Source organism: Crocodylus siamensis, chromosome 3 (assembly GCF_052110815.1).
Source record: "Crocodylus siamensis isolate JL-2025a chromosome 3, ASM5211081v1, whole genome shotgun sequence".
Classification (NCBI taxonomy): domain Eukaryota; kingdom Metazoa; phylum Chordata; order Crocodylia; family Crocodylidae; genus Crocodylus; species Crocodylus siamensis.
Window position 1 is genome coordinate 17,274,983 of NC_143397.1, and position 144,179 is coordinate 17,419,161.

The window sequence follows — 144,179 nt, forward strand, 5'->3', positions numbered from 1 at the left end:
AATAAGAATACAGAATTATATCAAATTCTTTGGTTAGGCTTCATAATAAAACTAACAGCCACCCTCTTACGCTCCTTAGAATTCATGTCAGGTGTGAATTTTAAGAACTTATTAGATGTTTTAAATTCCAACATGTATAGCTTAAAGACCAAAAGACCACTGTGATTATGCAAAAGTCTACATAGCACAGGCCATAAAACACTGCTATATTAATTTTTTTTTAAGCAGAAAGTCCAATATTGGACTTCCTGGCCATGAGATCCTGTTATGCCTATACCTGCTAGAGCAGCAGTTCCCAAAGTGTAGGTTGCAACACCAAATGGCGTGAGCAATATTAGTGGATGGGGTCATGATAAACGTGCCCCCTGAGATTTCCGCGCCCACAGCGGGGTGCAGAGGTGCAGCCAGGCCAGACTAGCTCTTGGCAGGAGCTGAGGCACGGCAGGGAGCCCCAAGCCTGCAGTTTGCACCCAGACTCGGCTCCAGTAGTGCAGCCTGCAGGGAAGGAGATGGGGGACTGGAAGTTGGGCTCTACACTCCACTTTAGCTGCAGCAGCCACCACCTCTCGCAGGTGGCAGCTGGGACTCAGGCGTCGATGGGGGAGGAGAAGGGGCTGGATACCTGGGATTGTAGGAGGCCTGAGGGTCGGGAGCGAGAGGCCATGCTGAGGAAATGGGGTCATAGGTGGGGTCACACTGAGGAAAAGTTTGTTGGGAAGCACTGTGCTACAGAGGAGAGACTTCTATCAAAATGTCTGTGCCTCCACTCTTCTCGTCTTCCCTCAAAGCCATACGTGCTCAAGTCCTCTCTTGAAGGTGTTAAACAAACATAAGCAAACTGAGCTCCTTGAGTTACTCAATATAGAAATATATGTTTACTAGCCCTTTAATCATTTTTGTGGCTCTTCTCCAAACTGTCACCAATATTTTTGCAGCTTTCTTAAATAGTCGACACCAAACCAGGGCACCAAAGTCTAGCAGCAGTCTCACCAGTGCCCAAAAGAGACCTAACTTCCCTAATCCTACTTGATACTATACTGCTTACACATCCAGATTGCATTCGACCTTTCAGCCACAACACCGTGCTGGAAGCTCACACTTATGCAATTTATCTAGCGTGACCTACCAACCCCCTTTCAGAATCTCATGTCCTATTTGGAGACTGGCATGTTGTCGTTGATCTGATCATGTTTCATAATAAAATAGCGTAAATTTGGTGATTTTCGCATGATTAAATGTTAATGTGTTTTATTAAAGTTTTAACAAAGAAATATTGATTATTGTATTAACGGATAAGGATACAGGATGAGGTGTTAGGAAGGATATTAGTTAGTCAACCTAGAAGCCCAATGAAGTCTTACACCACGTTTTGTTTCGTTTTTTTACAGTTCAAAAATGTATCTACCTTTTTATGCTCCCCCCTTTTTTATTTATTTATTTTTACTTAAAGAGCCCTGACTGGAAAACTGTCTCACCATATGTCAAGATTAAGAAACGTTACCCCATTATTTTTCTATCCAAATTATTGATATAATACATTGCAGCGCCTGTTTTAAGAACAAAAAATAGTTAATACCACAGACTAAATATTGATGTCGATGATGTTTCCAAAGTTTAAGTGCTCCTAAGGGTGTGAACAAATGACAAGTCTACAGAAGCAGATCTCAAGTTTTTTCTTCATAGTCACAGCATGGTATCAACAGTAATCGAAGAGATCTCAGGTTTCTTTGGCTATGCACTGCACAGGTAAGTTTTAAAAGCGACCCCTATTAATTGATATGAACTAATAAAACGAGACCTGGAGGTAATATCCAGTGGGGAACTGACATGGATATCTTTGTTATTAACTCAGGGATTCTTGAGTCACTGCTCAAATCTAACATATTAGCAACAATTTTGCTTTGTAAAGCAGCTTTGGGTAGTAAGGACTACTGCAGTATAATAATATTCTTGCATAATTCATTAAACTAGAGCTATTTAAAAATAATATTTGGTCAGAAAATGCCAGCTCTTTAAGCCCAAAAATGTTTTGCTCAAAACATTTCAGGTAGGACAGACATTCACTGAAACCAAGGCACTGGGACCCTGCCCGGAGCAGTGCCCTACACCACTCTGACCCTGAGGCAGCCTGCCTAGCACAGCCCCAGGAACTGCAGTTCTGCAGTGAGCTGCACCACAAATTCCAAGTACTCGGTCATGGAGCTGGAAACCTGAAAACCTTGGCTGCAACTGGGGGCGTTTCTCAGCTCACCTGCAGGACGCCCAGAAGCCCCAGATCCAGACCTCTCTGACCTTCCAGGATCACTGCCACAGAACCACGGTCTTCCAAGTGAACATCCTGAAATGGACTCCCCAGTTCAGTGTCCCCAGGGTAGTCCACACAGCAGGGCTGCCAATGGAAGGGGCAAAGCCTAACAAGACAGTTAGCAGTTACAGGTCTTGGGGAGCATCTTTTGTTTGAGCAATGCCATTTTTCAGTGTTTCCAAACTAGTGTTCAGATTTTTGATTCAAGGGGAATTTTGAAAAAAACAAAAGTTTCTCACAAAGGGGAAAACCTGCTTTTCAACCAGTCCCACCTCCAATTACAAGGAAGAAACGATAGGTATTTTGAGACTGCACAGAATCCATTCTAAGCCACATCTGCCCAGTTAATAAATATACACGTATCCAGCAAGAAATTCTTTTTTTTTTTAAATACCACAGTGAATTCAATTTTAATATAAAGCATACAAACCATATGAAATCTAAAGTTTCAACTGAAGCTGGATAAGGAATCAGTCTGGCCCTATTATTTTTAACTATTATGCTGAGAGTGCTTGGAAAAAACATGGACACTGAGCATTGGTCTCTGTAGTTATTTTGAGAGAACATCGAGTACTCTGGCAGGCTCTGCAGACAAACCCAGGCTTTGGAATTTCAGAACTTTTGCATTATAAACAGACCCTTAACGTCAGGCACTCGGATGTATACGCAAGGCAATCTGTGCTTCTAACTCAAGGTCCTATTATTTAACACTTCCCCTTACACTTAGTGATACACAATAAGAAAAGAAAAGTGTGGGGGGGGGAAATCGAATGTATTCCTCATTTTGAATTTTATTCTAATAACAGAAAGCCTGTTTTCCCTGCTTACACCATAGAGAGATGAACAAACTACATGGTAATCAGTGTACTTCTAGGAGACGCTATTACAGCCCACACAGATACAAATATACAGAATTGAAAAAACAAGACAAAAAACAACCCCCAAACACCCTCAATAATTAAAATCAGAAAATGAGTAATTTTCCCATGGAAAGAAAAGAGCATAATCAACTTCTACAGTATTTAACATCTTATTTAGAAGAAATAAGTTTTTAGTTCTTAGAGTTACAAAGAAAGTAACAAAGTTTCTAGTCCTTGGAGTCCAGAGCAAGAAAACAGGATTTCTGTCTAACAGTGGTCTGAAAAACACAACCAAAACCTGAAGCTACCCAAGGTCTGTGTGGGCTTCATACTTTTGCATATTCTTGGTTCTCAGATATTAGGGAGACTTTTTCCATAGTCCACTTTCTCCTACGATTCTTTCAGCTAGTAGGTATCCTAGGCCAGGGACGAGAAACCTTTTACAAGCTGCGGGCCAGAACAACCCAGCTCTGATTAATTCAGTGCATGCTGGGTGGTTTTGGTGGTATGTCAGCAATGGGGGGTTTTCCTCATGTCCGTACTGGGGCCAGGGACACTGCAGGGATCAGCATGGGTAAAGCTGGAGGAAGGACCGAGCCAGGGAGCCAGGAGCAGCCATATCTTTCTGTGCCTTCTTGGGCAGGAAGCGCTACAGGGGCCACTTTGAGCCCAGTGAGTGGGGGGCGCTGCCTGTAGGGCCCCATTTCCCAGAGGGGCTCAGGGCCCACAGGGTGCCCCCCCCTATGTGGGCCCCTGCCCCCTAAAGAGATCCTGCTGCCCCCCTAGGGTGGCCCAGCTTCCCCTGCAGGGGCTCCTACTGCCTAGAGGGTGTCCATGCTCCCTTATAGGGGGCCCCTGTGCCCCCCATAGGACCCTAACCCTAATCAACTAACCCTAACCTGGGGTCCCCTGACCCCCCAGTTATCTTTCCTGCTGGTGCAGTGGGGGCTGAACCCGATGATCGTGCAAGGTCCCTTCCAGCCCTTACAATCTATGAACCCTATTGACAATATCCAGTGTCCGTGCTCCCTTATGGGGGCCCCTGTGCCCCCATGAGAGCTGCACTGCCTATAGGGTATCCCTGCCCTTGTGGGGACCCTAACCCTGAGAATAATGGTGAGGATCCATTACATGACAATTCTAGTCTATTAGACTTAGCGCAGTCTGGATCCAGGCTTAGTGAAAGGGGGAGGTGGGACCGAAGCGGCGCGCTCACGGATCACTACACCTTAGAGGGAACGCTGGCCAGGGAGCTAGGAACTCCCAGCCCCTTGCTCCTTGGCTACAGCATGGGTGCAGCTTCCAGCCAGTGGGGAGCTGTGTCAGGACCAGGCATCTAAGAACCATGTCTACACTTCTGTAGGTTCTCCCCACTGGCTACGGCACAAGCACAGATGAAAGCTGCTGAGCCTCAACACAGCTCCCCACTGGCTGGAAGTTGCACCCATGCCACAGCTCAGGCAGATGAGGGCTAAGAGAAGCAACAGTGTTGGGGACACAGCTCTGAGCTGCCTGGCCACAGCATATGTGAAAGTACAACTGCCAGCTATGGATGTGCCACTGGAACCACCTGGCCCATGGTGGGACCAGGGAGGGTATGGAGGAGTGTCAACAGAGCAGGCACAGCTGAAAGCTCCCCAGCTCCAGCACAACTCCTCACCATCTGGCTCTGGCACAAGCACAGCTCTCCAGCTCCATGGGCTGGAGCCAGTGGCTCGGCAGACTAAGACAGTGGTGCTCAACCTGTGGCCAGCAGAACCGTATCATCTACCTTGCAAGTCTCCCCACAGGTCTGGAAGTTTGGCAGCAGAGAAGCAGTGGCAACTTTAATTGCCACTCCTGCGCTGCACTGTGCAGAGCCCTGCAGGTTCAATGGTGTGGTCCATGGGTTCGGCCCAGTAAAGAGAGATCCATCAGACAGGATTCACCACTCATCCAGCCTGTGGGCCCAGGCAGGTTGAGTACCACTACTTTAAGCTATAGGTGCATTCCCCTCAGTTCTCCCTAACCCCACTGCCTAATTTCTTATTTTCATTTCTCTTGTCACACCTGAATTTTAAGGCCTTACCCACAGGCACTGACTTCTCCCAGGTATGCCACCAAATTTTGTGCCTGCTCCTTCAACTGTTCAGGAAAAGGGGGAGAGTTCCTTAATATGAATTAAAATTTTGTAGTTATGCGAGTAGCCTTCAAAATGGAGATTTATGAAATGCTTATTTGGGATTAATTTTCTGGTACAGGGTTATGCTCTCATAGTCTCCCCCTCCCCATGCTGTAGATAAAGCAGAATCCATGCATTCTGAAAAAAACCTTCAAAAGTATAGATCACTTTGGAACCCTTTAGGATAAGGGACACCATCTACAGTGTAACGAAATTTCTGCAAATGGACCGACAGATTGTTTTACTCAGATAATGAAAACATTACAGTACTCAGTTATTAATATGCTTGTTACAAAGCCTCTGTGAGTGGGCATAAAGGCCAAGACTTATCAGCCAGGTTCTTCTGTGTGACTGCAATCCCTATCCCCAAACAGAATTCCTTCCCTCTTCTGGGAAATAAGGTATTACATCAGCTCCTGGGCATGTAAGTGCTCCACTGTGCCCCACCCAGCTCTGCTCCTCTTTACATAATGCTGAGCACACAGAGAATTTCATGAAACTCTACACTAGAAGATCTGCTTTCCATTTTCCTCATTTCAGAAAATGTTGACATCTTCCTGGGTATAAAGGGAAGTGGAAGGGTGGGGAGGAGTAGCTTTCTGACAGCAGGACTTGAAAGCCTTTCAAATTCTTTTCTCTTAAAAATCCCTTATCTTCTTTAAATACAAATTATGAGATTTAGGACACTAATTAGTATTACCTGTCTAAGAAACTAAGTATTCAATAGACTACATTCCATTCTCATTTGCATCACAGCCAGCCAAAATAGTAAAAATTGGGAGTAATGTTCTTGAAGTCATTTAAACTAAGGCAAACATCAGGAACTGGTCCAAATTTTAGACGCAAGATTTTGAACTCTTTACTCAGACAGAAAAAAAATCTCACTGAAGTAGTTTCTTGCTTCTACACCCCCACTACTTGCAGTTTTAGAAGTCATGCCTGTGGTAAAAATAATAATAAAAAAGATGAAAGCATGTATTAAAATGTAAAACATCAGCACGAAAGGTATGGTTTGTGTCTTCTGTAATGTGTCACTGAGTCCTGTGTGCCACATACACCAAGTACTATATGTAGTTTACACTGGCTTTTTTACCCACTCACAGCCTAAATTAAATGGTTTCAATAAAAAGGACACCTGATTTGTGGGGGAAAAAAAACATTGCAACGGATTTCAAAGATCCAGTAATAAACCATTAGAAAGAATCACTATATTATACGCATCCTTAACAATCATCTTCACTGTATTTACATGCTGACTATAGGAAATAATCCATGAAGCTACTAACATGCTGTATCAGTTACCTTTGCCTCTGTTCACCTTAGCCTCTTTTGGCCACCACACAAAGAAGTGCATTCCAATTACACATATTAAGAATGACTGTGTTTGGGTGCATGGCTTTTAGAAGCTTTGTGCATATATTACAGAATTACCTCAAGAGACAAGCTTCCTGGCATATATGGAAATATAAAATATTTTAGCTCAGAACAGGAAGATGAAGTAAAGATGGACAAAACGGGGTTACTCTGTTGCATTAGCAATCACAAGGTCCTATTTAGATATTTGTCATCAGCTTATCAGATGCTGAAATATTTCTCTCCTCGGATGGTATATGGGCTCCAACTAATGTGCTGTTACTGAAGTTTAATATTCTATGTCTATCCTCACTTAGCTTTTCTCCTATAGCAACAATATATTGCTGCTACTTAAAGAATTCATACCTTCACCACAACTAAAAAGTTTAAATGCATACACGTATACATCTCAAAACTAGGCTGCTTTAAGCAGAATATTGTTAAATGCTCCATATGAAAGAAAAAAAAGTTTAGGATATACCTAAACAGTGTATTTACTGACAAACCTTATTTTGATTGAGAGAATCATTCCTTAGTCTCTGTTTGTTCTTCTGTAATTTACTGGGCATCATCTTTCCCGTTCTGAAGTCAAAACTGCTGAGATCAACAGTGTTTCCCAGGTATCTTGCCAACTGAGGCTTGCTTCTGAACTTCTTACCACTTGGACTAAAAAGAAGAAAACACTTTAGTATGTTTTGTTGTAAAGAAGGATACAACCTTGATTTCTTACAACGGGTGTCATACTTCATTCTGGAAAAGTTTCCGTATCTTTATTCCATGTAGCTTATTCACTGTCATGTCTTCATGCATTTGTTAGGGGATGTTACCTGTGCCCCGTCTCTCATCTGTACCCAATCCCATCCTTTGTTTAGACTCTACACTGTCTCAGTCTGATTGCCATTTGTACCCTGGAAGACTACTTTAAAATGGAAATGCAAATCAAACTCAAGTATAAAACCCTACAGTGAAAGATTACACTGTGCTCAACTGTAGGAAGTCTATTTCTTAGCACAAGCCAATAGTGTGTCAAGTCAGGGGTTCAAAAAGACCACCCATTAAGGCCAATCACTGACATGCCAGGCACCTTACAGTTCTGAAGTCATACAATTGCTGCAGGTTGTGTAGGAGTAGAGCATGATATAGCATGAAACCACCTACAGACTTAATTCACTAAGGCCAGAAGCTAGAAATAACTGAGCAATAAGCAAGCAAGCAGAAAGATAAATGATGCAGAATTTGAACCACGGGCAAAGATGCAACTGTTTCTCTGCACATATTAAGTCAGGCCCCACAGCATCAACTGATAGAAGGCTGCTTGCAACAGCATTTGGTTTAGATGCTTTATTTACAAAGTCTTGTTCTACTTGCCCCACTTGTGCCATGAAAGAAAGAAAATAGTGAATAACTTGATGATTTTGGAATGGTAATTTTCAATAATTTTCAGAAAGGAGGTGGGGAAGCAGACTGACTTAAAAAGGCTCCTGGTGAGCACAATGGTCTGCTTGAATGCACCTCTGAAAGATCAGAATCCAAGACATTATCTGTCAAAGGAATGGGAGTCTCCAGACTTAGGGAAGACTTAGATATCAGTCAGTATCTAGATATCTGACAAAAACCCACATAAGAGAATCACAGAAAGTATAGCTGAAAGGGACCTTCAGAGATCATTGTAGTCCAATCTCCTGCAGGAGGCAGGATCATCCCTATCCAAATCATCCTAAGCAAATCCTGGTCTAACTGATTACTAAAATTATATTGACACTCCTGTCACAACCATAAAGCATAGCACCCTACCCTGCCACGGGAAAAGCAAGGAACAACAGTGGTTAATGTATTACTGCAGCAAGGGTTGCTAAAGTACACTCAACAAACAGAAGAAAGAGGGTCACACCTCCACTACAAGGGAAGCCAACCTGCCCCCCCAGTCTGTACCAATCTGACCACAGAGGAAAATTCCTTTGTTACTTCAAATATGGAGACAGGTCTATCCACAAGCAGAGAGGCGAGACCCTCTAACCAGTAACCTTTGTGTTTTCTCACCAAGAGAAGCATTGGCACATCCCAGTCAAAATCCCCAGCCTTGGTAGTGGCCAACACCCAAAGCTTCTGAGAAAGGCAACCCCCTCCCCGCCCCCAGATGTATAGCAACAGGGGGGCATGAATCTTTCCCAGACCCATGTAGCAACAGCAAAGTCAAGAAACATGGAAACTACCTACAACACAAAGCAGAGTTACTCCTAGGTCACCCCTGTCCAATGCTTATCCAACTGCTTCCTGAACATCTCCAACAATGGGGATTACATTAAACAATAAACTCCTGGTCTGTGACATGAGCCTATGACCCACCCACAAAAACTAGTGCGAAACCTGGATAGGAACACTGTTTTCCAATCAAGGTAATAAAGATATTTCATATGAAGTACCATTTTTACAAGAAAATAATGCAATTTAAAGGTAAGCAACCAGATGCTGAAATTCATGTCTTCAATTGATGTTTTCAAACAATCTCTTTATATAAGCAGCAAAACATTTCAGTAGCTGCCCCCAGCGTTTTTAAGAGTACAGTGCAAATGGTGAACCAAGATCTTCTGAGCTGTAAAATATGCCCCAAATTTTAGAAATGAATAGGAATATAATGACCTAGAATAAAGCGTTTTATGTGAATGTATCCAACATTATGGAGAGCCATCATTAATTAACCAGAAAGCCAAAGCAAATCTCTAAACTCTAAAGCATATGGAGGGAAGGAGCGGTTTTAATTAAAGGGACTGCAATCTAAGGCTAATCACCTCCAAGGATGGGTGTGGGAAAAATGGGTGCTAGGCTTGGTAAGCTACAGCAGCAGTGAAAGAATACAAGACATCCCTGTGAGTCTAGAGACCAGATTTAGTTAAGTTTTCAGTCCTACAGCTGGATACTATTACTCTAATTTGGAAACAGTAGGAAACATTCGATAGAGGTCAGACCCAAATGTAAATTGTTTATATAGCAACTGAATTCCACAATGAAAACAAAATATTTGTAGTACAGCAACTGTATCCCCATTTCATTTTCTCCTTGCAAAAGTTCTTAATAAAATTCAGGGTACAAGCATTTCCTAATAAATGCTTATAACACTGGTTATAGATACAAAAAATCCTATTTTTCAATTAAAATGTAAAAAGGGGTTGAATTTGCTGGATATATCCCTTTATCATGATTTATCCTCAGCTTTATTTATGAAACAGAACAATTATGAATGAGAGCAGGCTAGCAATCAATAGCTGAATTCTCTATGCCAAATCCATGCTTTAATAATTAAAACCTTTATAGATTCTTTGTTTTTAGGGGATGAATCAATTATTATAGCTGTTTACTAAGCAATTCTCTTACAGAAGAGCGCTGGCAGCTCACAGTCACTTTATATACAAAAACACTGTAACAGTTGCATCAAAGAGTAAGTGTTTTGGATCACTGATGTGTCTTCTTTTTTTCTGCATCACCTTCTCCTTCTGTTCCCATTTGCTGAAAATTAACCTTTACATTCATTCAAAAATCATCCCTGTGCCCTGAGCATCATCAGTGCTAGTTTTTATCTTCAGCTGATTTGGAAAGCAGAATTTTATTTTCACTTAGGGGTTACCCTGTGGCTCAGCCAGGTAAGTAGGGCCTCAGCACCACTGGGTCGTGGGAACATTGGAACCCCAGGGGGGCTCCTCCAGGGGCATGGTGTGGTTCCTTCCCCAACTCTGCAGGGGCAGAGGCAGCAGAGGTGGCTGCTTGTGCATCTTAAACCCTGCTGCAGCTGGCCACATGCAGATCAGCTCAGCAGCAGGGACTCGCATGGCATTGGGCCCTATCCCCAGGACAAAGCAGCTGTTGCTGTGGGCTGCCTGCCACGCGTGGAGCACAGGTCCCAGATAGGACCAGGTTGGGGCCCCGATGCTGCATTCCTTTGGCTGCCAGGCAGGTGCAGCTCATCCCAGCAGTGGCAAAGAAGTGGAGTTGGGCCCCAGCCCAGCCTGGGACTCTCCTCCACACCTGTCGCTGGGCCCCAGGCCAGCACAGGACTCGGAGGCCCGTTTCCCCCCCCACACCTGTGCTCCAGAGGCTCATGCCCCCTTCCGCCCTGTGTTCTGGGCACAACAGGCAGCCCATAGCAGCTGCTTTGTCCCAGAGCACAGGTGGGGGAGGAGGGGGGCCACAGGCCCCATGCCAAGCTGTGCCCACCGGCAGGAGCTCTCTGCACATGCCCCTGGGTGCCAGAGTCCCAGACCAGACCAGGCCAGGGTCCAACCCCACTTCTGTCGCTGCAGGTCAGCCCACCTACCTGGCAGCCAAAGGAACACGGCATCAGGCTCTGGCCCAGGTGGGTCTGGGACTCTGTGCCACACAGGGGCACTGCATCAGGGCATTGGTATTTCCCTCTCTCTACTGAAAGTACATCACCCAATTCATTCTAGAATTGCTCTGGCCTTTCACATCCATAAAATATGGGTAGCTCAGTCATCCCATGCTGTTTTTTCTCCTCCTGTTATTTGCAACTGATGAGCCCTCAGCATACAGTGAAAATTCTTAGTATTGTTCCTCAAGTGCATGACTTTTCACTTTGTTTAAATTCCATCCCATTGTTATTACTCCTCTCCTTAAGGTCATTCAAGTCCTCCTGTATAATATTCTGATCCTCCTCTGTACTGATGATGCCTTGCTGCACCTGGTAATCATCAGTAAACCGTATTAGCATACTGGTTTTTCACCCAAGACATTAATGAAAATGTTAAATAAAATCAGTTCCAAGACTTCTCCTTCAGGAGCTTCACAAATTTCCAGTTTTCAGCTCCACAGTATCCCTGCCTAGCACAACCAACTGCTGCCCCCTCTTTGGCCAATTCCTAAGCCATTTTACAATTCCTGCACTCACCCCCATCCTTCTCCAGCTGCAGCAACTTGCCCTGTGGCACCGTGTCAAATGTCCTACTGAATTCCCAATAGATTAGATCTGCTACTTTTCCCTCATCACACTATTCTGTCATCTCGATTAGGTCTTGCTTGGCAGGATCTACTGATCACAAGTCCACGTTTCATTTTATCCCATTTTTTATTTACCCCCAACTCTTTCCTTCAACACTAGCTCCATCTAGTTTTTCAAAACTAGTTTCAACCCCTTGCATACTATTGATGTTACACTAAGGACCTTATAACACATACTAAGTGTCCTATGTAACATTTGCATCATAGTGAGCATTAACATAACTCAAAGTTTTCTAAGCAGGCGCATGTTAATGCAGTTGCACTACAATCTAAGTATTGATTGTAGTACAGCACCAGTCTTGAATTGGCTCTGACATCATCCCAGGGCTGAGTTTTCAGTCTCAGGCCTGGGAGCAGCTGTTTTTGGTCTCGGTCCTAGAACGGCACTGAACTGGCCCGTTTTAGACTCCAAAGAGATCCTAGGACCTAACGTGACAAAAATCAAGTGATTTATCATCTCAGCCCAGAGAACACGCAGGCATAATCCTGCACCACTTAAGAGTGCAGAAGCAGGGAGTTCAGCACATGGCAGCCTGAGGCATGGGACTAGCATGGTGCACTCACTCCCCACAGTGCACAGGCTGGACCTGGCACTGTAGGCAGCACAGGGCATTGATCCAAAATCCCATGTGCTCCCTGTGTTGCATGCAATGCTGGGTTCAGCCCACATGCCATGGGCAGTGATTCCCACGCTGGCCCTGTGTGACAAACAAGACACAGGGCAGGTGTATGCTGTGTGTGAAGCAGGACTGTGTGGACATGCTACACCCAGCACAGCATGCAGGCTACATGAGGCTCCCTCCCTGAAGGGCCCTTTGTGCTATTTCGGGCACATTTCGATCTGGACCAGCCCTGTAGTCATCACACAGGACCAGCCTGGCAGGACACCACATACCGCATGTGCCAATCCTGCACTGCAGCTTAAATTCTAATACACACATGCAGTGCACGGGGGAAGGGCAGGCATCAGTGGCTGGGGTTAGTCCAGTGACTCACAAGATGGACCACATGGCTCCAGGGACTGGATCTGGCCCATGGGAAGGAGAGGAGGGTTTTTAAGCTTCCCTCTCTTTGTTGAGGTACTTTGAAGATTTCAAAGAGCAAATACCCAATAACTCATACTGAAGTGGGTTACCAGAAAAAAAAAATCACTAACAAAACCTGAGAAGTTAGGGTAGAAACAGGTGAATGCCATGATCTCCCTTTCACTCCAGGCATTCAAACTCAGTAGTCAGACCATGAACACAGAATTATGAGTTCAATTCTCTCCTCTGCCTGACAAATCCAAGAAGAGGGAGGTTTCATAGTAGCTACGGTCAGGAAGGACCTGGACCCCCTGCCACAGGCAGGAATGAATGCTGAGTTCACAAGACCCCAGACAGGTGTTCATCTAACCTCCTCTTGAATTTGTCCACAGTAGGGGCGAGGACCACTTCCCTGGGAAGTTGGTTCCAGATATTGGCCACCCTAACTGTAAAATATTGCCCTCTGATCTCTAACCTTAAACTATTCTCCATCAGCTTATTACCATTGTTACCCATCACCCCGGGTGGTGCTGGGGAGAAAAAGGCTCTACTTATTTGCTGTTCATCTCCCCTGATGAGTTTGTAGGCAGCCACCAGGTCCCCCCTCCGCCTCCTCTTGTCGAGGGCTGAACAGGTTCAGGTCCCTCAGTCTCTCCTCATAGGGCCTGTCCCACTGCCCTCTCACCAAGGAGGTGGCCCTCCCCTGAACCCTCTCCAGGCTGGCCACATCCCTTTTCAAGTGCAGCGCACAGTACTGGATGCAGTACTCCAACTGCGGCCTGACCAGTGTTGCACAGAGGGGGGGTATCACCTCTCTGGACCAGCTTGAGATGAATCTTTGGATGCATGACAAGATATGGCTGGCCTTGCTGGCTGCGGTCTGGCATTGGCAGCTCATGTTCATCTTGGAGTCAATAATGACTCCAAGATCCCATTCTGCCTCTGTGCTTTCAAGAGAGGAACTCCCCAGTCTGTATGTATGCTGTGGATTCCTTCTCCCAAGGTGCAGCACCCTGCATTTGTCTACATTGAACCCCATCCTATTCTCATATGCCCACTTTTGGGGTCTGTCTAAATCACCCCCAAGTGACTGCCCAAAGTCATACCTGAAGCCAGGACCTGATCCTGGTCTTCTGAATCACAGATTAGCTTTCTAATCATCGAATCTTTCCTTTCACTGGCCCACCTTGGCACTTTTCCCCATAGCAGTACAAATACATTAATTTCAGTGGTGGTAGTACCAACTATACCAGTATAGGTAAAAATCTACACCTTGATCAGACTGTTTTGGGGATCCCATGATTCTGTGGCTAAAATCCCTTTGATTCTTTCCTGTAATTAAGGGAGCTTTTCAAACCTTCCCACTGTCAAATACCTTTATTAATTCATACTGTGAAAAGCATATGATTGCGGCTATAAGCCACAGCAACTTTCCTATGGTAGTTTGGGATGTAATTTATATTTTCATTTGCATGCTTCTACTCTGTAAGGGAGATGATTAAAGTGGATATCATGTCCCATTTTTCAAAGTAGTGTGCATGACTGCTTACGTGTGCCTGATACCATGTACATGAACAGAATATTAAATTATCTATCCTGCTCTCTGTGCTTGTATAGCTCAAGCATGGGGACTACTGGAATCTGAAGCAAGGCACCCTTTCAATGCTAGGAAGGACAGCATTTGTGCTGAATCCAAGACACTCATTCCTGGCTCTGCTACAGATTTCCTCTGTGGCCTTCTGGCAAGTCGCTTCAGGTCCCTGCGCCTTGGTTCTTCATCAATAAATGCCAACAAGATACCCTGCTACCTCTCTCACACATTTTTAGGAACAGTTCTTTTGAGCATTTGTACAAGTTCAGGACATAACGGCATTCAAACCAGGAATTCAAACATCCACATATGCAGGAAATTATGACTTCATAGAGGACAGGGAGACAGCTTACTACGGCTGTGCAAACTTTTGCCTGCTGTTTCATTTCAATGATGTTTTGATTTGTTTTGAGCTCAAAACAGTGAAATCAAAACAAAATGAGGCCAGCCAAAACTTTTCAAAAGTTTCTAAATACTCTGAGTTTCAAAGCAGCAGCCAGGTGGTGGGAGACACGTGGATCAGTCTGGCGGAGAGCACAGCCCTGGCTCTCCCCACCTCCCACCACCGGGCACCGGTGATCAGCACTGCCAGCCCCATGGAGCTCAGCCTGGCAGCAGGCAGAGCTGGTGCTCTGCTCCACCTCCTGCCACCAGGCTGAGTTGCACAGGGCTGCAAGTCGTTGGGTGCTGAGCCCAGTGGATGGAGGCAGGGCACAGCCCCGTCATTGTGTGCCACCTACCTCCACCGGGCTGCAAGCCGCTGGGTGCTAAGCCTGGTGGAAGGTGGCAGGAAGAGTCTGGCAGAGCCTCCGCAGCCCCCCCAGGGCTGCGGGTGGGCTCCTGATCCGCCTGCCAGATCACAGAAGTCTGCTCCTGCTGCCTGGGACCAGTGCTGGGCACAGCCTGCACCTAGCACCAGGAATATTGGTGCTGCCACTGGCCCCAGGTGGCAGGAGCAGCCTCCGTCTGCACCCTCAGGAGGGCTGCGGGGCTCTGCCAGACTCCTCCAAGGGTGCAGGTCCCTGATCTGCCTGAGATCACAGGAGGCTGCTACTCCTCCAGTTTCATGCTTCCCCATTATAGCTTATGGACGAAATGTCGAAACAGCAAAACTGTTTCGACAAAACAAAATGGAACAGTGTTTTCAAAACAAAACTAAACTTGAAATGAAACACCAATCCGTCGGAACAGAAGTCGAAGTGGAACCGTGCTGTTTTGCACAGCCCTACAGCTTACATAGCTAGGGGAGAACCAGTACAATTTGCCTTTGTACCCACACTATACACACTGCATGCTTTTACATTGACTTCATTCATACAAATCCAAAAGAATGAGGTTTTTTAGGATGCTATGACATGGACATAAGTCTGACAAAGTGCATTTTAACATGCAAATACTAATTGTGTCCAATATGAAAAATAGAAAGGCATGGACATATCAAATTGAAGTTTACATGAACGGTAGAAACAAATCTTGCAACCAGTGTATGCAAAAAGAATTTTCCCAACATTCAGAAACTTAATCTTACTAAGAGAGATATTGGCATCTAAAAAGTCTTGATAGAAGTTAGCTGTTTATAAGGCTGTGTTTACTTTGCTTACTGACAAACGCTGAATTTGGTGTAGCCCTACTTAAATAAAAACTTCACTTTATATTGGGCATGTGCTGACATCTGAAGTATTCACCTCCAGTTGGAGTTTATCAACATGGTCAATTAAAAAGTAAACACCCCCCCAAAACGGTCACCTGCAACATCTAAAATACAATTTTGAGTAATTTCACAATTTACTTGATCAATACTAAATAGTAAAGCTATTTTCCCTCACAAGCTGCACGAGCACGTATGCATGCATGCATGTATAATATAAAATGGAGGGGGGGGTTATTATACGTATACATACTTCTCAGAAGCCAAAGGACCTGTGCAGAAGTGATGCAAAATAAATTTCACAGTTCAATGAAAATCCACGATACAAAGTTATAGGTAGGGCTGATAATTTTGCCTATTGTGTTTGCCACACACTTCCCACTTCAAGACCCTGTTTTTAAGTTGCTTATATCACTTTGCCAGACTATAACTAGCTGTACTGATTTTTAAAAAAGCATCCTTTTCAGGCTGATTTTTTGGAAAAAAATTCAGTGACAACAGTTTGGCAAGGAGAAATTATTTTGTTTTGTTCATGTTTAAAACTTCTAGTGTCTCCTAAAGCTCCTTCTGCTTTGGAGCAAGGATTTGAAGTTTGTCAGGAGGTGGGTTGTGTGTCAGGGATGTGTATTTTGCCACCTCCGTAAATATATATGAAGATTTGGGAGACTTGGAAATCTTTTGGAGAAGGAGAGGATTGCAATCTTCATATGCTCAAAATTTACAGTTTAATAGCCAACACCTTTAAAGAGATTAAATGTGCACAGAGTATGCTCCGTTCCTTCACAGATCCAGGTATTGGCCATCCATGCATTTGTTATCCTCAAAGAGCAACTCAGCTCTTACACTCCAGGCTTATGACTCTGAATATTCCCTGCAATGACTATTTAGTCTAGTGGATCTGGACCAGTCCCTGGAAATGAAAGTGCAAAACTTCTCTTTCCTATGCTCTACCACTGCTGACACTCCCACAGTATAGAAGACAAAGTCATTTGAGTCAAATGAAGAGGGTACAAATGCTGGTCTCGAGGAGTATCAGGAGCAGATCAGGACAAGGAATCTGAAGACAAGGTGTGCAAGAGCCTGGGATTTAATAGGGGTACAGATGGAGGTGGCACAGACCTGTTACCTGTGGGACTGGGCAATGAGCATAGACAACAAGCTGATAGACTGGGACAAGGAAAGCAAAACTGAAATTAAAAAAACCTAAGGAGGAAGATTAGGAGAAGCTATAGGGAAAGGAGATACAGACCAAGCAAGAATAGGACTAAGGCCAAGGAAGACAGAACTGCAGCAGTAGCAGAGAGAAGGTAAGTGAGGAGTCAAGCTTGGCAGGAACCAACAGAAGAACCTGTGCCCTCTACTGCACGCTCCGCTCCATAGTCTGGATTGATACGCAAGATAGGCGAAGTCCACCATTCTTCTAGTGCCCGTAAGTATCTGTGAAATAACTGTGTCTAAGTCTCTCTCATCCTCCTTTAGTGTTGGTTCACACAGTAGTGGGGTGTAATTTTCTATTAGTTGCTCTTAACTGAAACAACAGAGATTCTGGGGTCAATCCAAGCCCACAGGTGCCAAGAGGAGGCCAAACTTTTTGAGACTGTTGCAGGGAGAAGGGGAGCAGAGGGAAAGCAATGAGAAGTTGGGGGGAAGAGGGTGATCACAAAGAAAACATTATTAAGGTTGCACAGTCAAGCTCTCAGGATGCTTAGGACTATGCAACACAGGAGGTGGTTGTCACCAGGAATCCCATTGTCTCTGTTACAGAAGTTGGAAGGTGCACATTAAAATAAGGCAGGGGGCAGCAGGAAGAGAGATGGAATGTCTTGAAGTGAAGCCACCAGAATGCTGCCCTGCAGGATTCGTTTTTATCCCTGTCTTTGTCACAACATATAATCACTCTTGGCAGCTCAGCCATATTTAAATTTCCCCATAGGTGACAACTAATCAAATGTTCCTCAGTTTCTCAGTGCCCCAGTCAATACCCTAGGGCTGAAAAGCACAAGTGCCGAGGTGCAAATGAAGCCAACAAGAACTATGCATCTGTCACCCTTGATCTCCATCCCCATTTCCCCTGCCCCTCCCCACACCTTTAGAAAGTTTTGTGAAGATAAAATGGCATTTGAGAAGTAAAGAATTACTACAGTACTATAATGTTGACTACCACAGAAGAGCCCATGAGGAAAGGAATAATGTTATCTTCACCACTGGGCTTGAATTATGTGCAGAATTCAGTGCAGAGAGCCAAGCATTAAAATAGAAATAAAATTAATGACTGAAAGTGCCCATTAAAATGAACAGCATGCTAAAATCAAGCAGAGGTCCTGTGCAAGTCTCGAGTGGAACGCATAGTAACCAAGAATTAAGGTTGCAAATGCAACCTTCTTTCTGACGCCCTAAACTTTTGAGTTTTCAACGTTACAAGCAAAATGTTGTTTAACTTCAATATTGTGCGTCTGATGTGACATTTAGGTTTTACTGTGGCCTAGAAGGAAACTGGTTCCCTCAGATAATCAGACTTCTATTCAATTGTTGGAAATGGGGATGGATGGCATTACAAACATTTGCTCTGCATTTAGCTAAAACTGCCCTTCTGTACACAAACCCTAATTTATTGAGTCTCCATTTCTATAAATCACCTCATGAATGGTAGAACATATGGACATACCTTTAAGTAAGTTCAGAAATGTTCAACATACTTTTATACAACTCTATTCTATAATTGTGTATCATTCTCTGCTTTAAACTGCTGCATTAAGTCATAGGGGGTCAGTAGGTTATTCTCTTGATGTTTATTGAATTTTTAACTATTTGTAAAATTGCTTCTCAGTCTACAAGGTTCTGTTTTGGATCAAGAGCAATCTGAAGTCAATCTGATCAAGCTTGTGAAAGACTGAGAAAAAACATCATCAAGAAGAACAGAGTTCAGGCAACAGAAGGCATCTAATATTCTAAAACTAAAGATAGGAGACAGCTACAGGAAGCCTAAAGACTGCTTAGAAATCCCAGTATTATAGAGTCTCTGCACGACCTGAAAACTTCATAGATAATAAGGACAACTACATTCAACTACCTCAGCTGTCAAGTTTTAAAACATGGATTAATTCACCAGATTCCAGACAGGGTTCCTTAACTATAGTTTTGAAGAACAGCCTAGTGCAAACTTTATCATTTACACACTCTAAAGACATTCACTGCCATAAAAAACTTTAAGTCACACACACAGAAGACTGAACACACTATAAACTTACCAGTTTAATATTGTTTCTCTATTACACACACAGAAGTGAGTTTTTTTAAGCAACAAAAGGACAGAGGCAGAAGGGATTTGAAGCATGAGATGGTGATGGCATGACACGCAAAGCAAGAGGCCATACCTCAAACTGAAAACAGCATAAAAATGAATGCCCCCATCTATTAACAAGTGGTTGAGGCTGGCATTTCTAGACAACTGAACAAGGTAGAATAGAGGAAAACATCCAAAGATTTAGGCCCCACTTCTTCCATGTACGTAGAGTGCCTGTATCTATAAGAACAAAGGGGTTTACAAGATTGAGCCATTACTTAACGGCAAACGAGCCAGCGGTAATTACATGTTTATGTCTATTGAAAAGATGCATGCAGCACTTTGAAGTGCATTTTTATGGAAGTGGAGAAGCAAAGAATTAAATTGATCCTAGTGTTGTTGGAAACTTTTAATAGTTTGCTTTACTATCAAGCCACAAAACAAACATTTGGAAGCAGCTTCAAAATTACATCTGACCAGCATATGTGCCTACACTGAAGCAGCTTCCATAGTTGCACTTAAAAAACTATTAGAAACTACTAAAAAGGGTGTTTATCCTGTTCTGGAAGTGGCACTTTCGTTTCAAATAGCATGAGTAAGCTACTACTTGGTTTTGAAATAGCTGTTTCTTCAGAAAAGAAAAGCAGAAGCAAGCCATAATTATTCTTTTACTGTGCAATGCTTTTGAGACAGAGTTTAAGAAACAGTTCTAAAACGTTTAAGGCGTCCTCTACCCTATGAGGATTTTGCTAATAGAGAAAAAAGAAACTAGCTTACAAATTCAGAAACCTGAGTTCAAGTCCCTTCCTCACCACAGACTTCCTGTGTGGCCCTGGGCAGGCCGCTTGCAGCAGATCGATCTCGCCTTTGCAGCGTTCTCAAAAGCACCACTGACAAACACGCTCCAGCTACCTGCTCCCAATGCACACACCAAACCCAAAAAGGATACACTGAGGCTGCTCTATGGTTGACCGCTTTGGCCCGTCTCAGGAGTTGTGCTTCAGCCATCAAGAGTGATAGCAGCAATGCTGCTGGAGCAGCTTCACTGCCTTGTTTCTGAGGTCAGAGCAAGAAGAGCAAGACACTCTAGAGGCAGAACAGATATATTCTTCATCTCCTTCCTATGCCTCAGTTCCACGACACAAAATGGGCACAGTAGTTTATTTCACCTTCAGAGGGGCATTTTGAAAAAGAACAAAGCATTCAAATACTACAATCATACTGGCCAGATGTGCTTGGCATAGTTTTATTTTTCCTGGTTGAGTTAAAGGGCAATCCCCTCTTCCCCAATCTGAATGCAGCTCCTCAAACCACCATAACCTATACTAGGACTCATTATATAGATATAATACGTTAGTTTAAAGCACACACACATGCTATTAGGAGTCATGATATGATCCTAGTTCTTCAGCTTCAGTAAGCTTTCATTTTTCAAAGTATAAGAGAACTAAAAAATGTCTTCAAAGTGCTATACCACACTAAACCACAAGTTTTCAGAATTCATAAGACCTGATGACTAAGTTGCTATGCTTCTTAGCAGGAGGCCTTTTCTTCTTAGTTGTCTAAATAACTAGTTCCCTCCTCATCCTCATACGATACAAACTGATCATCTGTTTTATGGTATAATCAGCATAGCCACAAACAGAGTTCACATGATCTTGCAAATGTAAAATGTCACTCAGACCTCTCTAGCACTCTACAGTGAGCGTAAACATCTAAATAATTCAAGCAACTGATTGTCTCACTGTCCTAAAACAAATAATCTGTTGCCTTATTTCAAGCAATCCTAATGATTTCTTATTTTAGGCAAACCCCCCCCCTCAATATACAAGAACAATTTCCATAAGACTATGTATATGGACATACTGAGACATGCATCTCACATATCTAGCCATTCAGAAAGTTACCTGAAGCACAGGTTTAAGAGTTTAAAGTGTATGTTTACTTTGGGAATATCATCTTAGCTTTCCATATTTCCTGTCTTTGTTGCCATATATTTAGACTTGCAGATTCTTGTACCAAATATATTCAGTTTACAAATCGGTGGTAGAGTAGCTTGCATTTTATTAGCCTCCAAACTCAGCCTGGGTTACAAAAGAACTAGTTTTTTCTTCCTACATATCATCACTAAAAGTCCTGTAGGTCTCATTAGACTCTCAGTGACATCTGTTTAAACCCCATTATCCTCAAACTGTGACACCTGTGTAAACCCATTTCTTTGAAGGAGTAGAAATGAAAGTAAATTCTCCTCCAGAAGTATATTTGCATTAAGGAAGATTGGACTCTAAAAATACAAAGGTTGTGGATTGGTTGAGCCATTAATAAGCAATCACTTTAAAGAGCATAATTAAACACCAACTTTACTTGGCTACAGCCAGCTTGGAAATTTTCTCTGTTATAAAATATGGCTAAGCATACAAGATTAGATGCATGCTATCTATCACAAGAGGCATAAGAAAAATCACTTTGTAGCTAATTACCAAGATTACCAATATAGTTTATGCTACTGTTTAACTATTCTTTTTAAAAGAGCCACAGCATCTTTCACCCTCAAAATATTTAGCCCACAGTAGTTTAACTTGCTGGATCAAAACAGATTTTCCTTTCATTTTAAATTACTGTGATTACCTGGTGGAACTGAACAAAGATGCAACGCTGTGTTGATGCAAAGATGCCATGCCCCAAGTTTTAAAACATATTTTTGGTTTTGCATGAGTAGTCCCTATCAACTTCAAAAATATTCAGGCTGAATATTCAAGTAATATATGCACAAATGCTATATGTTTCATAGTAGCTAGGTGCAAGATCAGGACCTAAGACAGAGAATCAACTGTGTACCAACTGCATTCTCTGTACTACTTCCCTTTCCTTTTTTTAATAAAAATCAACATCATCTATCCTCATTGATCATAAACAAAAACATATGCCTAACCTAAAAAATCGAAGTCAACTCATTTCTTCTTTTCCCTATTTTTAACACATTTATGGTTAACATTCATTGATGTCTTCCAACTGATTCGTTTAAAGTACTTGACAAATATTATTTAATTACCAGAACATTTCCCTGAAATCAACATTATTGGATATGGAAAAACTGAGGTGTAAAAAGGTTATATGACTCACTAAAGAACATAAAGCAAATGACTGAAAGGAAGCTACTTTTCCTGACACAAGTTATTACTCAGTCTTTGTAACCCTCTGAAATAACAAAACTTGGAGTCATGCGTTGTTTGGTAAATTTTTACATTTAAATTTGTGGTGATTTGGCAAAACATATGCATTACTCCTGACAGTCCTAGAATAAGTGCAAATGTTGAAGCAGTTGTTTCAGCTACTTTCCCATGAAAAAAGACAGAATGTTGGAGGCAAAAATGGTAAGATCAGATCCCTCCACATCTTCAATACAAGGTAGCAATAAAACATTTTAACATTGTTTCCAACATGGACAAAAAAGTAACATCCCCCACAATGTTTAGTCTTCAGAAAAACGATCTTAAAACTTGCTATACAGTATAGCATTTGCAAAGCACTCCCTCTACCTCACCCAAGTTTTGAATAAATGCGCTAAAACCAGACGCTGCCAATTTTTTTCTTACTGCATACCACCCCACTTCTAGATTTACCAGCTGCCTGCATGCCCCTACCATAGGGGTGGGCAAGATGTGGCCCCCCAGGCCACTCTTTCCAGCCCAGAGGGCCCCTAAAAAATTTAGGGAATTAATATGTATCTGCCTTGGCTGTCTGTCATGCAGCCCTTGATGACTTGCCAAAACTTAGTAAGCAGCCCTCCACCCAAAATAATTGCCTGCCCCTGCCCTATCAGCATGTTTTATATTTTAACCCCTTATATGCCAAATATTATTATAATGAAAATTAAACCTGCCATTACACAATTTCTCCTATGTACCTCCCACAGATGTCTTGTGTACCTGCAAGAGGTACACATACCGTTAGTGAAACCCTTCCCAAGACTGTAGCATTTTTATATACTATGTACATCAGTAGGGCTAATTGGTATCATATCTAAAGAAAGGGCAAACAATGTCCTACACAATATAAGTAGTTGTGCTACACGATCATCAAATTCCTAAACTACAATTGTATCAGGATTGCCTTACAACATTTAAATATCAAATTCACACAAAGTGGACTCCCAAATGTAAACCATGTGGACTGCAACATATTTAAATCTTGCAAGGGCTTCATTTTACCTACCTATATGTATTTAGTCTTCATTGCTAATTGATGTCTTTTAAAAATTGTTCTTGCTTTTTCTTGCCAGTAAAAAAAAGCCTACAATTCTGCAGCTGAGCACGCAGGCTTAATAGATCACACATCTCACTACAAAATCGGGACTAAAAACTCATAGACTAATGTGCATGTAAATTAACATTTTTCAATTCACATCTTAAATAAAGAAAAAGTATTAAGACCCCAGACTTCTAAGAAGGTAAGTACAAGACTAAACAATTCACTAGTGAAATTAAGTATATCTACAATTAATTAGTCACATCATAGGCATCTGCAATCATGTAGTCTGAGGGAGAGAATTATCAATATTAACGATGATGGTGGTGATAATAATTAAATCCACCTATTAAAATTATATCAAATCAGGAACGAGTGTCTTGCTCCAAAATCTCTAGATAGTGGTCTTATGTAGAAAATGTATGTGCAGACCCTACAACCAAACATGACCTATTCAGAAAACCAGAATCAGATCACAGGCCCTTAGGTTTGAGCTTTTTGACTGGCTTCATAAAAAGAAGGCACTGCAGCAAGAAGAAGCTGATGCAAAGGGCTAACAGCAATGACAGATGCTACCCAATCATGTGCCACCATATTAGCATATGGTTAGTAGCGCAAGTCAAACAAAGGCAGTAATACAAAAACAATAGCAAATGAAACTCCCTCATAAAGGTTCTGAATGTGACTTATTTTTAAAACCTAATGGAAATCAGTGCTCCTTTTCCACATGCATGCATACACACATTGCTGGCTCTCTTTTGCTTAGTGTTAATGCAGAAGTCAACTGATCCTGTATAAAATGCTGACAAAGTGATTTCTAAATAAACAGAAAGATGATAGGAGATATGTAGTCTCTCTTACTACTCCTTCCCCTTCTCCCCTCTCCCCCAACACACACACTGTTAAAAAGAGAAAAGCTTTAAATGCTGTCAGTCAGTTAAAAGAAAGCTGGACCCCACCTCTGTCCCTACCCTCAGTTAAAAAGCTACTTAAAACTCTGAGAGGCTTCAGGTGTGACTCATTACACACATCTATAAATGTCTGTGTGTAGGATGTAGGTCATAGCAGAAGAGTTTCCTCTGACACTGGCAGGCTGGACTTGTAACAGTGTGCGCTGAAGCCAAGGTATCAAGCTTTGAAGAGTATTTCCTTTCCCTGCTGAAAAGCAAACTAACTCATGCTTCTTATTTCTAAGGCAGCAAAGGAAAAAATGGAAGGCAATACGAAATATTAGTCATTTTTTATCTTGGAATGATTTGATGGTAATAACTAACACACTAACACAATGGCAAGACTTTCTGTTTTCACATGTTCCTAACTTGCAAAAGTTTTAATTGTTCTGCATAAAAGTCAGCTTGATACTTCAGCTCCTTTTTTTTGAGCTGCTGCAGTAACAATAACTAACGCTTCACACTGCAAGAATACCTCCATTCATTCTGTGAGTCAAAGCTTTCTTTTTTAAAAGAAAAAAAGACTTGATTTCCCCCCCCAATCCTATTCAAGAGACAGGAGTTTGCCACTAGCCTCTCCTAGGAAGTAGTTAGCTGCATTCATCTGAAGTGAGTCAGATCTGCACCTTTATAGACTAACCAAATCAGATTTTTCTTAATGACTCCTATTCAAATAAGATGCAAGACAACCTATATACAAATGATATAGATCATATTTGGTTAACCATTTACTGGATGAGTTGTCAAAGTTTCCCCCCCCTCCCACCCACTCATTGCCAGAAGGAAGTTTTTTGTTTGGTTGGATTTTTTTATTCCCTATGGCCTCTCCCCAGAAGAAAATAAAATAAAAATAATAATAATACTAATAATAAAAAAAAGCTATTTTGGTGATTATCTGCAAGAAACCTGCACTTGCTCCTCCAGCCTGGTACAAAGATCTGGAGGAAGCACATGGGTTTGGGGGACCTTATCCTGCGGCAGATTTCCACGCAGGCACGCGGACTCCAATTGACTGCAGTGGGGCCTGCACACAACCCGCCCTCGAGAGGCCTGGGGGTGCCACCCCAGGGCCGCAGGAGCGGGATGCACCAGAGGGCTTGGCCAGCTCCTGGGCCACCAAACACCGGCTCTGTTATTTTTCTGTCTTGGAGGCTGGGGAGGGGAGGGGTAGCTGCCCAGGCCGAGGCTCAGGGCGGGGGCGGCCCGGGGGGGCAGCAGGTGCGGTACCTGAAGTAGTAGACATCGCTCTTGCCGGCGCTGAGGCCCGACTTGCGGATGACCTCCTCCTTCTTCCAGCCCGGGGGCAGCGCAGGGCAGTCCATCCTGCCGCGCTTCTCCATGCACCGGGCGCGCGGCCCGAGGCGGCGCGGGGAGGGGAAGGGGCTCCGCCGGCTCCTCCTCCGCCTCCTCCTGCCCCTCGGCGTCGTGGCGGCGCCGGGCCGGGCCGCGCCGGGCCGGGACCCCCCTGGCGATGGCGACCGCGGCGCTGGTCGGCGCCAGGAGCCCGGGCTGCGCGCGCAGCTTGCTTGCCCGGCCGCCGCTTCCGTAACTGAGCCGCGGAACCCGAGTCATCGGCGTTCCGCGCTCGGCCATAGAGCACGGCCCGCCGGGCTAGAGCGCCCCGCCCCGACCATAGAGCGGCGGCCCGGCGGGGCAGAGCGGCGGCCGGTGGGGGGAGAGCGCGCCTCGCGCCAGGGGCAGCACGTGCGTACAGGGTCCGCTCCGGGCTAGTGCGACTGCGCGGGGTGGGAAGTCGGGGTCCTGCGGGAGGGAGACCTGGCTCGTGCGCGCGCGCGCACACACACACACACACGCGCGCACACACACACACACACACACACACACACACACACACACACACACACACACACACACACACACACACACACACACTGCACGGGCTCGTGACGCTCCAGGGACACGGCACAATGCACGACGAGACGGCACACGCTGCGTGCGATGGTGCGCGCGCAATGCGGAGCACCACACCACACAGCAGCGCGCGTGAGCTGCTCAACGTGCACACGGCGCACAAGGCAGGACCCCACGCACGATTCACACACACACACACATACACACACACAGAGTGTATGTATGACCCCCTCAGCGTGCATAATGCAGGCCCCATATGCAGTTCAGACACACGCTCACACAATGTATATGACCCCCTCAACATACACAACGCACAATGCAGGCCCCCACACAGTTCGCACCTGCACACACACACTGCATATGATCCCCTCAGCATAATGCAAGACACCCCCCCATGATTTAGGCACACACTCACACACACAAATACACGACGCCACACACGAGGCACAACACGACACAGACCACTATACACATGATGCGAGCTATGACCTACAATACATATGACACACTCCACCTACACAACACGCAGGGCAGGACCCCACACGATTCACACGGCACAGCAAGACACACAATGTACACGATGCAACATAGGACACACGGTACATATGACACACGACACACCATTTGACCCTCTCAACATACACGACGCCACACAAGGCACAACCCGACACAGACCATACACATGACGCGACCTATGATACATTATGACGCACTACACAACACGCAGGGCAGGACCCCACACACGACTGACACACGACACGTAGTACGTAGGACACTCCAGACACGACACGCAACGCGCACAACATGACATAGGACGCAGGGTCCACAATGCACACGGCATGACGTGGGACACATGATTGAATAGGTACAACCAAGCATACGTTTGTGACACAACACAATGAACACGGCGCGACAAACGACGCATTATGACACACGACACAATCCGCATGATGTACAACACGGGGTACATATGACACAATGCACACAGCACGGCATACGACCCCACGCACGAGTCACACACACGACACGCACACGGACACGGCCCCTGCCAGGAGCGAGGCGAGGGCGGGGGCTGGCGAACTCCGGGGACGGGGCCGGTCGGCCCTCCCGCTGACGGCGCACACTCCGGGGACGACGCTGGTCGGCCTCCCCGGCGGGGGCGGGCAGCTGGCGGCCGCATGGAGCTCCCGGCGGAGGCGGCGGTCCCACGTAAACACGTGGATGGGTGGAGCCCGACCCGGCAGTGGTAGCGTCCCTGGGGGTGGGGTCCGTAGCGGGCGGGTCGCCCCTTGTCCCGGGAGGCCCTTTTGGTCCGGAGGCGGGGCCGGCCTGGCTGGGCCGCTTGAGCGCAGAACGCCGCGAGGTAACAGACGTCCCCGCAGTAACGGGGCCCAGGTTGGGCCTGGTTTTGAGGCGCGTGGTGCTCGCCCAGCTTCAAGGCGGGGGCGGGACAGAGCTGTGCGGCCACCCACCTTCATGGGGAGAGTAGTGCGGCTCAAGGGCCTAACATTGAGCCGGGACAAGTGCTTTAAACCACAGAAAGTTCTTCCTGGGTGGACGGTCCAGGGATGACACCTCTGGGAGCTGCCCCAAATCACCCCCATGACTGTCTTTTGTGCGGGTGATGCTCCTGTTCCCGACGATGCTCCGCATCTTGTGACTACGAAATGCCTTTTGTTGTCCTACTCCATGATGTCTTTTTCTCAGCCTTTCACAAGATTGATCAGATTGGGCTTCAGGTTGCTCTTGATCCAAAGCAGAACCTTGTCAACAAAGTATTTTTAAGGCGACCCAGATGAGAAATTGGACAAGATCTGTCTCCACCCTGAGATGGCAGAGTAGGGGTTGTGTTAAAGAACAGAAAGCTGCTGTTCTCGTGAATCAGCAGTTCCGTTCTTTCTTTCTTTTCTTTTTTTTTTTAAAAGTCAATTTTTGGCTTAAGAACAAAGACTCGTAGACATGTTTTTCCTTTCAAGTTGCAGATCCTGCTGCCCTAGAGCGGTGCTGAGCTCTACTCCCATAGGTAGCTCAGCTGACTTCAGACTGGCCATGTCTACATGAGACACTGACTGCACAGTAGCGGCACATGGCAGAAAGCGTGACGTGATGCTACCGCACAGTAGTCGCAGGCTACTGCACAGTCGCGTCATGAAAGAGCTGTTTGGCATTGCTAATAGGCACTAAGTCCAGTTACTGCACAGTCATTTAGTACTTTTGTATGCAAGTACCAAATGACTGTACAGCCATCGTTTCATAGTTACAGCTACTGATGAGTAAAATGAAGCATGATTCAGTAGGAGGGCTCGAGTAAAATGAAGCATTGGTTCATATAAGTGGACAGTGGCAACTTGCAAATCAGTTTTCAGTTTGAGTAGTTTGCATTTGCCCAACTAAAAATAATTCCTGGAGTCAGTAGACCATAAAAGTGGTTTTAAAACTGTTTTTTTTCCACTTGCTTTTTGCCCTTGACAGCATTCTGTTCATAGGTTTGATACTTGGTTGATGGTCAGTTTGTGGGCTTTAATGGTGAAAGCCACAAGCTGATTCTCCTACAGTACAAACAGAAATGTCTCTTGTAAAGCAGGAGAATCAAAACTGAAATTGTAGATGCGGTAAAAAGTGCTGTACTCAGAGGTTGGTCCAACTGCATTTGATGCTGTCATTCTTGTGCTTGCCTGATCTACAGAACAGAAGAAAACATGTACACATTTTCTACAGATAATTTTCTAAACTATCATCAAGCTGAAAACTATTATATAAAATGTCAAAAACATTATTATATAAAATATTTATGTATGAACAATAAGTCAAGTTTGATGATAACTGCTTTAAATGGGAGCGCCGAATGTGGCCGGTGGTATGCTAAATTCCTGTTCATAACGGACTGTCATGCCAAGGGCTTATGACAAAACTGGTGTACAATTTAGAAATGGTACTTTTCCATGTGCTTTTTGGTTACCAATGTAGTTTTAATGGGCAAAGATTTTAGCAGCATCAATAACGTTCTAAGAAGTTGTTTAATGTATGTTATAAACTTCGGTGCATATTTTCATTGCAGCAAACCATGGCAAGGGCTTTGGCAGCAGGCAGTACAGCACACAGAGTGATTGTGCATATTGACCTGGATTGCTTTTATGCACAAGTAGAAATGATCCATAATCCTGAATTGAGAGAGAAGCCTTTAGGTAAATTTATGCTTTGTTGTTAATTGCTCTTTAGTTTACACGCATATAGTACATGTAAAGACAAATATTTTTTGTGTGAAAGACAAATATTTTTTAAACTCACAGATACTAATATTTCACAATTTTTTCTGCTTGGTTTTGAAAGACATTTCATTTTAAAAATATTGGCCTTATTGCATGTGAAATAATTGATCCATGGTGGGGGAGAAGTGTGACATGAATTCTGTAGTAGGGATGTGATTGTATGGATCAGATTGCATGAAAAGGGTAAAAGTAAGAAGATTGCCCTGTAAGTGAAAGTTCACTAGTATTTAAGAAGAAATGAAATGTCATTATCATAAAATAACATTCAAACTGGTTATGCGCTCTTCAGTCTCATACAAGAAAATAAGATTGTGATTCTTTTTTCAGTATTACATTAAATTTCTGCCTTATGATTTTTAATAGTGGCATGAAAGTAAAGGAACATGTTTTGGCATGGCTATGAAATAAATGAATCTCTCATATTTTAACTTTGTCTTTAGGTGTACAACAGAAATACTTGGTTGTAACCTGCAATTATGAGGCTAGAAAACTTGGAGTTAAGAAACTTATGTCTGTCAGAGATGCTAAGGAAAAATGTCCACAGCTGATACTAGTTAATGGAGAAGACTTAACTCCTTACAGGGAAATGTCTTACAAGGTTACAGGTACCAATCAACAACTCCTTAATAAGGTGGAATAAGTGCTGCACATATCTTATTATAATGGGGAGCATTTTCTTGAATTAACATTTCTGATCTGACACAGGCCTTCGTGTGTTGTCATTAGGCTTGTAGCCATGTCATCTCAGCCTGAGATTCCATTAGATTTCACAAACTAAACAGTAGGACTCCATCATTATCTAGATTAGGTTTGTAAAACAAATGCCTGCTGTGGGATGCTGATGTATTTATATGGCCCAGCATGATGTTTGTATCTTGAAGTCAAATACTGTTCCTGTATTTGACTTCAAAATTATGTCAGCATTGCTCATGGTTTCTAATGGATAGAAGGGGGCTAGGAGTTGGGGACAAAGACTGCAGGATCAGGAATTGGTATTTGTTACAGAAGAAGTATTGCAGAGGTCAAAAACTGAAAACATAGAAAAAGAAACAAAAGAAAACGAGGGAGGAAGAAGAACAAAAGACAGATATAGCAGCCTAAATAGCAGCAGTCATTTTCACCATGTGCTGTATAACACAATATGGTACAGAATAAATGCATGTTTATTAGTTAAGGGCTGTGTTTTGCTCCTTGATTTCTATGAAAGCTTCCCTTCCATTGAGGTCAATGGGAAATTCACTATGGATTGTGAGTATAAATATGAGTTCTTGGTTTGCATTATTATACTACATAGTTATATGCTTTGCTTTGTTTCCATAGAACTATTAGAAGAATTTAGTCCACTGGTGGAAAGGCTTGGGTTTGATGAAAATTTTGTGGATATTACAGAGATGGTAGAGAAGAAACTAGGACAGCTACAAAGGGATGGATCATCCAAAGTGTCTGTGTGTGGTCACGTGTATAATGATCAATGTGAGTGGATATTCCTTATTTTGTGAAAAAGTTATTATTAAATACTAGTAGATTTGGGAATAGAATTGTAGGTTTAATAAATTTTCTTTCAAAACTTCATGGCAGCACATTTCTTATTCCACATGTAATACTATCCTGTCTACAGTTAAACTGTCCAAAACTTGAGCTGCATATTCTCATACAGTGAGAATCTTGTTATTCTAACTGGCATATGAGTTGGTCACGCACAGTGATTTGGAAAAATAAATGTTTTTGTTCCTGTGGCCTGTAAAAATACATAAATAAATACAGAATTAAACATCCAGTTTGATCAAGGTCAAAGTAACAACTTTCATGTTACTTCATGTAACAGTTAGTTTTAAGGATATTATTTGTTATAATTACTCTTTGTCAGTTGCTTGGCACTTAGTCAAATTATCCTTAATGTAGAGAAGAAACGGAACAAAGTTTTCCTATGGAGTGTAGTGGAAGAAGATTAAAGGGCAGTTACCAGATATGAAGGTAGAAGTTGGACTGGCAAATACGTTCTTCCTCTGCACAGCTGTATGCAGTTGAAGTAATAAGATTTATATTCTTAAATGAACCACAGAAGAATGTATCCTTACTGGTTCAGGTGATATCATCACCTGATGCTATTGCTACAGTTTTTTAATATGGTGTGAAGGAGCTGTCTTAAATATGAACTTTAATGAAAAACAATCCTACGTGAATAATTGAAGGGAAAAAAATCTTCCTCTGTTGTAATTAAACAAATATTTCCAAATCTCTAATTCCAGATTGTTGTGAACTGATGAAGAATGCTTTACATTCAACAGCTTGTCTAAGGCTGTCCTGAGCACGCAGTCGGTCCAATAAAAGATACCACCCACAAAAATCCTTGCCCGAGCGATCCTTAGCATATTCATCAGCGCTCATCTTTGTCTTTACAGCTGTCTGTTTACAAGATATGATGCATGTAAGACTTATCATTGGATCTCAGATTGCAGCAGAAATGAGGGAAACCATGCACAACAGACTGGGTCTTACAGGGTGTGCAGGAGTGGCTTCTAATAAATTGCTATCAAAACTAGTATCTGGTACCTTTAAACCAAATCAACAGACAGTACTTCTGCCTGAGAGTTGTCACCACCTAATAGAAAGCCTTGATCACATCAGAAAAGTGCCGGGTAAGAGACTGGTGCCACCAGCTTTCACACATACTTTATAGATAATATTTGGTTAATGCGTTAATTAAACAAGTATTAATTAAACAGATTAATACATGTACACTGTGTTAATTAAAGCTGCATATTTCAAAATCTGGGTTTTCACTCTTTTTATTTTTTTATTATAGTCAACCTAGATCTTAGACAATGAAAATAAATTACTTGTATTTTTTGTTTTCTTATTCTTTTCATTTTGCATTTGTGCCATAAGTGCTGTAACCCTGAGGGTGCAGATACATTAGAAATACTTGGAATTCAGATGTTTTTAGAAATGTAAGTAAACATGTAAATGTTTGTATCGCCCTCTAATTTCCTTGGTAAATCCTAAAGTTTTGTTTAACGCTATCTGAGAATGTTGCTTCTAAGAGTGTAACTAAAATTGATGTATAGCTGGGCATTTTACATTTTGGAAAATGAGTATTTTAATGTATTGATGCAATATATATTCAGTTCAATTCAAAATAAAACACTTTACTAATATTCTACATAATATATATATTGTAACCTTATCTTTAACAAATAAACTTCCATATTTCGTCTATTATAGTGTTTTGCAGAGAATTTTTACCTAAGTTATGTACCTTTTTTTACCTAGGCATCGGCTTTAAGACTACCAAGCGTCTTGAGTTGCTGGGTCTCAGTAGTATACGTGATCTCCAAACCTGTTCTCCTGAAATATTAGAAAAGGAACTGGGAGTTACAGTTGCTGAGCGGATCCAAAAACTCAGCTGTGGAGAGGATGATTCTCTTGTGACCCCCTCTGGACCTCCACAGGTACACAAAGATTCATAGATGTTAGGGTCAGAAAGGACCTCAGTAGGTCATCGAGTCCGACCCCCTGCCCTGGGCAGGAAAGAGTGCTGGGGTCAGGCGACCCCAGCTGGGTGTTTGTCCAGTCTCCTCTTGAAGGGCTCTCAGCGCAGGGGAGAGTACCACCTCCCTTGGAAGCCCGTTCCAGATTCTGACAACCCTTATTGTGAAGAAATGCTTTCTAGTGTCCAACCTAAATCTGCTCTCCGTCAATTTGTGGCCATTGTTACTGGTTACTCCAGGGGGTGCCCTAGTAAATAGGGCATCTCCTATTCCCTGCTGCTCTCCCCGATACATGAGGGGAAAGATTTCCCTGTTTGAATACAGTTTTCCTGAACTAGTTTAAATACAGATACATAGAGTTCAGGAATTGATATGCTTGATTTGGCCAGTGGCCCATATTTTATGCATTCACTGTTATAACTCAGAACATTCTTATTATTTGGACAGAGGGTACATTCCTCTTAGAATTCTGCTAAATTCTAGGCCTTATGGACATACATTTCCCAAATTAATTGCGTCTTGTCTGGAGAAAAAAAAAATATTTCTTTTTATCGATTTTGAAGTTTTTTGGTCACCTGGTAATACACAAAATTGAAATGCCTCTTGTATTTGTCTTAGTCTTTTAGTGATGAAGATTCCTTTAAAAAATGTTCATCAGAAGTAGAAGTTAAAAAGAAAATTGAAGAATTACTCACTAATCTTTTAGACAGGTGACTGTCTTCATTTGTTATTGCTGACTGAATTTGTGACCTGAAAGGACACACTGGGCATATGTAAGGTTTGTCTCTCAACTTAAAATGCTGCCCCTTCAAACTCAGTCTGCTTTCCTAGAGGTTCCACTGATCCTTCTACCCTTTTTCTCTCAGCTCATGAAATGTGTCCTCCACAACAGTCATGTATTTGTCTCCTGCAACTCTTACATGTCCTAACCATTTCATCATAAGCGTATGCTTCCTATGGCTAAAACTGTATTCCTTATCTTCCATTCTATTGCTTTTTTTATGGTAGACAGTGTCATCCTTCCTGTTACTTATTCCTATAACCTGAGGTCATTTTCATCTTCTCACTTTTGTTTACCTTTCACATCAAGGAAATATTCATCTCCTGCTGCTTCACTCATGACAACATTGTTTCCCCTCATTTCCTTTCTGACTTGCTATAAACCACCATTTCTCAACCCTTGAGTCACAACCCAAAAGTAGGTCATAAGAATATATGAAAGGGTTGTGAACAAACTTAAACTGATCAACAAACTTTCAAAATTGATTCTTTGTTAAAGGAGAAAAACGTGGGAAACCGTGGCTTTTCCCTTGCAGACTGTTAGAGACACAGCCTGCAAGGAGCTGCTTGGGGGCCCCCCATGTCCCATACATTGGAGGCCTATGGGTGGCAGGCCGTGGGTCAGGAGTGAGGGGCACTGGGTCAGGACTGGCCAATGTTTACACGTGGGTCCTGGTACAAAAAAGTTTGAGTACCACTGCGAACCACATCACGAATGTAGCTGAGATCATAGTCATTCCTGATTGATTAATTCCACTGACTTCCCATTTTTGCTGCATTCGATGTAAGCCGATTTGTTTCAACATCCATGAATGTTTGAGTTTGTCTCTTTATCTTGTCTCTCTTCCAAACATTGTTGGTCTGTTCCAGTATGCAGCTTGTCCAATAAAAGATATCACCCACAAAAATCTTTGTCTGTCTGTCCATCTTAAAAATCCCATTTGTTCCCTTCTTCTGTAAATGTCTTGCATTTCTTTTCATGCTGCCTCTTATCTGTAAGTCCCACCCACTTCAATAAAGTACATCTCACTTCTACCACAACTTGCATATAAGATTAGGCAACTAATACATTGATTTACTTACATTTAAAAAGAGAAGGGAAATATCCTCTTTACATTCCAAACCCTGATTTGATCCTGCTCCACCCTCACCATCCTTTATATTTTGTAATAGTGTTTTTCACGTCATTTCATCTAGTCTAAATTGTAAAATCCTCAATGAAATGTCTGCATCTTTATGTTCTGGAAGATACTTCAAAGCCTTTTAGATAATGAAAGAAAGAAACGCAAGCTACGAAACTAAAGGAAGGAGGAAGAGGAAGAGAAGCTAAACTCACCTCTGGAGTCATGATATTTTCATGGAGTGAAAAAAGTATTAGCAATAAAAGGCAAATTGGGTCCTAAGGGGTATAATCTCAATGCCAGAATGCGTTCTGAATACATTAAAATAGAAGCAGCACATTTGTATGTTAGTGTTTTTGCAAACTGAGCTTTACAGTCTTCCTATTCAATTTAAAGACTCGTAGGCCAGGAACACAGGAATTAGTTAAGCGTTGCCAAGTCAAGCTGTCCCGATTTTGGAAAGCTGCAAACAAACAAGACATCCCTTAAAAGCAGGTTAGCCCCATTCCTACGGTAGCAGACATACAGTGGGGTTGAATCAAGGTTTTGTCATGCATCCAAATACCAACTTTTCAGTGAAGAGCATGTTTGTTTCTCACACTTTCCAGTACTGTACACAGCCTAGTATGCATTGTTCTAGGCTTTGCCCTGCGTTTATGTATCTATAACCTTGTATGTTCAGAAAACTTAACACATTTTTGTTTCCAACAGTTCCAAAGTACAGCACCTTATGATTGTCTTTTCCAAAAAAAATTATCAAAAATATAGCAAAAAGATAAGTTCATCTTCACTTTGCCTGTGCAGAATTCTCCCCTCAAGCAAAATTTTCTAGTATAGTTATTATTCCCAAACTTCTACATAGCAAAGCAAGACTGCTTTCTAATATGGGAATATCTTTACAATTGCAAAGTGATCACGTTCTCCAGGTTGAGAACCATGTTTTAGTATTCTGCAGTGCACTTCTGCAAAGGAGTTCACTTTAAGAATGAGATACTTGGATTTTTTTCTTATAAGAGATTGAAACAAATTCAACTTTGTAAATCTCTAGCTGTATTTATTGGAATTGTTTATTGGAAACTGTCTTTAAAATGGTGAAGAAATAAATGGAGATTATAAGATTGATAATAAGTAGAATTGATTTAGGAAGAATCAAAATGCTTCATTTCAATAAAGGGAAAGTGAGGCAGAAAAACTAAAATTAAGGCCATACTCATTATACTCTATATTAAATACCATTATTTTGTCCAACTTCCTTGGTGGATACCAGAAGAAATACATTTCCTTTTACAGTAATTGGCTGAATAAAATACAAATTAATTAGTGTTCATTTTAATTACACTTTATATTTTTTCTTTTAGAATACACAGTGATGGAAGAAAACCACATACAATAAGATTAGCTATTCGTCAGTTTTCACTAGCTAATAAATGGTTTAATCGGGAGAGTCGTCAATGCCCTATTCCACCGCACATCATCCAGAAATTTGGGACAGGTAAAGGCTGTTTAAAAGTTTCTTAACAGTGTTTCCACATTTCAGTTCAAAATATTTCAGTGATTTTTGTATGACAGCTATATCATGATGAGACAGACTAAGAACACAGAACTTGATGACCAGAATAACTTTTATTTCTTAAGAAAGTAAATTGTTACCCAGGCCTTGAAGGGACTGTCTTGACAGTGTGTGAACCTAGACGCAAAACGTACTTGTCTACATTTTACCCTCATGATGACAAACCTGAGTTATATTTAACTCCTCCCTGTTAAAAAACAGGCAGTAAACCATAAAAGAAAGTACTTGCTTAAGTAAATTAAATTTTAGTTGGGTGGGTGATCTGTAAGATTTCAGTTTCTTCCTGATGCACTTTTTTATCCAGTGGTATATTGCAAAGATGCCATCTTCCCTCTGAAGTAAGTGGCTTCCAACCCATATACAGATTACAGACTTTTGGTTGCCATTTGATTTAGTTCCCCGCTCCCTTCCCTTATACTTGGCCAGCCTCTTCATTAACATGCAGAATCATTAAACTTTCTGGCTTAGTTAATATTAGAAGCTAATACAATATCATAATCATCAACATAAATTGATAAAGGGTTAGAGTGTTTCACCTCTAGATTACCGGTTTGAACCTGTTCTGGACTAGAGATGACCAAAATTCTTAAAAAACTTCTAAGGATAAAGATTCCATAACCTCTCTAGGTATTCAATATTTCATCACCCTCATAGGGGAGAAAATTCTTTGTAATGTGCAACCTAAATTGTCCTTGCTGCAATCTACTGTAAAGTAAGTTTTGTGGTCTCAGTGTAAAATTAGTGGGCATCGTAGACATGTTGCAGTTTTTATCATAGTTGCATATATTGGGGCCCTTTGTGGCTTCTTTGGGATTTTTTAGTTGCAGGACTGTGGCTTAATTTTATGCATTTATATTGACCATCTTTCCAATTTTCACATCGCCTCTTCGAGAAAGGCAGGGCAGGAAAAGGAGCACTTCTGTTGGTAATGGCTATATTGTAATGATTCTGTGCATAAGTCTTGAGAGCTGTTAGTCCAGCACTTTTCACAAACACTTTTTAAAAACATCAACATGTAAATACAGTTTATAGATCACCTTGTCTTTGTTTTTTTGAAAGAGTCAAATAAAAATCTCCTTACTGGGTATAAATGTTGTGACAAATCCTTAGAAAATTTTAAGAATATATTTAGTCCATCAAATATTTACATTAATACTTACCCTTATTTTGTATTTGTACAAAGTACTGAAAGTTCAGGTTTTCTCCTAAGAGTGAGCCTGTAATGTCTTGATTAAATACATACCTATTTAAATCTTAATTCCATTCAGTCTTGTACAGGAAGTTTTGATTAAACTGTGCTTTGTGTCAAATTTCCTATTTAGGAACCTATGATGTTGTGTCCCCACTGGTTGCTATACTTATGAAGCTTTTTCGAAAGATGATAAACGTGGAGATGCCGTTTCATATTACCCTTCTGAGTGTCTGTTTTTCCAATCTCAAAGCCCTGCCTAGTTGCACTAGAGGATCCATTGGATTTTATCTAACTCGGACATCACCCCATGCAAGTGCTTGCACATGTATTCAAGTAAGTTGACAGTTATTGAAAAAATGCAGTAAATTCAGAATAGGACAATATATTTGCTGTAGTCTGTATAATCATTTTTAAGTAGTACTTGCTTCCAAGTTTTATAGTCCCAAATATCTGGTCCCAAATTAGTGGTAAAAATGAAGACCTCTGTAAACTCTCCTGAATAAATACAATTCCTAAGATGTGTTTTCATGATTCTCTTCCTTGGATAGTTTTAATTAGCATATCTTGAATGGGACAAACTAGGTTATGAAACCTTATTTCTCTGGGGTAGAGAGAGGAGTTTATGGAGAAAGGCACTCAAGCCAATGTTTCCAAAAATAAGTGAATAAATTTGGGTTTCCCATGAGCTTTGTTGAGAGCTATTGTGTGCTCTAAAAACAGGCTGCTTATTTAGGTGCTCTAATTATAAAGTTAAGAAGCAACTTAAGCACCAAGTGCTTGTATAATTGAGCTGTACAACAAGATATAGAACTGGCCTTGAACTAAAGCAGATTTTCTCTCAGAAAACATCTTAAACATTTGGTTTGAATTAAAACTTGTTAGTGTCCTTAATTTGCCTTTTAATAGTTAACAATAAGGCTACCTTCAAACAGAGAGAGAGTGAGTGTGTGTTGTTTCCATATGCTCTCAATATCTTCAGTTGGGCCAAGACTTTAGCCCAGACCTTTATTTAATTCATAGTATTTGTGAGCCACTCTATTGCTTATCATTTGAGATTTACTTGGAATTTAGAAACTTGAGATTAAGTAAACAAAATGTAGGTCTTTAGACATGCACGAAATATGGATACATACAAGTAGGTACGACCACAAGTTGCAGTTTCCATGGGCAAATATGCGTTTCTATAATTACTAAGTTCTTGCAATTACTCACTTGATGAGTAAATGCAAAGTAGGAAGCTTTATTCTTGGTCCTTTCTGTTTCTTCATTGCACATGCCCACAGACAGCCTTCTTTAGCGTCCCTAATTTGTCACACATCGTGCATCAGTTCTTAAATCAAGTTTTGTTATCTCTCCACCCAGTCTCTCTGTGACTACTCAAGCTCAGATAGTACCCTTGAGTGCCAAAGCTCCATTCCCACTTTCTGCAATTTGAATGTTTAGCCCTTTTAATTGTCTTTGGTGGTAGTTTTAAGTATTTACAGAGTGCATCAATAGTAGAACTGGTTGGGAATTTTAATGAAACCTTTTCTTTGTTAGAAAAGACTAAAACCAGCAAAGACAGGGTTCTTTGGGTAAGTCTGATATCTTTTATTAGACCAATTCAAATAATTGGAAAAATTCTTCTTAGCAAGCTTTTGGGTATAAATACCCTTCATCAGGCTGAGGAAGCATCTGCAGTTGGTATGTGCTCTTCCTGGATGGAACTGCACCAACTGCAGATGCTCTCTCAACCTGACAAAGGGTCTTTATACCTGCAAGCTCGCTAAGAAAAAAAAAAAAAAACTTTCCAATTATTTGAGTTGGTCTAATAAAATATATCAGATTTACCCAAATAACTTTGTCTGCCCATGTCCTTAAACCAACATGGCTACAACCTACACCCCTAAAACCTGTGAACACATTTGTTTTGATGACACTAATCAGGAAGTTTTCCCCATCCAGGATGGACTCTCTCATGAAAGAGAAACTCACCCCCATATGGAGAATAGTTAGAGCACTCACTTGGACTATGTGGGATACCCAAATTCAAGTCCTAATTTTGTTGAGCAAAGTCTAAGTCTTCTATACCCCAGGGGTGTGATCTGGCCACTGGACTAGTGGCTGTCATGTTTTTCTGTGAACATGTTTCAGAAAGTTTCCTTCCATTTTGCTCTAATATAGAATGAAAAACTCTGTGAACTCAAACATTAGTGAAATATTAGGACTAGCCAGAATACAAGAACTATTTCAATAGGTTTAGTAATTTTGTTATAGCTCGTCTGCCAAGCAGTATGAAGAGACATATAGTTTAATGTTTCAGAAACTTCAGAAATTCAGAAACTTCAATGAAAATATTTTTAAGTATCTGTTCCTTAGAAAATGGATTCCAATTTAAGCTTGTCAAAAGCTCTGTTGAATATAAAATGGGATTAAAACAATATGGAGTACCTGGTGGAATATGGAGCATATTTTTTTTTACTCTTTGGGAAAAAAAATATTGGACAGGTTCACCATTTGTGAAATGCTACTTGTTGAATGACACCCATTTAATTATTTTATAGTAATTTAAATAATATATTTCATGCCACAGGAAATGGAAAGTGTTCCACAAGACCAGGCACACTGTTGCACTTCTGCACCAGCTGAAAGAACTGGAAATACAACAGACGGAAAACCTTCACTAGAAACCAAAAGCTTCACAGAGGAAACAAGAATTCCCGAGTACCCACTTCACTTGCTTCCTGCTGGTATTGACCAGGAAGTCTTCAGTCAGCTTCCAGTAGATATTAAAGAAGAAATTATTTCTGGTAGTAGCAGGCGAAGGATTCATACAGAAAATGTTTTGGGCCCACCATTACTTGCATCTACACAAGCACCACCATATTTTGCACAAGAAAAAATGCAAAACACTTTCCGAAATCTCCATGAAGTAGATCATAGTATCAGCTTCTCAGCGCACACCGAATTCTTTACATCTACCATTGAGCCAGTGACAGCCATGGTACAGAGATCTACTCCAGGTTGTACTCCTGCAAATTCCCTAATGGATGACTGCGTAGAACAAGAGCCCACAAAATCACTCCATTTCAAACAGAAAGACTCAGTTGTTTCAAGCCTGCAAAGCCAACAACCTTTTCTGCAGCCTCATTTTTCAGGCGCACAGGAACAGGCTCTTGAAAAGTTCTCTCAGGCTGAGAGTTCTAGAGGACAAGAATCACACGAAGCAAAAATTGTATTCCCTGTTAATGTTGACCCAAAGACTTTTTTTGAACTACCTACAGAAGTACAGAAGGAACTACTAGCTGAGTGGAAGAATCAAGAGCCCATTTCCAAAACGCGCTTGAATAAACCATGTGAAAAGCTAAAAACAAGCAAAGGAAAAAAGAATGCACCACTGTGTTCATCACAGTCTAACAGTTTACTACGGTATTTTAAACCAAACTGATGACTGTGTTTATAATAGAGATGATTGGCATAAAAAATTTCAGATAAAACAAAATTGCCACAAGAACGGGCACTTAGAAGTCAATCACTTTTACAATAAAGAAACTTTTACATTGTAACATTATGACTGTACATAAAAACTCACTAAGACCATCTCAGCAATGAAAAGCTTCATTAACACTACATGTTCTTTTGTTAAAGTAGCAGACTTATGTATTTTATTTGGTCCAAAGTAAAGGATAGGCCTGGTTTCCACCTCCCCACCTCATTCTTTCCCTTTTTCTTTGATGAGTCTTCCAGTTGTATTATCCTCACTGAAAAGCTACAGTCACTGAAAAGTTGCAGATACTTAATGAGACTTGTTCTTGTATCAGCCAAATTGTATTAAGTAGGCATTGGTTTCTACTGCTAAATCCTTTTTTATTAAACCCTTAACATACAGGAAATGCTTACTTTGTGGAGAAAAAGATCCTGTGAACCTGTTGGCACACTGAAAATGTATGGCTATTTATGTTAATTCTTACTTCCATAACTGCTAGAGAACAATCCCTTTTCCATTTCTGAATGTCCTGGATTCGCTGGTTGCAGGATGCAGACAGTAGCACATATGCTTTAAGAGATGTTCTTTATAACATACAAGAACTCAATTTCTTGCCCATGAATCCAATGTTTTATAAATACTCCAGGATTTTTTCTTTTCTTATGAACAATCATAAGCTAACCAGTCTTAATGTTCAGCCCTCTTGATCAGGTCACTTATATGGACCTCATTTTGACAAGTTACTTAAGGACAGCATTAAGTTGCTGAAGTAATTATAGCACCTCTCTTTTTTAAAAAAATTCTTACCAATGAACAATTTGACATTTAAAATGTAGCTAATTACTGTTTGAATGTAATTTGTAATAAATGTATTTACAATTACTAATACTTCTTTGAGTCAAAATTAAATAATTTGAGTTACAAAACTAGGCCATGTTGCTTAAAATATACATATGTAAAACTATGGCAAAATATTGATTAGTCTGTCAGTGCAACATACTTATCAACACTTCTGATATTTTACATAATCAAGTTATTTCACGGTAGCTTTATACAATAAAGTGCTAGTGTGTTACAAAGTACATCACAGTGTGTCGTTACTTTTGACTTGCTCTGAAATCTGACTCGTGTATGTATTTTGATGGCAACTCAATGCAAGTCCTAATTAAATCTTGTTCAAAAAACCTTTTCCTGTAAAGCAATGAAACAATTATTATGACACTGATTCATAATTTAGCATTTAACAGAAGTACACTAAACTAAGTTTTACATGCATGCTTTCTGTGTTTAGACCACGTTTAAAACTAAGCTATGGATATTTTATTTATAAAATGAACTTGGGTAACAGCTGCTTGTTGTTCAAATGTGCAGGATCTTTCTCTTTATGTTTGACTAAGGTGTCTACTTATTTAATGCCTTTAGTCCAGCCCTTGTATCAGTGATTAAGTTTATGAGGATAGTTGGCAATGCTGTTTCCACCACTGAATGAGGCAAGATTCCTCCCAATTCTGGCTGGATAAAAACAACTAGTTTGGAATGTTCTGGGTTCCTGTCAGAAATGGAACAGAAGCCTTCAATTAATGTTTGCATTTATCCAGCATCAGTTATAATCTATAAGATGCAAATACTGACGTCTTGCTTCTATTAAAGGAATGCAGGATACATAAATAGCCCGATTCAACTTGTCACTGTAGTCCCCCTGGCTTACATATTGCACTACCTAAGTTTTGAGCATCTACCCCATGAAAACATGCAATAACAAAGTGAAATGGATCATATATACATTTTGTGCACAGAAGGTAACAAGATGTTAAAAAGATCTTACTTTATGCATGAAATAAATACTCACTCTGGCAGTGGGGAACAAACATAGCCACAAGGGTTGTTATGACCACGGATGCAAGAGGGAGACGGAGGGCATTCTGGATACTCCACACTGACAGCTAAATGACCGAAAACAAAACTGACAATGAAGAACCTATCAACTAAGTATATCAATCATGTTGACATCAGAGTGGGCCCATCATGAGATGCTTAATGCGCAGTAGCGTGCCAGGCAAAAACTGCTAATAAGCTAGTGCGCGGTAGTATTAGGCTACTATGCAACAAGCATCACTAAAAAACTGTATCAGCACTACTGTGCAATAACTAGTTACTGCACATTTAGTTAGTAGTTCATTAAGTACTAAACTAAATACACAGTAACCACGGTTCATTAATGAATGTGTAAACACACCCACTATTTCTCAAAAACAAAATGCTGCTTTTCTAAAATGGCATTATAAACTTGTAAATACAATTACTACTGGCTGGGCACATCTACACAAGATGTTTACTGCACAGTAGACTAATTAGTTGTGCAGTAAACACTTCAGTGTCCACATGTGCCCCTATTCAGTTAACTAATTTACACCACAGCAGGACAGTACTTGTAAATAGTAATACTACTCTGCTGCAGAGTAAAAAACTGCAGCAGTGCATGCATGGATGCTGCCCTGGCTGGCTGGTCCACACAGCTGCTTCAGTGCAGGGGCTGCCTGCTGGCTGGCCTCACACTGAACTACCCTCATGCCCCAGCCAGACCCTCTACAGCACATTTTGATGGGGAGAGCAGCCCCAGGCTGTAAGGCTGACCCGCCCCACAAAGCATCCTGCCAGCCAGGGCTGCTTTGACCCAGATCAGCATGCTGCAGTCCCAGGCACGCATTCAACTGGTACTAAACTCCAGAGTATACTGCTTCACATTAATTGCAGGTGTAGATGCACCCTGTCAGTAGCCATTACATTCTGCTAGCTAGGTTTTAAGAGAATACTTGCTATTTGTGCGCACACTTGCTCTAAATGCAAATGCAAACTTCCATTACTACAAAAAGATTCCGAGAGTCACACCTATAGAAATCAACTTCAAAACTTTTGACAAACCCCCATAATTAGTAAGGGAACTAGGGAAGAACAGGAAAAAAAATGTCTGCATGTGCAGCCAGAATTGCCTTTTGGAGGGGGAAAGGTTTGCAGGGGATGTCACAGCAGCACTGTTATGCATGTGTTAATGTATTAAAATAATTCAATAATCAAACTATTTGGAGAACATTTTATGCTGCCATTTGCCAAAGGCCATACCTGCACACAGGAAAGGCTAAAACAAAACGGTATTTTTGTGGCTGTATTGGTACACAGTTTAGCGGTAACGTGAATTAATTTCACATGTATAATTTTTTCAGTAACAGTATCGGTACAGGTCTGATAACAGAAAAAAGAGTGAGCAAATAATCAAAGACTTTCCCCATTAAAATAATATCTTAACTAGGGTATAGAGCTGGTTGAACACCACAGAAATGTCTTAAGCCATTCAGTAAATCCTGGTGAAATATGGTTGGAATATATTTGGAAACACTCCTTATTCCTGCTCTGATTGCTACGTCTTTCTTCCTTTTGGGAAATCTCTTTTCTTTTCATGGATCCACTTAATTTTTTACTTTTGAAACATTACACTGAGTCTTCCTCAAGAGTTATCTTTTCCATGTTTCCCCCCCACCATTCTTTCCTTTTTTGTCTCAAATTATCAGCTTTCTTCATAATGTATCCCCTTGATTTGTTACCACCCACCTATGACTCCATTTATGCACCCACTCGTAGACCAACTAGGAGAATATTCCATATAAATAAGAAAAAGGAAGGACAAAACCCAAAGAAACCATTTTTATGTATAATAAAGTAAGAGCAAAGAGCAGAAACATTATTACTTTTTTTGGAATTCACCTTTCATCTTATTATAAATAATTATTGTCATTACTTTTTTACATTTACCTTTTTATTGTCATTACAAGCAAGCTCTTTATTTTAGGAGATACGAGAGGGGAGAATTGTTTAGACAAATCCCAATCACAGTTCTTAGGACTTGAAAATTATTAGAAATTAAAATGCTTTATAGGTGCCAAACATGCAGTTAAGGAACATTAATATTGAACACAGATATGTAAAAGTGATAAAGTAATAATAAAAAATGATTTTTTTTCTATACAAATTGTATGTGAAACCTTCAATTTTATTGATAGAAGAGAGTAAATATTACAATAAAAGAAGCAACTTGTTATGCTGAAAGACATTTATAATACAGAATTCCCTAAAATAGGTTAGTAAATGGTGCACAAAACAAGGGATTACAAGACCTTTTTCCTCAAAGTTAGTGTGCACTAAGATAAGAGAGAAAGCTATCTGAGATCTTGTAAAAGTGAAGTCTGACTCCTCTACCTTTACCTAATCCTGGATGGGGAAAACTCTGATGGGTATTTGTTTTTACTTTAGCTGAACTTTGAGTAGAACAAGGCATCACTCAGTGGGTGCATCTACATGTGCTATTAGAGTAATATGATAAACTCCAGTGCAGTTTGTACCAGAGTCAGCTGCTCCCAGATGCAGCATCTGCACATGTGCTCAGGACCACAGCACTTAGAGCCAAGATGGAGCAGCCCCAGGCTGGCAGGTGGCCTGGGGGGGTCAGCCCCAAGGTCTAGGTGGCAGTGTCAAGCAGCGAACGGGCTGGCTGGGGCACGAAGGAGCTACAACACAGGGTTAGGCAGCATGGATTTTAGCACCCTTGTGCCCCTGCCAGACCCTGTCATAGCCTACACAATTTTGAGCACACGGTACTATCTTATGGCAGAGTAATTACATTACGGAATACAATAGTACTATCTTACAGCCAAGTTAATTAACTTACTGTGCCCTAATACTGGCTCACGTATAGACTGTGACACTTTACTACAGAGCTAATTGGTCAACTCTGCAATAAGGTTCATGTGTAGATGCACTACTGTGCAAAACTGGGTCAATAGTAATCAATATCATAGCTTCCAAAAGAGCCAAAATACACATATACAAAATAATATTTATAACTTACAGTTAGTAGTAAGGATACCTCCAGCATATGGTTTAATGTGTACCATATCTACAAAATCTCTTGACGAAATCAATCCCATACCATAACTCTGTGTAACACTGTGATAAATGCCCGTGTCCTACAACAAGTAAGTGTAGATTAATTAAACAAATTCAGTTTCAAGAAATGTAGTTTTCTTTCATTGGCAAAATTCAGTTCTCCTAAAGAGTGAGAATGTGGCGAAAATAGATTTCTATTTGTTTGTATGGAAAAAAGGTGTTAGAGAGATCTGGAAAGAAATATTAAGTATAAAAGTTATTCACAATTGTTCATAAATGAATACTGAGACCTTTTCATTAGTCTACATAAGGGTAGGCTAAACGCAGAGATGCTTTTCCTCTTCAGAGACTGTTTTGTGCAGTTCTAGAAGGATCAGACCAGAAATCATAGGAGTTCTGAACACATTGCTGCACTAGTACAATGCAATGTCAAGTCAACCATCAGATATATTAGCATAACAGCCAATCAAATTTAAAACAAAAAAGCCTGATTGTTAAAAAGTATTATTAAGACTCCTGACAGTAACTATATGTACAAATGTAGTAGCTATATGTACAAACTATATGTACACATTAACTTTTCCCCATGCAAATACAATTAAGTGCATGTACACAGGGCATGCAATTACTCACATGCTTTAACAGGACACCTACCTACCTATCTCTTTTTTAAAATTGAGCCAATTTTTTTCACAAGTTTGTGCATCATCTTGCTGCTACTGAAACATGCCAGGTTGTGACAGGCTAAATGAGGAATTGTGCAAGCTTCCCCAGGCTGTTCTGCCATTATGTCACAACCCTGACCCAGAGGGACCTCTCGCAATGTTCTTTATTAGTTCAATTGCTGGCATCTCTAAGGTTGCCATAATGGATGTAATCGGAGGTGCTAATTAAGAGTTAGATGCTGGACGACCAAGAAAATGGGCAGAGACTGCCAAACTCATTTTACACAAACCATTAAATGGTAGTAATTTTTAGTCACAATCAAGCTAGAATACATTCATATTTGAACCCTAGAGATTAAATGCTCTGTATCCCATTAGCAGTCCTTTTGAATCATCCTACACAAATATCAGTTATAAGATATAGTAGAATCTTTGGATTATATTACGGTATTACCTGGTCAATCTTTTCTAGCAGCCGGTAAGACTGTAATGCCTTGTCCCACTTGGATCGATGTTCAGGAAGATACATAAAGGGAATAACTTTAGAAGGTACCTCCTTAATTATCCCTTCTCCACGGTATCTAGGTTTTGTGCAGAAAAACATCTAAAAGTTATTAAATAATATGATGAACTGGAAGAACTAATTTTACAATAGTAATTTGCTAGTGTTTGGGAAGTCAGATTATAATTAAGGAAACCATGGGGATGTCAGTGCATTTACTGGGCTGATTAAAATTCAATTAAAAAACAAAATGAATTATTCTGGAACCGATTTGTTTTTTCTCCAAAGAGCGTTACAATCTTGACAACACAAATTATTAAATAAAAATTGCATTACAAACTATTGGGTTGTATCCTGTTAATTTAAAAATGCATTTCCTTTACTTATTAATCTATTAATTTATCTTTTGAATTTTTCAGAATATTTTTGGCCTAATTAGAATTTCCACACCACTCTGGAGCTCTTATTTTTGTATAAGTATCCTCCATATTGAGGAGACCTTGTATGGCTGCTAACGACATCATTGAAAGCCATATATTTTGCAGGAGTCTTAGATCAGGGGTTTGGCAACTTATAGCCTGCAGATACACTGGATCCAGATATACTGCTGATATACTCCATCCAGATGAAGGGCTTCAGTGGCATTTGAGACCCTCCATCCCCATGGGCTGGACGGAGGAAGCTTGGGCTGGATGGACTGCACCACGGCCAGGCTGCTGGAAGCTTCACCCATGCCACAGTCAGAGAAATGGCAGCAGCACCCAGGTCTTAGTGCTGCCCTACCTCAGACCCAAGTTGGGTCTTTCTGGCCCACCACTACTGCTGGTCTAGGTAGATGACAGAATTTGACACAAAAAGAACAGGTGTAGTTACGCACAGAGATTATAAACCTGATTCTCCGCGGCCGAACACTTTGTGTCATCACAGAAACATTGCCAAAGCGAGTGTTGTGTGGGTGTAAGCGACTCCCCGAGGCAGTGGAGAATCAGGTTCTCGGCGTTAACCGTGCTGCTTGCAATAGGTATAGATCTTGATGGGAGCCGTTCGAAGATCTGTTCAGTGAAGAGCAGATGCCCTCTGTGTTAAGATCAGCAGATTTCAGTTGAGCCACACCCTTTATTGCAATTTATTTATGAATCACTGTTTAGCAATATCACGAGAGACTCTTGCCCAAATCTTGTAAAACCTTCTCATGTGCAACCAGTATGAACCACTTACCCAGAGAGAGTTCCTGTAGGCCAAGGAAAATGGAAACTTTTGAAAACTACAACTGCCTTAACAAAGGAACGGGGTCTTATCACAATAACTGAAATTTCCAGGTTTATACAGAAACATTTATGAGCTGAGGACACAGGACTAGGAGGAACCTCATGAGTAGGGATCTCTGGAAGTTGTGCCATAAGTGCATGACACAGCAGCTTCTTTCATCTTGGAGTTTCCCCCACATGCCCCCAGTGCCGACTGGCAGAGGGGTCCTGTTGCTTGCCACGCGCTGCCTGTGCAAATTCCAGAGATCCCTACTCATGAGTCACCAAATCTAGTCTCCCACTGCTTTGGCCCATCAAACAATTGCTTTCATTTATTTATTAAACTTCCTCTTGGAACCACGAACATTTCTTGCATTCGCTATTATTACAAAGCTGCTCCTGAACTTCACTACTCTAATGGTTAAAATACTTTTCCTAATTCCCAGCCTAAATTCATTCATAGTCAGATTATACCCATTTTACCTTTGACCAACACTGTCCTTTGGCTAAAATGTTTCTTCTCATTCTTCCCACTTCGTATTTGTAGACAGCAATCAGGTTCTCTCTCAGCTTTCTTTTTGCTAGGTAAAACAAGCTAAACACTGGTCTCTTTTAGTGAGATAGGCCCCCTCACTCTGCATGTTCCATTTTCATTTCATCTTTCTTTGACTTGTGTGACACGAATGGTACACAATTACAAATAAGGTCTTGTAAAACATCATTAATACTTCCCTATAACTGCTGAAAATACTTTGAGAGGCACATCCTAGGATGGCATTTAAGGAGCATTATCCCCAGCGAGGACACTGCTACACTCTCCTGCTTTGTCCTCATATGCACTATTTCAGGTTTGGGGGCTCCCTAAACTTACCAAAAAATGGTATAACCATGGGCACATGCGTGGCCTCCCAATATGCCAACATATTTATGGCAGACCTTGAAGTTGGTTTCCCCTGCAACTTCCCTCTCATCTCCCTGATATACCTCAATGATACCTTCATTGTATAGACACATGGGAAGGAATCTCTAGAGAAATTTCACCAAGACTTAAATAAACTTCCACTGCTCCATCAGACTAACTCTGGAATATTTCACACAGCAGATTCATTTTCTAGACACTACAGTGAAGGTTTGCAATGGCCACATTGCCACTACACTGTATTGTAAGCCAACCAACTACCACAGCTACCCTCAAACCACCAGGTTTCATCCTAAGCCCACCACTAGAATTACTGTCTACAGGCAAGATCTACATTACAACCAGGTCTGTTCTGATCCCACCAACTGGGATACAAACCTTAAGGATTTGAAGCTGGGATTCCTTCAGTGACAATACAATCCCCAAACTGTCGCCACTCAAATCAATAAAGGCAGACTCGGACCTTGCAGCTGATTTGCTACAATACCAACCAGTTCCTCTGGTTGTCACCTACAACCTCCAACTTGAACACACTTCACTAATGATCTCCAGCTCCTCCTGGAAAAGGTCAACTGTCTCAAGGTAGCATGGGGGAGAAACCTGTCCTGGCTAAAAGGCAGTCCAACCGAAGCTGAAATCTTTCAGGAAGGCTACCTAGCTCCCATTCTCAGCAAGGTACCAGACTTTGCAATAAGTCCAGGTGCCTGGCATGCCCCAAAAATCAATACCGATCACATCAGCACTGGACCAAATAACATGGATTATAACTTCCAAGGTCATGTACCTGCACCTCTACCAACACTGTATACGCCATCACCTGCTTACAGTGCCTCACTGCTATCTACACTGGACAAACAAGGCAATCTCTGCATAAAAGAATGGACTAACACCATTCATTCTTTCCTTTTCACATTATTCTAGAAAGACACAGAGGACTGTGGCAAAACACTTTAACCTCCCTGGACACTGCATTGCTGACTTCAGGGTAGCTGTTCTTAGGCAGCAAAATGTTAAAAATCAGTTTGAATGGGAAGTTACACAACAAGAAATCATACCTAACACAATTTAGTCTGTGTTTGGTTTAAATAGGGCCTACTGAGTCTTATCCCACTACCTAGACTAGTTTTATGTACCTATGAGTTCTTTGATTAGTACCTCTCATAGCACTGCCTCCCTCTTTGCTCCCACCTCCCCCTCCATTTCTACCGCTTTCAAATCACTCTCTCCACTCTATACACTACTCCCTAAACTTCCTATATTCTGCTCCCTGCAAGTAAGTTCCAGCTCACAAAAGCTTCTGCTATATCCCTCTCTAATTTAGTTTATAAGGCGCCAATCTACTTTGCCTTCTAAATCTTCTCTGTGAGCTAATAAAGACAACTATTAGTACTCCTCCGTTAAAAGAATTATTGGCATGTGTGGCATGTAGTTAAATATCTAATGGAAACAAAAACTGGGTACAATTTGAGCATCTCACCCAGGTATTGTGTCATAAATATTCTTTACGTATCCATCTTTATGTATACGAGAATAAACACCAGTAACTCTGGGTTTATTTTCATTCCGTATACATAAATTAATTAATTGAATATAGGCAGGCAAGAAAAGACTAAAACCTGTGAAGACAAGGTTCTTTGGGTAAATCCGATATCTTTTATAACTCAGATAGTTGGAAAAATTCTTCTTTGCAACCCTTCGGGCATAAATACCCTTTGTCAGGTTTAGCAGTTGGTATGTGCTCTTCCTGGATGGAATTAGAGTTTCTCTCTCTTTTCTATTCCAGTTCATTTGCTGTTCTTCTCTAATTACATTAGCCTTTTAACAATCCCTTGTGCCACTGCTCAGAACACTAGCATGTATTTAGCAAGGTGATAGAGAAAGTGGAAATACTTACAGATTTCCTGCATATTCTTTTGAAGGCTTTGAAGAAACTGTAACATTTTTCTCAGGGAAAAAAGAGAAAAATAAAAATAAGCTGTCACTGATGAAAAGTAGTTATTTTTGATTATTGTTTACCAGTAAGTTTTTAACCTTTTACAACACATATGTTTTAAAGTATATAATGTAATAAATAATATTAACTGCTGTACTATTTCCTTACCGAAACTTTTATTACTCTCCATCCTGATGCATCTTGACTGTACGACAACATTTTTTTGGAAACTTCATCCGTAATTTTCTTAAAATCCATCTACCTGTAAAGAATTAAAAACAATTTGCTGTTTTGTGATACAATGAAAGAAAAACACAGGGCCTGACCCTTCTTCACACATGCAAAACGTCTAAGTACCTGTTACTCTACTTAATGAAATCCCCTGTAACCATCAGGTAAGATTTCAAGGGGGAAAAGTCTTTATTTAGATAAAACTACAGTTGCCTTTAATAGGAGTTGTGCTTGAATAAGGATTATAGGATGGGACTTTAAGAAATAACTACAAAATTGGGGTACATGTCATCTACTGACTGAATGAAATAATCTTACAAATTATTATCTAAATCATCAACCAAGACCTGATCCTATCAAGACTCACTTGCTTCACTTTGCATATATGTTCATATGCTCCAAGCGAAATCAATTAGTCATTCGGGTACAATTAACTACAAAGAAAAATCTTTGTAGGGTTGTCCTGGGAGAATATGGGCACAGAGTTTTACAAGGCTGTCTTTGCTGACAACCTGCAGAACGTAAACACCTCCTTATTTTTTGTACGCAGAAAAGGAGAAGTTGTCATGGACAGCATAAGGAATTATCACCGGGTTTCCACATCACTGGTGGAACTGGCTCAACAACTTGACAGCTAATGGAAAGTAAGCAACGTGCATGAACATTAGTTTCAGAACAGCTCCTGTTTGATCATGTTCATATCCAGCGCTTGCTGCCTTTTCTGTGAATGGGAACAGTCAGAGAGCGGTTATTCTTCAACCAAATCCCTGTTACATGGTGTTCTCACCTCAACAAAAAAGACTTGGGCAGGGAGAAATAGCATACCACATGACTAAAGTCTACCACATAGTCTAAAGCAGGGATTCTCAACCAGGCTGCCATTGCACCCTGAGGTGCCTTGAGGTCCTTTCAAGAGGGGCTGTCCCACAAGCGGTGGGGTACCATGCAGTGTTAAGTGTGCAAAAATGTTTCTCATGCTAAAAACCCACTTCAAATATGAATCCAGCAAGATGCTGCTCCGTATCATCAGGGTTACGGGTACAAACACCTACACGATTCCTACGAGACATCCGGAGACAGGAACCCAATCAAGGAGGAAAAATTCAGTGACGTGCTCTGGTCTTCCTGAGATCTTTGCAACAGAGGAATTACTCTACTATGTTTCCGAAGTCAAAAAACCAAGTGGAAACTAAAACTGGCATTTTCCAAGGAGAGCCTTGAGTCTATCAAGGGATTCCTTGAGTTTACCAAAGGGTGCCTCAAGTCTTAAAAAGGTTGGGTCTAAAGATTAGGCCTATTTGACACATAAGGTTAATATGGGCTTAACACCCATAGAGCAATGGTTTACCCCCCTAATCCTGCCCCCCATTATTAGAGGGAGCTATTGGCTACTCATCAACTGAATTTCAGGGACGGCATAAAACAAAACAGGGATGGGAGGTGAAGGTCAAAAGAGGGGCACCAAAGAGGGACACTGGGCAAAGCACAGTGGACAGAGCCCCCTGGCCCACGAATGAATCCAAGGAGACAGCGGACAATTGCCAGTGAAACTGCCCAGAGACATGAGTGGACCAGGGACAGGAAAACAGCCCTGCAGTACCTGGGGTCCTTCTGACTAGAGCTTGCCCTAGGGCCAGGAGGTGGTTGACCAGGATGTTCCCCAGACTTGGTGGAGCCGTGGATGAGGAGCACGTTAACAAAGAGGTGCAGGAAGTTGTGCAGCCACAGCTGCAGCAGGGGATGCTGGAGGAGGAGGTGAAGGGGCTGCAAACGAGGGCACCCCAGGTAGGCATGTGCCAGGATCCCCTGTCTGATTGCAAAGGGCGGGTGTCAGGGGTACCCATGAACCATGCCAGACACCCGCCCATGGCAACAGCTCCGTAGAGGAGCTGCCAGTTAAGTTGGGAAAACTCTTCTTAGCAAGCATTCAGGTATAAATACCCTTCATCAGGCTGAGGAAGCACCTGCAGTTGGTGTGTGCTCTTCCTGGAGGGAATAAGGCCCCCCAGGCAGTTCACAGAGGATAACAGGCTCACCCACCAGAGGTTAAAAAGCGTGAGGGCAGCTCAAAGCTGGAGGACAGACTGTGGTGCCCAACACGTGCTGGGCGTGGCGTGGTGGGCAGCACGGCGGGAGGGAGACAGGAACATTTTCATGTGCCGCATCAAATTAGCCAGATCTGCTCCGAATCCATTAAATCACTCCAAAGCCTTATGTGGACCGAGTACCGGCAAGCTTCCTCCACCTCCGACTTCCCAGCCTCGGGCTTCCCCTGCCTCCAGGTCCTCCGACAGACTCTTGTTGTTTCTTTTGTGCAAAACTATTTATTTCTATATACAGCATGCGCACGCACACACACGCATGCATGCGCGCACACACACCCTTCCATCCACACTCACACCCCCCTTCCATCCATCCACACACACACCCCGATATCCACACACACCCATTCCAGCCACACACGCATGTATCCATTCCATCCATACACACACCCCTATATCCACACACAACACACGCACCCATCCACACATTCATACATCCATCCACACACACACACTTACATCCACCCACTCACTGAAACATCATTTTTCTTAGTAGAGCTGGATCAAGCAGTCATGAGACGCAGCCCTCCGGCAGGGCACAGGCGGTCCGTGCCACCTGCCACCTGCACAGGAACCTCCGTCCAGGCACGGAGCGAGGTCCCCGCAGCTCACGGGAGCCGGCGGCACTGGGAAGGAGCCAAAGCGAGAAGCCCCCGTGCCCCGCAGCAGGGGATGCTAGCGAGAAGCCGGCCGGGCCCGCAGCTCCGCCGCACGCACTCACCTGCCCAGGGGCTGCAGCGCACCGCAGCCCTCCCACACCGGCTCCGCCTCGCTCGCCCCTGCCCGGCGGCTGCAGCAGGGCAGTGCAAGCCGCGCGGCATTGTGGGAACTGCAGTCCCAGCTTGCCCGGGAGAGGCGGGACTACAGCTCCCAGAAAGCAGCGCAGTTCCGTGCGCATGCGTAGGTCTTCAGCGGACATTTTTTGAAAGCGGCGGGTTTATCTCGCTGTGAATCCCTTCAGTTTGTTTCGTTTAATTGTTTTTAAACAAATCCTTTCCTTACGGGTCGAAGTGAGATGCAGGTTTTCATGGTTTGACCATTTTCCTCTCTCGACGGCCGGAAGGCCTGGGGGTTTTTTTTCGCAGGTACCTGGGCGGGGGGTTGTGTGTATCCAGGAGTCGTGCTGCTAAGTGTCATGGGCGGGCAGGCTCACTTGCCAAATCTTAATGGAGCAGGATCTGCAAAGCGGTTCTCACCCCCTGGGCCGCAGCCCAGAAGTGTGTCACAAGAAGGTGCGAAAGGGTTGTGAGCGGTCGCCGCAAAACGTGGGCAATCGCGGGCTTTCACTGTGGCGGGAGCAAAACTTGGACAACGCCAGGTTTAGGCTGGCAGGAGGCTCGCTACGTAAACTCTTTGCTGGGTCAGGACTGATCAATGTTTACGGGTACTAAAAAAGGTTGAACTCTGCTCTAGATCGGTGGCTCTCGACCTTTTGGGGGGGGGGGTTGTACCAGGACCCATTTCTTAAACATCAGTGGCCATCACCACCCAGTGTCCCTCGCTCCTGACCCGCTGCCCGTGGGCCCCGGGGGGATGGGGGGGCCCAAGCAGACCAGCCGGCAAGGGGAAAGCCAACACCGTGTTCCCACGTTTTTCTCCTTTAAAGAAAAATCCGTTTTTAAAGTCTGTCGATGTATTTTTAGAAGTTTGTTCACCACCCATTTTCATATGTTCTTGCAACACACTTTTTGGGTCACCACCCACAGGTTGAGAAACGCTGCTCTAGATAGCGGTTTCTCACTGGTGGGACACGAAGGTCCTCTAGGCAGGACTCGGGTTTCGGGTGGCGAAACAAGAAGTGACACGGGGGGGACTTAAGGTTTCACTTTTGTGCTATTTTATTGGCCTCTGGGGGACTCCTCCCGCTTCTCGGCCGGCCTCTGGGGAACCGGACCACGCTCACTTGTCGACTGGTAGGACCAGGATTTTTTTTTGACCTTATGTAGGCAGGACGTAAGGTGCAAAATGTTGAGGACCGCTGCTTTAGATCACCGAGTCACCCACATATTTAGTCATTGAGATTCCTGACGACAGCATCTTCCTTTCTCACTGGAAGTTTTCTTGGTTAGTTGCAATAATGTAATAGATCTTCTCTTTCGGTTTGTTCTGTTGGTCCATTTGTTCATGCCGTTAAAAAATGTTTTGGCCACTTTTGCTTTGCTCTTTATGGGTTTGTCTTTTGCGATGGTTTTGCTTTCATAGTTCCATAGATGTTAGGGGCTGGAAGGGACCTTACAGATCCTCAGGCCCATGATATGTTATAACCCAGAGTGTTTCAGCTAAGTTCAGTGATGTGACAGAACATCATCTGTTCACATGCTAGATGCCTTATCTGTCTCACCTCATTCAGGCTGTGTCATTTGGAAACAGCTACCTTTTTAACTCTGTCATCAAGGTGTCCTGATAGCATCCAGGTCCTTTTTGCATTCTCTTTCCAGATACAAACTTTTTTCTTGTTGAACTTTTGGCTTTATTTCTCTGTTGGAGCCTACCATTGTACGGTTGACAGACCTTGGATTTTTTGTTATAGATTTGTGAAGCTCTAAGTTCATTAGCTAGCTTGAATATCTTGTTAATAAGTGAGTTAAAGCCTAACTGGCTGAACAGAATTTTTCAATAATACACCTATGGAAATCAGTGACTGAATAGTAGAATCTTGTGCTGGAAATTCATAAACCTATACAAATACAGCAGGGAATTAAATAGATATTTGCAGTTAATCGCTTACATTGTTGTTTCTTTTTCCTTTAGGCTGAAGATGAGTGGGAATTCCAAGAGACTTTTTGATAAAAGCCATGGCGTGCTCAATTAAAAAAGGTGGCTTTTATTCTCCTGAATCTACAATAACATCTCTTCTTGCAAGTTGCAACCTTGACAGTAATAACTCTTGCTCAAGCAGTTCAATTCACTACAAAGAGAAGCTGTACAACTCTGCATCTCAGGCACTTGAGGCCTACATTGAAGATTTTGATCTCAGCCTGGTGTCTCCAGAAGTAAGCACTGGAAAAATCTCCATAGGTCAAAGTACTCCTAAATGCATCAAATCCTCAGAACGTTGTTCCAAGCAAAAATATGGTATGTTTTCTGTAAGCTTAAATTGGGGTATTGATAAATATTTTGGTAAAAGATCAAATCAAAACTGTCTACTTAAAAGCGAGAATGAGAGTAATGCCACTGAAGTAAATGGGACAATCCAAGTAGCGTAAAAATGTTTAGTAGCATGTTTCTAGATTTGGGGCTTTATTTTCTTACATGAAGCTATTAAGCATCCCTTTGTCAGTCCTTTGACCTATACTTTATTTACCATAAATCTAGGGACAGTGAGCTTAGTGAGAAATGAAAGCTGTCTTTAGGGTAGCAGTTCCATGGACCCAGTCCAGCCCACGAGACTGGCCATGCACCATTCATCTAGCCCATGGACCAGCCCTGCACCACTCACCCAGCCCTTGAGACCGAGATGAGTCAGGCACCCCTGGTCTGTGCTACGAAGGGCTGGCTGATATCAGTACACCAGCAAAGCCCTCTCGTGAAGACAAAGCTAACACCAGCAAATGCCTCTTGCTGTATTTTTAATAGCTTTACATAAGCTGCATTTCTAATGGGGAGTTTTTGTGGCATAGATTCACCAGTTAGGGGTTTTCTTTTTTTCTTCCGCGTTTGTAACCAATATAGCTATTAATATGTAACGTTTGTATTGTAAAGCGTGTTGGTGACTGATATGCTATTTAAAGCATTAATCAAAACAAGAATGACAGTTTTGATTCTTGCTTCAGCTTAGTACATGAATATACCTGCTTGGATTTCTTCCTTACAAGAGTTTGAACTTGGTGCTTGGGATATATTAGCAATATTTGTGTTTGTTTGTTTTTCTGTTTAAGTTTGCTGTTAGTGATTGTGTTGCAGTGGCAACGTTTCAGGGCCAGGGTCATAGTTTTCCTTGGTGGACAAAATAAAGGCCAGACCCATAACCTGTTCATTCCAGGTCACGTATGAAATATGGAATTTAATCTTAGACTGAGGCAAAACTATTTAAGAGGGTGCACACTTCAGGTTTTATGAATCAAGATAAACAAGCAGAAAGAATATGCTAAATTTTCCTTGTTACAGTCCTTTATGTTTGTCTTAGGGTTCCTCAACAGTGTTGGGGAAGTCAAGTCTTTATAGTTCTATAAATATATATTTATAGTCTCATGGGGAGACAAAGAGACTGTAGTTCCGAAATACATTATTCACTTTTACTGCTAGCATCTTGTGAGAGAAACTGTCAAAATGTATTAGTTATATTGCATTGGAACCTCAGTATTCAATGCTATTTTACTAAATGGTGTTGTAAACAATAATCCAAATATGTAGCTATGCTAGATTCTTCAAATATATAGACTTGGTTGTGACAGAACACCCTTTAGGATCTCTGTCACTTTCAGGGCTGGAGCAGGGAACTGCCAAGTGGCTAACAAGAGTGGTCATTTTGGGAGCACTCTGTTATAAGAGCAGAGCATTTTGAGATCAGTCATCTGGGAGTAACATCTCCTGGTGGAGCTCCTGCTCCAGGAATATCTTGGAGGTATAGGAGAGGCTATGGGGAAGGAGGAGGCCTCATTGGTCCTGAGCGTAACCTAAAAATGTACCCTGCCGGGATAGGGAGGCCTGGTGGTCCTGTCTGTGACGGGTGGTCCTGTCTTGAGTGGGTTGCCAGAAGAGTTATGGGGGGCCAGGTAAGCTTATGAGAATCACTTGAGTCCTATGGGCGTTGGACCCTGGAGGTAGGCCAGGCATGCTGAATGAGCAGCATCTGAGCCCAAGGGGGTATAAGACCCCGCCCTGAGAGTTGCAGGGCAGAGTTGTGGGGCCAGTTAAGCTCAAAGGAGAGCGGCTGAGTCCTAAGGGGTGCGAGACCCCAGGCCCTATTGTAACGGGGTGGAGTTGTGGCCCGAGAGAGGGACGTAGTGGTCCGGTGAGGGGTCAGGAGTGAAGCAGGCCGTAGCTGAGCAATCACTCAGTCCCATTTGGGTGAGGGTCATGGGAGAGGCCCAAAAGACTGCGCCAGGACTGACTGAGGGGTGGAGAGTAAAACCCGAGGACCTCCACGGAGTAGGGTGATGTGATTGTTGCCTGGATAGGCAGTATGCAAGAGACCAGGTCAGAGCCAGTGGAGTGAGGCCCTGGTGAGAGAGGGGTGGTGTGCGTGTGGCCCAAAATTGGGCAGTATGATTAAAGATACAACCATTCACCCAGTTTGGCTCAGCCTTGAGCCAGAGTATCATCGCACAGTGAGACGTCAGCGAGGGATGGGACACGTGTAGGGATGGTAGGTGCATTTACTGATCACCCACAGTCGTTTGGGTGCACAAAGGGCAGCCTCCCACCTATTTGACATCATAATCATTTATCAAGAAGGCGTGGCAGAAGAGCAAGGTGGGCAGTTTGTCCAGAGACGAGGGCAGGGCCATAAAAGTACGAGGCCTGGAAGGTGCCTTTGTTACATTGGTATACTCATGAAAATTTAGAAATAGTTTTTCTAGTTTGTTTTTGTTTTTCAGGTTTGGAGGACCTTAACCAACATGTAAAACTAGATTCTAATGCATCATCTTTTAGAAGACAACGTTTTTGTGACCTAGATTTGGTTAGTCTCACAACAGATGATTTACTAGCATTTCCACCAGATGGATCACTGCCTTCTATCCAGTCTACTCCCTTTGGGTTAGAGCTTCAAAGTAGCGAAAGGAAAAAGAAGTCACTGGGAAAATCAAGATTCTGTCCTTATTATGGAATGTCTTCCTCCAAGATTGAAAGAGACTTTGAAGACAATGGCAGTACTGGTAATCGACATCCATCCACAGATTTGGGCAAAAAGAAATGCAATGTATATAAATCTCTCAAATATGATTCTGTATCTGAAGAAAATGAAGAAGACTTCCCTTCTAAACTGCATTTTAACTCTGTTTCTGTTAAGAATTATCCAAGATGGCTTACTAGCCAGAAGTCTGACTTGAATGTGTCGGGAATAAGTAGTATTCCCGATTTTAAGTATCCTGTCTGGCTCAAGAATCATAACCTTTTATCTGATTCAGGTGATCAAAGTTTTAATCAAACACATAGCATACGGGGTGATCCTTCCATTTTACAAACTTGCCAGAATCTGAAAAAGAGCCACTTCATGGATAAACCGCACAGTTCCCATAACTGTTGTGAACAAAATAGTTATTTGGATCTAGTAGTTGACAAAATAGCAGGAAAGTGTGACTGTGACAGTCCAAATACATGCTTCCAGCCTGGCAATATTTTATCAAGTCAGTCCAAGCAGCCATTCAGAGGTAACTTAAATTTATCAGTTCTTTAGAATGTCATCTGAATGTGGATGTCAAGATTTGTTACCTCTTTTAACCATGCAAGACTTTACATCCTCTTTCTGTGTTGTTCTGATTGAACAGCTCCCTACTGAGACAATTTGCAACAATGTTACAAAGGGAAGTTTTCCACTGATTTGTAATTCAATGTAGTTCAGGGGTATCAAAGGTACAGAGGCTTACCATCCAGCCCGCAGTACTTCATATCAGTCTCAGTCTGGCCTCGCATGCACCATTTCTGTATGCTGCATGCAGCTTGTGGAGCTGGTTTGTTGCATGCTACATGTGGGGCCGGACCTGGCACATATGCTGCATGCAGTGCCTAGGGCTAATCCGTGATGCCTGCTGCATGTGGTGCCCGTGCCAGATCAACCCTGCATGCCTGATCCAGGACTGGTCCAGTTCAGGCCCACAGACAAGGCCCTTTGTGCTATATGCAGCATGTAGGGCCAGTCTGGCATAGGTGCCACATGAGGTACATGTCCCGGACCAGTCCTGCATGTGCTGTATATAGTGTTGCAGGCTGAAGCCAGTGCAAGTAATACATGCAGCATGAAGGACCATGCTGGGGTGTGCAGTGCATGCTGTATTCATGCCAAGCCAGCCTTGCATGTTGGCTCCAGTGCACAGGGCTTGTCTGTGGGCCTGATCCACCTCTTGGAATGAGTGTGATACCCCTGGTCTAATTGAAAACCTGGCCCTCTGAAATATACCCATCTAAATTAATAAGCATAATCCAGGGATCTCATTATAACAAAGACATAATGTGATTCTGAAAATCATTTCTTTTTACTCCCATAGTGTGAAACAAAATGTTAATACCTGTAGTATCTCAATTGTTATTTTCCAGTTTAAAATCATGTGGACGTGAAATACAACGTTGATAGAGGTGTCTTGTAGATGGCATACAAAGGATGCTGTTAATCTTTGATTAATGCAATTTATCACACACAGATTTTATCACCATTTTATATGTAAATAGTTGCATGTGTGAATGGTTACATTAGCTACATTACCCAACTTCTCAATTTATATAAAGGGTTTCTTAGAGAAGTTCTCGTCTTTTCTGATAAGAATTATCTCATGGTGTTTTTCAGATGACCAGCTTGAATTGCTCATCTTGAAGGCAAGAAGAACTCTAGAATCTTCAGCTGGGGATTTACCCAGTATTATGAAAAATGATGGCAGTCCCTGTACTGTAGACCTACTGGAAGCAGAAAGATCATGGGAAAATGTGCCAATTGCTTTGTAAGCAACCAAATAGATGTTACATTAATTTATTCACAAAATCTTAGTTTTCTTAACTCATGAAGCATGCACTGTAGGAAATATTTTAGTTAGTCATATCATTGTGTACACATGTAAGGAAAGAAATGGTTAAATCCTTAGATTTAGCATGAAGTGCTAAGATTATGATATTTTTATAGTGCTATGAGATAAGGACGTCTTTTTTCTCACTATTCTGTTGGTTAGGTTAGTACTTTGTCAAGTAAACTTATTGTAGAATATTTCTAATTCACTAATTACAATAGACTATTATGTCAGTAAAACATTTTTATGTAAGAGAACACAAGTAAACAGATAATTCAGTAGCTTATTTAAAAAAAAAAAAGCTTAGTAATTGTGGAAACTATATGCAACTTTAAAAATGGATCTTGCTACTAGCATGGATTCCCCTAGTGTGGGGATTCCTCAGGACTTTTAGCCTTGTCTGTTTTCTGAGTACTCCCTGTGTGGTTTCCAGAGAAGAGGTGGGAAGTTTTGAGACCTTCCAACTCTCAGATCCCAGCCCTTCGGTCCCTGACCATCCCTGGCTATCTGTGGCTGTGTCTCAAGAAACAACTTTGCAACTTAGCTCTCAAGAGGGGGACATTACTGTTTTAAAAGGGATAAGATTACATCCCTAGTTTCAAGCAGCAAAACAGACACCTATTTAATAAAGGCATTTAGTTGCAGACAAAGGCCACAGAGCAAAAAGCCCCTGCCCGCTTCGAGGATTTAAGTAGTCCCTCTGTCCCTAATGTAGTCCACACAGTACTACATACCATAAGGTTAGTACACCTAGTCTCTCTCTAGTCTGTAATCCAGCTGTTCCTTGCTTCAGACTTGGCAGCTCCCAGGTGAACACTCTTGTTTTTCAGCCAGCTCCATCTCTTGTGAATCTTAGGTCTATCCACATCCATTAACACTTCTGGTGTGTCCCTTCCAGAGGGCGTGTCCAAAGCCCACCTGAAGCATCAACATGACTATTTAATTCCTCTCTGGAGGTGCATATAATCTCATCCCACATATATGCAGCTCTGACTCTATTAGCCCTTCTTTTCCTATGTACAAGGTAGTCTAGGAAGCTGAGGTACAGAACATTATTACAGCCTGAACACACTTAACGCAAGAATATTGTAATAAAACCCATAGTCTGTCTCACCCCATCTTTGGGAGTCTTGGAACAATCCTGGTTTTAAAATTCCACTTGCCCAGAAGAAAAAGATTATTTTATAGAAATAAAGAATGTTAATTACATTATAATCAAAATTAATATTAAACACTCTAATCCTTTCTAAAATGGAAATGAAGTAGCTCAAGATAGGAGGATTAAGTAGTACTGGGAAGAAAGAAGACTTTGAAGTAAAGAAGATGAAAAAGGTGAATTCTGATGACCTGAAGGCAAAGAGTCTCTGTTAGGTTGTTGCAAGTATGGGGACGGTACCATGAAAAATTGTGTTAAGCATGTTAGTACTTCACCGTTGTCTCCATTTAAAAAAAATATTATTATTATTGACTGTTGGGACCTTATTTACACAGGCAAAATTGAAATACCTCTGTGTCTCTACTAGCATTGATGGCTAGGTAGTGCAGATAATGTTTAATATTAGGGCCACAAATGGAGTTGCACCTGTATTTAATTGCAGCCAGTGTAGACAGTCAGTGATTGGTGAATTAATTCTGTCACAATTACTTGAGTTTTTAAAGTTGTCTAATATCTTGTTGTATGTTTAATTTTTGATTAAGTAAGCCTCCAGTGCCTGTACAGTGCGAGGAAGAGGAGAACGCTTTACGATCCCCCAAGGCAAATATTGTTAATGAATTCCTTGAAGACTGTTTAAATAATGCAGATCAGGTGAGCAAAGTTGATTTAATTTTAGATAGAAAATACTTTTCATTTATAGTAAATTCTTAAAGGAAACCATAAAAACTTATATTTCTATAATATGTTTCTAGTATATGTTCTAACTCTTCAACAGTGAATTCAAAATATGTAAGTCCAGTAACTAACAGAAAGGGAAGCATTTGCATTTTTTTCTTTAATAATGGGCTAACAATCAAGACAATCACTGCAGTTTTCCATGTTACAATAACGTCAGTTCTTCAAAGTACTTTAAACTTTAATCAGGCCAGGAATTAAAAATAAAAAATATTTGGCCTCAACACATTTTCTTTTAATAATTTCTTTATCTGCTTCAATTTTATTTCACATATTTTATTAAATATTAAAACATTATTGTAGAGTGTTTGTTATACACGTAAGAATCAAATCCTACTAATCTGAGCGTTAGTGATGACTTGAATTAAATTCATTGGGTTAATAATGTAATATTTGAGAACCCAATATGCTATTCATTCTAAATTATTCTTTATTTTGCATCTTGTCCATTCATATGTATTGCCCCTTTAAACAAGATGGTGCTAATGTGTCTTTCTCACTCATTACCTGAAACTTTCCCATTTCTGTTTCATTCATTTTGGAAATAGAGGAATCTTTCTGACTGCAGAGATCCAGGTGTGAGGGTCAGTCATTGACTTTTATTATTATTTAGTTAGTTAGTTAGTTTTTTAAAGCATATTTTCATCATTTTCTCTCATGGTGTTCTGCATCTGAACTGTCCTAATGGGTTTTTTTGCTACCACTTCTGTACATTGAGCAGATTTTTTTTGCACTTCACCATCTAATATTTCATTCAGTACTGCTGGAAGATCACAGTTAACACAGCACCTAATATTAACTACCTGTATGAGTAAAATAATTTTCAAATTTTTCTTTCCACTGAACATTATTTTGCATTGTTATTGAATCCCAGGTCCTTTTCTGCAGAGCTGCTGCTTAGGCAGTCAGTCCCAAGCCTGCACTTGTGGATAGAATTGTTCTGTCCTAACTGCAGGACTTTGCATTTGTCTTTATTGAACCTCACGAGATTCCTTTTGGTTCAATCCTCCAATTTGTTGAGGTCTCCCTGAATCCTAATCCTACCCTCAAGTGTATCCATTAGTCCCCTCAGCTTGGTGCCATCTATAGACTTGCTGAGCGTGCACTCCTCCATCCCAGTTGTTGGAGAAAATATTGAATAAAGCCAGGTGTAGGACTGACCCCTGGGGCACTCCTCATGATACCGGCTATCAACTAGACATTGCGCCTTTGAGCCCAGCAATCCAGCCAGTTTTCTGTCCACCTCACAGTCCATTCATCCAGCCCATACTTCCTTAGCTTGCTTGCAAGAATGTTGTGGGAAACCATATCAAAAGCCTAACTAAAATTAGAGTATATCGCAACCACTCCTCTCCCTACATCTACAGAACCAGTCATTTCATCATAGAAGGGAATCAGGTTGGTCAGGCATGACTTGCCCTTGGTGAATATCCAGGCTGATTCCTCCTAATCACCTTTTTCTCCAATGGCTTAGGAAAGGATTCCTTGAGGATCTGCTCCCTGATTTTTCCACGGGCTGGTTAGGTGAGGCTAACAAGTCTGTAGTTTCCCAGATCCTTCTACTTCCCTTTCTTCGCTTTATTTGCCCTTTTCCAGTCATTGCCACAAGTTTTCAAAGATAATGGCCAGCAGCTCTGCAGTCACATCTGCCAACTCCGTCAGTAGCCTCGGGTGCATTGCATCCGACCCCATGGACTTGTACACATTACACTGTTCTGAATAGTTCCTGAGCCATTATTTCGCCCCAGTTGGCTGCTCACCTCCTCCCCAAATTGTGCTGCCAGGTGCACATATATCATTCACAGCCATTAAATTATTTCATAGAAAATTCAAAGCAGGAAGTATGGCTTAAAAATGTACAGGTACTATTGGATTTCAACTAAATGTTTTTTGGGGTTTTTTTATTTTTTTTAATTTAGGAAAATACCTTTTCTGGAGGTAATCATCATGGACCAGTTGAAGCCTTGAAGCTAATGTTGTTTAACCTTCAAGCAGTGCAGGAAAGTTTTAAGCAGACTGAAACTACTGAACGGAAGGAAGAACTTATTAAAGTAAGCAATCAGCTTTCTTTTGATACTGGATCTCATTGCTGATTTCCATTTAAACTTATTTTACGACTGTACTTGTACAGTCTTGAACGTGGACATAGTTTGCATAATTATTAGGCAGTGGTGATTATGAGGATCTCTTTGGTCTTCTGATCCATATGTGTGGCTATGGTATTTTTTTTCTAACGCTCTGTCCATTATACTCTAATGTATTAGTTAGAATTTCTACTATTTCTGTCGGGGGAGCTGGTTCTCAGTCCAGTGGGTCCACATATTTAGGATGTCTGTGGAATCCCCATGGCTGAATTTTAAGAATGAGCTAAATAATGTCAGGCATGGTTTAGTTGTCTGGTCCTGTCTGCAGGACAGAATCAAGTACAATTCCTTAAGGTGCTATCTAGACACATTCTCTTTGCTTATTAGGGATCTACATATTGTTTAAAATATCCATTTAACCTCTTCCATGTATATCGGTTAAACTATTAACTTAACTGATAGCTCATACCTAGTTTAATGACCTCCGTAGCCCTGGTCCTGGCCCCCTACATCTTCACCGTATTTCCAGCACTGAGCAGGTCCCATGCTGTTGGCATGGAGCAAGCCACAAGCAGGGGGCAGCGGGCACAGCTGAGCCACTAAGGGGCACTACCTAGCTGCAGAGCCATGTCTTCCTCTTACCCACTGGGGCTGCGGGGTAGGCTCTGGATGGAGCTGGGGCTACAGACCCCTCCTGTGCCCGGATCCTGATCCTGCTGCCACGGGTTCCAAGCCCCACCATGGGTCCGGTGGAGCCTTTCCATCACAGTAGTGAGACTCCTGGCCCCATAGTGGGTCTGCCCAGCCTCCCTGCAGTGGCAGGACCTGGGAAGGGTGATAGACTCCCTGTGCCTCACCCTGCATTTGTGCCACTGCAGCCCAGACCTGGAAGACTCCTGCACACTGCCAGGTTGGGCCCTCTCCAACTTGCCCCAGGGGAAGTGGGGATCTGGTCCTAGCAAGACAGCCTCTGCTAAGCACATTGCATCCTTCCCCCTCCCACCCCTGGAGCTGAGGCTGCACAGGACCTGGCCCAGCCCTGAGGAGAGGCTGAATGTCTGGCTGGCTTGACCTGAGGAGGTGCTGTGGAGATGCTGCAGCTGGAGCAGGCAGTGCCAAGGCTGACAGGTTGCCATTGGCCCCTTGAATGGTGAGCATAGCCCCAGGGCCCAGCCTGGGAGGCTGCTTTTGCAGCCCCACTGCTGCATCTGGGATCCTTGCTGCACCGCCACCACTCAGGAATACCCTGGGCTACACTCCCTGTGCAAGGGATTGGCCATGACCTCTTAGACTCAGAGCCACCTGCTCCAGCTGCCACAGCACCTCTTTGGGCTGAGCCAGCCGTGCACTCAGCCCTGCTGCAGGGCTGGGCCAGGCCCCACACAGCCCCAGTGCCATGGGCAGGAGAGGGAAGGATGCACAGGGCCCAGCCCAGCAGCATACACACTTCTGCAGCCTGCACCCTGTTGGAGGCTGCACCACTGGGACTGGACCCTCCCCTTCCTCCAGGGCAAGCTCAAGAGGACCCAGCCTGGCAGCATGGAGGAGACTTTTAGGTCCAGGTATAATGGCACAAGTGTGGCACCTGCAGGGAGCCTGTTGCCCTGCCAGCAGACCCACTGGGGGGCTGAGAGTCTTGCTGCTGTGGCAGAAAGGCCCCACCTGACCCTGGTGAGGGCAACCTAGTACCTCCCTCCCTCCCCATGGCAGCAGGCTTGGGATCCAGCCACAGGAGACATCAACAGCCCTGGCTCCGTCCACAGGCCCAGCGCCGGCTCCTGCCCATGGGGTGAGGGGAAGCCATGGCTCCGTAGCTGGGCATAGCCCCATAGTGGCTCATCCGCCCCCACTGCTTTCCTGTCTGTAACTCACTCCCCGCCAGTGGCCTGGGGCTCACACAGTGATGAGACCAAGGTGAAGACATAAGGGGCTGGAGTCATTCCTGCTGGAAGTCACTAAATAATAAGGGGTGAGCAGCAGAAATGTAATTGTCATTTAACTGTTTATATCCCTTATGCTTATGCAGTGGTACAGTTTTCTTGGTATTCAGTATATTTTTTCCTTTCTTAATTTAAAATTGTTACTTCTAGTCTTTAGTATGAAACATTGAAGTAATTCCTTTAATTCCTTCCACACCTCCCCTTGATATTTACACTGGTCAGATATTCGTAGCTTGATAATATGTGGTTGTACAGAGTTCTTAATTATTCTTCCTAAAGTCTCCCTTCCAGGAAAGTACTTAAGCATTTGCTTATGCTTGCTGGAAGCAAATGAAATGAGGCATATGTTTAAATATGTACTTAAATGTTTTATTGAATGTGGGTGTACTTACACCCATTCTTGAATTTGTTTCTAAATTGGGATCAAAATTCATAGATGTAGGGTTGGAGGGGACCTGAGCAGATCATCAAGTCTGACCCCTTGCCCTGGGCAGGAATGAATACTGGGCTCATATGACGCCAGTTAATCAGTGTTTTCAGCTCCATAGCTTTCTAATTTTACTATTTGCTCTTTAGAGAACTCTTCAGTTTCTCAATATATTTTAATAGTGTGGTGTCCAAATATTTAATGAAGCATTCCAGATGTCAGTAGACAGATAACTTTATAAGCAGTTCATTATTTTTTTATTTGCTTTTTCTGCCACAGCACCCTACAAGCTTGCATTCAACTTTCTTGTTCTTCATCTCTTTGGTTTCCCTTCTGTTTGGTTAGGCAGACAACCTGCTGTATTTCAGAGGACCAGGCAAGAGATCTTGCCCTTTTGTGTATGAGCGAATCAGACAAAATAGTTCTGAAACTGGGTGCCAGTCAGTTCACGAAAGTTATGGAGGGGTGCCTTGAGTTCAAAAAGGTTGAAAACCACTGATCGAGGCCTTCTCAACGGGACTGTTTTAACCTATTTAATTCAAACATACAGTAGTGAGTAGAATGAGCATGTACATCTACATAAAGTGTGTATTGTCATTGGACTGTGTGTGTTCTGTTTTGGTTTTGGTTTGTTTTGTCCTGTGTCTTAAGGAAAAGAAAAGGGGGATTTCAGATTTAAAAGATACATTATCCTGTATTGGATTTGCTTTATTTCAGTAACTTCAGAAACATAGAAAACCTTTTAGCAAATTTTTGGATGAGTTAAAGCATCCACACAAAAGCTCTTAATTTGCCTGCATTACAGAAATAGATGTTTTTTAATATAGATTCTGTTCAGACTTTTTAAACTAGATTTTGTTACTTACCGTGCACCTGACATGCTGTTGTCCCATCCGTCAGTAGTTTGATAGGTGACCTCAAAGAACACGTGTTGCAAGAGGTAGCGTTTGTAATCCAGGAGATGCTTGTACAGTGAGGCCAGTCGTTTATTAAAAGACAGTGCGCTGTTAGCAGTGATGTGTTTCAGGTGAGATGTGCTTAGGATATTTTTGCTGGAGCACTTGTAGCCTTTAAAAGACACGTAGCAATTTTCAGAAGGGCAAAGCAATTTTAGCTGCTGTATGCTAGCACAGTTTGGAATTAGACCATTGCATGTTGCCTCTTAATTTCCCTTAAATTTTCAAGTATATTTGTTAGTCTTCCCTATGCTTTTAATTTCTGTATAATATTACAGTGTTCTGTTGAACTTTCCTTATTTCACTTGTAAATCTTAATCCAGTAATGAATAAAATATTCCCTGTGTATGTGTATACAGCTGTCTCGGATCCTGTAAAATGTATATATAAATGTGACCTATTGCTAGTGTGCTAGTCATTTACTTTTATATATTTTTTATTTTTTAAGCTTTCTGAAGAAGAAGTTTCTGAATTAAAGCTAAATGATAATGAGGTGATCCCTGTTACTAGGTCCCTGCAAAAGTAAGTGTTCTTTTAAACCCTTATCTTTTGGGCATTAGGTAAAATCTGCAGAGCGTATTGAATTGAGCAGTATTGAAAACAAGTGGGGAGGATGAAAAACAATAAACTTTGAGAAGTTAGAAATAGGCTGTTTTTCTAAATGGATTTTTTACTTATAATTTTTCAAATTGATACAATAATGTGAACCATAATATTCAGTGAACAAAAAAAACTTAAAGAAACTTATGGACAGAAAAAATAGATATAAAGTCATGCAATACAAAAGTATAGTAAGTGTGGGCTTTCTTATACTCGGTAGAACCGCGCTTATCGTAAATAACCAAAAAGCTGGTCCTTCCATTTAAAAAATTAGGAGATTGGCAGAGTAGTGTATGGGCAGTTTGTATTTTCATGATTAATTAGTTTCTTGTTACTGCAGTAGCATGCCATAATTGGCCCTGACTAATTAGTTTCTTGTTACTGCAGCAGCATGCCATAATTATCCTGGAAGTTCAGAGAAATGCCTCAAAGCCTTTAAATTTATTTCATAGAATTATAGTCTTGGAAAAGAGCTCAAGGTTCATTTAGTCAAGTTTTCCACACAGATGTAGGATTAAACTCTCTCGCTCGGAGAGAGACCAAAATAAACTGGATAGGCATCCATCCAGAATGGCTTAGAAATAATGAATTCTGCAGGGTATAGTTTAGATGCCCAACCTGATAATTTCATTCTTGATAGATAATACAGATTAATAGATTAGCTGTTGTGAAGGAGTAGTACTATTGGTACTATGTGCTAAAACCACATAAATTTAAAAATGTATGATTTAATCTATAATTCATCTTTTTCTTTCTGTAGGGCTCTGCATCATTTGTCCAGGCTCAAAAGCCTAGTTGATGATAACAGTAAGAAAGAAGATCAAGATGATGACCATCAAGGAGATAAAAAGAAAGAGAACTAAATACAAAAATCAAGTAGTATTGACAACGTCTCTAAATGTTTATAATTAAACTATTAGTATCTGTGTATTGCGTAGCTTTGTTCTGAGAGCACTTTTGTAGGTCAAATTAATGCTTTATTTTAAGTCTTATGAAGTGGATTTGTATGCTTTCTATATTTATTTAAAATTACTGCATGGTATTTCTGCACACCTTCAGCAGTGAGGTGACTAATTCCAAAACTGATATTTGTAGTAAGTAGAGAATCCAATGATGTCTAAAATCTCCAAGTGACCCATAGTTTAAAGAATATTTTGAACACTCATCAAAAATAATCTGTGTACTATACATAAAGTAACTCCAAAAGTAAATGTTAAGCCACACGTAGTAGTTGGCCAGTTATACCCCTTGTGACCTGCTGCCAATTTCAAGAGCCTGAGCAAGGCTGTAGAAATGCAACTAAGGTGAATGTCTTAAGCCATCTTCCATCTGTAACCAGCTTCTGTGTGAACTTTGTAAACATTGCAAATAGCATCTCTGCAGGATGTTTAAAATGAATGGCCTACCAGGTAAGGCAAATAGTAAATTCTGCAGTGAAAATTAAGCAAAAGGGTGTAGTTGGAAAGCCTAACTACCATAGGCAGTAATTTGATTTTGTGCTACATTGTGTGAAAATATAAACTGCAAGAAATGACTTATGTACTTACTTGGAAGCCTGTGCTAAGTTTTTGTAACCAAATTCCTCAAGGACTGGGAGAATAGATAAATAGAAGTTGGCTTTGATAACATAGCCATAAAACAAGTGAAGAAAGCCTAAAACGCACTAAAGGATTATTCCAATCCAGCAAGAAAGAGTTAGGGAAAGGTCTTGCCTATGAATGCATTTTCACGTATACCGTATTTCATGATGTATAAATCAAGGTTTGAACCCCCAAAATTTACTCTTAAATTTCCACCTTGACTTGTATACCATATCATACTTCAGCCCAACCCCGTCACTGGTTCCCTGCTGCAGGGGAAGGCAGCTCGGGCAGCACACAGCCCAGGGCCCCAGTCAGTTCACAGAAATTACGGAGGGGTACCTTGAGTTCAGAACAGGGAGGGAAGGACCTAGCCTCCCCTGCAGCTTGGCGCCCAGCCATGGGAGAGGTGGGCAGGTTCCATCAAAAGCAGAATTGGGCCTCTCACTGCTTCTGCCTTCAGCAGACTCCTGCAGCCCACAGAATTCCTCGCACGACCCAGGAATGGGCTGCCCTGCCCTTGGGCAGCATGGAGGGGAGGGCTGGCGGAGGGTGGCAGGGTGCGCTGACCATGGCAACGGCATGGGAGGCTCTGGAAGCCTGGGCAGCACCCAGCCCTGCCTGCCCCTGCCCACCCCCCAGCGTTCCCCTCTCACCCCACCGCTGTCTGACACCTCGCTATCCCCATGGGGTGAAGTCACTCCTTCACAGGCAGTGCCAAGTGTCCTGTGAGCTGCTGGAGCCTGCTGAAGGCAGAAGCGGCAAGGGACCTGATCCTGCTTTTGTTGGAGCCTGCCTGCTTTGCCCTGTGGCTGGGAGACAAGCTGCCAGTGGGCCAGGCACTCCCACACATGCCCTCCCTGCCACCAACGCACCCCCCCCCGCCTCCAGCAAGGTGGGATCAACATACACAGGAAAATCCTAACCTTTTTTCGAGTGAAAATATGGGGTCGACTTATACAACGTCATATGGACATCATAAAATATTTCATAAATTTCATAGACATTAGGGCTGGAAGGGACCTTGAAAGATCATTGAGTCTAGCCCCCCCCTGCCCGAAGGACAGGAAGTCAGCTGGGGTCATAGGACCCCAGCAAGATAAGCATCCAATTTACTCTTGAAGGTGTTCAATGTAGGTGCTTGAACCACCTCCGCTGGCAGACTGTTCCAGACCTTGGGGGCTCGGACAGTAAAGAAATTCTTCCTTAAGTCCAGCCTGAAACGGTCTTGCAGGAGTTTGTGACCGTTCAACCTCGTCATCCCTTGGGGTGCTCTAGTGAACAAACGTTCCCCCAGGTACCGGTGGTCATCCCATCAGATCGCCCCTGAGCCTGCGCTTTTCCAGGCTAAAGAGCCCCATGACTCTCAGCCTGTCATCGTAAGGTCTGTTGTCCTGACCTCTGATCATGCGCGTGGCTCTTCTCTGGACTCTCTCGAGCTTCTCCACATCCTTTTTGAACTGTGGAGCCCAAAACTGGACGCAGTACTCCAGCTGCGGCCTCACCAAGGCCGAGTACATGGGGAGAATGACATCCCGGGGTTCCATAGGGTATATGAAAATCTGCTAAATGGATATCTTGCTGGGCCTGCTGAAAATCTGGTTTAAGCTGGTTCCTTACAGTCTTGGAGGATAAAGAAATTCAAACTGATCAATCAGAAGATGTTTAGGAAAACCTCTAGATACGTATGAGATTAACTGAAGCAAAAATTGGAGAATGCAGTGGATCCGGAAGAGACCCCACCTTTCCTTGTCAGACTTCTGTACAAGTGTAGGTGAGAACTTGTATCTTGTTGATTCGGGTGGCCAGATATGTAGTGGGATAGGTGTGTATCTTTGCTCTAGCTGTGATGCTGTATGGATTGGGATAAAGAGTGGTTTATTGCTGCCTTAGTAGCTCCCCTTCTGCTTGGGCTACAGGCACAGCATTCATCTACACCAAAAGTGCCAAAAGTTGCTACAGGGCTGGATCTGTAGGACCAGCAGCTGCAGTGGTGGCAGGTCTGGGGGCAGTGGCAGGAAGCCAAGTAGCTGCAGGACTGCATCAGCACAGCTCTAGCTTGCTTCTTGCTACCAGTAGCCATGCCTGTTGGGGGCCCAAGGGCCCTGAATTCTGCAGCAGGCTACACCTCCGACTTCTGGTAGTCTGCCGTATTTAACACCACAGATACGTTGATATAAATGGGAGCTGGAATAGTCATGTAAAAAGCTTATCTAGTTCCTTTATATCAGTATAATTACACAAGAGTCCCATGTCATAGCTTTCTGACAGCAATTTGTTTTTTATACTATTGTAGTCTGGTGGGGAAAAAAGTTTACAGGCTCTTATCTGTTAGAAACCTTATGTACAATTTATTAAGCACAAAATATGCAAATTACATTGTAACTTAATTAAGCAAATTTAGTGGCACATACTTAGTTATAAGGACAATTTCAAGTTTCTGTAAGATGATCGTGATATATGTACAGTGACTAACCAGAAGTCCTCACGCTCAGACCTGTTCTCCATCAAATAATCCTTCTTAGTTTGGAAACAACCATTTGAAGCATACAGTAGAACTCAGATACTTCAGTTGAAGTTCCCAGCACCCCTCTTTCCCTTCCCAGCTGTGAAGATGAAGGTCTGTGAAGCATCTGCACAAAGGCAGGACCGCTAAGATGCTCTAGCTGTTTGCTGCAGCTTTTATTTCAAAGGACACGGCTTCTCTGATCAGTTCCTCTTGAGTGAAGTGGTGACATTTGAAGTAAATACCACAGTGAACAGTTGAATTCAGCACACTGCTGTGAACTGCGTAGGCTTGGGAACCATGCAGATACAAACAATCCAGGTTGCATTGGATGTTTCTACAAGCATGTTTTATTCCTACATGCCATTTGGCAATTGAGTGTTTAATAATAAACGATTGCCTTTCCTTCTTTTATTAAGGGTAGTGTAAGAGTGGTGTTTTATCTATGATGGTCCAGAAGTTAGGCAACAGGCAAGGATTTCTTAAAATCTCTTTTGCTACTTCTTTTTTTTTTACTAATACAGATTCATAAAATCTCTTAATCAAGTTGTAGTTGAAATAATTTGAAAAAAAAACTAATTGAAAAATCTCAAAATGCTGTCTCTTCAGGCCTAATCAATATTAAAAAAATCAAGGCTGTCCAACTTCTGAGTGGCTAAGTGCCACAGGACCCCCTTCTACTCTCTCCCTCCCACCCCTTGGCCACACTCCCTGTAGGGGTGCACGCTCTCAGGGCTCCATGTCAGGTAGGGCTGTGTCCATCCCTCCCCTGCCGTGCCAGTCAATTCACAAAATTGAATTGGCACTTCCATGCTGCACTATGCAAGGTTTCTAGGTCCCTTGAGCCACCCAGCCACAGGCTCCTTCAACCCCAGGGGAGGACGCAGGCAGCAGAAGCTGGAAAAGGGAAGGGAGGGCATCCCAGTAGCAGCGGCAGCTGGGGCAATGTGAGGTGTGGTAGCTGGGGGGAACGTGCTGTGGGCTGCCAGCTGGACAGCTCTGAAATAGATGGTCAGAGGAAAATAAGTTTGTCACTTGACTGGTTTATTGATATTTAAAACTAAAATTCTGCATTTTGCTAGTGGGGAACTCTGAATTCAACTAGTTCTTTTATGTGCTTCCCAGAAAATAATCTCCCTATGACAACAGGCAAAGTGCTAACAAAATGCAGTAGAACATGAATTATTCAGAGTAATGAGTGTCACTGGTATTTGTATATAATCAGTTTTTCTGGATAATCAAACAGTACGGTATGAAGTGCTGAAGACTAATTGCTGTACTGTACAGTAACTATTAGAAACTAGAAAAAACCCTATGGTGTTTACTAATGCTTGGGGATTTTAAAACAAAAAAATGCACAATTGTTTCATCAACAAGCAAAACCCAACTACGGCCGTATTGTGTTAATACAAAACCTTCCAGCTGTTTGACTTTCTGGATAGTTGACACTCGACTTTACTCGACTCTACTGCTTTTAAGACTTCAAGTAAATAGTCGGAGGATAGGAACCCATAAACATATTTTTGCTGCTATGCACCAATTAGCATGGATTTTGAATGAGTCTCTAATATTAATGCAGTTTATCCAAAATAGTTTGTTGCTTTGTGATGTCTTGGTTAGTTTTGTGGTTTCTTGGTTAGCTCAGGGTAGATTTTCAAATACCCTTACCAGGGTGGTAAGAGTTCTTGATCCCTGAATTTGAGCCCTGTTGGACACAGGGCCCTAGAAAGAATATGCCATTCCTGTGGCTCCTGATGTTTTCTAGCAATTAAGCCTACCTTAATTAAGTCCATCTCAGGAACTGAGAACAGCTGAAAAATAGAGATATTCCAGCTGTTTTCTCTATACAGTTGGGTGCCCAGGCTTCCAGTCTGTTTTAACAGCCCCTTTCACAAAAGGTGCAGACAGAAGTGACAATTTTTGCCCAATATGGCCACAGAAAGCAGTTTAAAGTTGTGACCAAACACAAATGCAGGGCTGCAGACAGCTTTTAAAATGACAGATTGGGTGACAATCTGACCCCTCATTGCATGATGTGTCAGATAAAGACACTTCATAATGTAGCGTCTTCTGTGACTCGTGTCTGTGGAGCTCCCAGCCTGTCACTTTTCAGAATGGGAGGGGGAAAGGGAGTGGAGGGAGTTCAGTCTGGGCTTTTTTCAGCCTCCCATTGGGGGTGGTTCACTTGTGTGGGAGTCCCCCCTCCTCCAAGGTGGGAGGGCTCCAAGTCGCCCACCCCAGCCTTCAGCACCAGCTTGGGAGCCCCAAGAAGGAGCTCCCTCTGCTGCCTTTCCCCTTCCCCTTCTGAAAACTGCAAGCACTGGCAGAGAGTCCTGGGCATTGCTGGGGGAACCGGGCTGCAGGCCCCCAGCCCGCAGCTAGACTTCCCTCCCCCCCGGGACCAACCATGTACTGTTTGGTCCGGGGTAAGTAACTCGAAGCACTTTGCAGAACTTGTTCTGAGTTACAGAGGGGAACTGCACTTCTGTCTGCGCCCTATGGTAAAGCACAGGAATACAGAAATGATATACTGACCCACATATTGCTTACTTAACTCTGTTTCAGGGTCATAATGCCAACTATCAAAAGTCTGTAGAGGGGGGAAAAACTGTTTTCAGTCAGGTTGTGTGTGAAATTCTGTCTATGTCCATATGCTTCCTCCCCCCCAGTCTGCCACCATATTTATGACGGATCTTGAAGTTCATGTCCTCTCATCCCCATGGTATACCTCAGTATGTCAATGGGTAGGAATCTCAAGAAATTTCATCAAGATTTTAACAATTTCCACCCCTCCATCAAGCTAACCCTGGAATATTCCACGCAGCAGATTCGTTTTCTAGACACCACGGTGACAGTTTGCAGTGGCCACATTACAACTGGATCTGCTCGGACACCACCAACTGGGATAAACACTCGAGATCTAGAGCAGGAATTCCTACAATTATAATACAATCCCAAAACTACAGCCACTCAGATCATCAAAGCTAGACTCAGACCTTGCTCCAAAGTGCTGCAGTACCCAATCCCAGGGCAAGGCCAACCCCAGGGCAAGAGTCCTTCTGGTTGTCACCTACATCCCCCCAGCTTGAACACCTAAGATGCATAATGGCCTCCAATCCCTCCTTGAAAAGGATGACCATCTCAAGGTAGCTTTTGGAGCCAAACATGCCCTGTCTTATGGTCCCAACCTCAAATGGTGTCTCTCAAACAACAGACTAACAAACTCCCATCCTCACTGAGGCACCAGGCTTTGCAATGGATGCAAATCCCTGCTGTGTTGCCACATCAGTGCAGACCACTTCCTCACTGGACCTAATAACAAGGAGTACAGCCAAGGTTTGCTCACCTGCAACTCTACCAATGACATAGTTTCATAGTTTCATAGTAGCTAGAGTCGGAAGGGACCTAGGTAGATCATCTAGTCCGACCCCCTGCCTTGGCAGGAAAGAGCACCGGGGTCAGATGACCCCGGCAAGGTGCTCATCTAACTTCCTTTTAAAAATCCCCAGGCTAGGAGCCTGCACCACTTCCCCTGGAAGCTGGTTCCAGGCCCTAGCCGCCCTGACTGTGAAGTAGCGCCTCCTAATATCTAATCTAAACTTACCCTCCGCCAGCTTGTGACCGTTATTCCTGGTCACTCCTGGCAGCACACGGGGGAACAGGGACTCCCCCAATACCTGCTGATCCCCCCTGACCAGTTTGTAGCAGGCCACAAGGTCCCCCCTTAACCTTCTCTTGTGAAGGCTAAACAGGTTCAGGTCCCGTAGCCTCTCCTCATAAGGCCTGCCCTGCTGACCCCTGATCATACGAGTGGCCCTCCTCTGGACTCTCTCCATATCGTCCACGTCCCTCTTGAAGTGTGGCGCCCAGAACTGGACGCAGTACTCCAGCTGCGGCCTGACCAGTGCCGCATAGAGGGGGAGGATCACCTCCCTGGACCTGCTCGAGATGCATCTGTGGATGCATGACAGGGTACGGTTGGCCTTCTTGACTGCCTCCCCACACTGCCGGCCCATGTTCATCGTGGAGTCAATGACGACTCCAAGATCCTTTTCCGTCTCCGTGCTGGCAAGAGGGGAGTTCCCCAACCTGTAAGTGTGGTGCCGGTTCTTCCTCCCCATGTGCAACACCTTGCACTTATCAGTGTTAAACCCCATCCTATTCTCATCCGCCCACCGTTGCAACCTGTCAAGGTCAGCTTGTAGCCTATTGCACCCTTCTAGTGCACCCACATCCCCCCACATCTTAGTGTCATCAGCAAACTTGAACAGGGTGCTTTCTACCCCGTCATCCAAGTCACTGATGAAGATGTTGAACAGTGCGGGCCCGAGGACCGAGCCCTGCGGAACCCCACTGCCCACATCCTTCCAGGTCGAGAAGAACCCATCCACCACCACCCTCTGGGCGCGGCCCTCCAACCATCACCTGATTGTAATGCCCTGCTGCTGCCTACGTCAGATGGACAGGGCAATCTCTACATATAAGAATGAACGCCAATCTGCTGCAGAAAGACACAGAAGCCAGTGGCAGAATGGTTCAACCTCCCTGGACACTCCACTGCTGACCTCAGGACTGCTGTTCTTAGACCAAAAAAAAAAAAAAATTAAAAACCAGTTTGAACAGGAAAGTGCAGAACAAGAAATCATCCGCAGACTGTGATGATGATGAAGTGAGTGTCACGACACTCGTATGGTAGAAGCATGAGGGCCCGAAAGCCAGCAATGGGTAAAACATCAATGTCAATAAGACCTTGGGCGCCCAAAGGAAGGCCATACAGACATTCGTAAATGATGGAGTTGGCTTTCTGGGCTTGAATGCCACAACTGCAGCCAGTGTCATTGGAGAGGCCCCACAAACTGTTAGGTATGGTTTAAACAGAGACTGTGGATTCTGATCTCATTATCTGGACTAGCTTTTGTAACTCCCTTTTTGTTCCTTGATGTTTACTGCTCACTTGCTTTTCTTTCCTAGCACCAGCCTCTTCCTCCCTATCTCCCCCACATCCCCACCCCTTGTATCCTAACTTATCTTGCCACCTTATACTTTGTTTTCTGCATCTCCTTTCACAGCATCTGAATAAGTGAGTTTTGGTTCATGAAAGTTTGAGAGAGAGGTGCACATCTGCCTGTCTATCTATCTATCTGTATCCAGAAAGACAGATAGATGTATTAATATAATTTAGTTAGTCTATAAAGATGTACATCTATCCTGACTTCTGATTGACTTCAAACAAACACAGCTAACTTGCCTCTTATACCCAACAAAATTATAACATTTATTGCTATTTCATGCTCTCTAAGGCAGTCTTGCTTGTAAAGCCCCAAACTGGATGGGTGTGAAACCTGAAGTATCATCATGCCCCTATGACTGTTTCCCTGAGACGCACATGGAAAACTATTCAAAGAAAACCTTAGAGTAGTTCTAAGCTGTAGTTGTTCTTCAATTATTTTACTTCAGTCTCCTAACCTATTGCTCTGGCATATCATACCATGTTTAAAATCACTAAACAAAACACGAGATGAAACGCACATATCTCCACATGGAAACAGTTCTCAAAATGTTTGTGAGAGCCATTTTTAGTTTCTTAAAAATGTTTGCTTAGAGGTAAGAAACCTGGGTCAGGAACTCGAAAATATGTTGTACATTAAGTGACTGATAAATACAAAGAGGCTCTTTTGAAGAATTGAAAGATAATGAAAAGAGATGAATAATATAGATGAGAGAGAACTTTCCCCACTGGAGTTCTTTGAAGTCAGTAACTAGATGGGGAACCCTGTAGTACACACGGCTTTCATCATCTCACTTATTTTGCAGAAGGAAGCTGAGTGATTACAATATGGAATTTATAACCATACTTCTGTTGTAAAAATCCAGATTGCATCAATCGAGTGTGTTAAATTAGGTTACAAAATGAAATGAGAATTCTGCTGGGCAAGATCTTCTGCAAGAGTGTTTATTCAGGAATGCATTTCAATTTTATCAACTGAGAGACCAGCCTACAATGTTGTGGGCAAAACTAGTGTCTGCGTTTAGACCATGTGTTTGATTGCCAAAGATCATTTTACTACATGTCATGAAATGTACCAAGAAATACAATGTATTTTTACTGGAATAGGTGTATGAAAGGACAAGCATGCTTAGACAAGGAAGGTGTTGGGTTTGATTCTTCTCTGCTCTGTATAGTTATTTACACTTTCTGCATGGGTTGAAATAATGACAGTATGGCCATAAAAACCATAGAGAAAGAGGGAGCTTTTCAAGGCAGCCAAATGTCTGTCGAACTTGCATTTAAAAACCACCAGTGTCACTACCTTTCTAAATAATCTGTTCCCGTTCTTCACAATCTTCATCATTAAAACAAAAAATCTTCCTAACATCTAACCTGAATCTTCCTTGTTGCAATTTAAGTCCATTTCTTCTTTGAACACAGTGTTAGTTACAGGACATGAGATTAGCTCATCCAGTTACTGCTGGTCAATATAAAACTATAAAACGTGCAGCTACTGTTATTGTACTTCCTTTATTATTCATGTCCTTATGTGACAAGATATTTAGCAGAATTTACATATTTGTTGGAATTTGACAGGGCCACACCACGAGTGCTTCTGCTATGGCCTATTTATTGTACTTTGAATACAAGATGTGGGATATTTGGTATGATAAGAGTTTATCCAGTGCTTCATATCGAGTCTGACCCCCTGCCTAGGCAGGAAAGAGCACTGGGTCAGATGACCCCAGCCAAATGCCTATCTAGCCTTCCCTTAAAGATCCCCAAGGCAGAGGAGAGCACCACCTCCCTTGGAAGCCCATTCCAAATTTTGGCCATGAAGAAGTTTTTCCTGATATCTCTCCTAAATCTGCTCTCTGTCAGTTTGTGACCATTGTTCCTAGTTGCCCCAAGAGGTGCCCTGGTGAACAGAGCATCTCCGATCCCTTGCTGCATCCCCCTAATGAATTTCTAGGTGGCCACAAGATCACCTCTCAGCCTTCTGTTGCAAAGGCTGAAGAGGTCCAGGTCCCTCAGTCTGCCCTCATAGGGCCTGATTGTTCTGTAAGCCCCAGACCATACAAGTGGCTCTCCTCTGGACCCTCTTGAGCCTATCAACATCCTTCTTGAAGTATGGTGCCCAAAACTGGATGTAGTACTCCAACTGCGGTCTGACCAATGCCACATAGAGGGGAAGTATCACCTCCTTGGTTCTATCTATCATGATGCTGCATGATAAAGTGCAGTTAGCTTTGCTGATGATTTTGTAACACAGACGACTCATGTTCATCTTGGAGTCCACTATGACTCCGAGATCTCTTTCCACTTCTGTGCTGCTGAGAGGGTCACTTCCTAGCCAGTAGGTGTACTGGATATTTTTGTACCCTACGTGCAGCACTTTGCACTTGTCCTTGTTGTTCTGCATCCTATTGTGTATTTCCCACTTTTCTAACCTGTCTAGGTCTGCCTGCAATTGTTCCCTACTCTCCAGAGTGTGCACTTCACCCCAGAATTTAGTATCATCCGCAAACCTGGACAGAGTGCACTTCACACCCACATCCAAGTCACTGATGAAGATACTGAAGAGTACAGGTCCAAGGACTGAACCCTGCAGGACACCACGACTCACATCCTTCCGGGTTGATACCGACCCATCTACTACCACTCTCTGGGTGCGACCGCTAAGCCAATTTGCCACTCACCCGACTGTGTAAACGTCTGTGTCACACCTCTTAATTTATTTATGAGAATGGGATGAGATACTGTATCAAAGTCCTTGCTAAAGTCCAAGAAAAAAATCCACCTCTACTCCTGCTTCTAAGCATTTTGTGACCCTGTCATACAACAAAACCAGATTGGTCAGGCATGATCTACCTGCTATGAATCCATGCTGGCTTCCCTGCTGCATTATTTTTCCTGCTGGACTCCCACAAATACGATCCTTCATAATCTTTTCAAAGGCCTTTCCAAGGATGGAGTTGAGAGTGACTGACCTATAATTACTTGGATCCTCCTTCCTCCCCTTCTTGAAAATAGGGACCACACTGGCTCTTTTCCAGTCCTCTGGGACCTGTCCTGAGTACCACGAGCGCTCGAACAGCCGTGCCAGTGGTTCTGCTATGACACTGGCTAATTCCTTCAGTACACTCAGATGCAGCTCATCCGGGCCTGCTGACTTGAACACATCTGGTCTATACAAATGACTGCACCAAGTCAGCGCCAACAGTTGGTAACCTGGTGTCCCTCTGATGCCCATCTAAGAACTCATAATTATCTCGAGCCCTGTTCAGGAACACCAAGGCAAAATACTCATTGAATAGCTCAGCCTTGTCCCCCCCGTCTGTCACTAATTGCTCCTCCTTGTTCACTAGGGGTCTTATGCTGCCCTGCGCCTTCCTTTTACTCCCTACACACCTAAACAAAGTCTTTTTGTTGTCTTTAATTAGTGTTGCCAGCCTCAGCTCTGTAGTTGCCTTGGCCTTTCTACCTGCCTCCCTGCAAGTGCGGGCCAAGAAGATCTGATGACTTGAAGGCAAAATTGCTGCTTGTCATCAGTTTGTGCATTTTCTTTTTCCACCATTACTAGCTGTGGCTATTGAGGTGCAGCTGTGCTTCTTATCCAACAGATACTCACATAATCACTCACAAATATAATATCCTGTGGTTTTTAAGTCCCTCAAAAATCAAGAAAAGTGTTCTTATTTTCTGTGTTCAAGATTAGGGCTTCTTTGTCAGCTAATCAATGCAGTTTTTTATTCTTGTCTTCTACATAAAATACTTGTCTAAACATTGTATTAGGGAGCATGTCTTTAGTTTCATTCTCACTATTTCCAATTCACTCTGATTTACTGTCACCATTTTAACTGGATGAGCTGTCCCCATTGGTTCCTCAGTTGCCTGTTACAACAAAGCACGTCTTGTCATTTCATGGGTCTGTGATGTGCAGGCAAAATATATAACTTCAAGGCTGAATGTAGAAGTAGGCAGATCCTTCCTGTTAAAGAGTAAAGAAGAATACTTCCTGGTTTGCAACATATTTATATATAAGATCATTCCAAGTGGTATTACTGTCTCTAATAAAAATGAAAACTAGCCATTGCTTTATGCTCCAGTGTTAAGCATGCTGGATTGGAATTATGTGATTTTAAAATTACACATATATTTTTTAACAATACCAGTTACTTTAAATGGATAACCTGGGATATGAAATGAATGAAGAACATACACAAAGTCCTTCAAATGAAAGGGACCAAAGGAAACACATGATACCAGTAAGTTTTTCTTATTCTGTTGCTAGACCATTACCAAGAGAACTGATCATTCTCTGGGGACCAAACTCTTGTTTTATAATAGGGAAAATAATATGTATTAAAATATACTACAAGAAAAGAAATAAACAGAATCTTTCTAATGTCCTTTGTCTAATGGATAGACATAATACATGATCAAAAACCCACCAGGGTCTCTTTCTTTACTTAGCAAAGCTGTGATAGCATATGATACTTAGCATGTGATAGCAGAAGGCACAGAGAAAGTTTACACAGAGAAATTGTGCCAGTATAGCTAAATTGGTTTCTAAATTGAAGTTAAAGTGGAACTGTATGTGGATACTCTTGCACTGCTCTATAGTTGGTGATATTGACCTAGCTTAATTTAATTTAAAAGGAGCTACATTGATCTATGTGGATTGATTTAGAAGCTGAGTTAGTTAAATGGGTGCACCATTTTGTAGATACTAAACTCTCAAACAAGTTCACTACTATGGTACAGAGTATGCTGCCGTATATGCTTCCTAAGTCTGGTGTCAGCTTCCTAAGACCCCTTTGAAAATCCCATTTTAATATACTTTGAAGTGTTATTACAAATCAATTCTTAAAAGCTATAGTTTTCAAAACCACATGAAGTTTGTGGTACATTCGTTTTTCCCCCCTGCAGTGGGACTCCCAGCTTGGGGCATAATTCTGTGACAACTTTCCCTATCAAAGCAGTCCAAACAAGCCAATGACACTACTCACATGAGTAAAGTATTCATGCCAGTAAGTTTTTGCAACAGCTGGCCCTTATTGAGTTTAGGCAGTAAATTAATTTAAAAACTAGTATGTAATAAAGCACACTAAGTGATTCAAATGAAACCCAAGGCGATAAAGTAGGATGGATTCTACTGTATTCTCAGGCCAAGTCCTAAAATAGAGTATATTGTCTTGTTCCTATGTATACTTGCTGAGGAAGAATTTCTGACCCAAATTCTTGTGTCAGACAGCTACTTATCCTGAATTTCTGAGAAATTCAATATGTGACTTCAGTATGAAGAGCTACTTAAATCCTGAATGCATGATATGACTCTGTGTTGCCCCTGTACTATCCAACTGCCTTCCATTTTTTAGCATTACAACTTATTGTCTATTCTGAGACAAATTCTCTTCTTTGATAGTCTTCCCTCCCTCCGAAGTCCCCACTGATGGCCCACTGAAAAGTGAGCTCTCCGGGTGTCCTGCTGGGACTTTGCTGCCACCGTGCTTAAACAAAGCCAGGACTGTCCCAGCTCTAGCTCCAATTCCCACTGCCCAGGACTGTTCATGCAGTGGCATGCGTGCCCTTGAAGAACCTAAAGTCTCCCTGGGATAAGGCCCAGGGGTGGCAGAGGCAAGGAAACCAGTTTTTGTTTGTGCCCCCACTATGACAGGGCTGGGGGCTGCCAGCTGCTCACTAACAGTCTGTCCTCTCCCCTCCTGGGCTCCTCTAGTGGCAGGGGAGAGCAGAAGAGAAGTCCTCTATTGCTGGAGAACTTGCACAACCGTGTAGCTCTCCAGCTAGGTGGCTGCGATGCCTGTACCCCTCCCACCTCCACATTTTTTTGGTGTGCTAAAAATTAGCACTCAGATTGAACACTTGGCTATACCCTCAGTCACTTGAGATGATACACATAAAGGGATAATGCTGGTCTTCTAAACAGCTGTGTGTTATAAATATCCAAGTCAGGAACTCCATTGTGACACAATGTATAAATGCAATGTTATTATACCATGTGGTTTTAACTGAAACCAGAGTTGCTACATTGCTACTATCAAGTAGTGCACATAGGGCTTTTTTAAATATAGTTAAGTAATTCTCCAGGTTTGGTCTGGATGCCAGTTTAAAGCTTTGCTAACTGGGACTTTAACTTTGGGTGCAATCTAATCTAAAACCTATTTCACAGCTGATGCAGATTTTCTCTTGAGTTGTGTGTTACTGCTGTTTGCTATGGAATTACACAAGCTATTTAAAAATGTAGAAGGATCCAAAGTCACTAGCTAGCTTTGAAAGTGTGGACTATAACCTATTGACATTTATTTAGGTGAAATGGGAAGGGGAGCAGAATTACAAGAAGACTATTTAACACAAGGTCCTAATATTACAAATACCCCACTGACTAAATGCTCACACGGGCCCAATTATTCCCAATATAAGAAAACTAGTGAGGGACAGGAAAAACAGTGACATGTCCCTTGAGGCCAAAGACTGATCACATCCCTGAAGAATGAAAAAGGTAGAGACCTCCAGTTCTTCAAAGATCTGCTGGCTCCAAGTGTCATCCACAAACTTCACTCTCAGCTGCCTCCCTTGTGCCCTTTATCACCAGGACCCTGAACCTCCTGAGTGAGCCCAAATGAAAATTAACATTTCTGAGATTCCTGCTGACCTACTCTTTCTCCAGACATGGATCTGGAGTCTGCCGGGTTGTTGGGGGGGGGGGGGGGGGGGGGAGAGAGGCAGATATAACAAGGCATAAGTGATATATGTGATATTCTCTTTACCATAGCTCTCAGAGATCTATGACATTTTGGTTGCCTGCAGATGTTTAAAAAAAACCAACTAACAAAACCCTACGCATTACTGGAAGAAGCAACATGTTACTTCAACCCATCTCTGCAGCATCTATAAAGTTCAGGCACTTCAGTGGGGCTTCTTGGCACTTTTAGCTAAAGCTGATTCAATCACCTGTTAGATAAAAGCACCAAAACAGCCCCACTAAAGCACACGCTCTTTACAGATGTTGGGTGAGTCAGGCTGAAGTAACCCACTGTCTCTTTTGGGCATGGGCAGGGCTCAGTGCAGGAACACGCTGAGTTTAAAGTAAAGTAACGTGTTTTCTGGGGGTTTTTTTACATCTGCAAGCATCCATTAGGCCTTTAATTCAGCAGCGGGCAATTATTTTGGGGGGAAGGCCGCTTACTGAGTTTTGGCAAGTCATCGAGGGCTGCATGACAGGCAACCGGGGCAGATAAATATTAATTTTCTAAATTTTCTAGGGACTCCATGGGCCAAATAGAATGGCCTGGCGGGCAGCATCTGGCCCCTGTGCCACATTGTGCCCACCCCTGCTTTAACTGATGCCTCAAGCCCTCAAAATCTTGGTGGTTCTTTATGAAAAAGAAACCAACAAAAGAAAGTGCAAATAGTTTGAATAATCAAATCATGATGGAAACATTTTGCTACTTTGTCTTTGCAGAACACTTGAAGATCTGTATATTTTATCCCCTCCCAGGACTAAACCCAGTGTTTTGTGAATGACTTCAGCATGTCTTCCAGAAAGGATCCAGTCTGGATTACAGAAGAACCACTGAATTCATGGTTCAATTCTTGTAACTCTGTTTTTGTTTCTTTTTGCTTGTTTTTTAATGTCTTGTAGGGAAAAAAGTATCCTTGGTCCATTATGAACATTTTCCTAATCTGCCTGTGGGTCTGTATAACATCTACCATAATGGGAGTGCTGATCTGGTCTTTGGTCTACATTAAAAACGTTGGGATTATGATGCAGCCAAACATGCAAAAGCAGAAAGTATCCTCCCCACAAACACCAACAGGAATGTCAGACAGAAAGAGAGTGGATATCAGATTCCAGTTTCTGAATCATCTGGGTAAATCTAAGGTAGCAATTCTTCATTTTGCAAAACAATACCATTACACTCAATTTGTGTGTTTGCAGCCAACTGTTCAGACAACTTCATTTACCTTCACTCTTTGTATGCATAGTGCACAGAACTGCAAGTACAAAGAGATTTGGGGATCACAAAGATTCATATACAGAAAATTTCAAATTGAATTTAAACCTTTTGGGACATCCAATTACTTGCACCTACAAATAAGGTAGATTCAGAACAGTAACCACTTTTTGAAATACAACTCTGAAACAACAGTACATGACGCTCTTAAACATTAATGAAAAGCAAGAATCTAAATAAAAGCCAGTTAGTTACCTTTAGTTGAAATGTATTCTTAAATCACAAATAAAAATAAACTTGATGGTCTCTCCTTGGGCAATAGTGGCCTAAAAAATGAATTTGTTCATCTCTGTGACCTGGTAGTTTTGTAGCACTTGTGAAAAACAAAACAAAAACAAATACAAATTATTAGATCATTTCAGTTTTGTTTTTGATACTTCTGAATTTTTGAAATTGAAAAATAAGCTAATACCATATATATGCCACCACGTCTTCTGGTAAGGAATATGCCCTGCCAACTTGCTCTGGTTGAGGGAGAACCTGAGTGTAAATCAGGGTCCATCAGGGTCTCTCTTGTCTAATTGCAGGTTAGGCTGCACCCTAGTGGGAGCAAATGAGCAGAATTATCCTATCAATGAGAGATTCAGGGTTGAATCTGGTTTTGCTGAGAGTTGTGTCCTTGGTAACACTGATTCTCTCTTGGGATTGAACTAGATGACCCTTGAGGTCCCTTCCAACATTATGAGTCCAAGCCGATATATTAAGATGTGAGGAAGTACATGAGTGATCATCAAGAGTGTACCAAATGAACACTCATCAAGCAATTGAAAAAATATTCAAAAGACTGAGTCTTTTATTAAATCTAAATGTTCAGTATTTTCCCTTAGCCCTTCTCCCATACTTAAAATACATGTAAAGAGTGCACCACATGTGTAATTTTCCAGGTACATCATTTTCCTGGGGGTGATATTCAATGGGCAAGATTCAGGCATGATATAAATGCGTATCAGAGCGATGAAGAAATGGAATTTGGAACCAGCATCAACAACCGTCAGTCTGAGATGACTTTTGGCACCTTACAGATCAAGAGCAAAGGACTCTGGGCCCCACATTGGCACTTTAATGCCAATGAACATGGTTTTCTACTTAAGGTACCTCTTGATTCTCCTGTTGCAATTTTCTGCATAAATCATAAAGCATAGCCATAGCACTATATAAAAAAGATAACCAATCATAATACCTGAAATAAGGTACTTAAGGCCCAAGCCAGGAAAGCAGTGCTGAGAAGCATGCCCCTGTGCAATAAAGCTTGCTTTCCATGCACCATATCCCAGGAACTAGGTCAGTGATTCTTTCCTGGGGTGCTGCGAGATCTTTTTAAGGGTGCTTCAGGATGCTTTGCAATGTTAGCACTGTTAAGTGTGCAAACATGATGGACAAGATAAACCTAGAGATTTCAAATAGGAATCCAAAGTGTCAAAACCATTCTGATTTGCTGTGGTCTTTCTGAGGTCTTTGCAACAGAAGACTTGCGGTTTATTTTTCTGTAGTCAAAAAAATTTGAGTGCTGCTAAATTCAGAAACATTATGGAGAGGTGCCTTGAGTCTAAAAAGGTTGAGAACCACTGAAATAGGCAATATAGCCCCTGTAGAACAGCCCATAACATGCACCAAGGAGGACACTCAAAAAGGGAGAGCCTGTGTGGCTCTGGGCATGTCCTTCGTGTTGCTTACTTATAGCTAGAGGTCTGTCTAAATCATGGGAGGACTTAACAAATGTCATGGGTTGATTGGAGCCTAAAGCTCTAATTCTGCAGTCATTTCATGGTAGCTCCACACCACAGTGCTGACTGGTGGGGAGGACCCAGGGGGGAGGGGTTGACCATCATCTTGACTGCTGGCTGCCCTTCGTGTGGCCCAGCCCCTCAGCACTTACTGGTAGAGAAGCCCTGGAAGGGGGGGAAGAGGAACAAGGGGGTAATCGCCATCCTGCCTAATGCCCTTCATGCTGCCCTACCAGCTGGTGCCTTCTCCTCCAAGCAGCAAAGACCACTGGCTCCCACTGGAGAGCTAGCATTTTATGTTTTTTGCAGATTTAGCAGATTTCCTGGACAATCCTGGATTTTGCAGTGTCTGTGAAACTGTGAATTAAGAAGGTCCCTTCTTATATCATGGCTACGTTGTCTCATTTTGGGGATTTGACACACATGTGACAGTGAGGTGAAGGGGTGCATGTTTTGGTGTTATTACTGGACTTGGCATCTAGACAATGTAGACAGGTCAAAATGGTCTGATGTTTCAGAACTACTCCACACTTCTAGTTTATTCTACATATAATAACCCAAGTAAATGGGACTTGTGTATACTTAACACCTTAAAAATGAATTTGTTACATGGGTAAGCACACACACTTCATGTGCCTAATTACAGGTGCCCAAATCTGAAACTATTTGACATGTTTGTTCTGACTGCACGTTTCCCCATCTGTAAAATGGAAATCGTAAAAGTTATTTTAAAATACAAGCTCATAGTTTATTGTGAGAAATAATTCAAGGCTGGATATCATTTCAAAACAAAGTGCAAATGCGTTTTGGACCTTTGGATATATATGAAATGACAACTTTTTGGTTATTAACAATCATATAACAGCTAGATGATTGTGGAGTCTCCTTCATTGCAAGTTAACAAGTTAGATAGGCATCTATCTGGAATGGTTTAGGAACAGTGAATCCTGCATCTGCACAGAGAGCTATGACCCTTGAGAGTCTCTTCCAACCCTAGGATTCTGAAATTAATAATTATTGATATTTTGTCAGAGTAGCACTCAAAGGCCCCAATCAGGATAGAAGATCAGTTGTGCAAGAACATATGGTTCTTCCCCAAGAGTTTAATCTAGGAACTATAAACTATTCATAGTCTTTATTTAAATAATTAATTTACTGCTCTAAATGTAGATCTCTATATATGCATATTTAGTACGTGTTTTCTCAGAGAAAATAGGCCAGTCATCAGTCTGTGACTGAATGCACTGTCACTTGGTGTCATAGGCAGAGGTCACCTGCCTGTATTCTATAATCAGTCGTGTGTGTTTGACTTATTGGCATACTGAATACATGTTGAATCATAGAAAGATAAGGCTAGAAGGTATCTCAAGAGGTCATATATTCCAGCTTCCTGCTGAAGATAAGGTCATTTCTGCAGAAACCACCCTAGAAAAAGATTTGTGTAGAGGTGAATATGATTTATGAGCTGACTGCAACCATGATCATTTCTTTCACTAAGTTCCCTTGCTCCATCTATATCTCAGGGTACTGCCTGGATTGGTGTTGTTGATGCTGATGCCAGTCCAGTAACCACATACAATGTTACAGCTGGACAAGTGATTTTCTTTCCAAAAAATACGTTGCACTGGATAAAAAATATAGGAGAAGATGACTGCTTGTTCTTGCTGTTTTTTACAACACATGAAGAACTTCAAACTCTGCATGTTGATGATGTATTTTTCTCTACACCAGAAGACATAGCAGCAAGGTCATTAAAGGTCTGTGCAGCACAGCTAGCTCTTCAGGCTTATAATAATCAATTAAATCATTCCCCTGAGCCAATTGTAGAAAATTCCCTCTACATTTTGATCTCTTGTGCCTTGCAAGAGGGGATGTATATGCCTCCTCCCTAGACATGTGGAGGACCCTCCCTGTGTCTGCAGTAAATGAGCCAGTTCTGATGCATAAGAGATATCAGATTAGTTAATGCAATGTGAAAGTAATTATGTTCCATAATGCCCCTGAGTACTGTGACATTCCTTTAAATGGGGCCAGAGGAAGCCACTGACAATTCTAACCTTATCTGAATGCCTCTAGAGTGAATGGAAAAAGTAGGGCTAAGATTGACTCCAGCATATAAGCACATAGCTTCCACTGGATCCACAGGTTGTCATGGTTGAAATCTGCATCTTCCATAGGGATGAGGCAATCTTTTCTTTCAGGGAGCACCTTGTGGCATGTCCCCAGGTGGGAGACAAGTTTTATTTTGGTTCCAAATCTCTCTAGGGTTTTAAAAGCAAATTTTTAGCAAAGTATATTGTCATGGCAATTTGCATATAGGGCTAGAGGATGCATGGGAAAAAAAAGCAAATTTCTGCACCAAATTAAACATTAGTGGGAACATCTATACATAAGCTTTAATGCGCAGTAGCCTATTTTACTGTGCAGTAAAGAGTCACATAAAAAGCAGGGCAATTATGCTAATATCCATTAAAATGGGCTACTGCGCATTAAGCAGCACTTTAAAAATATGCACTTTTGGTACTCCATATTAGGGCAGCCTAATGCACATGTATTTAGTACTGGACACTGGAGATACTAAATTTAATGTGCATTAGGAAAAGCACATTAATGCATGTGTAGATGTGCCCAGTAGGTCTTAATGCTTAGGAGCACATTACCTGACCAAAACCTCTGTATCTTTCCCAGTCTGCATTGTACACTTGCTAATATATATTTATTGCACATATTTCAGCCAAAAGATGGAATCAGTTTTATTAGATCATTCAAGAAACAGACAGAAGACCAGGCCATTAACCTACCACCAAACTTCATGGAACTGATTCAGAATGCCAGCTATGTGCAGTCTCCAGACAAGCTTGTGTGGCGGTACTTCTACAACCTCAAAGGTACAGAGCTAAGACCTTACAGAGTGGAAGAGCTAAAAGTCACAGCTCTGGCTAAAACAACTGGGGAGAGAAACAGTAAGAATCAAGGACAAAATTAAACAGGAACCAGCACTTTTTTTTCTTCTTTTTTTCATAAATAAAGCAGACCCCAAAGTATCTGCCTCTAAAGACATAGGGCCTTCTTCTTCTCTCACATAATTTGTTTTATGCCTTTGACGTCACTAAGTATCTTTTGGTTTACACACTGGAAAGACTGATTAGTAAGCAATAAGGCACCAGCCTAAACCTGAGCATAAGACAAGGCAGAAACTCCTCAAACTCAGGGCTGTGTTCTGTTGGTGGAAACTAATCAGCCGAGCCATCCCTAGAGTATGGCAAATCAGGACGACCACCCCGGCCCTGCACTTTAGGGGGGCCCTGTGAAGCCGGGTGGAGCTGCAGAGCCCACCTGGAGCTGGTGGCTCAGCCCTGCGCCGCAGAAGAAGCAAGGAGACCACCCCCTACCCCCTTTGTGGGGGTACCATGGCCCTGCCTAGTAGTAAAGGTGCCCCACACAGGCTGATTTGCCCTGGGCCCTGCACCCCCCCTAAGGTTAGCTCTGTTAATCAGAACCAAATGCCTCAGCCATCTGTTCATTTCAAGAGATTGGTAGAAAACAGGAAAGTCCAGGGAGCTCTTAATAGGTGGTAGTTTTGCTCTGAGTTCCAGATAATGAAGGAGGCAGGCAGATGTGCAGCTCTGCACCTGGGGCAGCTGCATGACACCTCAGGCAGCTCTGGCGCATGAACCACTGTAGTCACAGCTATTTTTGCACAGATGAAATGCCTTGTGCTACTGCCCTGGTTGCCCCCTCCTTCAGTTATGCTACTGAGAGAAGACCACTGTGGGAACAGAGATGTCCAAATGGGTCAGAGACATGCCTAACACTTCTTGGGAATATTTTGTGTGTCTAAGGCAGAATGCTACAGGCATTTTGAACACCAGGTTTATGAAGAAGGGTCCATCTCATTTGAATACAGATGCAGAGAAAAGAATGGCAGGAAGACTGATTTGTTTGTTAGAATATGGAATGTGTTTGTAGCATAACTTTAGCAGCTACAACTCCTGGAGACTGATCCACTTTATGCAAAATTGTTTGAAATTCACACATACATCAGAACCAATTCTGCAGGGTACTGAGCTTTTCTTTGGAAAGGTTAAGAGCCCTCCATTCCTTTGACTACCTTACAGCATTCAGCAACGAATATCCTTCAATACATTTTCAAGTTACTAATCTTAGACTGAAGTTAAGAAAAATGCTGTTAATCAACCTCATGTTAGTAGTTCTATAGATCCCAAATTCAATTAAATCCCAGTGATGCCACATCTTGTTGGTTGGCATATAAACCAGGACATGAACAAAAAGCAAATCTTGTGGAAATCAATTACTGATAATAAATCAGAATGTTTTCTGTCATTAATGCTTATTTAACTGTCTTTGATTCAGCATCAGCAGAATATCATTTTCCAGGAGGAATAATCCAGTGGGCTCGCTATCGCAAAAATGGATCTGGTCTAAATAGCACTGAGCAAATTTTCAGTGAATCACTGAATAAGGTCTGTATTTTCAATAGACTACCATGGCCACTGAAGCATGTGGTAATGTCTGAACTCACACAGAGTATGTTGGCAGACAAGGTTCTTTGTGTAGATGTGGTATCTCTTAGACCAACTGAGTAGTTGGAAAAAAGTTCTTTGCCGGCATTTGGGTGCAATCACCCTTCTTCAGGGATTGGGAGTCTCTGCTGTTCTGAGACTCCAAGGATGGAAGAAGCTAAATGTGTGACGGGACATCAGTGAGAAAGTAAATAGGTAGAAATTAGAAAACAAAAGGTAAAAGAGGGAAGGGAGGGGGAAAAACAAGGTGGGGGGGAAGCCAAAGGTAAGTAAGGGAGACTCTATTGTAGTAGTTTTCCAAGGTAGAAAAGAGGCTGTTTGTGAAAAAGTAACTAGTTGGAAATTAGGAAGACAATGGGTAGAAAAGGAGGGGAGAGAAGAGGGAGGAAGGTGGGGAAAGAAAAATGTTAAAGGTCAGGTCTGGCAGGTACCCGGTGAATCAGATGTCAGGCAGGTTGTAATGTGTCATAAATCCAGTGTCTGCATTGAGTCCTTGATCTATCCAGTAGATTTATGAAGAGAAGTTCGTAGGCTTGTCTACGAAAGGTGTCTTGAACGTTCCCTTTGAGGAACCTTGCCTGTCTATGTCTTAGACTAACATGGCTACAACTAAAACAGAGTACATTGTCACTTTAAAGTACAACCAAGAAATTGCACATATGCATTTTTGCTAATGCTTGTATTCTTTTGGCTTTCAGCATGAAAATACCCTTACCATAGGAACTCTCAGGACATATAGCAATGGACTACGTCAGCCTCATTTCCACTTCAATGCTAATGAGATGGGCTATGTCATTAGTGGCTGTGGAAAGGTAACTTATTGAACTACTCTGGAGTAAACTAATAGGAATTTTGTCTGTGATAAGCCTTCTGGGATTGTTTTCAGAAAAAAATTCTGATTCTTGTTAATATTCTAAAGCTACAAAGCTCACATTTTGCTTTTTAGGGTTAAAATCTGTTCTCTGTTACACTGGTAGAAAGCTCAAGTCAAATGATGTTGCACCAACATAACTGACTAGCAGGAAATGTGAACCTAGTTGAAGTGGGATCTCTTACTGTCTTGGAAACAGGGAAAACAAAATACAAAGGGGACTATCAACTCTGCACTGCTAAGGAACAGGGGAAAAAGCAGTGAAAATAAGCTTTGGAGTAATTTTTACATTTCTTATACTAGATTTTAGTTAGGAAAATGGAGTTGCTTTCACTTTTGGCCAGCTTTTGTGACCACTTTTTACCCAGAGATTTGAGGCCCACTAACAACATGTAGATAAAAGAAGATACAACCAGATAATCACTGCAAATGCTTTTTAAAATGAAGCAGATAAGAACTACAAAGGGACCTAAGGCAATGGTAGGTGATAGAGGAGTCTGTGAAAGTAGCCCAGTCAAAGCCAGCAGGTATCCCAATTCCCCCTGAAAAACACTAAGGCTTAACGGTGCATTTTAAGCATTCCACCTATTTTCAAAAAGCATCATGTTAACATTTTCCTACCAAGGTGAAGATATGGAAATGTCTACTTTTCCCCAACTGTGGACAGTTGACTATTAGCCCGTGAAGAATAACTCTTAGATCTGCACTAGTAGCTGTCACTGCATAATGGGTGCCATAATTCTTAATTTATTCCTTATTATACAGTTTTCAGTTTTTTTAGCAAGAAGTAATTGCTGCATCTCTTGTCTAGGTGGGCATTGTTGTTTCATCTGAAGTTACCACAAACTTTGACATTGGTGTTGGAGATGTTGTATTTTTCCCCCTTGGAACTCAACATTATATCAAGAGCATTTGCGATGAGGACTTGGTTTTGGTTCTAGCCTTTAGTACAGGCAACCAGGTGAGCATTTACAGTGGAGGGATGAAGTAGCTTTAATTGGATATACAGTAATTTTCTTTTATGCGACTGCTAATTCTGAGGTTAATGTCTCAGGTATACAGAGGTGAGATTATCTAGTATGCAGGGCTCTTCTAGGGCCGTAGCCCCATAAAAAAAGATATATATTGTAGGACAGAAAGAAATCAGGTATTCTCTGGGCACATCTACATGTGACACTATGTTGCCATAGCTATGTGCTACAGTGATGTAGCATCCACAGGTGTCTACACGTGACCTGCAGCTACTTTGCCATACTGATGCGCTCCCCTGGTATAGCGTGCTGCTACAGTGAAGTAGATGCTAAAAATAACCATGTGCTGCACATACAGCCAAGTACAGGCTGTTACTCTGCCGTGATTTAGTACTTCCTTTTTGTACTAAATCACAGCGCAGTAACATTGCCATAGTGACCTGTATCGATGCGCCCCATGTGTGTTAATATAGGATAAATAAATTATAAAATATATATTTTATAATATACAATATTATACTATATAATATTATATACTACTATATATGGTACAATAAATACAGGATAAAACACCAATCTAATAACGCCTATTACTGGTTACAATGTCGGTTCTTCTACAGCTTCAGACACTTGATATGGATGACTATTTCCATGCCATGGCAGACCATATTCTAGCCCAGCTTTTCTTCAAGAAACAGGAGGAGTTCAAGAAGATTCCAAGGTTTAGGGAGGATCAGGCAATTAACCTACCATAACAGCTCTAAGCAATAATCATTTCTTACTCATTTGTCTTGTTTGTACTGCTTGCTAGTATTTTTATTGCTGTTTGCAGTAAAGCTTTTAGAAAAACTCTGCAATATTATTACAAAGTTATTTTAAGTTCATATTTATTGATCCTTTTAGATTTCCAGGACCAAATTATTATTTATTTACTTAAACATTCATGAAGTACTTATTTAAGTACTTTTAATATTCAAGAATCGTTTAAATTATTTTCTAAATAGAGGAAGTTTTGACACCATGTTATCTATATTTGCTGTGTACCATTTATTAATTCATACATTTCATCCTCTTTTGTTTCACATCAAAGCAATGAAAGTTAAACATACACACATTATCTATTTATAGAGACCATGCCCTCTGCGTACAAGTCATACTCAGTTCTCCACCTGTTAACTGAAACTGGGCATGTCTACATGTGCATTTGATCTGGGATTAGTTTACTTATGAGTAAACGCTCCCAGGCATGCATCTACATATGCAGGGAAGCAGGAGCAGATTTGCTGCTAATGGCAGCAAACTGCTCCTCCTTCCTGGGGCCCTGCAATGGACCCCTGGTTACACCAGCCCAGGAGTTGGCAGGGAACACCAGGCCAGGAGACAGCTATCTCCTGGCCAGGACTGGGACATTACACCCTGCCCCTGGGGACTGCCTGCTGCCAGGGTGGGGACAATGTGCCCCAGCCCCAGCAGCAGGAAGCTTCTGGCCCTGTCTCCCCAATCAGGAGCAGAAGACTTGGAAAGAGCTGTGGGAGAAGCAGGTCCCAGCTCCCTGCCCTGATCCACCTGTCAGATGGGGCAGGGGGCTGGGACCTACCCTACCCCTGCAGCTAGCTCCCAAGCCCCATGCCTCAATCATCAATTGGGGCATGGGGCTAGGATCTGCCACTGACCAGGACAGTTCCCAGCCCCAGCTCTGTGACTGTGAGATGGAGGCTGGGGAGCCTGCTCCTTGCTCAGCTCTGTGATGATGGAGATAGCTGGGAACAGGCTAAAGAGCCTGTCCCTGCTCAGCACCATGAGTGTGGAGCTGAGCAGGGAGCAGGCATCCCAGCCCCTGCCAGCAGAGAGCTCCCAGCACCATTCTGCAACCATCTTTATCTCCCAGCCCAACCTCCACAGTTATGAGGCTTGGGATGGGAGACCTTATTTCCCAACAGCCAGCTTTGTGGTCACTGGGTCCTTGCTGGGAGCAGGGCTGTTGCTGGGCCATCCTAAGAGCTAATTTCCCGGTGCCAGCTCCATTGTCATTAATCACAATGGTTAAGTGAGGGCTGGGAGTCCCAACCCCCCCAGTGTAAATACAACATAAACCTAAGTCCTGGGCTACAACAAAGGCATAAAGGGTGTAGAAGTAATTAGCTTACTTGACTAGAAAAAAACAGACAAAGACCAGAAGTGCTGATAGTGCTTAATTCAATTGTTCTGAGATAAGGAATCTGCATTCCTGCATTCCTTGGGTTATCTTGATATCTTGACCTGTGCATAGATAGTTTGTTTAAGTAAACTTTCTAAATTTCTGTGTAATTTACTATTGTTTTGTTTCTCCAAGGTGTATTTTTTATCTCTTTCTCTGTCTTTAGTATAAATACGCTTGTAAACTTAGAGAGTCTGAGAAATCCTTTGAAACAGACAAGTGGGCGCTTCCCCTTGCTGTCTGGAATCCTCCCTGTGATCACAGTATAGCCTTAAATAAAGAAAAGCTGGCTCTGTCTGTTCTGATTCAACCACAACGCGAAGTTTGATTTCTTCCACAAGGGGAAGCAGGCCTCTACCCCTTAAGAGAGAAAACTTTCCTCATTTGCCAGCTCTGGGCTCCTTATGAGCGCCCTGAGCCTGGCTGTTCCCACAAGCAGCATAACTGGTGGTCTAGTGTTCCCAGGTAGCTCTCCTGGGCAGGAGCTCCTTTCCTTGGAGCTGCAAGGAAGAGACTAGCCTGCCAGCCTATATCTTCTCAGGGCCCTGCCCCCTGACAGTCAGCAGATTGCCTGGAAGTGCCTCTTTGCCCTGTTGCCACAGGGTGCTTGTACACGTGACAAGGGTTTAGTCCTCAGGGTTTTATTCTATGCCCCCTAAAATGAAACAGTAGGGTTTTAATTGAAGGGGAAGGACTGGGGTCTCCTGCAGCTCAGGGGCCACTTGGCCCACTGGCAGCTCACCCCCTGACGGCAGGAGGCAGACAGGCTCCGCCAAAAAAAAAAAAAGGGTCGGGTCCCTCGCTGCTTCTGCCCTCAATAGGTGCCTCCTGAAAGCAGAAACAGCGAGAGGCCTGATCCTTTTATTCTGCAGAGCCTACCCGCTTCTCCCACAGCAGGGTCCAAGCTGACACATGCAACACATCATTGCAAACTAACTACATCCAGATATAGTTTAGTTGGCAACAATGGAAACTCATCTAAACCTCCCCAAATTTGCACACGTGTAAGTTGTGATGCCATTAAGCCACACAAATGACATTTTTGTCACATGTACATTATGACAACTGTCACGTGTACAAGCACCCACAGTGACCTGTACCTGCTGTGCCCTGCCTGTCCTGCAGAGCTCCTTGGCTGGGCTGCTTTCACCTTGAAGGAACAGGGAGCCCCATTCAGTTGCTGTATTTATGGTAGGTAAAATCTGAGAATGCCGACTAGGGCAGGCACTGCCGGTGAGAGAGACGGGAATGCCTGGTTTGTGAATCCCAGTGGGCATAGCCATAATGCTGCTTGGAGTCATCAGAAGCTGGTTGGCTGTGCCCATGCAGAAATGTAGATGTCTTTGGGACTTCACTGGTCAAAATGTAGGTATCTAGGTAGGGCTAGTCAGCACTTCATTGGGACTTCGAGGATCTGCAGTGTGGAACGAGCCACTCTGTTTCCCCTTCCACACTTCCTGTCTTTGTGATTTAGGCAGTCTTAACTGTTTGCATAGAATATGGCCCTTAGCTGCATGATATGGCTACTGCTGCAATACAAAAAGCTGCTACTACTAACAACAGATTCCTCTTCTGATACTTCTTTTGGAAAATTCTGATGTGGATTTTGCAAATTGATCTCTGTGGGGCCCCAAACTTTTGAAAGGCCACAAGGTCTTGAAAAATGTCCACGTGCGCATACTGTATAATCCACTGATGTAAACCTTCACATAATATTTCTATTATTTTACCCAGGCCTATTTACTATCCTATTGGGATATGCATACAGTAGTATTTCTGGCCAGAAACCATCCAAACATGTTGGCACATTTCTGAAAAATTGCTGAAAGTCTGATTTTCTTTTAAACTAATCCAATTCAGCCATAAGCATCACATTCTGCTCCCTTTACCTTGGTGTTAAATTGACTGAAAATGTTTACTCTCCCAAGGTTTTGAGAACATACTTCAGAGAAAATCTTGTAATGACTATAAATTGAACTGCACTGTTGTCATTTACTGCATTGTAATTAAATGATCATTGCCTTGCACGTTGGAGTAAATGGGATTAACTGCCTGTGAAATGCATTTTCAGGAAGTGATTATTATTCTGTCAGCTGCTGCTATCAGACCCTTGCATTTTATAGGCAGAGCTGAATCCATATATACACTTTTTGTTTTTAACTAAATAATTAGCTTGTTTTCTGACCTGCAATTTTAAATCTTGCTGAGTAGGAAGACAAACTAATTAATACAAATGAAAATCCCAGTTCAGCAAAACTGTTGCATGTACTTAACATTGAGTAGTTCCATCAACTTCAATATCTAGTGCGTGGCCAGACCAGTTGTATTACTCCAATGGACTGTTCAGATAATGAAATGTTTATAGTTTTTACAGTGGTTTTTAGCTGTCTCTCTCAGTGGTCCCTCTCACTGAAATAAATGATTCAGCACTTGTTTTATTAGCTATAAGCCACATGCCATCGCTTGTCTGTGACTGAAGTCCACAACTGGGATACCAGACATTCTTGGTAGTATTGGGCAGAGGGCTGGACTCGGTGATCTCCCGAGGTCCCTTCCAGCCCTGATGTCTATGAAATCTATGAATTCATAAGGCTTACATCCAGTTACGACTTTGAAATCTGTGAATTTACTTCATAGGCTTTTCATGCCTATATTTTGATAGCCCCTTATCATTTAATCCACGACCACATTGGAAGTCAGTCCTATTTCCTCCTTTCCTAAACTGCAACTATTTGACTTCTCAAAGCACAAGGGGCCAGAGCCTCAGTCTGTGTGACCCAGCATAGATCAGTGAAGCGACTCCCAGTCCCTACCAGCTGCAGATCTGGTCTAAGAAACTAAGGATGCCAATGAAAGAATAGGAGCCTTTTGTCTCATCCCTGCTTTCAGAAAAGACCCTGAGATACACAGTCACTCACTGGGAGACTGCACATATGAAGTATAACATGCATAGTTGTTTTCTGTTTTGTTAGAGCAAACACTGTAAAATGCTGCCAATTATTGACGTGTATATAAGGTGCCTCAAGTCAATGCCCAGTAAAAGGAATGTGAAGACAAGTCTCAATGTCTGTCACTGTCAGCGGGAGGAGTTTTGATCAGTGATACCATCACCTAATTGGCATAACCTTTGGTGCTTTTTTTGAAAAAAAATGCCTTAATAACTATTCAGTTACAACTATCCATTGCTATTTAGTAACAATTATTCTAGAAAATTCAGTGTCTCAGTGTATTCACTAAAAGGTCCAACATCAACACAATCAACCCAGTTTTTACCTGTTTGCATCTGTACACATGCACTGTCCTGGGCACTGCAGGGCAAATAGAATAGTTTGCACTCTAATTTTAACACCACATTTGTGTACTGCCTAGCAATACCTTGTTCAGTGAAGGGCATCCATCCTTCCAGTCAGCACTATTTGGGAGAATACAGAGCCCCGTCCAAATTTTAACTTGCACTGGTCCCAGTAGTGTTGCTGGTATCCTACAATCCTCCCACTATACCAAGGTTAATGGTATGGGCCACTCAGCATCCCGGGCCACCAGAGCCGCAATTCCATTCTCCATTTTCTGTGGAGATATGCTGGTTGACCAAGGAAACAGTCCCCCAATCTTCTGCACTAGGCATCTTCCAGGTTGTGACATGATCAAACAAATGATGTGACAAATTAAACTTTCCATCAAGTTGATGTGTTGCTGAGGAAAAAAGAAGTTGCAGCAGGAAGACGCTGTTCCAGCCCAATTTGACTATGAGGAAAAGACTCCTGTCCAACTCTAACAGAGCTATTGATCTCCTACTCAGAGCAGTGCCTCTAAACCAGCTTCAACTCTGCTCCCAAGAAAGGTAGAATAGCACCATAGGCAAGACAGAGGGCTTAGGAGCACTTTTTATGGGCTTCCACTCTGCTTCAGACACAATCTTTAATCATGTAGGAAAGCCCCCCTAGTCCCACAGATTCCCTCCCCTTACTGGAGCCAATGGGAAAGCTGAGCTCCACTGTGGGAGGGGAGGAAAGGGTGCCTTTCCCTTGCTGTGTCCAGCCTACCTCTGAGGCTGGTGGAAGAGGGCATTTGTGTAGAGCTCAGCTATGAATAATGCATGCTTATTATTGCTACTATACGTTTGGTTGTTAACTTGGGTCTTTATCACTGCAAATGGATTACCTAACTCAGGGCATCAAACGCATCCAGCCCTGTGGACTACAGAGAAACAGATAATATCAGGAAGCACGGCAGGCAGAGGTATCACAACATCAGGCCTGCCCACTGTCAAGATTCAGTAGACATCATGAGGGAGGTAAGGGAGTTCAAGGAGGACGATGAAGTATCTCTGCAGATGTGACCAGCATCATGGGAGAAAGTGCAAAGGTTTTTGTTTGCAAATGTAGTAAGTAGAGGTTGGTATTACTGCCTAATCACAAGTGGGAGCCAATGTTTCAGGGCTGAAGGAGAAACGGATGAGTGGTAGGACTAGGCAAGCCAAGACAGACATTCACTGAAGATAAACAGCTTCTGCTGGGTCTGAGAGAAAAAGGAGAGCCAGCAGAGGCATACCAGCTATTTTTTCCAGGTAGATCTTGAGCTGAGAGTTAAACAACCTGAAGGACATGTCAGTGAAGTAGGCTGAAATTTTAGTTGGGACAGAAAGACAAAGCCTGGAGTAGATAAAAAAAATATCCAAGTTGTCATCTTAAAGACTATAGAGAAGTGTTTGTGGATGCAATTGCCTAAGGGTAAGGTATAGAGGGAGGGAAGTAGAATGGTATAGAAAGCCAAGGAGACAGCCAAGTGAAACTCCCACAAAATCAGGAGGGACAATAAGGAGAACCTTTCAGAAGATTTACTAGAGGGGCAGTTACAGAGGAAGGAGCACAGCAGAGAGATAAGAAGGAAAGAAACAAAAGGAGGACAAGATTTCAAGAAGTAATGCAGCTAGCAGGTAACAGAAGGCAAGGGTGAAATACTAGTTCTTCACTCCAGGCCAAGAAGAAGACTAATAGAGACCTTGCCCGGGTGGCTTCAGTGGTGTGAAAGGTGAGACACTGGTAGGGTGAAATGGGAGGAGATAACCAATCTCAGCTAGAGGTTATAGATGGCAGTGAGGCTTAGAGAGGAAAGGGAAATAGGGGGATGAAGAGGGAAGTAGTTAACAAGGGAAGGGGGCAGAACAGTAAATTTTTAAGATGAGTGAGACTAAAGTATATTTGTATTGTTGGGGGGAGGAACTAGAGGGAGCTCATAAGGATGCTCATAAAGGTTGTAGTGAGTGATACTAGGTTAGTGTATGAGGATGATGCAGGGTCTGGTGTTGGTAGGGTGGGTAGCAACTACAATAGAAAAGGCAAAAATATTCAAGGTAAAGGACAACTAAACATGAAGTGAATCAACAACCCTATTGAGGGATGAAAGAGTAGGCAGGGTTGAGAGTAGATGAGAAGTCATTAGTGCTGATAGACTGGAAGTCACATAATGGCTAAGCAACAAGGTGTGGGAAGAAATGAGCTGAGGGATGATGCTGACAGAGACCAAGCAATGGTCCAAGAGGCAGAACTGAGCAGCAAAGAGGCCAGAACCTTTCAAAGAGAAAGGGAGCAAACGTGCTGATAGGGGCTCATATCAACATGGAAGTCATTTGAGGTGAGTACAGGACATAGTTAGCAAAAGAAGAAGGAGAGCCAGGAGCTAAAAATCAGGGAGGAAGATTAATAGGGAGAGGTTGGAGGTGTGGGCGAGACAGGGTTGAGTGTTGGGTGGGAAGTAAATGGGTGAGGAAATAAGAGGTGGGTACAGTGCTGTTCAAAACAAGAGAAAGTATAAGAAGTAGGGATGGGAGAGGGCTGGCTGCAGCAGGAATGGAGGGTTTGACGCCCAACCTCACCACGGACTGGTCCGAAGCAGGGAATGTGACAGAGGACTCTGGAAGGAGAAGAAGACTGTATATTATGATGCTGAAAAGGGAGACGCTCACTTTCCACTGGGAGGAAGAGGGCTGTAGGGCTGCAATGCAGTGCAATGTCTGCGGTGGTTACTGACTGCAGCGCTCAGTTAATGCTTTCTGGGAGGGTGCCCTGCTAATAAGCCATTATAAATTAAGACATCTTTGTTACTGAAGAATTTTGAATGATACCTTGACTTTGCCTTTCATCCTAATAGCTTTCAGTTATATCCAGACACATTCATTGGAATACTTTGACTAATGCAGAAATTCAGAACCACCAATGAGTCATATTACTGGAGCCAACACATTTATAGCAAAACTCTTCATGGTCCCTCCAGGTTATACTCTTTATTATCCAATGGTTGGCAGGTAATGGGTAGTTTAAAATTGATGTGAAGAATAATGTTGTTCATGAAATATTAAAAGGGAGAAGCTGTGATCCCACAGGGTGGATGGAAAAGCATTACAAACCAAGAAGCAGGTGGCTGAACAAGTATCAAAGGCAAAGTACAGCACACAAAAAGTTCAAATGGTAAGCAGGCCTCACTTGAATCACAGTTTTGCATTGTGTCAAATTCAAGAAAACAGGGACGGCAGGGCCTATCGTAATGCCTGCCATATGTATAGAGTTGAACACACTAGCTGAACTTTAAGAAGCAAGATAATTTCACATCAAAGTATGCATTATTATTCCTAGTTATTATTTACCAAGTGACCTTTTGTCTAGAAAAAATTACATTTCTAGAGAGACGTTAGGTACCTCACTTTTCTGGCTTCCCCATTATCAATCAGTTGCCTCAGAAAAGAACTGCTCAGAGCAAGTCTTTTATTAAAGCTCTTTTCAATCAGCATATTAATCATCAACAATTCTTCCTGAAAGGTTTTGTTTGGCAGAACTAAGTAGATATCAGTAGGGTTGAATCCAACACTTACACCTTTCCTGTAAACCCCTCTTTTCTTTCTGTTATATCCTTGAAAAGGCCACCAGAGTCCAAAAAATATTTCCATCCATAGTGATAAGAAGTTTCTTAAACAAAATGCTAGTGATGGATCCAGTCAATATTCTTGACTCTAAATCCCCTTGAGCTCTGGTTCGAAAGGACCCAAACTCTGACCTATCTCTAGGTCTATGGTGAAAGAAAAGACTAAAAACAAAGGTGCTACAGAAGCTTCAGAGCTGCATCTATCCCGTGAGCATGCACAGATTACCATGTTTCATCACATATTTTTGCTCAGTTTTGCCTTTCCCATTTCTTTTATCTCAGTTGTAGCCTGTGGCTTCTCTTCTCTCTCCCAAAGGTGAATGCATAAGCATCTCAAAGTGTTTCTCTCTATCCAAACTGAGAGAATTATAGGTCTTAATTCTGTGTTAACAGAAATGTACTACTATGTATAACTTCTTTTTCTTATTATAAAGTGGCATTCTGGTTCCACTGAAGTCACTGAAGCAAAACTCCCATTGAACCAGCATTTCATTCTTGTGCTCAGCACTATATGGACTATTGAGTTAGCCAGATTCCTTTCCCCAGGAAGCGTAAAATCTGCTAAAATATCATTTTTACCAAGTGTTGTACTATCATCGTATAGTTTCTGTGTTTTTTAAAGATGTATATGAATATAGCATTGCTTAGGGATGAGTAGATTAGGACTGAGAGGGGCTGCAACAAAATTGTATATACAATATACAAGGCTCACAGCTGATTTGTGTCGCTTGGTCTTACATTGGCAGGAAAAGTTTGGCTATGGTGCTGCTTTCTACATTAACAGCCCTTACTAACTTAACTAACTGCCTGACTTTTAAGGTCAAAACTTTACTTGTTGTGATCCCCAAAGCCTATTATGAACACGTGTTCCTCCTCCAAATCTAACAGGGTCCTTTTTTCTTTGGTTGTGGGTTAGTACTGAGCTTGGATAAAAACTATTGCTCTCCTCGACTCCTCCATAAGCACTATTACCTTCTCACAACCCTCTGACCCTACAAAATAATGGAACATAAAATTGGCTTTAGTGACTGTAGAAATCTCCAAGATTTTGCCATACTTTCCATTTGGAAAACTAATCTGAGAAACTATAATATCTGTCACTTATTTTTGTTCTTTGACTGCCAATCGAGGGGAAGGGTTATCCAGTGATTAGACAGCTAAACTGGGACTTTAGTGTTTAGACAGCTAAACTTTCCATGAGACTTTGGGCCAGTTGCTCTGTCTCTGGCCCACTGTTCCCAGTATATAAAATGGGAATAATAGTACCTCCCTATCTAACAGGCATATTGACAGCATAAACACAGTTTAGGTCGAGCGGTACTCAGATACCGCAGTAATGGAAGGCCAGATAAACATCTAACAGATGTCTTTGTGATTGACAACTGGGGATTACTATATTAATTTTTGCTTAATTGTTTTTTAAACCACTTTTCGTTTTTAAATGGCAGTATAATACACACTTTAAAAAGGCAATTTTGAAATTACATCTTTTGATCAAAACAACTATTCTTTCAAGGAGAATTTTGAAATTAGCCATTTTCATTAGTGTTGAAGTGATTTTTCATTCTGATTTCATTCCTATATTGATTCCTATTTCAAGTTTCATTCCTATTTGGGATACATCCAGATTTCAAAATGTCCTAATGCTTTGTGCACAGCTAAATTAGACTGCAGCTCTTGGAAGAAGATGGTCTTTTAGGTGAAATTCATTAAACCATTCCAAAATTAAACTGGCATCTGGGAAGCAGAACTAGTTCCTCCAGATACTCACCTTACTTCCCTACTTCCACCCATAAAATGAATGCTGTACACGACAATGGCTAAATACATATTATTTTTTAGATTAATTTTGGGCCTGCAAGCCCTATTTACTCTTTGTGATGCATCAGTAGCTGTCATCAATATCTAGCAAGTATTATGGCCATGAAATAAGCTGTGCCAACACTACAATGAGCTAAAAATCAAGTGACACTCCATTCCATTTGAAGAAACTCATTTCAGCTTTTTCTTCTCTTGTTACATCTCATTTCTCTCAGTTGAACTGGCTCCATACCAAATAAATTACCAGCTGACATGATGACCCAAGGCAGTTTCTTTTCTACCAGAGATGTGCTCAACTGCCAGGAATGACTATGTTCTATTCCATTTAAGTCATACATGCAGGGATGCATTATAATCCCACACAATTTAAGATCCATCAAATCTAGCATTTCCATAATCACTGGGCATGAAAAGGCAGCAGTTAAAAAGAAGCTTTCATTTCCATGATGAGCATCCTTTAAATTGCTATTGAGAAATCGGCAGTTTGGGAATGGAGAGGAAATGTGTGTTGCAAAGTGAGTGCTGGATGTACAGCTGGTCAGGTGAGTGGTTTGCACATTCTGAGCTACTGATGCTATGAAATGGTATTTAACATTTATATGGGATTATAAATAAGACTTTTACTTGCCACCAGCAGAGGACCAGGTTCTTGGTTGCAGCTGATATCAACTTAGAAGGTCTGTAGAAATGAGGTTACTCAGATTGCCTTGATTATCTACTAAAAACTCCAGCATTTCCCCAGCATTTGTTACAACAACCTCAGGGCTACTTTATACTGACTCAGTTGTCACTGACCTCCAAGGAGTCTTCCCATTTTCTTCCTATCCTCAGACAAAGAGAATTAGAGCCTGGTTAGTCTAAAGTCAAGCAGAAGGCAGGGCAGGATGGCACTTTTAGGGGGAGAGTACATATTTGAATTAACAGGTGCTAATCGTAAGGAACTTTAGTTGGTGTTAAGGTTAGCAAGTGCTAGGGTCAGTGTCATATTAGGGGGTTACTACCCTCTCTGACACACACTACCCGGACCTGCAGCTTGAGGGCTGGTGAGAAGGGGCATAGCTAAAGGCTGCAAGTTTGCTCCATCCCTGCCCTGCTCACCAGCTCTCTAGCCACAGTATAGGCAGGAGAGGTGGGAGAGAGGGGCCCCCTGCACCACTTAGGGTGCTGCTGGGGAGTCAGGGGGTGGAGGTGGCAATCCATCAGCCCCTAACATCCCAGCCCCCAGTTGGCCCCCCCCACCCTGGATCACTGATCTGCTGCCTCAATCAGCCCAAGAGCAGCAGTGGTGGCAGTTTTGGGGAGGGTGTCCCCCTCCATGCCTGCTCCCAGGTTCCCTGCAGCCTGCACCATCCCCATGTACCTTGGCCCAGCCCCTGCTGGGCCCTGCAGCTACACAGGAGCTCCCCCTCCCCGCAACCCCCCAGCTGCTGCCGGGGCTCTTGGGCTGAGCAGGGCAGTGGTCCCGGGTGGAGGGGACAATCAGGGTGGCAGGGTAGCATGGAGGCAGTCAGAGGGTGGAGGGGGCTATTCAGGGGATAATTCAGTAACACCCTGCCCACCTGCTTGCCCTTCCCTCCTCCTCCATCCACTCCTGCCTCCCTTCACCATGCCTTCTCTTCCTCTGCTCCTCTTTATCCCTTTCGCCTTCCTCCCTGCTCACCCCTCCCCACTCACCTGGTGCCTGGCAGTTCCCAGCTCTCAGTCCAGGGCCATAAAGTCTGGGAGCAGTGTGTTTTGGAATACTGCAGGGCTGCGAAGTGGTGGATTTGCCTCAAGTGAGCAGCCAGCAGTTAAGTTACCTTGAGGTTGGTAGCACTACTCAGTGATACTCCTTGCCCAAAGTGGTGTATCTTTAGGAAGCCCAGTGGGCACTTAGCATTTTAAGTGCTCATTTTAGTCACCCTTAGAGACTAACTAGCTTTCCTAGGTGGTAGCCTGCCTCCTCAGATGCTATGAATGGAGAGAACAAGGGTGTTAACTGCAGAGAGCAAGGGTTCAAAATATACAACGGAAGTTAAATACAAAGGCTAAAAGGAGGGGGAACTACAAAGAGGTGGGTTTAATAGTTCAATAGGGATAAAGAAGACAATTAAACAATTGAAAGACATAGGATTTATAAAACATGGTTTAGGCTACTGCTTCTCAAGCTTTTCCTCAGCACACCCCCATTTATGACCCCATTTCCTCAGCATGGCCTCTCACTCCTGACCTACAGCCTCCTGGCCCTGCCAGTGCCCCTCACTCCCAAACCACAGCCCCCAACTCTCCCCAAGTGCCCCAAGGCCAGGGCCTGCTGCGGGTTTGGGGTTCCCTGCCTTTCCCACAGGCCTCTGCAGGCAGGACCTACACAAGAGAGCACCCTGCCAGGCCCCTATCCGCTGATGTTGCCACCCCATTTGGGGTCACGGCCCACAGTTTGGGAACTGCTGGTCTAGGCTGTGGGATAAGACAAAAGGAGGAAGTACTTTTCTTCCAGTTCAAACAAATCTAGGCTCCTAAAATGATTCACTTTAAGTACAGACAAAGTTCTTTGGGTGAGTCTGATATCTTTTATTAGACCAACTTAAATAGTCCGAAAAAATTTTCTTAGGAAGCTTTTGGGTTTAAAAACCATGTGTCAGGCTGAGGAAGCCTCTGCAGCTGGTGCGTGCTCTTCCTGGGTGGAAGGAACAGTGAAGAAGCCAGAGTAGGTGCTTAATAAGTTTTAATGACCTGCTAGTGTTCCTGCTCTGGCAGAGACAGGATCAAGTCTGCCAGCCATGGTGGATACACAAAGACAAAAGGTATTCATCGATACTGCAATTTGCATAGTAACAATTTCATAACATCACCCAGAATTCATTACTGGTATAGAGATTACCCAGATCATCATAGGAGCACAAGCGAATTCATCTGTAACCTCTCTAATTTGAAACATCAGTTACGTTTATATGCAATTTGCAAACCAGTGATCTCTATCATTTAGCTAAATGACTTGAAAACAGCTTTTTGGCAAAAGCTCACAGCTACAGTACAGTGGATTAATGTATTTTAGTCCCCAATACCATTCACTACTAGGTATCTTAAAGACGGAGGTTTAAGGGTAGACTTTTCATGATGGTGAGTGCTTCAGCACTGCTGAAAGCTAGTGTGCAGTTTGCAGCAATTTTCTGCCCATTATTATCTTGAATTGCTTTGTAATTGTTTCTGTGAAGCAATTGTGTGCCCATTGTTAGAAACCAGTGAACAAACACCTGAAATGTTGCTACCACTACATGAACTGGAGCTGGTTAATCATGCCTGAGTAACAGTTAAGGGCCAGGTAATTGGGTCTGGCTAAGTTATGTTCAGTGCGAGACCCAAATGGGAGACAGAAGAGAGGTGCTATTATTAGAGCTGTTACCAATTATCCAGCGCAATGCTTTCCACTGAGAACATTTGCTTCTACAGAATGCTGCAGATGCCACTGAAATACTTTGTGAGAACATATCTATTCGTCAAAAGTTTGGGCAGAAGAATTAGATCAAAGCATTTAGTTTCAATAAGGTTAACGTGTTTCAATGGAATGACGTCGACTTTTTTTTTTTTTTTGAACGACAATGTTGTAGTGCATCTTCTTCACTTCATGGTTTTGCTTGGGATATCATATAACATTCAAAATGGTCCAGTCTAAAAAAACCATATCCACCCTGAAGAAACGCGGTGTTTTGTCCTCATCAAAACAAAACAGAAAAAGCAATTTCTTACGGAATTTACTGTGGAATGGAAAGACTGAATTTCAACCAGTTGGTCATAATGGCACCTTAAATGAGCTGGGATGAGAGATGTTTTCTCCCAGCAATATGTGTTGACAACCTGGGTGCATGTACACAAGACATATACCATGAAGTAGGCTAATTAGATATGCAGTAAACGTCTTGGCGTCTCCACGTACACCCTTAGGAGGCCGCAGGAAACTAATACATTCTGCAGCAGGTAATACAAGTACCATCTTGCTGCAGGCTTTTACTCCACAGCAGCGCTAGTGTAGACACTGATGGGGCTGGTTGGGGCACAAGGGTGCCTCAGTGTGGTGGCTGCCTGTCAGCTAGATGCACTGGAGCATCCTTATGCCTCAGCCAGCCCATCTGCAGCAGGTAGAGCCAGGTCAGAGCTGGGCTCCGGCAGGCTGATCTCTCAGGCCTCCTGCCAACCAAGGCTGCTCCAACCTACCTCAATGTGCTGCAGTCCTGGGCATGCATTCAAGCAGCATGCCCAGGAGCAATAGATTTCTGTACATTAAGCACTGGAGTTTATTGCTTCTAATTAGTTGTATGTGTAGATATGCCACTTGAGGGTGATTCAAATACCAAGATGCCACCTTCCTTCCTTTTCTTGTCCTCATGACAAGTTATTTAGCAGAATTCATAGATTCATTGGAATCCGACAGGGCCACACCATAAGCACTTTTGGTATAGTCTTGCACTTGTGACCTTCTGGGCTGCCAATCAACCTTGCATCTTAGTACCCATGCCACCTCAGCCCCTATCAAAAAAGTTGAAAATACCTATCCCATCTGATCAGCCACTGACTTTTATGAACACTCCAGCTCTTATGACCAGCACAATCAAAGGAAGCTTAAAATAAATGGGAAGTGTATTAAATCAAATACAATCAAAGGAAGCTTAAAATAAATGGGAAGTGTATTAAATCAAATACAATAAGAATTAAAGTGCTTTTTAACTGGTGCAGACAAGGTTCTTTGGTCTATCTTTCATTAGAGCAACTAAATAGTTGAAAAAATTGTTCTTTGCAAGCTTTCAGGCACAAACACCCTTCTTCAGACATATCAAAATTCTCCTGGTGACTTGTGTGTTCTCCTGGGTAGAATAGAAGGCAAAATGCAAAATGCAGGTCTGTGAAAATGCAAATGCCTGGCAGTGAGGATCAGAGGGGTGGAAGATGATAGGTGTGAGACAGGAAGGAGGGGGAGGAAAGGGAGAATGTTGAACTGGCGATAGAAGAACGTAGCTTGTAAGATGCAGACAAGTTACCTGGGGTTATTAGATGGCACGCAGGTTATAATATGCCATAAATCCAATGTTTATATTTAGTCCATGATTTTTTATATTCATAGGCTTGTCTATGAAAGGTGTTTTGTAAATTCTCTTTGAGGATTAGAACTGAGAGACTGGAGAGAGAGTGGTTGTCTTGTGAGAAGTGTGCACCCACAGGTAATTGGGTATTTTTGTCTTTAATAGATTTTCGGCGTCTGCTTATTCTGGTATGCGGTTGTTGTTTAGTTTCCCCTACGTATTTTCCATCTGGGCATTTAGTGTACTGGATGAGATGTATTACATTTCTGGAGGTGCATCTGTAAGATCCAGGAATGGTGACGGTTCTGTTGAGGTGTGTAGTTATTGTGGGACTGGTGCAGATGTGTTGACCGGTTTTACATTTCTTGTCTTGGCATGGTCTGAATCCATTCAGTGTGCTTTGGGCCATAGGGATTTTACTTCAGTGATGAGGTTGGTGAGGTTCAGTGCCTGTTCGAAGGCTAGGATGGGTGGCTCTGGAAAGAGCTCTTTAAGAACTGGGTCTTACAAAAGGAAGATTACAACTCAGGTATTACTGAACTTACACACTTGATCCTCACATACACCAACTTCCGTTTTAACAACCAACACTAATAAAAGACATCACATTTACCTAAAGAACCTTGTCTGCCTATGCCCTTACACCAATGCAGCTACAACCAACAATGCTTTTACTGGTGCATCTGCTATAATGGCACCTAATGTACTTGCTGCTTACTCAATCATTATCAGTCAACTAACAGAAGTAAAGATGATAAATATTCATAAAATGGGAGTCCCTGGGAGCCCACTATAAGGGTGAGTGCAGTTCTTCTGAGCATTGCATGCTGATTCCCATATTTCCCATCAGAACAAATCTTTTCCTGTTACAGATGCAGTATAGTTGTGCCAATAAGGGTACATCTACACAGCAAAAGTGGCAGTTAACCTCAAGGCCACTCTCATGCCAAAAACTACTAACTTTCTACATCTGGATCTGGATGCTATGGCCAGTAGCAAAACTAGGGTGGAGAAATGAATCCTGAGAAAAGTTTACAGTTTTCAGCTGTTTCCCAAAACAAAGCAAAGGAACTTGGACACAGTCTGCTGGTACTTATGGAGAGGGAAGTCTTTAATCTTGGGGTTTGGGTCTGAGAGCATGCATTTCAGTGACTGGTAAGTGTGAAAGAGAAAGGGGAAAAATAGAGACATTATGGAGGAAAAGTCTTTCAGTCTTGTTAGACCTAACTTGTAGTGAGCCATGCAGGATGAGATGCTGGAGAGACAAGGTGAGATTTAGGATTCAAGGCATGTTAAGTTTTGTGCATATTAATTCAATGAATGTGACAGTGCTAGCATTAAAACATTGACTTAGAATAGAGACAATGATTGACCAAACCCCCACTGACTGATGGGTGTAAACTATTATTGCTTGAATTCTAGACTGCACTGATGTCCCCTTGCACTTTTCTAGCAGTGTGTTTATAATGCCTGCTATGTTAAGGCCCCATTACACTGGGCACATCTACACTTGCATATTAATGCGACATGATAAACCTTGGTGCTTATAGTGTCAGAGTTTATTGCTCCTGGGTACTGCTTTTACATGTGCGCCCTGGACTGCAGCATATTGAGCCAGAACTGAGCAGCCCCAGCTGGTAGGAGACCCAGGGGGTGAACCTGCCAACCTGGGGCTGCTCTAGCCAAGCTCATCATGCTCCAGAGGGGCTGGTTCAGACATGAGGGTGCTCCAGTGCTGGGCTAGCCAGCAAGCAGCCCCTGTCTTGAAGTACCCTCATGAACCAACCAGTCTCATCAGCATCTACATGTGTGCTGCTGTGCATGAAAAAACTCTACAGCAGAATAGTACTGTTGCAGAGTTTATTAGTTTCCAGCGACCTAGTAGGGGGGCCTGTGTAGATACCAAGATGTTTACTGTGGGGCTAATTAGGCAGCTCCAAAGTAAACATCTCATGTAGATGTACCCACTGAAAATAAAGGTAATGCTCATTTAAGTTAATGGGAGAATGCAGACTGAGTGTATACAGTCCTACAGCTTTAATTTCCAACACACTCCCAAATATGCTTAATTTGATATTGGGAGCATTTAAGCATCCAGAATGTAAGTCCTTGCCTTTCCTTTTCTCAAAATGACTGTGCTGACACATTAATTGAAACAGAGAATATAGGGTTTAGTCACACTTTTGAGTTGCAAATTATCAGAATGCTGTGGCATATAAAAGTTAGTATGTTAGATAATCCTTCCATGAAAGAAAGCAAATTTTCAACAGCAAGATGGCTCTTAACATGTACTAAGCTGCTTGAATATGTTTTTGTCCATGTTATAAAAGCACTTAGTAAGCGTTGAGTTGAATATGTAAAACCGACCTATGATACTCAGCTACAGAGATAAGTCTGCAATGCCCCCATGTGTTGCATGTAAGTTATGGAAGAAAATATTTTATCAGAAGAAAGAAGTTAAGAATCTAATAAGCTGAAAGAGACTCCAGCACCAATGGTTAATTATAACCACAGGCAAGTAAAGCAATTTTTATTAAAATACTACATTTCTTAATTGCATGTTTCATAGGATTTACTTAAAACCTGTGACTAATTCAAGGTTTAATGCCACATATTCAAAGAAAAATTGTATCCAATGTGGGAGAACTGACACATATACTTGAGCCACACAGGTGTTATGTACCAGCTAGGTCCCATTTGGAGGCTTGGATCACTAATTAACACTGTTTACATGGGTTAAATTCATCCAGAGTAATTTGGCTCATGTAGGAGAGAAATCTTGCCCTTGGTTACATCACTGGAAGTCTAAGAGTAGAGTCGGACCATGTAATGGTATGATGAGAGCCTTCATTGCAGAAATGTAGACAAATGGTACTATTTGGGCCTAAATGTGTGACCTCTAGAAGAAAACAACTGACCAGCCACCAGCCACTTAAAGCTGCAGCAGCTGAGGGTGAGGAAGGAAGAGACACTTGCTCTGAGCCTGAACCTCTTGAGCACAATGCTGGGAGTGATTTAGAGAGTTAAAAACACCTCCACTCCAATGCTCACTGCACCCTCAACTCCCACTAGGGGAGTGAGAGTCAGGATTTAGCTGTACCTTCCTTCCCTTACTTCTTCCTCTTTGCAGATATGCTTCCTCCTCCACCCTCTCACCATAGGAAGCCGGAGGTGCCTCCACATGGAAAGGGGGCCATGTCTGTTCTTTTTCCTTACTTTCCCTAGGTTTTTGTGGCACAAGGTGGTGGAACATGTTGAGACAATTCCCAGAGTTGCAGAAATGAGACAAACTGAGGTGCAGCTTCACAGTCCCCTAGGTCCAGTGGAGTAGCAGTTGGGAGGCACAAGGAAATGCAGGAAGCTGCTTATTACAATAACTCAGTGCCAAGTAAAAGAAGGACAAGGACTGAAGCACCCATTCCCTTACTTCAGGCTGCAAGCAGTGGTTTCAGCCTGCAAAACTGGCTGCACACAGATAGTCTAACATACTTACTGCTTAAGGGCCTGACTCAACAGGGCACTTATTACAATCAAGTGCATTGCTCAGTAGAGAGGGAATTTAGCAGATACCTACAGGGTACATCTACATGTGCATATTAATGAGATGAAATAAACTCTGGTTCATATCATGTGGGAGTTTATTGCTCTCAGGCACTGTGTTTACACATGTTGCATTACCACAGCATGTTGGGCCAGGTTGGAGCAGCCCCAGCCTGCCAGCCGGGAGCTGCTCCAAACCAGCTCAACATGCTGTGAAGGGGCTGGCTGGGGCACAAAGGTGATCCACTGTAGGGCCAGCTGGCAGGCAGCTCCTGTACTGAAGCATCCTTATGCCCCAGTCAGCCCTGTCAGTGTCTGCACATGTGCTGTTGTGCATGAAAAAAAACTGTAGCAGGATAGTACTTGTATTTACAAGTACTACGCTGCTATTTGTTTCTTGCTGCCTAGTAGGACCACACACATAGATGCCGAGACATTTTCTCCCAAACCAGTTAGGTAACTCCACAGTATATATCTTGTGTAGACACATCCGTAGATACACATTCTTAATTGCTTCCATGAGCTGAGGCCTTTAAGAGAAGAGTCCATGCCAGCATTAATCTATGTATGTGTCTTGCTAAAGAAACCTCTACAAACTCTTAGGCAGAGGATTACATAAAACTGTTATGTAACATCGTGCATAAGAAGGAAGCTTCTTTTTCATGAAATACTTTTTTCCTCAAGAACCTAGGTGGATACTTTGAAACTTAAGTATGAGCAGCCCCAGAAGTCAACTGAAACAAATTCATGGCCAGGCTCAAATCAATGAACACCTCGATTAGATTTCCTTCAATTGGACTCCTTTACAGGATTTCCTCCAGCATGTGGCATTCAATATCAATTAAATTAACAGCTCTGTCTCCATAAAACCTTTACTAACAGAATTGGGTCAAAATTGTGTCCCTCTGAAATCACACCGGTGCTTCCTCACTAGTATCCAACCTCCTGATTCCACACCCAAGAAGACACGACTACACATGTGAAATGAGAGGCTGAAGAAAATAGCTGACAGCAAAAAAAATAAACATTCCAGCAGCCAAGTTTTTACCACCAGGAACTTATGAACCATGTCAAAGGTGATGATATCTCAACCATTTCCACACAGAAGTCAGATGCTCCAAGGAACTAATGAACTGGGGCTATTGGTTAAACCACTTTTGACTCTGGGCCATTGGTTTAATCACCTGTGACTCTGGCATAGAGCCTCAGACTATGCAACACCTGCTGCAATGCCTGCTGCTTGAAGGCACTTATACAATGAATGACCTTGCCAAGTACAATAAACCAGCACAGGTATGTGTAACAAAAAGGTTAAATGTGGTGTTGAGACACAAGAAGAAGAGGAGAATTGGGGTGAAACTGCCTCAAGCATGATGTCAAGCTTGAGAAAACTATAGAACAGGACAAAAAAGAATACTTTGCACGGCCCACGCTCTACAACATAATGGGTGTGTCTGCATGAAATGTGTTAATGCGCATAGCACCCGTCTACAGGTGTACACCTTTAATGAGCATTAAAATGGTGAAAATAAGCTAATCACAGGTATCAAATTAGGCAAACGAAGGCATCAAATTTAGGTGTAATTAGTTGAAGTGCATTAACACATGTGTAGACAGAACTCAGCACTAACTTTAGTGTCAGACCTGTCCAGCCACTAGGGGCACATGGCAGGGCTGCGGGGACTTGGCAATAATTTTAGTGACAAGTGCACTAACTGTAAGGCCAAGTCCCTGCACATGTAGACATCTGCCAAAAATCACTTAATGTGCATTAAATGTAGTTGTGCTTAAATGCACGTGTAGATGCACCTAATGAGAAACAAAAGGGTTGAAATAGATGTTATATATCTGTCACAGGCCAGCTGGGCACTGTAAGTATATCCATTTAGTCGCAGACTGACTGAGCACTGCAACTTTATTAGCCACTGGGCTTTTTGGTTCGGGATCGAGGAGGTGATGTTGGAAAGGAAAGCAATGACAAGTTTCACTTAAAAAAAAGAATGAAGTTTACTTATGATAACAAAAGATATAGTTTGCGTGTATAATAGTTAATAAAAAGGTTAAGCTAATAAACAGACAACATAACAATACAGATTAAAATTGACAGTGATAATAAAATAGATAAAGAAATTAACCCAGAGTTCCCACTTGGTTAGTAACTTATCGATAATCCCTCGGTTAGAAGATGCACATCAAGTTGAATCAGTGAAGTCAGACGTCTCTGAACTGGGCTGCCCAAAAGAGAACCAGTGGAAGCCCCTCAGTCAGGATCTGGTCCTCGCTGTCACAGGGAGTAAGAGAGATCCATGGGGGTATGGGACAGCAATGACCCTTCTGTCCCGTCCTTCCCAAGGGTTACTTTAACATGCATGTTCTTTTATAACCTAATTATGCTAATTTTTTAGTTATATAGCCATTCATAACATTACTTTATAGCTGTTATCTTATGGGGTTAAAAGGTGTTAGAAATCATTATAATAAGTTACTGCCTAAGCTTGGGTTTATCCAATATGCAAATTGCAACACAGCATCTTCAGGTTTGAAATTAACATTACTCTGCCTAAATCCAGCCCCTTCAGAACTCTCTGACTATGCTTTTTTGAAATGTTCTTTCTTGAAATGTACTGGATAAGCTAGGCAGTTGAATCCAGTTTTTATCATCAAGGCTAAATTCTGAGCAAGAAAGAACTATTAGGTCAGCTAATTTCACAGCTGTAGCTTTGTTTTTGAGGCCTAGTCAGTTCCACAGACAGTTACAAGCTACATTTGCAGGTTACAAAAATACAAGCTTCATATTAGACAAAAGTTACAAATGTCTTCAAGAAGCACACATTTATTGCTTATTAATTTTTTTGGTTCTGGCCATCACAATATCATGTTTATCTGACTCCAAGATGACTCTGAATTTAAGATGACCCCCCAGTAATTAGATTCTGTACATGGAAAAATTATACATTTTTTATAATTTTCCATGTCTAGAATCTAGTTATTGGAGGGTCATCTTAAATTAATTCCTCCCATGAGCAAGGAGTAAGCAGCGGTAGTGATGGGTGGGAGACACAAAAGCAATAGGGAGGGCAGAGACTGTGGTGGAGGGTCTGCTAGAGAGGACTTTGCAGTGTGGGTCAGAGGCAGTGGAGAGGAAGAGCCAAGGTGGTGGGGGCCAGAACTGGAGCCACAGCAGCCACTTGCCCAGCCGCCACCTTGTACTTGAATCCAAGACAAGGGACCTTTTCCTCCCATGTTACATGGGGGAAAAATTTAATCTTGGATTCAAATATAGTAGTGAGTCACAGCTGCCAAAGTGATTAAGGGTGCAAACAGAAGTGATTATTTTCACCTGATCTGGCCCCAGAAAGCAGTCTAGCCATGACCAAACAGTAGTGCATGGCTGCAGACCACTTTAAAACAACCTGATCCCTCACAAATCTGAACCCTCATTGCATGAGAGTTCAGATGAACATGCTCCAGAACAGACCACATTATGTAACTTGTGTCTGCGGAGCTCCCAGCCTGTTGCTGTTTTCAGAATGGGAGGGGGGAAAGGGAGCAGAGGGAGTTTGGTCTGTGGTTTCTTAGCCAGTGCTGGAGCATGGATTGGGTGAATTGGAGCCCCCGCAAGGTGATGGTGGTAGTGGGAGGACTCCAATCCATCCACCTCACCCTCCAGCAGTGGCTGGGCAACCCCAAGAATGACTTCCCACTTCTCCTTTTCCCCACTCCCATTCTGAAACAGCAACAGGCTGGGAGAGGGGCGTAGCATTGCTACAGATACCAGGCTGCAGCCAGCAGCTGGAATCTCCAACTCCTGGCCCCAACAAAGAACTTCTGTTTGGTCTGGGGGATGTTTGTAACTCATAGTGCTTCTGGAAAAGCACTATGAGTTACAACAGGGAGCTACTCTTCTGTCTGCACTTTAAGGGTCTTGGAACTGGGTGCCTTAAAGTTCTTTACAACTCCCCGTTTGAATAAGAGCTCTACCTCTGACTCAAAAAGCCACTGTATTTTTTAACTTCTTTTCCTGTGGACAGCACCTCCAGCAAAGTACCACCTTTCTCAAAGTGTATCACTACAAAAAGCAATACTGCATAGTGTAAGAGTGCTAGCAAGTGGGCAAAAGCATTGTTTCTGAGCTTTGTAAAGTCCCTGATTCCTCAGTATTTTGGAAATGCAGAGAAATGCCCTTCCTTTAATTTCAATCAAAAATTGACTTTTGTTTATTTCCATTATTCAAAAAACTTGTAAGAAGTTTTATTTTTTTTTTCCTCACTGCTACCAGCCAAAGATAAGTTTGACCTGAGGCTTGAGGACACTTGGCAGCCTATGGAAAGTACATTTTGTAGGCTGATACTCATTGTCAAAAGAGCAGGTCAAGTTCTTTTCTGCTACAGTCTTATTCATGGGGTCCTATCCTTTATAATCAAAATCAGTGTGGGTTTTGTCATTACTTGTGGTGGGAACAGAAGCTGGTCCACTAATTCTTGGTGGTACTAATGTTAATTAATATGCAGTAGTGCTGGCTCACACATTTTAGGTGATGCTAATGCACAGTAGACTAATTCTACTGTGCATTAGCGAATCAGCATGGTTTTTGCCTGCCACACAAATGTGCAGTAGAATTAGTCTACTGAGCATGTTACATCTCATATAAATGCACCCTCTGGTACGCATCTCATCTAGGTAGATAGGCACATCTATGTGGATTTAACAAAGCTGGCTACTTTGAACACTCTGTATGCAGTTGCTAGACAGTTGTATCTTTCTATCAAGTCAATGCAGAATTCTCAGTATGTTCTATGTCCATCTAGAATTTCAGTTGGCTTCAAATCAGTAGGAGTCTTCAAAACTGCATATTGAGTATTTTTTCCACTGACACCTAACTCAAAAGTAACTGAAGGGAGCTTGTTCAAATTTTAATAGGAACAAGAAATTACTAACAAACAGCTTTGCCATAGGTCTTTTCTGCTTAAAAACTCCCTGGTGAAGTCAGTGGGAGCTTTGCTTAAAAAATTGATGGCATAATAGAACTATAGTATAAAAATTTTATTCCAAAAAGATGGAAGTTTTGGAACTTGTGAAAATAATACAGTTGAAATACAATTCAACTGAAACTCTTTTTGCAGTCTTAAGCATAGCATGTCAATGTAGCAAACACAAAATGTACAAGCCATTTTGTATTGCAAAGTGTGTTGTGTATATGGTTTTAGATGAAATATGATCGTATATTTCTTTTTTCACTTGCTGTATACTGTGCTGTGTATCATCTCTCCTCTGGCTTGGGGATTTTGAGAGAAACAGCAGGTAGGCAGATACTTGTGGCTTTTGTCTTAAACCACTCCCTACTGTGTACTGTAAAAAAGCTACTTTCAGTCGCATTTAGAAAGGAGGTCAGACAACTAGCCTAATTGGCACAAGTAATTAATTAACTAAAATTAATTGGCTAAGAAGAAAAACTGGAGGCCTGGCAGCCCATGATTGGATACTTTGGGGTGACATCATGCCAGGGTATATAAAGATCTTTCAGCTAAGGCTCAGGCCTCCTTGAGAGCTGCTACAGAGGTTGTAGTTGCTGAACTGGGTGGTTAAGCTGCAAAGAACTGCTCCTCATGGTGGGGGCAGGGGAGTCTCCCCTCCATCACCTTCACTGGAGAAGTGAGGTGGAGCTATGTGACGGGGAGATCCAAGCGAAAGGAAGAAAAAGTCTGTCTTAGGGTTTGGGATACAGCTTCTTTCCCTCTTTCCCTGGCAGGTCCCGGTACCAGCTGATATGCCCCGGGCCCTGTACCAGAGCCAGCCCGAGGAGCCAGCCTGGGTTGGCTGCAGGGTCTGTGCCGGACTGCACCCGAGGGTGCATATAAGCTGGTGCAGGGCCCTGTTGCTGCCCTGATCCAGGGGCATGGACAGGTCCCCACATGAGCTCATTTGCCCTGGGCTCTGCACCCACCTTGGACTGGCTCCGGTACAGGGCCTGGGGCATATCAGCTGGTGTGGGGACCTGCCACCCTTATCCCATATTCAAGTGTCTGTGATCCAGAAAGTGTCACCAGGTGGCATTTTACTGGGCTCATAAAATTGATACTTTATAACTGGTGTTATTACATCCTTTACTATTAAAAAAAAACAAACCCACAACAGGTTGAGTAATGAAGCAGAAGTTTATTTTCATAGAGCCCTTCCCTCTGTGGTGGTGGTACAAAGGGTCCCATCCAACTCCCTTCCCTTCCCTTTCCCTGCCCTCCCCTCCACTGGCCTCGCTGCCAGGGCAGCCGCTAACTCTGAGCCCTGCTCCCCACATGTGGCAGCATCAGGGTCGGGGGGTGGGGGGTTAGTCTTGACCAGCCCAGGGCCCACTAGTTTGTTTGCCTAGGGACCACTAAAGAGTTGATCTGGCCCTGATCATCCCATATAACACAGCACACATTTTTCTGCTCTGTAGCCTGGGTTGGCTCTTTAAGGCCCAAGCAGGCTTCTGCTCTGCAGCCCCGATTAAGTGCACCGATGCAGTTACTACTAATCAAGGCCAGCTGATCCCCAACCCCTTCCCTCTGGTTCTGTAGCTGCATTTAAGAAACTCCTCCAACACCTGAACCTTGCTGCACAAGACCCTGGTCTCCAGCCTCTGAAAAGCTCCTGCCCTAGAAACATTCCCTAGCTCCTGACCCTGCCTTCATCTTACTCATGGATTTTGGCCTCTGGATTCTCCCCGAAGACATGCTTCCTGTCTTCTGGTCCAAGGTTGGCTTACTCTTGGCTTTCTCTCTGTGGATTTTCCTTCCAACTTGGTAACTAAATTTGTAGTTTTGGGGTCCTGACCCTGGCTTGGCATTTCAGTTCCTGACTGAAATGCCAAGTCAGGAGGCTGAGGGGGCAAGCGGAGGCTGAGAGGGGATTTGGTGGCTGCCTACAAACTCATTAGGGGAGATCAGCAGCAAATAGGAAGGGCCCTATTCCCCGCAGCAGCACCTGGGGTGACAAGGAACAATGGCCAGAAGCTGCTGGAGAATAGGTTCAGGTTAGAGATTAGGAGGCACTATTTCACTGTTAGGGTGGCTAGGATCTGGAACCAACTTCCTAGAGAAATGGTCCTTGCTTCTACCTTGGGTAAATTCAAAATGAGGTTGGACGAACACCTGTCTGGGGTCGTGTGCTCCCAGCATGTGCTCTGGGCAGTGGCGGGGGGAGGAGGTGGGGGTTAGACTAGATGATCTGTTCAGGTTCCTTCTGACCCCAAACTACTATGAAACTTGTGGCTTCTGACCCTTACCCCTGCAACCTGCCACTCCACGCCAGCTCCACCCACTGGGCAAGCCACTCTGGTGGATCACGGCAATACTTCCTCTAGGTAAAAAGAAACTAGAAGCATTACTAGTATGCTAGGGGCCTGGAGCTATATTATTCAGTTTAAGATCTAAGCAAATCCAAATACAGCTCTACTGGAATTAGTTTAAAAGCAGTCTGCAGGGCTGTGAAATAGGAGCTATGTTGCCAGAAGCATCTAACAGACAACAGAAGTGGAAGAGAAAGACCAGCTTGTTTAGTGGAGCATCTGGACCATTAAAAAGGAGAGAGTGTCATTAACATCACTGGAATGATGAGTTCCAGAAGGAATTATGTAGGTTTTAATGAGCCACTTGATGCTCTCACTCCTTCCTGAAGAGAAATTATGCTGCCTCTGCCAGGCGGATGTTTTTAAACTTTGGGTGGAATCATCCAACCACCATTTGCAGCAGCTTCTCATACCAAGTTAACAGCATGCTGATCCAAAAGAACCATTCTTTAGTTGGTACATGGGGCATAGGAAGAGGGAGGATGAGATACCAAATGAGAGGCTGAAGAGGATTCTTCCCTTCCTGTTGCAGGCAGGATGAGACAGGCAGGGATCGTGCCTAAAAAGTTCCCCATACAACTCCTCTCAGCATCCTTCAACCCATTACCTATCTACAGCTCACCATGGAAGCCAAACAATTTTACAACCAAACTGTTTCAAGTAGCAAGACCAATACCAACCCACATCAGGTTTAATGTTTGTCCCAGAAGAAAGCCTTTTGGCCCATATAGATAGATTATGTTCAAGTCCCTCTGAATATGTCAGATAAATTGTACTAACATTTTATGGGACATCTGAATAGTTATTGCAGTTCATTCCAGGTAGGGACATGTCAGGCTGTGACTTCTGGGTAGGAACACTTCAGCTACCTACTGGCAATGCAGTTTGAAAGAGCACCTGTGTAACTGACTGTGCCACTCCTGTTTTAATTCAGGTCAAATTCCAGAATGATAAATCCTGCATCAAATAAAACTTCCATTTATAGCCACAGAGACATAAAACTGGATGGGACCTTCAGAGTCACCAAGCCCAGCCTCCCGCTATTTCAGCCAATACCAGGATATCAAATCTTTTCTAAGCTGCTATGATACAATAACAGTTTGGACCACATAAAAAAAAGGACTTGCTTGCCTAAAAGTGAGGTTGCTATTCCTAACTCTTGGCCCCAGGAGTGGAAAGCAGAGCCCTGTGTCAGGTGCCCAAGAGGGCTGTGCAAAACAGCATAGTTCTGCTTTTCGATGTCCATTTTGATGCTTGGACAGAGCGCTGTTTCATTTTGAGTTTAGTTTAATTTTGAAAGCACTGTTGCATTGTGTTTCATGGAAACTTTCGCTGTTTCAATGCTGTTTTGATGTTTTGCCGACCCAGCGCCAGGAAGATTAGTACTGCTGCCCCAGACGGCAGCACCAACCTCCTGTGATCCAGCAGGCAGATTGGAAGCTTGCAACCCTGGAAGGAGCCCAGCACATCCCCACGCAGCCCTCCTGGGGGTGCAGGCAAGCCCCCAATCTGCCTTCCAGATGGCACAAGGCTGGTGCTGCTGGCCTCCTGGACGAGCTCTTAACCTGAGCTGATTTGCCCCAAGCCCCACACCCTCCTCAGGCCAGCTCCGGTACGGGGCCTGGGGCATATCAGCTGGTGTGGGAACCCACCTGCACTCCAGGATTGGCAAAATGTCGAAACAGCCTTGAAACAGCAAAACAGTTTGGATGAAACAAAACAGAACAGTACTTTCAAAGTGAAACAAAACTCAAAACGAAACAGCGCTCTGTCTAAACATCAAAATGGACATCAAAGCAGAATGATGCTGTTTCGCACAGCCCTCTTGGGCACCTGACACAGGGCTCTGCTTTCCACTCCTGGGGCCAAGAGTTAGGAATAGCAACCTCACTTTTAGGCAAGCAAGTCCTTTTTTTTTATGTGGTCCAAACTGTTATTGTATCATAGCAGCTTAGAAAAGATTTGGTATCCTGGTGTTGGCTGAAATAGCAGAAGGTTGGGCTTGGTGACTTGTACAGCACCAGGCTCGGTCCGCTCCTGGACCCTCTGTGCAACACCTCCTGCACCGAACTCCCAGCCTTGTTCCGTGGGTTGAGGACCTGAGCCGCCCAAGTGCTCCAAAGGTCCTACTCCATGCACCAGCCTCTGCACTGTGTCTCTGGCTGAATGCCAGAGGTTGCAGACCCGAGCTGTCTCCCAGGGTCTGGATGCCGTGTGCCATGTTGCACACTGAGAGCCTAGCCACTGGAGCCATCGCTATTCCCTGCTGATGGAAGTCTTCAGGGACACTTCTGGGCTACTGCTTCACCCTGCTGAGCAGCTCTCCTCAGCTCTTCTAAGCCCCGCTCTTCTCTCTCCCAGATGTGTTCCCTCATGCTGGGCATGCAGCTCCTTTTATACTCTCCAGGGCTCTGCCCCTGAAGTCTTGTAGACCTGAGTGTTACAGTCTTCAATCAGGTTTGGAGGGGGAGGGGGTGTGGAGAACTCCCTCCCTCTCCCCTCTGGAAAGGGGCATGACTGAACTCCTCTTGCTGCTTCCTGACTGAGGGATGAGCTCCACCAAACAAAACAGCAAGAGTTCAAGCCTGGAACTCAACCCGAGCTCCAAAAGGCAAGCCTGCTACAAGTATAAGAACTGAACCTGTGACCATATACAACAATGCTGCAGAACCAGTATAATCATACCATGCTTACCCCTTCTCCATGCATGTTCAGCTTTGTTACTCAGCCTGTTTTTTATAGTAAAGGATGTAATAACACCAGTTGTCATAAAGTATCAATTCTATGATCCCAGTAGAAAACCACCTGGTGTCACTTGCTGGGTCACAGACACTTGAATACTTGGGGTCACTTAGCTTTCTTTCCCTTATGTCTGAGAGTGGGTATAAATGTGCTATAATTAAACAGTAGTATATGTTGTTTTACTGCTTAGGGGAGCTGCGGTGATAATGGGATTTAGGCAGTTCCTTTACATAGCCGAAAATATATGAACCAGAAAATCAAAGGCAGCAGGTGTATTCATGTGTATTACAGCAGAAAGGTGTGGAAAGAGACCTTAATAGGTAGCACTGCCAGTATCATTGCTCAATGTCAGTGGGAATTTTAGTAGTCACAAGAGAATTAAAAAAGTTCTAAGGTTCAATTTAGATTTAAAAAAATGGGAAGGTGAGATATAACTTATTCAAACTGTATCTGAACCTATTCTGGTTTGAAAAACTGTGCTAGCAATCATAGGCTTTATCCTGCAGCCTCCTACATATAAGACTAAGTCTGTACTCATGAAACTAAGATTTAGTAGGATGGATCCCCAGGGAGATAGGTAGTCTTGTGAAAAACTTTCAAGTGTATAATAATTCCAGCCATGGTGGAAATTTCTGATCATATCTGATAATACTCTACCAGATCCAGCAAGTGCAAGAAGATGCATATATGCAGTAATAATAAATACTATTCTTAATTAGTACCAATATGGAGCTAAAAAATACCTGTTCAGATTGAGATTTACAGTTGGGGGGGATGATTCTGGTTAGCTGTTACCTCCTGATGTCATTAAAATTAAAACTACATAAAATGTTACATTAGCAATTTTATTTGATCCATGCTGTTTCAAGCAGGCTCCTTAGCATCCTGTTTTGAATGAACACACCAATGCATGTGGTTCATTGGCAAATCTATTAGTCCTCATTAACTAAGACAAACTGGAGAGTCTTTTAAGATAAACTAGGGAATTGTATCACCCATACCAAGACTTTAAAATCCATCTGGATGCCAACAGGTAGGAAGAATAAATCAATGGTGAGCACTGAAGGGACAAGAGGCTGAGGAGAGATCCCTGTGATAGTGTGTTGGAAGGATAAAATGTCAAATATTAGAAGACATTTAAGTGTATGGAATTAGCAGTGCTGCTTGGTTTCAGAAATGATCATTGGTAAGGTTGGGTGATAAGCAAGGTGTATAATTCATCCCTACACATAACATTACAGAGATGCTTAGGAAAAAGGTGTAAAAGCCTATGGCTGCAAGTCAGTACACACTCTGCCATGAACAGTCTTGGGGGCAACTGGAAACTGGAAGCTGGGGTCTAACCAGGACCAGAGTAGTTTCAGAGAAATGAAATAAGTGTATGATTGACCAGAATCCTGAAGGGGTCTTCTGGGCATGATGCATAGCCTAGTTTGATGGGGATTAAATGCCCTTTCTAATAGAATAACTTGGGAAGAGCTCTGTGATAAAGAATAGTCTGGTAACTAGGGAGTGATTAGTAGGGCTGTGCGAAACGGCACCCCTCCATTTCGACTTGTGTTTCGATGTTTTGACAGAACAGCATTTTGTTTTGAATTTCATTTTGATTCAAAACTGCTGTTCTGTTTCACTGTGTTGAAACAGTTTTGCTGTTTTGACGCTGTTTTGACATTTCGCCCATAGGCTATAATGGGGAAGCTCAAAACAGCCTATAACTTTGTCATTTCTGGCTTGATTTGGATGAAACTTGAAGGAATGGTAGCTCCTTCTGAGGTCATGAAGCCTGCCAAGTTCCAAGGAGATAGATGCAGCAGGTTCAGGGAAACTGCACCTCAAAATCTTGAAAACAAAAAACTCATGTCACATGTATGTGTTAAGCCACAGCAGGGTCAAAACTGCAGGCTTGCTAGCCTCTGCTGAGGCCACGAAGCCTGCCACATTTCAAGGAGATAGGTGCAGGGGTTTGGGGGAAACTGCACCTCAAGCTGTGGACAAGCAAAACTCATGCCATGAGTGACACTGTGTGTGTCAAGGCACAGCAGGGTGAAGGCTGCAGGCCAGCTAGCCCCTGATGAGGCCACGAAGCCTGCCAGCTGTCAAAGAGATCAGTGCAGGGTTTCCGGGTTCTGGGGCCCTGCACCTCTGGTCGCTGACAGGCAAGACTCGTGACATGGGTGGGTGACAGTGTGTGTGTGTGTGTGTGTGTGTGTGTGTGTGTCAAGGTGTACCCTCACTCAACTGACACCAAGGCGGAAAGCAGGGCAGCTCAAACAATGCTGCCTTTTATGCAGTTTTTCCATCCCTCCCCCAAAGCACTGGGATTGGAAGAGACCTCAGGGAAGGATGACAGTCACCGGCCAGCTGCACAGTCAGTAATGAGAGTGTTCCCCCCCACCCCCACCCTTCCCCCCTCTTTCCTCTCCCTCTCCTTACTTAAGTTTCTGTTTCCCTGCAGGCAAGGGCAGCGTGAGCTTTGAAACTCGAAACTTTTTGAAAAATTTCAAAACGTTTCAACTTGCTTCGTTTCGTTTTGAGGCTGTTTCGAAGCTGTTTCATTTCAATTTTGCTGTTTTGAGCTCAAAATGAGTTGAAACAGCGTCGAAACGAAACTGCCAGCGAAATTTTGCACAGCACTACTGCTTAGTTCAGTGATTTACTGGAAATATTGTGGCTAAAACTCAACTCACCTCTTAAAAATAGAACATTAAAAAGCATGTGAAGACATGGGTGATCTCTTCTTACTGGGGCTGCCCATTGCCACAGAACAGATTCAGATACTGCCACAGAAAACTAGGTAGCATAAGATGAGTCTCATGTGGAACCAGATTCCTAAAACTAGACCTGAGGGAGAAAGTACTTTCTAATTATGTATAATGATGTTATTAATTGAAGGCATTAGTTGTGATTTATCTTAGCACTGAAACAAATGTTTCTCAACTATTCTTCGGTAATAAGCACCTTGTCAAGTATTAGTACCTTTATATTAATAGCGTTTGGTATATGCACTGATTTCATTACATTTTGAATTATGTGTAGCCCAGCACCTATTACTTTCTGAACTCAAGAATACAATACATCTGTTTCCGTTTTCATCCGAAATAACCATGATCTTGTAGTGCAGATTCTTCATATCTACTGTGCAGCTTAGTCATTATCATCTAACCACTTGTGTACCTGGGTAGGCTGTTAATGACCAAAGAATGTTAAATTTTGGATAAATGTGCATTCACATCATTTATTAATTTCTTTCTAGTTCTTTTCATTGTTTAGGGTCATGTTTTTTCTCATAACAGCTATGTCTATCTTCAGCATTGACCGTTTGCAAATAAAGTATTTCTTATATCCTCACTATTCTAAGATTCATATCTGAAATGCAGCTATTTAGTGACACCAAGTGGATAAAAAGAATAGCTGCAAAATGTCTATTCACAGGACTGTAATATAATGAAACTGTTAAAGATGTCATAAAAAAAACAAAGCTAGGCTAAGAAACACATTAGAATGAAGGAATATTATTCAGTTTAAAAATGTGCCTATATCAAGGATGAAAAAAGATATTTTAGATCATGTTATAGAATTGTGTGTACCAAGAGATTACAGGTTTCATTTCAATGTTCAGTAAGACAGTACTGTAACAAATAGTGACAGCACAACTATTGACAAATAAATCAGACTAATCCTTAGCACTGATCTTTAAGTAAATATGTTAGTTTTCCAGAATGGATGTATTGAAAATTCTTATGGTATTTAATAGGTATTAAACCAATGGAAATATATAAAAATCTAGTAATGTTCTACAGAAGTTATTGTGAAATCTTGGATTTCAATAGCTGAGATGTAAATTCTTTATTAAATTCTACAGAAGTCAGACAGAATACATGATTCTTTTTCTTTAAACTTGACACATCTACATATGCATTCATGTACTATAATTACTGCACATTAAGTTTAGTACCTGTAATAACAGGTACTAACTTAATGTACGGTACTTGGTGATATTGTGCAGTAGTGCCAGCACACATATTTTAAGTGATGCTAATGTGCAGTAGAATAACTTTACTGTGCATTAATGCATTAGCATGGCTTTTGCCATGGCATTCTAATGCACAGTGGAATTAGTCTACTGCACTTTTATCATCTTGTGTAGATGTGCCCACTATGATGTATAAGCAGACAGCGTGCATTTCAGAAACTGTTTCAAAGTGCTATACATAAGTAAAAACTCTAGTAATAGAATATAATGTGATACTTAGCTACCTAGGACTAAGTTGTCTATGAAATATAACAGACATTTCATGGACTGTGAAATATAATGGACATTTCATTTAATTGATTTAGTAATAACTTCTAGTTCTCTTTTCCATGTACCATGTCTAGAAGAGTAAAAAGTTTGCCAGCTATGGACAAAACTAATAAGGGATTCAGGACTGAAGATTTAATAAAAGAGGACACATTTGGTGCATCCAAATGTGCAATTAATGTGCTGAAATTTTCTGTGCAGAAACTTCAGGCACATTAAACTGCACCCCTGCACGCATCTGAACATGACCACGTTGGGAGCAAATTTACTCCCAACAGGAGCAGCTCAGTCTAGAGCTGCTCCTGCCCTGCTCTGCCCCCCTGCAACAGCCAGGGGGAGCTCCAGGCTCCCCCAGGTGCCAGCCCCAGGATAGGAGGGGGCACAGGGGATGGTCCCAAACTCTGCAGGGTTGGGAAGAACTGTCTTGACTGCTGGGAAGCTGCCCTCCAGCCACATGGAAATTGGGACCAGCCCCTGGATCTCCATGTGGCTGGGAGGCAGCATTCCACCAAGCCAGGACAGCTGTCCCTGCCCCCTATGACCCCCTGCTGCCTAGAGCAACTGGGAACAATTTGTTCCAGGTCAGTGTCTACATGTTTGCTTCAGCACATTAGTTTAATGCACCAATTTCTAATACCTGTATCTACAGGTACTAGAAAGTGGGACATTCATAGATTCATAGATGTTAGGGTTGGAAGGGACCTCACTAGATCATCAAGTCCAACCCCCTGCATAGACAGGAAAGAGTGCTGGGTTTAGATGACCCCAGCCAGATGCCCATCCAACCTCCTCTTGAAGACCCCCAGGGTAGAGGAGAGCACCACCTCCCTTGGGAGCCCATTCCAGACCTTGGCCCCTCTAACCGTGAAGAAGTTCCTCCTAATGTCCAGTCTAAATCTGCTCTCTGCTAGCTTATGGCCATTATTTCTTGTGACCCCCAGGGGCGCCTTGGTGAGTAGAGCCTCACCAATTCCCTTCTGCGCCCCCATGATGAATTTATAGGCAGCCACAAGATCTCCTCTCAACCTTCTCTTGCGGAGGCTGAAGAGGTCCAGGTGTCCTAGTCTCTCCTCATAGGGCTTGACCTGCAAGCCTTTAACCATACGAGTAGCCCTTCTCTGGACCTCTCCAGGTTATCCACATCCCTTTTGAAGTGTGGTGCCCAAAACTGCATGCAGCGCCCGATAGAGGGGAAGTATCACCTCCTTGGTTCTGTTTGTCATGCATCTGCTGATGCATGATGAAGTGCAGTTAGCTTTTCTGATGACTTTGTCACACTGATGTCTCATGTTCATCTTGGAGTCCGCTAGGACTCTGAGATCCCTTTCCACTTCCATTCTGCTGAGCAGGTCATTTCCTAGGCAGTAGGTGTGCTGGACATGTTTTCTCCCTAGGTGCAGCACTTTGCATTTCTCCTCGTTAAATTGCATTCTATTGTTCTCTGCCCATTTGTCCAACCTGTCCAGGTCTGCCTGTAGTTGTTCCCTGCTCTCCAGTGTGTCCACTTCTCCCCACAGTTTTGTATAATCTGCAGACTTGGACAGAGTACACTTCACTCCCTTGTCCAAGTCACTGATGAAGACATTGAAGAGTATTGGTCCAAGGATCGAACCCTGCAGGACCCCACTACCCACACCCTTCCAGGTCGATACCGACCCATCCACTACTACTCTCTGGGTATGGCCCTCTAGCCAATTTGCCACCCACTGGACTGTGTAATCATCGAAGTCACAGCCTCTTAACTTGTTCACCAGTATGGGGTGGGTATCGAAGGCCTTCCTGAAGTCTAAGTAAATGATATCAACTCCTACTCCTGTGTCAAGGTGTTTTGTAACCTAGTCATAAAAAGAGACTAGATTAGTCAGGCATGATCTATCCGCTATGAACCTGTGCTGGTTTCCCCTCAGCATAATTTTTCCTGCTGGGCTCTCACATATATGAGCCTTAATAATCTTTTCAAAGACTTTGCCAAGGATGGAGGTGAGACTGACTGGCCTATAGTTGCCTGTATTAAACTAATTTACTGCACAGTATTTGCTGCACACATGTAGATGGTGATGCTTTGCTATGCATTATATTAGTCTAATGCGCAGCACGGTGTCTTGTGTAGATGCATCCATTTAGTGAAATCCTGATTGTGTTGGAGGTAGCAAAACTCCCACTAATATTAATGGTACTGGAATTTCACCCTCTGTGATCTCTCGTGTTCATCTATTGATATCCTAACTTAACTATTTCAACTGAAAGTCGTGTGCTTTGTTCTTTGTGCATGGGGAAACATCCTAACTATACAAGACTTCAGCTTGTGTTTTTCCTGCAGAAAGGCAGTTTGGGCTGTGCAACTAAGTGACTTTCAAGCTAGTTTTGTTGTAAGCAGTGTTGTCTGGTGAAATATTCTTCTTGCCACATTGTGCTGTTACACTGGCTGTGTCATGGCTAGGTGCTACAGAGACATAATAAATTCATAGAGCCTTTTGTGAAGTGCTATCACCCCCAAAATATTTTCTCCTTCCACACCAAATCTGAAATCATTTATGAGATCTTAATGTCTTTTAGTTCATTTAGCTGTGTATGATATTATTTATGATAATATATTACTTATGATAGCCACATAGGAGAAACTTTCACATAAATAGAATTTTTCCAGGTAATGCAGAAAAAAAATATACTGTCTGAAAATAAAACAGGAATAATTATGATCTTGTAGTTTGGGGATGATTATTTAAGTTCTATGCTGAAAAAAATTCACTACAGCATTGTGTCAAGAAAGACACTGTTTTTATAGAGCACTTGGCCAAGAAGTTGGATAAAAATGCTTGATTTTAGTGGATAAGCACTAGATAATTGCCACAAATATCTTCCTTTTTCACAACCATTTCTGACCTAGGAATGCCTGGGTATTGGGTTTATAGCTGCCTGTCTTAGATTGTGTCAACTCGGACTAGATCTGTTCCACATAGCTACTATGTGCAGGATCCTCCATTCTCTTCAGGCTCTGTAAAGCCATGCAAATAACTGTGAGTTCTAAATTAAATTTTTTTTAGTTAATATTCAGGCTGTCTTAGCCTGCTGGTCAGCTTGTACAATAAAACAGTCTGAAAAATCTGGTGTCATTAAGAAAAACATTCACTATCAAAGTTTTAATCTGAAATTCACCCTGAGCAGAGGGGCAAGACTCTCTGGCCAGCTAAAAAACTTCCATCTTTTATTCTCAGCAGGAGCACTGGCACACCTCAGTCAAAATCCAACACCCAATGATTTTGAGGAAGGCGAAAAACTCTTCCCTGACATATGTAGCAATAGGAGTGGAAAAACTCCTTCCAGTCTCACGTGGCAAACAGCAAAGCCCAAAAGTATTTGAAATACCTTAGTAGGCCTAGTTGCTCCTAGATCTTCCCTGACCAATGTGTGTCCAAACTCTTCCTGACCACTTCCAATAATGAAGATTCAACAGCTTTCCTAGATAGTTATTTCTAATGGTGAAGACATTTTTTTTGATATTCAATTTAAACCTACTTTGCTACAACTTCAAGCCATTGGTCTGTGGTCTACTCATTGCAAGAAGAAAGAAAGATGTTTTCCCTCTTCTTTATGGCAGACCTTCTGGGATTTGAAGACTACTACCATGAAACCTCTCTTAAGCACCTCGTCCAGAAGCAGAACATGCCTATTTCCTTCAACCTCTCTTTGTCTGACTTGGCTTCCAATCCTTTAATCATTTTTTGTCATTTGAATAGTTTCATAGTTTTATAGTTTCTAGGGTCGGAAGGGACCTGAGTAGATCATCTAGTCCGATCACCTGCCATGGCAGGAAAGAATACTGGGGTCAAACGACCCCAGCAAGGTGTTCATCTAACCTCCTCTTAAAAACCCCCAGGGTAGGAGTCTGCACCACTTCTCTTGGAAGTTGGTTCCAGACCCTAGCCGCTCTGACCGTGAAGTAGCGCCTCCTGATATCTAACCTAAACCTACCCTCTGCCAGCTTGTGACCGTTATTCCTGGTTACTCCTGGCAGTGCTCGGGGGAACAGTGACTCCCCCAATGCCTGCTGATCCCCCCTGACTAGTTTATAACAGGCCACTAGATCCCCCCTCAGCCTTCTCTTTTGGAGACTGAACAGGTTCAGGTCCCGTAGCCTCCCCTCATAGGACCTGCCCTGCTGTCCCCTGATCATGCGAGTGGCCCTCCTCCGGACCCTCTCCATGCTGTCGACATCCCTCTTGAAGCGTGCCGCCCAGAACTGGACGCAGTACTCCAGCTGCGGCCTGACCAGTGCCACATAGAGGGGGAGGATCACTTCTTTGGACCTGCTCGAGATGCATCTGTGGATGCATGCCAAGGTGCGGTTGGCCTTCCTTACTGCCTCTCCACACTGCCGGCCCATGTTCATCTTGGAGTCAGTGATGACCCCCAGATCCCTTTCCGCCTCCGTGCTGACAAGAGGGGAGTTCCCTAACATGTAGGTATGGTGCCGGTTGTTCCTCCCAAGGTGCATCACCTTGCACTTGTCTGTGTTGAAACCCATCCTATTCTCATCCGTCACCCTTGTAACCTGTCAAGGTCTGATTGTAGCCTGTTGCATCCTTCCAGTGTGCCCACGTCCCCCCACATCTTTGTGTCATCAGCAAATTTGAACAGGGTGCTTTTTACCCCCTCATCCAAATCATTGATGAAGAAGTAAATAACATAATAGATTTTTAAAAACCTTTTGAAATTACAGTCCATTTAATGTTATTCTTCCTTTTGTTCCTTACTTATTTGATCCCTTATTAGGGTCCCAAAGCAAGCCTTTACCCTACCATTCTCTGTCCAACCCTCAGGCACTAGGTGTGTCCTTCCTGGCTCATCTGTGCCCCAAGGCACTAATCATCTTAAAGGCTAATGTTGTGGCTCCAACTTCCCCTACATCCATGTCCAGAACTCTCAGGCATTAACTGTCACCATTCGCTGGGGCACTTCGCTGTGAATCAATACCAGGTGACCTCAGGCCTCTACTTCCTTTCTGGGGCTTTGGCCTTTATTGGCTTCCACTCCTCTGGATTAGCTGACTGCTTAGCCTAGATCCACTGCTTTGGACGTGGTTTCTGAGTTGTAGCCTACATCTTGCCCTCAAAAGATTTGATTTTACCATCTTGGGCTTTGTGCCCTAGCCCTAGTTCTTGCCCCTTCTGAACTAAGGCTTTGCCCCTCTTGGGCTTTGTGTCCCTAGCCCTGGTTCTTGTTCCTCTCAGGCTATGATTCCACCTCTCTCATGCTTCAGGCCCCTGGCCCTGGTGCTCATCTCTCCTGGGCTACGATTCTGCCCCTCTCAAGCATCAGGCCCATGGCCTTAGTCCTCACCCTCTTGGGCTATGGCCTTACCCAGCTTAGGCTTCCACTCCCCCAACTGCCACCTGCCACCTTAAGCCTGGCTCCTGGCAAGACTTAAAGCAGTCACATGCTCTCCAGGCACAATTGGGACCTCCTCAACCCCAAAAGTCCCAATCCATACCACTGGTTTAATCACAAAACAAGATATAAATCCCCTGGCTATAACAAAACTCTAAGCCTACTGGCGGAATAATGGAACCTTCCTTATTTTGGGTCCCCACTCCCTGCAAGCCCTCAGCCCTTTACTTGCAGTTCCCAGCAATAGCAAGGTGTCAGGCATTAACTCAAGCACAGCCATTTTGCTGCAGACCTCTTCCCCCTATGACTTGTAGGGTCAGACTGACTGCCCTTGTTCAGGCCCTGGGCTTATATACCTCTTAAACCCTGCCCCTTCTGGTCAGGTGGTTTGCTAGCCCTGGCACAGCTCATAGATTTCGTAGACATTAGGGCTGGAAGGGACTTTGAAGATCATTACGTCCATCCTCCTGCATCGGTGGCAAGAAGTCAGCTAGGGTCAAAGGATCCCAGCAAGATAAGTTTCCAAACATTTCTTGAATGAGTCCAAAGTAGATGCCTGCACCACTCCTGGAGGGAGTCTATTCCAGGCCCTGGAGGCTCAGAAAGTAAAGAAAATTTTCCTTATGTCCAGCCTAAAATGATCTTGGAGGAGTTTATGACTGTTGGTTCTTGTTATCCCTCAGGGTGCTCTGATGAACAGACATTTCCCCATATCCCGATGTACACCCCTTATGTACTTACAGGCAGCCACCTGAGTCTGTGCTTTTCTAGGCTGAAGAGTTCCATGGCTCTCAGCTTCTCATCATCAAACCTATTCTTTTGCCCTCTGATCATGTGCATGGATCTCCTCTGGACTCTCTTAAGCTTCTCCACATTCTTCTTGAATTGTGGAGCTCAGAACTGGATGCAGTACTCCAGCTGAGGCCTCACCGAGGCTGAGTACAGTGGGAGGATGACATCTGAAATTTATCTGAGAATCATCTATGGACACAAGCCAGAGTTTTATTTGCTTTACCATCTGCAACATTGCATAGGTGGCTCATGTTCATCTTGTGATCAGTCATGACCCCCAGGTCTCTTTCAGCAGTAGTGCTAGCAAGCGTAGCACTGCCGAGCCTATAAGCATGCTGCGGGTTTTTTTCCCTGAGGTGGAGTACCTTGCATTTATCAGTATTGAATGTCATCAGGTTTGTATCCACCCACTTACTAAGCTTGTCCAAGTCAGCCTAGATCATTAACCTGTCCCAAAGTTTAGTGCCATCAGCAAACTGGGCCAGTGCGCTTCTGACACCAGTGACCACATTGTTGATAAAGGTGTTAAAGAGAACCGGTCCAAGGACAGAGCCTTGGGGGACACCACTGGTCACGGAGCGCCATCATGATTTGCTACCACTGACTACTACTCTCTAGGTCTGACCTCGGAGCCAATTTCCCAGCCATCAGACTGTGGTGTAGCTGAGGCCACAGTTGGCCAATTTTTCCATGGGGAGATCATGGGACACCAGATCAAAAACTTTTTAAAAGTCCAGATGTATGATGTCAATTTCTTCTCCCTTGTCCAGGCGATATGTCACCTGGTCATAGAAGGAGATGAGATTGGTCAGGCAAGACCTACCTGTGACAGATCCGTGCTGGCTGTCCCTCAAGATGTTGCCCTCAGCCAGCTTATCAAGGAGGGTCTCTCTGATAATTTTCTCCAGAATCTTACTGGGGATTAAGGTCAAGCTGATTGGCCTGTAATTCCCAGGATCTACTTTCCACCCTTTCTTGAAGATGGGTACCACTTTGGCCTTCTTCCAGTCTTCAGGTACTTCACCTGAGCACCATGAGTTTTTTAATATCTTTGCCAATGGTTGGGCTATGACACCTGCCAGCTCCTTGAGTACTCTAGGGTGTAATCTGTCAGGACCAGCTGACTTGAAGGTGTCCAGCCTCTCAAGGTGTTCCTTTACAAGGTCTACACTGATGCTGGGTATAAATATTCCCTCACCCTGGCTGTCCTTCATCATGCTAGGCAGGGCGATCCCTTTGGGCAGATGAAAGACCAATACAAAGTACCCATTAAGCAGGTTGGCTTTTTCCTGGGTGTTGGTTATCAGTTGTCCCATTTGGTTCAGCAGGGGTCTAATGTTACCCTTGCTTTTTTTCCGACTCCCTACATATCTGAAAAAGGACTTTTTATTATCCTTCATGTGTGAAGCCAGATGGAGTTCAGTTGCAGCCTTGGCTTTCCTGATTCACTCCCTGCAGCTGCCTCTCTTTCATTCTAAATGGGCTGCTGATATAGCTACTGAAGCAGTGCCCCTGATGCTTCAATAAGTATTCCTAGCCCATGGCCCTTGGGTGCCTATTCCCCTGCAGCCAGCTCATCAAGGCAGTGTTTTCCTTCACCTGGGGAATTCTCTCCTGCTTCTTTCTCCTTAAAATAATAGGGAGTCCTAGGCTCCCTGTTAGTGACACAATTTTTTGAGGTGGTGTCTGTAAAAGTGTCTTAATTTGGGAATCCATGTATTGAGGCATCCAGCATTACTAGTCTCTTTGGAATACCTCAGCAGTGTGAATGATATGCCTGCGTAGTAGACATCTTAAATTAAAATTACTCTCTGAATAGAGAATATAATAGCAACAGACATGTCTTAGAAAAGGAAAAATGAGGTGCATTGAAAATTAGGATGGTTATAAAGTATGAGTAGTATGTATGATATATTTCCCTTCTAATCAAGTTCTAGACTTTTCCTTGCATCTGCGCAACTCCATTAGTCATCCTTTTTTCCATGTGATTTTCATAACTGCATAAAGAATGGCCTAGTGTCCCTTTCTCTCCCATTTTGATGACCTAAACTATATACTGACATGTACAAAATGAACTGCTAATTTCATTTACCATTGTAATTACAGTGCCTGGCCCCCAAGAGAAATTTCATGATTTCCCATGAAAATTCATTAGTTGACAGCTACCACAAACTCACTGGGCTAGCTTATGAGCTGACATCAATTTACCTAGTCCCATTAACTTCACTGAAAATGACAATTGGACCATTTATGACTAGCAAACTACTTATTACAGAATGCATGAAATAATATTGTCTTATTGCTGTGGCTTCCTTCACTGTAATATGAGGGCTGTGAAATTGATGCACTAGCTGCTAAGTAATTTTGCAGTATTAAGTTTTGTTATTTCTTGATTTATTATTAGCACATTTTAAAAATCTGAGAATTTTATTTCAAAATATGTAAATCTCAAGTTTACAGCAAACACTTCCCTTTTCATACTTAAAACTTCAAAGAACTATTTTTCTCCTTCTGAGAGAGATTTAACTTTCCATGAAACTCAAAAACACAGTGATTTGTTGGGTTTGAAATGAACTGGAATGATTTAAAATTAAATTGGAAAACATACACTGAAATAGATTTAATTAACTGTAGTTTAAATAGACATGTTAAGATTTTGCAGTACAAAGCGTTGTCTCATACTCCCAACCCACAATAATCTAATTTTAACAACAACAAAAAAATCTTTCCTGATCCTTAAATTTAAATCTAAGTCTGGAGTACAGGACAGGCACCCAGATACCATGGAGATAAGTATGATGGACAGATCTGGAAGGAAAAGGGTATCTGTGTAAAAAGCATTGATACTGTGACTATCAACAACAAAGCGTGTCACTTCTGCCGTTCCTAGAAATACCAGGTGCATCTACACAAGACGCTTTACTGCTCATTAAATATTCTAATACACAGTAAAGTGTCACCATCTACATGTGTGCAGAAATTACTGTGCATTAAATTAGCTGAAGGCACCGTTTGCTAGTACCAATAGATACAGGTATTAGAAAAAAGGCTCATTAACTAATGTGCCGTAGCACATGTGAAGATGCAGATTGGGAGCAAATTGTTCCTGGTCAGTCTATGCAGCAGGGGGCCACAATGACTGCCTGGTTAAACCTCCAGGGTTCAGGGGGAGGTCTCAGCTCTGGAAGCTACTCCCTCCCAGCTGCAGGGAGAGTGGGGCTGGCCAGTGCTGTGGATCTGGGTTGTGATCCTGAGCTCCATGTGGCTGGGAGCTGCCCCTACAGCTGGGAAAGCTCCCTCAGCCTCCCAGGGCTCAGGGCCAGCCACTCTCTCCCTGTGGTTGGAAGGGAGCAGCCTCTGAGGATGGGACAACTGCTCCCACCTCCCCCCAGGACTTCAGAGCAAGTCGCATGCCCCCTGCAAGCCTGGGGCTGGCACCCAGGGGAGCCGGGAGCTCCCCCTGGCTGCTGCAGGGGGCAGAACAGGTTTGGATTGAGCTGCTCCTGTTGGGCACAATATGCTCCCAATGTGGGTGCACATATAGACATGTGCCCAGGAGCTGGTTAATGAGGCTGAATTTTCTGTATATAAAATTCAGGTGCATTAATTGCACATGTAGACACACCCACCAAGAAAACACTGATGGAGCAGATAGCTTCATTGGGTTTTCTTATCTCCTCCTGATTGGAAAGCACCATTTTCAAGAGAAACTTCTAATTTGTTTCCTTTCAAGTAGAGTAATACTTAAAGATTTTCTGTCATGTGCTATATGATCAGAACAAAAGTTGTGTACTAGCTGTGTGTGCACCAATAGAGATTTTTAGGGACAATACCGATTGATGATTTTTAATGAGCCATATTGCCTAATACTGATATGCAGCCAGGCAGCTTGGAGAGCAGCATGTGGCTGGTAAATTTGTTGGTGGGAAGCGGGGAGAGAAGGGGTGTGGGGGTGGTGATTGAGTTCCCTGTGCTGAGGGAGGGAGTCGGGCTGGGGTAGAGGCAGGTGCTGCCCACTCAGGGTGGAGTGTGGGATGGAGCCATGAGTAGCTCATCCAGGGGACATCCAGCGGCTCCCACCATTGTGCATACTCTGAGATGGCAGGAGGGGCATGTGCCCCCAGATCTGGGCTCAGGGCAAGGGCAGGCTGCTGCTGCAGGCTGGGGCCAGAGGCGGCACTGGGCTCTTCGTGGAAGGAGGCTGGGCCGGGCTGCATTCAGGGAAGACTGCAGTGGCGCTGTGAGGGGGTTTATGGGGGGGCTGCAGCCACCCCAAAATTTGCCATAGCCCCTCTCCCAGCATTGCTACCACCTGCCCCACTGCAGCCTGGCCCAACCCCCCCCCCCACTGTGAAGACCCTGGTACCGCCCCTGGCCCCAGTCCACAGTGGCAGCTTGCCCTTTCCCTGCACACAGATCCTGGGGCATATGCCTCCCATGCCCTCCGAGGGTGCATGTAGTGGTGGAGCTGTCCCCCCCGACACCTCCCAGATGAGCTGCTTGTAGCTCCGTCCCATGCCCCATGCTGGCTGTGCGGCTCCTGCCCCTGCCCTTGCCCCACCACAGTCCCACTCCCTCCCTCACCTCTGGGGCCTTGATCTGCTCCCCCTCCATGCCCCTTCCCTCACCACAGACTTACCAGCTGGACCCAGCTGCTCTTCATGCTGCCGGGCTACACTCTTAGCTGCCTGTGTGCTATGCTGCAGCTGTGCACATGCACAAGGCATTTATTGTACACTTCAGCAAAAAAAAGCTGTTTACCAATACTGTCAAGTTTCCTTATATTGGTGCTGATCCGATATGGGACTGATGTATCAGTGCACCTTTATTTTGTATTCTAGGAAAGGAATAGATAGTTGTCGATAGATTGAGCAAATGTTAGTGCAGGTTAATATACTATTGCTTCTTTCTAAATCACTTTACTCTCAGCATACATAGTATTTAGCTTGGCAGGTAGAACTGAAAGAGAGAAGAGAAAAATAAAAGTGGGTCTATGATAAGAAGTAGTAATACAGCAGTGCTGAACCATTGTTATTACAGATGGGGAAGGACTTGTATTCCCCAATCCCTTCTTCCCCATAATGTGAATGGTAAAATAATGTAAATAGCATAAGTCATAGGTCACTGAGCCACTCTTTACTCCAGGATGATGCCAAGGAGCTCAGTGCTGTTCCCTGTCCATCCCCTGTTAATGCACTGCATCTAGAAAGCAGAAGCAGGACTGACACTGTAGTGCATTATTGCACATATGATAGTAGGCTCTACTGAGAGACAGCATTAAGGCACCAGCACTACTGCTGGTTTGGATGTGTTGAATACATATGGCCTGTTTCAATACAACATTTCCCAGAAATAGACCGAGACTATGAGAGAGGCATCTGACTAAAAATACTTCTCCTATATCAGTGTCAGTGTCTTCCAGGTCCCCGCAGCTGCCAGTACTCTCTATCTACTTAACTGTTATAGTTTATGAGAATTTTCTTCTATGTATAGCATGTAAGTAGCTATAATTCTTATCTGGAAAAAGTAGAAACGTACTCCAAGGGCTGCTATGGGAGTATCTTGAATTCACTGGGTTGCATGGAAGCACCAGTGGCTTGGTTACACACAAAGCAGTACTTTAGTACGTGTGACTTTTCTGTGAAATCTTGTTCATCTAGGAACTCCATATTGGAAAACATTCACAGAAACAAACACTTCCTCTCTACTGCATCCATTTGTCACTTTCCCAGTAAGGAAAAATACAATGCTTGTTCATGAGAATTATGCAATAATCTCTAACTCATGTGAAACAGAGCCAGTAACTGTCCAAAGAGATGTTGTATAATTCATGATTTACATTTGTCTCAAAAGTATTTTAAGATCCTTCAGAGAGTGTTTAAAAATACAGTGATCATGAAAGAGCATGTACATGGTCCTTATAGAAAATCTTGAATTTTGGAGACAAACTTCTTCTGAAATCCAATAATTTCTATTTGGAAATGCCAATGCTTTGCCTCCTGGGGTTTGTAGTCTGGGTGCCTCATGTCACCATTTTCTTCCATTCTTGCTGGGCTAAATTTCCCGTGATGAATTCCAATCTATTCCCTTATTAGCTCACTGCAGTGCCTTAGGTGTATCTCTAGCTGTGGTGCATTATTGGAGATGAAGTCTGGTCAGAGTATCCCATCCTGGAGGATGGTATCATAAATAACTAAAATATAACTCTCTTGAGGCTCTACATTAGCATTTGAAAATACAGTTTTTGGTTTTTGTTTGAAAACATTTTCCTGTTTTTGGTTTGACAAAAAGATAAAATAGTCCACAGTGAGCAGAGACTTTTCCTGGGGAAAAAATACACCCAAAACCTTATTCCCAGTCCTAATTCAAGTCTTGTTTGACCAATCTCATTTCCTCTTGTTTGACCAATCTCATTTCCTTCTATGACCAGGTGACCTATCACCTGGACAAGGGAGAAGAGATTGATGTCATATATCTTGACTTCAAAAAAGCTTTTGATCTGGTATCCCATGATCACCTCTTGGCCAAACTGCCCAGTTGTGGCCTTGGCTCCACCACGATCCACTGGCTGGGAAATTGGCTTCGTGGTCGGACCCAGAGGGTTGTGATTGATGGCAGTCACTCATCGTGGTGCCCTGTGACCAGTGGGGTCCCTCAAGGCTCTGTCCTGGGACCCATACTCTTCAACATCTTCATTAACCATGTGGACATTGGAGTCAGGAGTGGACTGGCCAAGTTCTCCGATGACACCAAACTTTGGGGCAAAGCATCCATGCCAGAAGATAGGCGGGTGATCTAGGCTGACCTGGTCAAGCTCAGCAAGTGGGCAGACGAGAACCTCATGGTGTTTAACACCAATAAATGCAAGGTTCTCCACCTTGGGAGGAAAAACCTGCAGCACCCTTATAGGCTCGGCAGTGCTACGTTGGTTAGCACTACAGAAGAGACTTGGGGGTCATCATTGACCACAAGATGAACATGAGCCTGCAATGCGATGCTGCGGCTAGTAAAGCGACCAAAATGCTGGCGTGCATCCATAGATGCTTCTCGAGCAAATCCCAGGACGTCATTCTCCCCTTGTACTCGGCCTTGGTGAGGCCGCAGCTGGAGTACTGCGTCCAGTTTTGGGCTCCACAATTCAAAAAGGATGTGGAGAAGCTTGAGAGAGTCCAGAGGAGAGCCACGCACATGATCAGAGGTCAGGAAAACAGATCTTACGGTGACAGGCTGAGAGCCATGGGACTCTTTAGCCTGGAAAAGCGCAGGCTCAGGAGTGATCTGATGGCCACCTATAAGTGTATCAGGGGTGACCACCAGGATCTGGGGGAACGTCTGTTCACCAGAGCGCCCCGAGGGATGATGAGGTTGAACGGTCACAAACTCCTGCAAGACCGTTTCAGGCTGGACATAAGGAAGAATTTCTTTACTGTCCGAGCCCCCAAGGTCTCGAACAGTCTGCCAGCGGAGGTGGTTCAAGCACCTACATTGAACACCTTCAAGAGTAAATTGGATGCTTATCTTGCTGGGATCCTATGACCCCAGCTGACTTCCTGCCCTTTGGGCAGGGGGCTGGACTCGATGATCTCCCGAGGCCCCTTCCAGCCCTAATGTCTATGAAATCTAAATCTATGATGGAAATTCTTCAATCAATTATATCTGAAAATCCTTCTCTACAAGAAGGGAGGGTTTTATAGGTATTCAAAAGAAGCATTCTGTTCTGATTCCTGCTCCACCATGCATCAGTTGTTGCATTACTATTCAAGCAACTGAAGGAGTCTGTTTATTTATTGGCTCATTGTTCTTCACTCCTGAAGTTTTAACTCTCTTTTTTAATGATCTTGATATTCCACTAATCAAGCCAAGCTTTCTTAAAGAAATGTTGCTGTCTGCTGGCTTCTCCTTGTCTCTCGCCTCCTAGTTTACAGCTTTAGAAACTCTAGCTCTTTTTAAAATCATAGAGCCATGGACACCAGCCTTCTTGAGCAGCTAGGTTTTCAGCTTTAGTTAAGCAGGAAAGGGAGAATGGGTCTGCTGAAGGTTAGGCTCTGTCCCTGCTCTAGAAAATCTTTTTTTTCTTCATTCTACCTTTTAAATAAACATGGTGCATATTATATTCCAGGGCATGTTGTATGAGGAAAAATATGGTACTGTCACTTGTTACATGTCAATCAGATCGTTTTCCAAGTAACTGTTTACAGGAATATTCTACTTTTAAAAATAGTTCTGCATAGTAATAGTCTGATGTCAAGGTAGTCATGGTACCCAGTTGAGTCATAGATAGTCTCAATGAGTACCCTACGTATAAAGTGAATGAGTCATATGCATTTCAGATTGGAGAACCAATTCTCATTAAAGTCTTTTTATTGGCTTGAATGGGGGCTGGATCATGGTATAAGCAAGCAAGATGCGGTCTGTAGCAGAGGTTTTAATGCCATTTGACTGAATGTAGCAAATTATTTTAAAGTAACTTGAACATCTCTGGCTGTAATGCCTTCTTGGAAAAGGCATCATAATGTATTAGAGTATATATATATAAGCATTGCTTATTTTAATATGGGGTTGCATTATTTATTATTTTTTTCCTACATCTGACTGAGTAAGAAGTGAGTGCTCCCTGAGAAGACCAGGAATCCCACACCTTGTTTGAGAGGTATAACAGGTATTGTATTTTTATAACTGTACCATAAATCAAAACAGGGTTTTTCCAGGTGTTATAACAACTGTCTGATCTATCATATTTCCTGCCTGAAGAATGTTAGCACCTTGCTGAATTTTCATCTCATTAGTCACAAGTCCTTTTGCTGCATTATAGCATCATTGTCTCCATGAATCTGCCACTGTTACTTACAGCTGTAATAAGAATGTTAACTCAGTCACACTGCTAGGTTCACAAAAGATGTAAGTGGGGGAAAAATGAAGGTTGGTTTCTAGAATGGACCAGTTCTATTCTTTTATTCATTTGCTTTTGAATATTGACAACCTAGTTTGGTTATGATGTCTGATTTTTTTTTTCTATTTGTTCTTTTCTATGCCCATCTATATCTGAACTCACTTCTCTTATCCCTCATTCTCTGTCTCCTGCTTTTCCATTTATTTTCCTTGTCTGATTCAGGACTAGACCTATTTTCACATTTTTGTAGTTGATGTAATCTTGTATTATAGATGTGCCAATTGTTGTTTCCTCATCCTTCAAATCCTTCATGAAAAGACTCTTATTTCAAGCTACCATTCCATATGGATAAGAACTGTGATGTTAATTGACATCCTGAGGTTAAAAGAAATCCAAGACAAGCTTCATCCTCCCATTCTGTGCTGTGTCTTACTCAGAAGGTACGGCTTGGTCATTATGTTGCTGTCAGTACCAGTACAATGAGTGCATCCAAGCCATTTTTTTGCAGGCTTTTGATCCTAGGCTATAAGAAATGCTGGTAGGAGGGATAGAGCACTGGGGTGAGAAAGTGTGAGGGGAAAGTGAAGGCAAATAAAAGGGATCCAGGAGAACAACCCGTTACAATCAACTTGCTGGCTGTACCTAGAAGAGAACCTGTGAAGGATTCCCCAAGGAGAAACTGCTGTTTGTGACTTGA

At 42.8% G+C, this 144,179-nt stretch overlaps 4 protein-coding genes across 10 annotated transcripts; 3 read left to right on the forward strand and 1 right to left on the reverse strand.

Annotated features, from left to right (window-relative positions):
* The first annotated feature begins 25,667 nt into the window (after positions 1-25,667).
* On the forward strand, positions 25,668-42,577 carry POLI (DNA polymerase iota). 4 transcript variants are annotated; one of them, XM_090037804.1, is made up of 10 exons: positions 25,668-26,138; positions 29,365-29,491; positions 30,016-30,180; positions 30,896-31,048; positions 31,978-32,214; positions 32,849-33,027; positions 33,685-33,776; positions 36,326-36,459; positions 37,860-38,062; positions 40,302-42,577. In XM_090037804.1, exons 1-10 carry the CDS (start codon positions 25,710-25,712, stop codon positions 41,154-41,156), a joined length of 2,574 nt encoding a protein of 857 aa, XP_089893930.1. In that variant the 5' UTR covers positions 25,668-25,709; the 3' UTR covers positions 41,157-42,577. The 4 variants fall into 4 exon arrangements, with proteins under 4 accessions (XP_089893930.1, XP_089893932.1, XP_089893933.1 ...); XM_090037806.1 differs by lacking the exon at positions 25,668-26,138 and adding an exon at positions 27,393-27,669; XM_090037807.1 differs by lacking the exon at positions 25,668-26,138 and adding an exon at positions 27,394-27,552.
* Positions 42,253-54,546, reverse strand: STARD6 (StAR related lipid transfer domain containing 6). Of its 2 annotated transcripts, none has more exons than XM_090037809.1 (7): positions 54,454-54,546; positions 51,568-51,661; positions 51,361-51,410; positions 47,253-47,379; positions 46,096-46,213; positions 43,045-43,138; positions 42,253-42,386 (listed from the first exon to the last, which is right to left on the reverse strand). In XM_090037809.1, exons 2-7 carry the CDS (start codon positions 51,655-51,657, stop codon positions 42,293-42,295), a joined length of 573 nt encoding a protein of 190 aa, XP_089893935.1. In that variant the 5' UTR covers positions 51,658-51,661; positions 54,454-54,546; the 3' UTR covers positions 42,253-42,292. The 2 variants fall into 2 exon arrangements, with proteins under 2 accessions (XP_089893935.1, XP_089893934.1); XM_090037808.1 differs by lacking the exon at positions 42,253-42,386 and adding an exon at positions 42,597-42,744.
* A 98-nt stretch (positions 54,547-54,644) lies between these two features.
* C3H18orf54 (chromosome 3 C18orf54 homolog) lies at positions 54,645-70,834 on the forward strand. Of its 3 annotated transcripts, XM_090037811.1 has the most exons (9): positions 54,645-54,964; positions 55,679-55,796; positions 56,484-56,807; positions 59,273-60,046; positions 61,177-61,327; positions 63,089-63,197; positions 65,201-65,332; positions 69,137-69,210; positions 70,049-70,834. In XM_090037811.1, the coding sequence occupies exons 3-9, from the start codon at positions 56,528-56,530 to the stop codon at positions 70,149-70,151; spliced, it is 1,623 nt and encodes a 540-aa protein (XP_089893937.1). In that variant the 5' UTR covers positions 54,645-54,964; positions 55,679-55,796; positions 56,484-56,527; the 3' UTR covers positions 70,152-70,834. The 3 variants fall into 3 exon arrangements, with proteins under 3 accessions (XP_089893937.1, XP_089893936.1, XP_089893938.1); XM_090037810.1 differs by lacking the exon at positions 55,679-55,796; XM_090037812.1 differs by lacking the exon at positions 55,679-55,796 and having other exon boundaries at positions 54,645-54,817.
* Positions 70,835-82,435: 11,601 nt separating this feature from the next.
* On the forward strand, positions 82,436-95,268 carry LOC149868025 (uncharacterized). Its single transcript, XM_090037173.1, has 9 exons — positions 82,436-82,632; positions 86,031-86,270; positions 87,288-87,494; positions 89,651-89,884; positions 90,862-91,015; positions 92,502-92,611; positions 93,370-93,483; positions 94,354-94,503; positions 95,134-95,268. Exons 1-9 carry the CDS (start codon positions 82,549-82,551, stop codon positions 95,266-95,268), a joined length of 1,428 nt encoding a protein of 475 aa, XP_089893299.1. The 5' UTR covers positions 82,436-82,548.
* Positions 95,269-144,179: the final 48,911 nt, after the last annotated feature.

Bases quoted from the DNA above. Each gene is read 5' to 3' on its own strand.
- POLI (XM_090037804.1), top strand. From the start codon at position 25,710: ATGACCTCCTCCTTCTTCCAGCCCGGGGGCAGCGCAGGGCAGTCCATC. The intron at 26,139-29,364 runs GTGCGTACAGGG...TTTTCATTGCAG, and splicing joins CCTCGCGCCAGGGGCAGCAC to CAAACCATGGCAAGGGCTTT. The intron at 32,215-32,848 runs GTAAGAGACTGG...TTTTTTACCTAG, and splicing joins TCACATCAGAAAAGTGCCGG to GCATCGGCTTTAAGACTACC.
- STARD6 (XM_090037808.1), bottom strand. From the start codon at position 51,657: ATGGATTTTAAGAAAATTACGGATGAAGTTTCCAAAAAAATGTTGTCG. The intron at 47,380-51,360 runs GTAAGTATTTCC...CACAAAACCTAG, and splicing joins AAAGAATATGCAGGAAATCT to ATACCGTGGAGAAGGGATAA. The intron at 43,139-46,095 runs GTAAGTTATAAA...TCGGTCATTTAG, and splicing joins AGGTATCCTTACTACTAACT to CTGTCAGTGTGGAGTATCCA.
- C3H18orf54 (XM_090037811.1), top strand. From the start codon at position 56,528: ATGGCGTGCTCAATTAAAAAAGGTGGCTTTTATTCTCCTGAATCTACA. The intron at 56,808-59,272 runs GTATGTTTTCTG...TTTGTTTTTCAG, and splicing joins TTGTTCCAAGCAAAAATATG to GTTTGGAGGACCTTAACCAA. The intron at 65,333-69,136 runs GTAAGCAATCAG...TTATTTTTTAAG, and splicing joins GGAAGGAAGAACTTATTAAA to CTTTCTGAAGAAGAAGTTTC.
- LOC149868025 (XM_090037173.1), top strand. From the start codon at position 82,549: ATGGATAACCTGGGATATGAAATGAATGAAGAACATACACAAAGTCCT. The intron at 86,271-87,287 runs GTAGCAATTCTT...GTAATTTTCCAG, and splicing joins ATCATCTGGGTAAATCTAAG to GTACATCATTTTCCTGGGGG. The intron at 92,612-93,369 runs GTCTGTATTTTC...TTTGGCTTTCAG, and splicing joins TCAGTGAATCACTGAATAAG to CATGAAAATACCCTTACCAT.